Genomic DNA, 136,555 nt, shown 5'->3' with positions numbered 1-136,555 from the left:
TAAAACAACAAACTGAAAGAATAATGCTTCATCCTGCACTATTTCCACTGAACAGGTGCTCTACTCGTGCACAGCAAGCTAGCTAACATTACAGCCAAAGTTTTCATACAAAATACAAGTGGTCACTTCTCAAACACCGAAATGTAAACTAAACACAATGACCAGATAGGTGATTTTAGTTAAGATATTTTAAAATAATGCAGGCCACCACTAACACTGCTTACCTTACAGGACAATGAATGAAAACATTTAACCAAAATGGCGTCCTGCACGGCATGAATAACCCAACTACAATGTTGCGTAAGGGACAAACATCAACATTTGCTGTATTCACAGAGGAATAGATGGCGCAACAGTGTCACCCTGTGGAGTATTTAGGCTACTACCTTACACACACATTGATCCAGCAGCGGAGTGAGGTCTTGAAATCCATCAGGAATTTTTTTACCGCCCCGGTGTTATGTCCCAACTGGTTTCCAATTTAACTGGTTTCCTTACCGAACAGCTCCAACTGTGTTGCGCTTCTGTCAGCAGATTCGTCACAAATTCACAAATATACAGCATATTACTGGAGGTTTTTAAGTCGCAGCTATATAGTGCTTATGTTACGCCCCTGAATAAGGGGAGAAATAATCACGACAGTGATAAGTGTGTGTTTCCTCAGTAACGTTTACTGTAATCATAGAAAATATATACATTCACTTTTCCAAATAACATTTACACTACAAGTTAGATTCAGTAGCATACAGTACATATTCAATAACAACAAAAATATATTTCTTAGAGACATAACTCATCCATTTTACTGTCACTAGTACATAACATGCAATTTTAGCGCAGCAAACTCTCACAAAACTCAAAATAGTCATCAAATAACCCATATATAAAAACTGTGCAAAATACATTTCTACTGTGCACATGCAAGTTCACAAAATAATATTCACACGCGGCCTAGCAACAGTTTGAACTCTCCTAGCAAGCGGGAGTTTTACTCTCACACACTCGTTATTGTATTTGACAAAACTTTACCTTAACTTCCTCAAAATTCCTATATAAACACTCAAAAACATTCTCAACATGTACAGAAAATTATCACGACACAGTTAGCAGTGAAACACCAAAAACATACCTGAATAAGGTGAGAAATAATCACGACAGTGATAAGTGTGTGTTTCCTCAGTAACGTTTACTGTAATGAGGAAAAATACCGCGAATCCCCCCTAGTATGTGGGTGGAGACCAGAGTAATCGATTTCAGACTAACGGATCAAGACCACATTGTCGATCACTGATAATGCTGTTACATCCTAACTTTTAACAATGAACAATGAAATAAACTATGAATTAATTAAAGAGACTTTTTAGCATTTTTAAACCCTTTGTAACCATACCATGAGTTTTTACTGTTTTTAACCCATTTTAAAACACATCTTGTGAATTGTTTCTCATGACCATATGATCTTTTTAAACCTCATCACAGCATTTTAATATTATTACAGACCATGAAATTGCAATCTTTCTAACTTGTCACACTTACTTCCAGAAAAAATATTTGCTGCAGTAGATGTGAACTGAGACTTGAAAATCCCAGAAATATGTTGTCTACATTTGTGGATTGGATTTGACCCGATTTTGCAAACTGTTCATTCATTGAATGAGCCATTTTCTCCCTTTCCCAGCAGGCCGTGCTCCATTCCACAATAATATATTGCAGTTATAATTTTTAAATATACAACAATGGAAGTTGTAGAATACTGAAATAGCCAGTGAATTTAGACCTGGGTTTTATTTGTCAGTAGCGCAATCCTTTCCTCTGCCTCAAAATAGCAACACGCCACCAATGCGCCTGACCACACCTCTTTTTGAGACTAACACGGCCATAGGTGCACAAACTGGTGCAAGTGCATTTGCTATTTAGATAACGTGGGCGCAGGGTGAGAAAATTACAACTGCGCCGGGGGAAACTAACAAAGACACATGCGCCACTCCCGCCATCCGCTGTGCGCCAACCGCAAGATGGGGTCCTAAATAGCTGGGGTCAATTTAACCCCCAACATAAAGGATGCTTGTTCCTTTTTGACATGTTAGCACCACTAACATTGATGTGATGTATAACACACTCATTCACAGCCCTGTGCCACATAAATACATACTGACCAAAATAGAGCTGCAACTAACAATTATTTTCATTACTGATTAATCTTACTGATTGTTTTCTTGATTAGTTGATTACTCGTATACTATATGAAATGTTAAGAACCTAGTGAATGGGATGTCTTCAGTTTGCTTGTTTTGTCTAAGAAGCTGTCAAACGTATATACATTTTATTTATTGTCATATATGATTAAAGAATATCAGTTGAGCAGCTGAAACAGGAACTTTAGTATTTTTCTTTCTTGCTTTAATTGAATATTTGACTAATCCTTACAGCTCAAGACCAGAACTCTTATATCAGCCAAAACCAAGTCAGCCAAATGTTTTCAACTTCCTAAAAGACCAAATGTTCACAGGCCAAACATCCTAATTAAAGAATTAAACAATAAAGGGACTCCCCCACAGCAGCACTAATCTAACCCACAATAGGAGAACACAGTTCAGACAATAAAACTCATCATGTCCCTGCTGAGAGAATCCTGCAACAACAGACTGTGAACTCCTTTGAACACTGCATGGAGTCACCTGTTGACCAGTCAGAGCTCTGCTCACCAAACAAAGAGACTTCTATTCACTTCTATTGTTAAGATCATTTCAACCTGTGAAAGTGTCAAACTTTGCAGATGTAGTTAGTTCCATTGATGATCGATGTCTGACATCAGAATACACAGGATGAGCCACACACAGCTCCAGCTCACCACAGACATCCCACACCAGCTCATTATTTAGTTTTTTAAGTTTAGAGACAGACCCATATGAACTTGCCCTTCCAGTGTGTGTGCTGCTGCAGTGTGAAGAGGGTGAGTTCATGCTCATCGTTTCCAGCTAATTGTGGTATAATGTGCATCCAGCCTGACAGATCCTTACCTGAGACGACTCCCACTGAGTGTGAATCAAGTGAGGCTTCACTTCAGTTGGTCCATTCACTCGGATGAATATTTGAAATTCACGAGAGCGATTCAAACTCCTCTAATTGACTATGCCACTCCTCAGCTCAACGTTCATCCAATCAATGTGGCTGTAAAGCAACAAGAAAACACTGATAGTAGAACAGGTGCAGAGCCCGAATCTGCTTCATATTGTGAAAAAAGAGAAGCTGCCAGACGCCTGATTATTACTTCTGGAGTCTAATAAATTCAATATTCCTTTTTTTGTTGTTGTTTCCTTTTTTTAACTCTAGAATCGGCAGCAGAAATAAATGATCATATCTAATAAAAGGGTGGCCAATTACTAGTGTTAAAGTTATATGCTACATGTGCACATCTGGAATAAAAAAACAGGTGCTGGACCAAAGAATTACATCTGTAAAAACAGTAGAAAGTCCACACACAGTAGCTCCCAATGTAGGTATAGTTTAATGGGATATGAAGATATCACGGTACCCCATTAAACTATACCTGCATCGGGAGCTACAGTGTATGGACTTTCTACTGCCACCCACTACTGTTGCCAAATATTAGCAGTCCAGGTGCAAGATTGAAGTATTTTATCATGCAAGACCAAAACATGACAACATGGATCTGGTTGAAAAGTGGGGCATAAATATGGATGAGCCCACTATAGCCTGTAGGCTCACACGCTTACAGAGTGTAAGTCTGCACATATGAAAGCTGATCTACAAACCACAAGACGTAGCCATCTGCTCTGTCTCTCACCTGCAGGGGGTGAAAGTCTGAGTGAAAAGGTCGAGGCCAGAGCTCAGGAAAAGACAGGAAATAAGTCTGCTGTGTTTAGGAGAAGGGGAGGAGGAGGAGGAAGAGGAAGGAGAAGACACTGGAAGTCTAATGCAGCTTTGCCAGGGTCATATTTTCATCATGTTCCATGTATGAGAGGTTTAAGGAACATCTGCCTCTTTTTGTCCCACTTCGGGACACCTGTGTGAGAAATGAGTTCTTTACTAGAGGTGAGAAACATACGACTGGTGTAAAAGGTTCAGTTTATCCAAATCACTGAAATTAGTATCATTAACATCACTTTTATTTTCTAGATGAATGAATCATTTAGTATATAAAATGTGTGGAAACATGATTATAATGATTTTACAATTTTTAAAAAAGACAGACAAGGACAACAATAAGAAGTTGTGTCACAAATAAGGTAATTGCAACACTACACACAACATGGTATCAATGGTTTTAATATCAACATTATTACTGACATCACACCTTATAGATACAAGTTCTTGGTATCAATGTAAACAGTACAAACCTATATTTGCAAACTGCTCTACTTCAGACTAAAACAAAATATATAGTCACCCCTATTAATCATCCAATTATTTTTTTAAATCCCAAGACAGCATATCCACTCTCAGATATATTGACATTGAAGCCATAAAATGCCTTCATAGAGGAGGTGACATTGACTCTTTACTCCTGAGGAGAGAACTAGTTTGGATGTACACACTGGACACTCTCACACATAGAGGTCTGAATGAGGATTTTAATATTAGACCTTCACTGTGGCTGATGACTTACTGTTGTCAGATGGATTGTGTTCCTGATCCACATTATTTGATCATGACATGTGTGTGTATTATTACTTTTTTGTGTGTGATACATTTCTGTGTGTTATGAGTAATATGTGTTCATGATTGTCTTCTTTACACTTATATATTGACTTTGTATATAGAATGGGATTGACACATATCGAGTGACTGCCATGTGACCTGAGCCTTGATCAATTTAAGATGGCGACATTTAGTTTTAGTTTGAAGAAGAGAAGTTTGCGCAAATGATTTTCCCCATTAAACCTAGATTTACAAAGGGAGTCACATGTGCAGACTTTCTTCTTTCTTTTGTACTTGTACTTTTGGTTCTTTGGTCCAGCACCTGGTTTAAGTTCTTGTTCTGGGATGTGTGTCTACCATAACCCTGATATCAATGTAAACAGTCTGTTTTTACATATTGTTATGGAAGAAATGCAGAATCAGATAGAAATGAATCATCACTGCCCTCCAGTGGTCGTGTAAGGAACTACTAACAAGATTTACCCATCTTAATATACTTTAAATCTTCAATCTAAATATAACCAGTGATTTTTTAATGCTCCATTATGTCAGTATAAAAGTTTTTATTGTGACATTGTGTTCTGAGTAAAACTTGCATTTGCAGTCCTCCAGTCGCAGATATATAAACAGACAATCATAAACAACTTACCAAGTTAAGCAGAAGACAAGAATGATTCAGACAGTTCACAGCTGGAGGAAACATGACTCAGCAGTCAGTTGAAAAGTCTTTGCAAAGATTTGTGAGTGGGTTGACTATTATCATGTTTCAAATTTAAGAGGCCATATTTTAAATGTTTGTTTTGTGCAATGTAGCACATGTTAGATAATAAAGCACACCAGTGTAGGCTCCAGTGTAAAGAAATGTTGAACCTTATGTAATTTTATTAGTTAAAAAAAACACACACACAAAAACAAAGGCAACCCTATAGTTCATTATATGCTTTCATTTCAAACTATTATTGCAATATAGTAAGGATGGGTTAACACGACCTGGGGCTGCATACATAAGTTACATATAAGTTTATAACTCTACATCCAATAGTTAAAATTTAAATAAAGTGATCTTAGTATATTTATGACATTGTCGGCTCCAGTTATTGCATTTGTAAAGGATTTTTCCCCCCACCTAGCCTAATGTAATAACCAGCCAATAACGTAATAACTTATGACATTATTGGAAAAAACTTATTTTAATTCATCATTGGCTTCATTACACTTAAAATGGGCAAAATTATTATGTTATTGGCCATTATTACGCTATCAGCTGCTATAGCATGCTAACATTCGCTAATTAGCTCTAAACACAAATCACAGCTGAGTCTAAAGGGAATGCCATTGGTTTTGTAGGTATTTAGTCATACACCACATCATCAGACAAACACATTTGGACCAGATGATGGTGGAGTTATTATCATGTAGGATGAACGTCTGGACCAATTTCACAGCCCATCTAATAGTTGTTAACATGTTTCAGTCTGGACTAAAGTGGTGGACTGACAGGCTAACTATGTTGTTAGCATGGCTAAAAACACATTCACCTAAATGGATTTGTACTGTATGTTGTGTTAGGACACAAAATGGACAATAACATAGCCAATGACCTGAAGAAAGAATTGAGACAAAGACAAACATATTTCAGAGGTCAGCATCAGCATGCACAGAAATCAGAGCAGCTCAATCTGAAAGTCAGACAGACAGCTACACTAGCTGAACATGACTCGTGCCCTCAGAAAACACTCTGAGTCTCCATACAGATGGCTAACAAAGAGAGACCCAGCAACCAGCACAGTCCTCAGAGCTCTCAGCAGCATGTGCCTACATTAGTGGTTGCTAAGCTTTTGTGCTGCTTCTGAACAACATGGTGTGGTGATGGTCTTATGTTCAGGCAGAACAGATGGGTTTGACAGTCTAAAACTTTCCACATAATTTGCTTGACAAATTGCAGGAGGGTATTTGTGCTGCAGAGACGGGTGAGGTCACAAGCATTTTGAGGACATGACAGGAAATATAATGCCATAATGAATTTCAATGGTGTGTTATTTTATGAGAGCATGTTTATAAGTCAGACCATGAACTATGAGAAAGTTAAGAGAGGTGAGATTTGGTATAATGTGATAAAACTTTGGCTTCCTTCCTCCCCTGCACATATCCATTTGATGCTGTACTGTATGACTTCTACCATGATGTTTTGTGAGTGCAAATACAGAGAGACAAATAGTTCTACAAGTGTATGTGCTACTGTAAATTAAACAGAAGATACTGTAACATCAAACCTAGAATGGAACCTAAATTTAGCATGTAGCTTAGCTCGCCTTAACATGTTTGAATTTCATCATGGTGCTTTTTGTCCTGTTAATATAACCACTGATTGTCAGCTAAAATGATGATTTATTTGCCAGCCAACATTCCAATACTCTGAGATGAAACTATGAAAACAGTGTTCTCTATAATGTTACTTTCTCTCCAGCCAGTATCTGTAACATTATGCTCGAAGAACCGACTTCAACTTTTAGTGCACTTTTTTCAATTAACTATCTAACCAGGATATATTGGTGTCCTAAGGTGCTACATACATGCTTCAGTTCTTTCCCCAGATGGCACCCAGGGGCCCTCTGGTTACCTTCTAGTCAGCCAAAGAGCCTCATTGGTCAGTCCCTGCCTCCCTGTGATGTGTATCTGTGTGAGTTTCAGCCTACACTTTTACTTAGCTGGGGGAGTCGAAAGTTGGAGGTTGTCACTGTAGTCTTGTATATAAAGTTTGTGAACTATTGCTTATTTGACAGGTTCAGCTACAGCAGAGACGTATGCAGCCCACACACTCAAGCAACAAAACAACAAGGTAGTCAAGAAAACCTGAAGTCAGCCATGTCAATTCTTGGAAAGAGACACGTCACAGCAGAGACCTGGGTTGGACAGTCACATCTTAAGAGTCACAATTTAAGCACGATCGCTAGATTGAAAAGTCAAAGAAATCATGGAAGTTTAGGAAGTTGAAATCCAATAATACATTTAAGTTTGTTGTTGTTGTTTTGTTACTACTGTACAGTGGAAAACTCAGAAAACTGGCAAATATAAGCTGCTTTCAGTGAATTTGGGATTTTTTGTTTTATTTGCTAAAATATTATGTAGGGCGGCTGTGGCTTTGTACCCACACTAACATGACAGCATTATTTATTTCTTCAAATATTTTGCAACTTATGTATCATTTTCCATCACAAAAATCAATGGAAATAATTGTAAAAAAAGAGTGAAGGTCAAACTCTGCTTACTTTTCTCATCTTGGCACAGCACACAAATCATGGTGTTATGTGGGTATGAATATTGGGAAAGTTACGGAAATTGTTGGACTCATCTCAAGGTGTGTGTGCTCCAGTGTGCTCAACTCACACTGAGCTCCCTGCCGTAGTTGCCATGGTAAATTTCTGACCAGCCAATCAAGGCTTTGTCTGTAGTGTGTGTGTGTGTGTGTGTGTGTGTGTGTGTGTGTGTGTGTGTGTGTGTGTGTGTGTGCAAACACATACGCACAAAAGTAACATGTAGCACATACTATATAAAGACAGAATCACATAAAAGCACATTTATTGCATTTGTGCTCAGCAGTGTGTAATAAAGCACCATCTCTCTCCTCTGTGTATCTACTATCCACCCCCAGTCTGTCCCTCTCACAGCTCTCATCGTGTTATTGCCATGGAAACTCAACAGAGATTGCAGGTTTGCAGCAGCAATGAGAGGAAAAGGTATAGATTGAGGGTGAATGAGAGAGACCAAGGAAGTAAAGTGGGACAAATCGTGAGAATATTATATGGGGAATGTAATGTCTTTTATTTTCATCAGCAAAGCAGACTTGTGTTATTATCCCTACCTCTCTTTTTTATTTAAATTCAGGTCATCTGGCTATCTGACTCTCTTGCTGCTCCTTTCCTCCCAATCTACATATAACCTATTTTTTAAATCTCTCTCTCTCTCTCTCTCTCTCTCTCTCTCTCTCTCTCTCTCTCTCTCTCTCTCTCTCTCTCTCTCTCTCTCTCTCCATATATCTATAAAAAAACCCCTCAGGTTCCAGCACTGGTCCCACCCACAATGAGTGCAAACTGAGTTTAGCCTCAGTAAACATCCCTGTCTTTCTCCCTCCATCTAATGATCAAGAGTGATCCAGATTTAAATGACCTTATAATGTTATAAGTAGGCCTTATCACTGTCACTCAATATGCTATTAATAGTGTGAATTACTTCTATTAACACATTCACTTCTTGTCTCCTCCTCCTCCTCCTCCTCCACCGCCTCTGTGAGAGTCTTACTGGTGATCATTTTCTGACTTAGCAACTTCAGCCAGTTTACTATTAGCCATTAAGATAAAACATAAACAGTATATCAAATACGGAGAATGTTTACTGGCAAAATTTGTGATTTACGTTGATGAGTGTGGGCCTGGTTCCAGACCTCTGAATATCTGCTGACATCTCAAATAGATCTGTTGCTGTGCTCGCTGATGAATGGTGATTAAGAACAGTGACATCATCTTCCTAGTTTGTACCACTGAGGTTATGTCCTCTATAATACATCTTTGATTTGGTGATCATGACTGTAAAAATATTCCAGCAGTTAAATTCATGCAAATAACACAAGGTGAAAATTCATATTTGCAGAACAACAGTAAACGAAAAACTCAGGCTCATTAAACAACTAAGGACACACTTAAAATAAGGAAGTCGATATGATAACTTTAACAACACCACTTCTACCAGTCACTAACACAGAGAATCACATGCAAGGCACCACCAACTGCACTGCCAGATGTCCCACTGGAACAGAGAGAAGAGAAGCATTGTGCCAGCATGGAGGAAGATATTCACAGGTGCACACTTTGTTTTAAGTCAACTTATAAAAACGTTGATTCATAAATCAGAATCTTATAGGAAAAAATGTGTGTATGACTCAATTTCATATGGCTCTTGATTTGAAGCTCTCTGATTCACGCTGCGTGAACAAATGTCACACCAGATAACAGGAGACCATAAATAGTGTCTCTATAAGTTATACATCCACTATACATCTAGACATGTTTTAAGATACATACAAAACTCTTTGAATAATAATTTGTGTCTGATTAAGTTAAATTCTTCAAATTTCATCATCTACTTTTCTCTCAGTGCAGATTCTTAGATCTATGAATATCCAAAAAGTTGAATTGTTGGACACAAGATGCCTCCTACCTCAGTGAAAAGTAAATTCTCAGTGTATGTGCACTGGGGCCTTCAAGTTTTACATGTGTAATACTGGACCACAAATGGCTCCTAACTCCTAAATTGTGATGTCACAAATCACACCTGTAGGTCCGCCCCTTAGACTTAAACTTTCCACTTTCAGCAGATGAATGTGAAAACAAACACATCATTCTGCACAGTGAAGCTCAAACTGTAAGAAGAAAAGGAAAACACATTTTATGAGTGCATTTTAAGCACTCTGTAAAGTTTATGGACCAACCTTAGAGCCGGAATGTGGAAAAGAAAGCCTGGTGTTCAAGACAATGTCAAATCAGCTACTATGAACACAGCATCAGACTGAATGCAGTGGTCATTTGATTAAACCAATTCAATCAAACACAAGCCCAGTACTTTCTGTGTCCTCAGAAAGACAAGGTCAGAAAACAGTGTGAAAAAAAATCCCAGACAGAGACATTTTGATATCAAACCTTTATTTTGTTACAGAGACACCACTGGAAAACAGAGACTTTAGGATGTCTGTCATTATCAGTACACTGTCACGGTTGTACGTGTTCACAGAGTCAGTTCCAATCAGATATCTTACAGTTCAGTCTAATAGTCACACAGTTCAGTCATCCACACTGCAGTTAGTCAGCAACATAGTCCAGCAAGCCCAAATACAATGGGACACTTGCATTACTCATGGTCCCAATGTAGGACCATGTTTTAGAGGCAGGGGCATCTTTTTAGAAACATGCCCAAATCAACCAGTCCACCTAAAACACTTCTGTTGTCCACACACTGGACAGATGTGTGGAAAAATAAAGGAGTGGACGGCATTTTATGTGAAGTGTAGAGTTACAGTCACAGATTGAATAACCGAACTTCAGTAACTATTTCTACATGTACATGATTTGACATGTTGACTTGGATCCCAGTTAAAATCTGAACACTGAGTTGAGTTTTGACATCAACTTGTATGATAACACGAAACGAAATGTGAGATAACACTTCAAAAACACTACTAAAATTACAATTATGGCAAATACCAAATAAGACGTTTTATAGCAGCCTACAAGCCTTTTGGAGTTACTGTAAATGGGACACAGCCAACAATGCAACATATATACAGTGCAGTGGAATACAGTATGGTAGCAATAATCGTGTACATGTAAACATAGTCACTGAGTGACAACTGAAATACTGAACTTCACAAATATTCACTGAATACGAGTTGTGACATAATTTATGTCTCCAGTTTTCTCTCTCATTTACTTCTCATGCTGATAGCTACAGAGAACACCAACCCAAGTCATGATCACCATTGACTCACTTTGGGTCAGATATTGGGAATAATGAAGATGACAGGCAGAAAGACAACTGTTATCGCTTTTTAAATACACTTCCAAACTGTAGTTAATGTGTCAATGTTTCCTACAACTATCAGCACAGATTTGTAACTTTGACTGGTTTATAAAACTGGCTATAAAAAAAGAAGACAGCTGGCTTTCATGATTAATAGTTGGTGTTTTTATACAAATACATATTTTAGATGATTTCCTGGATTATGAATCAATGTGGAAAATTACACCGAAACTGGTGTTCTTAAAAATGTAATTATAGGAACGTTTCTGGCATTAGAAAGTCTTCTCAGCTAACTAAACAGTGCAGAAAAATCTGAGGGCCCTCTGAACACTGGCTGTTGTTCAGATTGTGAATGGATGGATTTAAAGGTGGACTGGCTGAAAATATTTCTAGTCTATGCTAAACATTAGCATTTCCACCGAGCTAACGACCCAAACCTGCAGTCTGGGTTCACATATAGGATATACTGATGAGTATAAACATACAAATGTCTATTTACAGCAATAGAAACAGCAAACTGTTACTGTTATTGATCATTATAAACTGCTAATAGCTCATGTCAACTGATTATAAATTTGATAGAAAAAAACCCAAACTAACTTACACCAAGAATTCAATAAGACAATTTGATCAGTTCTTTATATTTCGTAAACAGAATAAAATGATAATAGTGTCACAGTCCAGTAACATGGTTATGGTCTTACTGGACAGTCCAGCACTGTCTTGATCATATCAAAGGAAAAGCTCAACATTTTGGGAATAAGTCATTTTTTCCCCCAAGAGAACTGTGTCATCATGTAACCCAACATCTACACGTTTTTACATTTCATTTGTATGCATTTAACAAACAAGATGCATGTTAATTATTGAGCTTTAGAGGTGTAGGTAGGCATATTAGTGAAAGAGTCGGGCAAGCTGTTTCCCCAGTTCCAGTCTTAATACAAAGCTAGGCTAACCACGTCCTTGCTGTTTCTCAAATCTCGTACTTATGTACTTACACTTAATATTTTGAGTGCACAACTGAATTCAAACTGGGAGGTATGGGAAAATGCAGTGCACTATCAGCCATCAGTAGGTTTCTTGGGTTAATTTATCAGTCTGTGATGGTTTGGTACCATGAACGATAACGCAAATGCTTGCTAACTAGCTAAAGTGGTAAGTGATTTAAGTCAACACTAACCTGTCGAAATGTGCGCACTACACAAGTAAGCACATAGTGTACACAGTGCACTGTGTACTAACAGAAGTATGTGATTTGAGACACAGCACCTGATTCCAGCTCTGTTCTTAATGCACAGACAAAGACTAGCAATCAGTCCTCTCATCTCACATAAGTGAGATGACTGCAGATAAGTGTATGTCACCAAATATTGATCTGTTGCTTAACACTATTTTCTACATATATCTTATACCAATACGATTAAGTGAGAAACAAGTCTGCTCTCTGTCTCTGTGTAGTGATGGAATCCTTTGTCTGGAGAGAAAAATGAACTGCTATGTGTTGTATCAGTGGGGTAGTAGGAGCATACAAGACCTACAGCGGTGCTGATCCGTACCTGGCTGCTGTGAGGCAACACCGGTGATTCACAGAAAGTCATAGAAAATGAACTGAATTCCAGCAGCTGGTTTCCTGATTGACTTAAAGCAGTAACACAAAGTGTCAGTCATTTGACTGCTTCAGAATCCAACATCAGTTGCAGAGTATTACAGATTCCAACAGCAGTGTCATGTTAAGATTTCCTTCTTGGCTCACTGTAGGACAAACTGTTCATTTAGCAATTAGCAACACATTTGACAAACAGATATAAAAGGTTCTCTTTCACCTACATTAATCAGAAAATATTTACAGAATATATATCATATCAATAGAGATTTGGTTAAAGAAAAAGACAAAAAATAACTATTATAAATATGACATTATTAAATATTTTTCTGTGGGTCATTCACATTCAATCTATCTGTTTTTCTATGATAAACACTGACCAGCTGGTTAAACATATGAACATAGAGTATGTGTTGTAACCGGCAGACCATAACTGTAACATTAGGTAGTATACTAGCTAGTCATGTAGTTATCACAAGAACCACTCCTGAACTAAAACTCTCATGTAAACTTCAACTTTAGCTAGCTCAACCCATCTTAATATAACCAAGAATATCACTTCACTTGTTAAGGCTACAAACAGGTTTTACTTTAGTATTCCAGGGTTTACAAGCTGAAGTTAATAATGCAGCTGGCTAACAATGTTCAACCACATGCAAGAACCACTCAACACATTTGTCCTTACATGGCACATGCAAGTGGTTTAAGAGAATTTGTGCATTCACAAATGTTATTGAACAAAGATTTTTCTCCTAGGTACGAATGGAATTTTGGAGTAGTTCGGACCAGGTGGTCGAGTGGAAAAGGGTTGGATTAATTATCCACGATCTTTGTAGATGACGTCTCATTACTGAGCCAACAAAAGTCAGAGCAATACAGCGCAGTAGTAGTTTACTGTGGCTACATCAGGTTTAATCCCCTGATTTCAGTTCACTGTGGCAGTAATAATCAGGAAAAGTGACACACTGCCAGAAAAATGTTAATTCTTGGGCACACCATGAGATGGGTAGGGGGCACATTGAGTGTCAGGTAATCACTATACTTGAAACTTGGCACAATTCTATTTTCGTATCTAGTAATTCCATTGGACACTGATTACAGAGTACCTCTGCTTACTCTGACCATATTTTACGATAGATGGAGACCTTATGTAAATGTGTGAATATCGTTGTGGATTCTCACACAAGGTTTCCCATTATCAACCCCAAAGCTATTGGCACAATATTTAAATGTATACAGACATATTAATGACAATGTATTTAATAACTTATATTAACCCAGTGAAAAAAATACAATGAGTAATGTCACTCTTTATCTGAAATTGGAAAATTACCACATACCACATGTCTGTATAGAGTTTAAATGCTTTATAGTCTCAATACACCAAAAAGACTAAGTAATAAGACTGTGTGCCTTTTTCATATGCTATAATACAAAGGTTTCTTGCAAATAACTGAAATAAACTAAACAAAAAAACAAGCTTTTCTCATCTGCACTGCATCTTACAAGACTCAGGAAAGGCTCCTGTCAAAGACATCTTTTCCATCACAACACATTTCTTTGTTGCTCTTGCTAAAAGCACATAAATGTATAATCCAGTTTACAATGTCACTTAAAAATATATGAACTGAAATCATACTCCACTGACATGCCTTTCACAAACTAGATTAAATTTCTTCCACTTGATTATAAAACCATATTCCACAACATCTATCATATCAAAATATACTTTTGTCTCAAAGACATACACTGGGATAAACACATTTATGTATGTGGGTTATTTCCTTTTATAAACACTGTATCACAGTATTCATGTTAAACAGAGTCTCAGTGACAGTTATTAAGTATGAGCCCTGGAAATATGTTATGGAAATTAACAAATATACACAGACTTGTGTGTACAAATTCAGATTTTTTATGGGATTATTGTATCCATTACATTCCTCCAGATTTTGTGACGTTAAAAAACAAGTGTATCCTGCCATTTACATGTCTTTGTCATGTGAAAATATTTGCAAATGGTTAAGGAAACTAAAGCAGCTTTGGTTAAGGTACAGGTTATATGTAGACTAGTAAAACTCATAAATTACACCTTCTGTTTATAAAGTTCTTGGCAAGCTTTTCAATTGTTTTCTTTAGTTAACTACTTTCGCTTCCTTTACCAGTGACACTGGGATGCTTGTTGAGTCCAAATGTTCTTCCTCAAGTAAAATGTGTAAACTAGTATAACAATATACTATTATTTTCAGATTTAATTATGACATTAAAAAGTGGCCTTATCTATTTATAGCAGCTACATGGTTGTCTACTAATAATAATACTGACTGTTGATAAGTCGTGTCTGACAATATCACTAAAAGCTAAGATATAACTGACTGATGACCGCTAATGACACTTTGCACTCACTAATGTTAACGTTAGCTTCACACACTGAGAGGATTGGCTACTTTTAGCGCAAAATCTCATTCGAGCTTCAAGATGAGAAACGTACAAAATTTACACGGTGTGCTCAAAAGTTTAACCTGAAGATTGTGACTGCTATACACTGGTGCCAGTTGTTAAACTTGACAACAAACTAAAAGCTAGCTGCAAGCTATCTGTCTAAAAGTACTGGGACTCACCACTATGTGGGCAGTTTTCAATAGAAGAAAAAAAACAGTTTAATCTCTTTTCTCATGTAGTAAAATGATAGAGTGGTGTTTCTTTTTTATTAATACTACAGACTCTAGCATAAAGAGAGCATATTAGCCAAGCAATGGCTAAGAGTGTCAATTTGTAGTTCAGTCAACTCCTGGAATTAATGTTACTTAGCTACGTCTGACCAAATCTGAAAAAATTACCATCGACCAGTAATTATTTAACCTGTCAAAGCTTGTCGAGACATTCTTAAAAATGTATTCTATAGTCTGATTAACATTTCTTAATCTGGACTGTTACAATAAATTCTGTGCATACCACAACTCATGGTCCATGAATGACCTACTCTTTAGTGGTACAAACACAATGATTTTGGCACATTTCTCTCATTACAAAGGCAAACGATTGGAACGTAAACCCCAAATTTAAATGTCCTATAAATATAATTTTATATCCATATCAAAATATTGACTTCATTACACAATATAGGGATTTTTCTAGCCTGTTTTGTACAAACATTGACTGTGGGACCCAGATTCACTAAGCTTCTAAGTTGCTAACATTTAAAACCCAGCCTGTGCACTGACTTATTACCAACTGCCAGTGTAAATTCCTTCCTCTTTGAGAACTTCCTGTTGTCAAACCATTTAAAAAGTGGAATTTTTTTGTTCAAAGTTAATATCTCAGTAGCAATTTAAATTTAAATTGGGAAAACTAATCAACAGTAAAGAAGAAGACAGGTCTGATTTCTTCCTGTCAGAGACATAATTCATGTATAGGGCTGGAGTTAGCAGGAATGGGAGGCATGTCATTTCTTCAGCAGACTAAATATCCTTCTGAATTTTCCTCTAGAAGCTATAACAAGTTCTTGATATTCTGAAGAATATTTCACATATAGATTAGATATGTTTGTAGGTAATAAACCATTAGTGACGATGAGGGAGGTGTAATTACACCTGTTGTGAGTTGTTTATTTGCATACTAGGTATACTGAATAAATGTCTGGTCCATTAAATAATTTGTGGTGCTGCTTTGTGAAAATAGAAACTACTACAGTATTCTTTGCAGTGTATACATCTAATATAATGATGTGGCTCGTACCCTCTACAGCTTTTATACCAATTCACATTCACATCAGCTACTGCCTGCTCTCTCTATACGTCCTGCTATAATTAACAATAATGACAGCAACAATACCTAAACGCACAGAACGTACTGAATCAGATCACTGGTTACCATATGAATGGGCAGAGAAACCTTCTTGTATCAGTTTGATCAAACAAACCAATCAGGGTACTTGCTTTAGTCTGAACACACTGGCACATGTAAATGAGCTGCTTAGCAATTAAAAAGCATCTGTCCCATTCAACTATATACTGTACTGTTATACCAGCCTGTGTAACTCAATATAATAAATACATCCTCTCCATTCACTCTTTGTGCATTCCATTAAAACCATCCCAACTTATTGTTTTGGATAGCTCTATTCTAGTTAATATCTGATCATCTCTAGCAACATCATCACTTAATTATTCATCATGGCCCATATAGTACAAATGCAATAAGCAAAGACACATCTGACCAGAACTGGAAGCTTACATAGATTATATAGATATGTACACAGGAATAGCTATAAAGAACCACTGTATTCAGATTATTTTTACACTACCATCAAGCTGAAGTAATTGTGCTTACAGTACTTCCTCAAATAAAAGACACAAGTAAAACAAACCAAAAAACGTAAATTAATCAATCCATAAATAGTAGTTGCCTGGGTGTAACTCCAGGTCTATGAGTACAGGTGTGGCCCTCTTGCAGAGGAGATATATTTTAAATATGAGGATAAAAGTGCAGCAGCAACACTATATGTGAATGAGTAACCAGGGTAACTATGGTAACTTGGCTAAACCAGTGAGCATACATCCATGGGCATGCTACCTACAAGCTATGGCCAAAACATTCTGGGTGGAACTCAAGTGCTTGAATTATTGTTGTGCATGTTGGAGTAAGTTCTTTACAGAATATTTAACAGAGTAAACAGAAGCAGATCAGTAAACAAGGGGGCTTCATACTAACATATGAGCAAATATACTTATCAAACTGGGGGAATTAGAAATAAAGGCCTCTCTCTTATATAGGCCTACTTCTAATAAAGGCCTGGTACCCACTGCAGTTGAGGTAAATAGAGGCCCTGGACACTATTTGAGGAAGTACGGTACTTAATTTCTACACAATCCAAACACGAATATCTTTGTGTTCCCAGGCAGGTTTTCATCAAAATTCTGACTGCTGACAGTCATTACATACAGCTCTGTACTTACACAGTATATCTATGTGACTAGCCCACAGCCACATGACTTTTCTTTTGATGGCACTTGGGCACTACATTAAACAAAGAATGTAAACACTGGGCTAAGAAAAGTAGAAATAATGTCTGTAATATTGTCCTAATAGTTTCTTGTGTTAATTAGTAAAATAATACATTTAAAAAGGTACAAATTTCATTTTTCCCCCTCTACCATCCTCTAAGTAGAAATGTCAGAATGTTTTATACTTTATACTTTTGTTTTATACTTTATGAATTCAATCCCACATGCAAAATACTGACGCCGTTTTGTGTGGAATATTACACAAAGACAAACAGTGTATTGGGGCTACAGTTAGGGGAAAAAAGTAATCTTATGAAAAAATTGTAATATCCGAATAAAGAAAAAGTAATGATTTAACAACACTTAAGTCATGATTGCACATGAAACAGTTGTAATATTACAAGATAAATACATATGTTTACAAAAATATTAAAATACTATGGGATAAAGTCATACATTAATTCAAGTTGTAATTTTATGAGAAAGTCATAAAATTATGAAAATAAAGTAACCACATGGACGGTTAGCAATGGTAAAACATGCATATGTAATCTAATCTACCCAGTCTTATCAATAAATATGTAAGTTTGCTGTTTCACAAATAAAAACAACCTTTTGGACTGTATATCCACCTTAAAATGATGACTTTATTCTTGTAATGTTATTACTTATTGTAATTGTATTGTATTGTAAATATATTATTTTACTGTTATAATGTTATGACCATATTATTAAAATCAAGACATTATTCTTGTTATGTTCTGTTATTTTAATCTATTATTATTATCTTGTAATGTTACATTTTATTATAAAATTGTAACATTATTCCTGCAATCTTACTACTTTTTCTTGTACAGCTCGTTATGACATATTGTACAATTATAACTTTATGTTGTTAATGTATTGTTTCTTCTTCTATGCTTTTTTTCTTGTAATGTTTTAAAATTGTAATTTAAAAAAATAAAATTACTTTAGCAAGAAAGTCATAACAAGGATAAGATTGTTTTTTGAGAATTGTATGATTTTATTCTTGTAATATTTTACTTACTTGTCAAGACTTCATTATCGTAACATGTTTTTCCCCTTAAAGATTAAAACTTTCTTCTGTAATGGTAAAGTTAAAACTATTCGTGTATTATAATATGATCCTTTTCACAACAAAATTATCTCAGAACATTGTGACTTTTTTCTCAAAATATTACAACTTGTCTTTTTCCCCAGCAGTGGCCATAGCACCTTGGCCAAATTACACCCACAATGTTGGGACACATGGTAAAATGAATGTATTTGTAAAACACAATGGTTAACTAACATCAGTCTTTTGAGTATGAGTATGGTTTGTGTGGTGTTTTTTTTGGATGATTCACATGCTGCATGTGTCAGTGTACAGTACGGCTACTACACAGTAAGGATAATTCATTTACTGCACACCATTAAAACACAGCATGTAAAAAACAAAGCGCTTGTTTTACTATATTTAAACACAATGTATGCCCCATGATATTGTTGTCATTCAACACAAACACAATACCACCATGAACAAAGTGATACTGTTATTGCCCAAAAGGGACCCCTTGTAACCCAAACACCAGACACTATTAAGACCATGGGTTTCATTTCCACTCTGGCCACCCATGCTTAAATGTACAAATACAGCACAGTTATGGGCTTTAAATGCAAATCCCCATCTAATGGCATGTGGTTACACTGTAACATTTATATATTCATACGTGACCTGTGTTTGACAACAGGATGAAAGCAGATAATATATGTAGAAATATTAGTGATAGAAATGTTCCCATTCCCCGCTGACCTAGCAGTCAGAGGAGAAAAGGGGGCAAAGTCATTCGGCTGAATTCATCCTTGATGGCTGGGAGCTATGGGACAGACTAAGGAGGCTGGGGTTTTTCCTTAACAGCAAGTCAAATGGTCAACAGTTTATTAAGCCCGTTATCTTTGTGCCTGTGAAGCAAGTGCACTCAATTTGTTTGATTTACAAAAATTCAACTGTCATATCTGACAAGATAAAAAAAAAAGAAGAAGTAGACGAAAGGTTTAATCAAACTCACCCCTTAAGATGGACCCTGACTATTGTCCATCCTGATAGGCCAGTTGGAGACTGGGGCAGGGATAGTGTGTCCATACTCTCTATGGCTTGTGACCCAAAGTAGATCATGGACCTATTGCTTATAGGTTTTAATAAGCCCACAGCGTCTCTCCAAGCAAGACACATTAATTCCATTTGGTACTAAACCAACTGGGAGGTTGATGGGACACAAGTTGCCATATAGTATGCCCTAATTGACCAGGTGAGAGGTTGTAGATAGGGCTAAACAGCCCTATTGACTAACCCTGGGTGGTCAGGACAGATTTAACTGAATTTCCTTTAATTTTGGCCGAAACAGAAGTTCTGTATGTTGGCCCAAAAAGCAAATCTCCACTGGTAGTATACACTGGTTAGTCCGGGCAAATCTTCATTACAGGTATAGATGGATGAATTTAACACTGAGTGTGTCATTCTTTATAGGCCAAGCCAAGAGTTGGAGGTGGAGTGTGAGTCAGGATAGGGCGGGGTAAGGTAGGGGGAGGAGTTGGGCTTGGACGGCCATACATCCCCTGCATCTGCCTGTTGGGGTGATTGGGGTGCATGGGGTTTTCTTGAAAACTTCGAAGGTTCTCGTGGAAACGGTTGCTGCTCTCATTGTCGAGGCGGTTACTGTCATCACAGAGATGGTGGTTGTTGTGGAGGTCGGGGGTGGGCCCTCGATCGGGGATGTGGACAATGTTGCTGCCGCTCTTCCTTCTTAGGGTGGACTCACGGCTGGACGAGGCAACCGACTGACAGTCTGAGCCACCGTCGCTGCTGGCAGCTGTCCCTTCCACCGGGGTGACCCTGATGGTAGTGATGGCCTGAGGGTGGGGGTGGAACGGAGGAGCAAAGATGGGGGTGGGAGTATACGGCATAGTGGAATTGGTAGAGTTGGGGTTGAAGTTAGTGTGAACATTGTTAAAGTTGGGGTTGTTGGGGTTGTAGTTTGGGTTGTTGGGATTAAAGTTGGGGTTAAAGTTGGGGTTGAAATTGGGGTTGAAATTGGGGTTGTTGGGGTTGAAGTTGGGGTGCTGGTAGTTGCTGGGGTTATTGGGATGCAATGGATGTAAAGGATGTACAACATGTGGATGGTTGCTGTATACACCTCCTCCACCACCTTCCCCTCCACATTCACTCTCTGTCTCGGTCCCTGTCACGCTCCTCCGTCCGTCCAGTGACCCTCCATCCCTCAGTGAATCACAGCTGTCTGTATGTCTGTTCAGGTCATTGAGGTTGAAAGCTGACTGTCGGAGTGACGGTCGTTGATCTGGTGGTTTCCATCGCCAAGAGCCACTTCCGTCAGTGCTTGGAGGTTTCACCACTGGTTTGTTTCCTCTTGACTCTGGGTGGGCTTCAACACGGACTATACTACCTGATCTTTCCAAACCTCCCCCTAAAAGAACACAAGGAATGAGTGACTCAATAGTATGGACTTGTAGCAAAAATCATCATGGTGAAACACACGGATAAACCCAGCATACACTACCTGCCCAGCAACAGTAGACAACAGCTACCAACTATCTGGTCAACATTTCAAACTAAAAAGACATTTTTTCCCCAGGAAACAAGAAGGAGTTCAAAGGAGAGTGAATATTGGACTTACATACATCAGGTGGGACTCCAAATGAATGCTAATATTGCTTTGTGCCTGCTGGGTGTGTAAATAGGCAACTGTTAACACATTTGCCTGATCATCATAATGTGATAATATGTCAATGTTCACAGCATGTTGCTCTGACTCAAAGTGGTAAAAGAATCAGTACATGGACTGGTATCTGAAAAAACACCTCTGTCTTCACACTGGTGTAAGTGCACTGAAGAGCTAAGAAGAGTCTAGTCTATGATACACTGGGCCACACTCCTTGCCATCATTCAAGGTGTCCAAACTCCAGAGCTAAAGTAGTTGCTTTCTTCTGCTTCCAGTCTTTGTGTAAAGCTTAAGTACAGTAAATACCTGCCACTGTGCTGGGAGCACAGAGTTGAAACTGTGATCGATCTGTTGTCTGACTGTCTGAAAATCACTGAATGCTGAGCTGTTCCCTTAATTGGTCACTGACTGGTGTCTTGGCATCTTATTCTGATGCAGTCTGCTTTATATTTAAAAATGTGATCTAATTTTAGATTTTTATTTATTTAGTTATAGTTCATATACAGCTGCTTGTGTTAAGACAACATTAACCATATGAGAACTTTGTTATTTGGGTCAATAACAAATAAGGGTTGGCAAGATGAGAAATTAAAAAATATCTGAAAAACTAGTTTTAAAAGCAGCATCAGGTTTGTTAAAATGTACATTTTGTATTTTTGTTGGTTTTATGTCATTTAAAATGACATTTGCACCATTATTTTAACCAAAAGTAAGCCTGAAGTAAGCCTGCTCCTGAAAATGTCAAATGGTGAAACCACAAAAGAATGGTATATTAAATATTTGATCCACCTACAGTGTATTTAAGTGTACTATACAAATAATTACTTCATTTTAAAACATAAAAATGAAAAGAAATTGTTTTGTTATATTTCTACATTTACATTTTAAAGCATTTTGACAATATAGAGAGGGACATACCCTAAAAACAAGTTATATTAAATTTGTTACAAAACATAGTGTTGTGTTGCAAAAAAGGATTATATTATATTATATTTACACATTTGAGTTCACATTTATTTTCCTGTATATAATCAGAGTTTTATGAAAAAATACTGGTTACACCAATTGACACTGGGTTGCATCACGTCATTCACCAATTTATTAAAGTGAAAGAAAAAAGACATTGAGAATGTATTTTTGTTCAATTTCAAATAGGAAAAATGTTAAATTATACCCTGTCATTGCAAATGAATGAATGCCACACACTATGAAATGTACTCAACCACTAAAATTATTCATATCAAAAGTTTTTACACAGAAACTAACACAAAGGATTTATTCCATCTAACTATATACTATGGCCATACATTTTGATTTCCATCTCACTGGAAGAGCAAACTAGAGGACTGTCTTCTATTTTGTGTCATAAACAATCTATCTTGTGGTGTTTAGCAGTAACATAAAGTACAGGGAAGGGCATTTAAGACTACCAGTCCTCCCTGTGGCTGGCTCACTTGTTTATGGTAACTACACTGATGTCTCAAGGTTAATGTATTAATGTTTGATTGATAATTAAAATTCTACATGAAGTAATCTGTACAAACAAGAGTAGAGATTCATCATACACACCATATATACTTATATAAGACATTAACTGTTTGAGCGGTACAGACCTCCCACTGCTCCGGTAGTGGATGCAGGTGGTGACGGGTCCTGGTCCGTCAGTGCTCGGTACCGGATGGATCCTGTGCAGCTGACAGTGCTGCCACCATCCTCTGACCGAGGAGAGTGGAGCAGGCCCTGCTGTTTGGATAAGGCTATCACCTGGAATATGAGGAAGACGGTAAAATGTGAGCTATTTATACATTCAGTCACTCCAGCATTGATTTGATCTTTTTTTTCTTTAAATAACTATTCAGTTTGATTCAGAAAGTTAATCATCATCACAGTTATTAAATCTGTCATGATTGAGCATAATATCCTAATTTTTGTATAGCACTTAAATGACAAGTTTATTTGCTTGTAAGTATTCAGTTTGTTGCTCTCACCAGACCTGAGTACATACCAGCTATGAACTTCATGGTCTATAGTTGATATGATTTTTGCTATTGACTAATAGACTAAACTCTACTTTATCTGATTTGTTAATTAATCATTGAATTATTTGATCTATAAAATAATGAGAAATTGTTTATTTTGTCCAACTAACAGTCAGAACTACAAAGGTAAATAGAATGGGATTCAATTTAAAGATTGTCAGGAGAAATCAGGAAAACCTCATATTTTTAAGGAGCTGGAACCACCAGACGTTTGTTCTAATTCGTTTTTTCTAAAAATTGTGACAAAGAAATGTGCTAAGAAGGACATTTTAAGGTTGAAAGATAAACTTGTCACTATTCTCTGTTGGACAACTATAGAACAGAGAACCGATGTATTTCCCTGACCGATTTCATCTAACCAGAGCTGTCATCCTGTTCATCAGTTAATCCAGTCAACTAGATAGAGAGATGGAAGCTGGCAGAGTAAAAGAAGGATAAACCTGCATAAGACGAGGTTGTCCTCCAGCACTGAGTGGTCTACAGGGGATGGTGGTCTTCTCCGCCACTCTCAGCCACTTTTCTCTCACTGACCCGCCCCCGTCCATAATGCTGTCTTCTGATTCGCTCTCCTGATCCCTGCAGGTGAGGTTTTCCTCCTCAGGAATGTGAACCAACTGGGAGGATCCGGGTCGGGACTGGATGGACACTCTGGCCCCGCCAGCCAGTCCTGTGCTGCCATTGTGGGTCATGTGGTTATGATTGGCCATAGGAACAGAGCTAGCGGCTAGTTTCATATACTGAGCTGGGATGTGACCCCCAGCACGCAGCTCTGATTCCTGGCCAATGGATAAAGGCAGGTGTATAGCGCGGAGCTCTGCCTCCAGGCCCATAGCAGAAGGTTCAGAGGAGCAGCGCAGTTCCATGTTCCTCTGAGGAGAAGAGGAGGAGGTTGGTCTAATTCCATCCATCACCTGCAGGGACAGCTTCCTGTTGTCATTCTTATTTTTCCATTGGCTGAGGAGCTGCTTGGATCGGGTCGAGTCCATCGAGGTGTGGATGGAGGCGTGACGCCGAGGAATACGGCCCTCCTCCAGGGAGGAGCCTCCATGGGACCTGGAGGAAGAGGCAGGGAAACTGTGTGAGCAACAAGACAGACTGTGCTGCTAACAGTGCATCTACATTTTATTCATCTTGTGTGCACATTCACTCAGTGTTGACCTCAGCCGAGTTAGCAGTGTGTTAACCACAACCTCATTAACTTAAATTAACAACAAACACATTCCCAAATTAACTTATTATTATTATTATGATGAGGAGGAGGATGATGATGATGATGATGATGATGATTATAATTATTATTAACAAATAAACAAATATTACTGTTCTGTTCTCTTGAATAGTTTCATTTAGTTTAATTTAGTTTAGTTTAGTTTAGTTTGGTCATTAAACTCAAATACATATGTATAAATAAACCAAATAATCATATGTCCTTGTTCCTTGTCCTTCATCTTCATTATAAGTACTGACAAGCCAAAATAGAAAAAAAGGTGTCAGCTGAAGCATGTGCATGTTTATAACACTGACCCTTTTTACATTATTCATTCAATAGATTCCAGTGTACATAACAAACACAAAACATTTATAACAATTGGCTATTTATATATAATAATACAGTGAAAATATACATTTATAACCCTATATATATATATTTATATATATATATATATATATATATATATATATATATATATATATATATATATATATATATATATATATACACACACATATTTCCTTAATACACACACATAACATACACACCTTCACAAAGGTGAAATCTTTAGTCAGACATTATGTAGTATGTACATGTATATAGTATATATATGTATGTCCATATCACTTCCATCACACTAGAACTGTCCCAATGATGCACTATTACCTGACTGCATATAACCCAAAAAGATTTAAGTGAGGTTTAATTTATGAAGTTTTATGATATTTAATGTTAATACCTTTCATCTATAGGTCCATCCATGATATCAGATTCACACCTATACTACCTGGGCTTCATGGGTGTCAAAATTACCCTATAACCATGCAAACTGGAGCCCAATTCATTTATTTTCCCTAGAAATTGACAACAAAGTTTTCTAAGATTTGGCATTGCGTTCAGTTTTAATAGAAACTATACTTTATTCCTGGCAATCTTAATCAATTTAAATGTATTCTTGGATTAATATCACTATACAGCCATAATTTGATACGTTGTTTATGTCCTAACTATTGCCTTTGTTTTATTATTGTCTTTTCACACTATAATTGTCCTGTGGTCCATTACAGTGGACATGCTGTAATCATTTCTTTTTTAGTCTAAATTGTAAGATTTTTTTAGTCCTATACAGACAGGAAATCACAAAAAAACAGAAACTGGAAGTCACGTTTTTCCCTTGGTTCCCAGGAGAATATATAGTGCTCTACTTGGTTCCTTACATATAAAGCATGACCATATCTGGAAGTCATTTTTTTCCTCTATGACACACTACCAGACTCCATAGATAAAAGAAAAGAAGCAACAAACACATTTTCATCAACTCCAGCTGCATATCCTTTGTATCTTGTTACTGTTTGTACAGAGCAACTATACTGCTGAACACTTATTATTAGCTCTGTTGTTGTTGCTGTGAAAAGCTGAATTTGTACTGATTTTGCTATTGGCAGCTACAGTATAACACAGTTGGAAATAAAGTGGAATCTGGCGCGTCATGATGAATCAAATCACTTTTTGCCCTGTGCACTGTGTACTGCAGACCTTCACAATTTTGTAATGGAGAAATTTCCCCAGCATGAAAGCATTTCACACTGATGCCCTTGTGTCTGAGCTGGAGAATCGCTATTGGCTAAAAAAAAATGCCTCAAATAAAATGAGCTTGGGGAGTAAATACCTCATTTGCTTCCTTTGTTGTTCTGGACCATTTCAGAGCCATTAAAAAATAATTGAAATGAGGAGCCAAACAGGACCACAGGGACAGTGTAACTACATGACCGGAAGAATCTCAACTGCAATACCACCTCAACAACCTCCATGTGTGTCAGTGTACATACATCATACCAAAACTGAACTGTTCCTCTAAATCATTAGTGACACCTACTTGTGTCCCTCTTTTTTTTAAATCTGGGGCAGTCAGGACTTTGGTGTCGTCTGTGTATCATCCAACTTCTAGTTAATTGAGGAACTTCCATCGTGTTCTACTGAGGCTCGTGTGTCAGTGTTGCTTCAGTGTGCTGCTCTCCAAATACTTTAAATGAGTTGTTTGCTCAGTTACACTCATACAGTCTTTCATGCTTTTTCCTCAGATGAACAAGCAAATTCAGTCACATGCTGAATCACTTTTCATGTTTCATGTTTTTACCACAGACAAAGATGACAGGGAAACAAACTGACTCCTTGCAGTGGTACACAGTATATTCCAATAAATAATTGTCTCCACAGCTGATTAATATGACAGTTTGCTCCAGATGAAACACTGATTATGAATGATCTACTCTGATAAATGGTCTGATCATATAGATGAATTTAAGCTATTCATTATGATATTCCCTCCATGTTACGGTGGTACAGAGGACACACAGCTGTGACAGGACAGTCTGTTCAGATTAATTAAACCTTTCAGTCTCAATGTGTCGCTCTGCTTCAGTCAATGATGGCTGACTCAGCCACTGTGTACTGTGTGGAATATTACTGCTAAATGAAGAGGACAGCTGAAAGGACTCATCATCATCATCATCATCATCATCATCAGTTAGCATTTCTCCCCGCCCATACCCTCAAGTACCAGACCATCCCCTCCTACTCCTTTAGGGAGATACAGCTTCCAAATGTCCACAAATCATTCACAAAAACTTTCATTTTTTAAATGGACCACTTCTGTTAAATCATCTTGTGCCTCCAGCTCCAGCTAACCCAATGCTACTTAGCCATAACCAAAGCTATAATGAATGTTCCGCCCAGGATCCTTCAAGAGGATTACTTAAATTTGCAGCTGTTAGTGGCTTCTATCTGAAGACAAATTTTAATATTAGTTGTACCAACAACAAAAAGGCAGGATTTGAGACTCAAACTGAAAACTCTCCTGTCTTCCTGTGTTCCGGAAGCTAACCTGACCCCATGGCTACTACTGGATCCATTACTACTTTGGTAGTGCATTCCAGTTGTACTCAAAAGTGGGAATTTTCAAGTTCTCAGTCGGGAAATTCAACTGGAATGCCCCCTGAAGTCAGATTTCCAACTCAGAAAGATGGCTCCAAGATGGCTGCCCCGTGCATCAACAGTGAGAAAGTTGTAGTAATATACTGTTTATTAGCATTTCTGTCTTATTTTTGTCTCATTAAATCAGTCATACACACAGCACTGTCCAACTTCTATCTGTGGACATGTTGCTACGCTGTTTGTATGAGCTAAATACAATGTCCAATGTGTCAACTGGTATTGCTATCAGTGGCTAACGTGGCTAAAATTGTTTTTCTGACTTCCACATTGGAATGATTCAACCTCGGGTGTGACGTCATTCCCAGCACTGCCAACTTCCGAGTTAAATGGAATGCATCGTTAAGATTGCCCAAATGAACTACTTGAATTCATGGCTTATCCTGGCTGTAGATGAACCCCAACATTATCCTTGAACACACCTCTGGCTGCATTGCGTAAACTGGATTTCTGTCAAAAATCTACTCCCATTTCCCAGGAAATTAACCTTATTAATGCTATCATGCAACAGTAGTCATGGTCCAATCTTAAATTACCATCACTGCAGTAAACTGGATCAGCTTATTACCTGCAGCAGTGTGTTCCAATTACTTTGCATTTTATAATGGCGCTTTACAGTTTGAGTTTTATATGACATGAACAAAGCTGGGGCCAAATTCTGTATGGTTAACTATGCAGATGGTTCAAGCAAGTGGCTTGTTCAACTAAGAAGGCTTTTATCTCCAAATTAGAGCAGTAGGGTCGATTGCAAAGCACCAATCGAAAGGTGGAACATCAATAACGTCAGATCAGACCAGATTTAATCACTTGGATGTTAAACCAACTCTGTCACACACACACACACACACACACACACACACACACACACACACACACACACACACACACACACACACACACACACACACACACACACACAGACACAGACACACACACACACGCACACACACACAGATTTGTTAGCACAGATTTTGCTTGCACTAGGGCCTCTAATATACTTGCTTGTAGCTATCTAACAACAGCTATTCTATAACATGCATAGTTGTGCAGCACAGTGACATCATATCAATGTGGAAATCATATCAATGTGGGCAGTTGTGGAAAAGAGTTTCTCTTCAAATATTTATCTTCTCTTTTATCTCTATTGTTGTGCTGCTGATCTGAGTCTCCTGCTGACCTCACTTTCTGATACTGCCCCCTCTGGTCATGTCCTAAATTGCATCTTGCAGATATATAGCGTTGACCTCTGAGCACAAGCACAACAAACACTCCAGGGAACACAGGACACGTGATTCGTGGTAGACATGATGCACAATAGCAGCTTCCCCCCTACTAATGTTATTCTAGATTCTGGTTATAAATTTCATCCAATCAGTATCCAGAACTTTCAAAGGATATGTAATTTTGAAAACACCTGATATGTTATTGGTAAGAAAAGTTGAAAAGTTTTTTTCTCTCCCATATCTAACCTGTGAATTAAAGATGAATTCAAAACAGTTACCTCGGCAGTGTGCTGCTGCTGAAGGTCATCATATTGTCACGGTTGCCTAGGGGACTGGACGGACTTATCACCTCCACCTCAGCGCTGGCTCTCTTCAGATTGCTCAGAGATTGCTCTCGGTAAGAGGAACTTCGTGTGAGGATGGGCTCGGGGTTGGGGGATAAGGTGTGGGATGAGGTCCTTGTGATGATGGGCTCTGGTTGGCTGGGAGCCAGGGTGTGGTGGCCTATGAGAGGACAGCATGGAGAGGTCAAACAGCTGAAATCAAGTCAAAAAAATGGGGGATGATTTTGGTCATTAAAAACAAAATCACATAATAAACTAAAAATGTTAAGAGTGCTTGTTTGTGGAAACAACAAAGGCTCCATATCACATTCACTGCTTATATTCAGAGTATGTGGGTTTCATTCTCCATACAGATATGGTGTATTCAGTTTCAAGTGAACTAATCCTAATCCTCTAATTTTACATATCATAATCAGTTTACTGGTTGTATGCAGCACTACGCATCCAGTGAAAACAGTTTTGTATTGTATAAAAAAAAAATCTGGGTGTGGGTTTAAATAGTCTTTAACAAATATGCCTTTTTATATGCCTTTTTATTATATAACTTACTTTGCTGATATCATCAAGTGCCTGATGTAAATCAAGATCCTCATAATTGTTCCTGGTACTCACCTACACCTGCATCATTAACAGTCTCACATCTGGTCTGGGTGCCATATCAAAAACTGGCAAACCCAATTTTGGCAAAACTAGATCTGGCAAGCAACATAGTCTTCCACTTCCACAAATGTTAGCACCGCTACCATTAGCAATGTTACCGTTTACAATTATGTGACACTTTATTGTATAGCACCTGTGTAATATTTAGTAAATCTAGACATTTCATATTTCAATTAGTGACAGGCTCCACTGGGTCCTATAGCACTTTTTTTAAAGGACAAAAATGCATTTAAAAAGTAGATGATCAGCTTCTATTGAGCTTCATCAGTGTGAGTTAGTCATATCAAGTGATATCTGACACATTTACAGTCTGTTTACCATCAGATTCCCTCTTAGTGTTTCCTGTTGAGCTGTGGTGGAAGTATAGTAACAAAAAGACTTTGCTAGTAAAAACACTGTAACATTGAAACATAGAAGACTTGATTTGACTCATTTGGACGCTGAAGCCTCATATTAGCTTCACATCAACTTTTAAATAGGACTGTGGATTTAGTCCTCCATCACTTCCATAGTAAGTGCATTATGAAGGGTCAGTATGAACAGGAGGAATCATTACAGCAAGAAAAACAGGTTTCAGTGTTTAGGACCTGACTGCTGTTTTGACAATTTTGTGAATCAATTTTTAAGTCAGAATGAGTGATCTAAAAACTCTTTAATTACCTCTTTAATTATTATTATTATTTCTATTATGGCTTGGTCTCTGTGATTTGCTTTTTCCAGATTTATATAAGCAACAACAGGCATTTCACCTTGCTCAAAGTCATTGCATTGTTGGTACACAGTGTGTCTGTGTTTAGAATATTAGAATGGAGCAATGCACAAGCACAAGGACCACATTAAAGTACAAATGTTTTTTTACTGGTTATATCTTAACAAGCTTATGCATGCAGCATTTCAGCATGATGAAAATGCATTCTAGCAGCTGACACATCGAGTGATGTGATCTGTGATTCAAACACCTGGCAGCCATGGCTTTACCTTGGTGGCTGTTGCTGATTGCTGACTGGCTGACATTGGGGAGAGAAGACAGGGGGGGTTCTCTCAATGTGGGGGGAGGCGGTCGACTTCTGGACCGATCTTCACTGGGCTGGAAATTCCCCACCGCATACACACCCTGCACGCAAACACACAAACACACACACACACACACAGACACACATACACAGTGAGCCATAGAGGAGCATGAGGCAAAGACATAAGTACAGAACTGAATTTGGCAAATCCTCAAGCCAACATCAAAGCTTTTTACTACAGAATTATTCAAAACTGGATTTGTTTCACTGCAAGAGAGCTTATGCAACAAGATAATTATTACCAACAGTACAGAGCAAATCATTAAGGACAAACACTTTCCTGATTGTCAGCAAAATCAGGTAACAATGACCTAGTTTGAACTGACAGTTCTGTATCAGAATAACAGATGAGGGCCAGGTAGTTTATACCTTAAATGATGCACATTAAGTATTTTATTTTTCTAAATCATGACAGATTTGTGTGCAGTCAGTCTGTGGCTTTGGCATTTTTGTGGGCTGAATTCTCCACTGAGACTCAAATGATCCCACAAGGCAAAACAACAAACTAGTGAACAAGTGAAGGCCATTTGCAAAACAAGAGCTAACATCTTGCAAAATGCGTCATTCAAGTAGTGTGTGCTTTTGTTTTGGGCTCCAACAACAGATGCTCTATTGTTCTCTACATAAACTATATGTTGAATAGTGAGCATTGTGTTATTATGTGTTATTTACCCCTCCATAATTATTGTCCCCCTGTTGATTCTGAGCAGTAAGATGTGGACTAAGCGCCAAATACCAACGATGGAAAGTAAAGTAATGTACTCAAAGAGAGAATATGTCATTTTTGAGAGAAGAAATAACACCCTCACCAACATCTTCCTCTTGAAAATAAAAAGTTAAATCCATAAATAATACAACTCCCCCCTGGCTACATTCAACACACTAATGGGTTTTGCAGCTACAGCCAACTTTCACATTTTTGGCGTCAAACACCCACTATCAGGCTGTCCCTCGCTCACTCACAACCCAAATGCATCTTCATGGCAAATAAGAGGAAGCCACAAAACCACTCCATGATGAAAAAAAGTAGCTAAGTTAAATAGGCTTCCTCCACACATGGGACAGCACGATAATCAGGCTGATAATTGTGGCAACCAAAGCCTGACCTGTTAGGTTTATTATTAAAGGGAGTTCTGCTTAAATATAATGTCTCACAATATTTGCAGTAATGGTGTTGTTGTGTGCTTGGATGCAATTTAATATACTGGACACAATCTTTCTAATTGTTAAAGTCAACATGTGGTAACAATGAAAAACACATTTTACTGTACTACAAGTTGCTGGAGCTTAATAAACCTATCAATATACATGGACAAGAGTTTCATTGTTTTGTGATATAATTTGAGGAAATGAATGTTATTATTATTATTGCACTTTGGGACTTCACAGACTTTCCTCCAAATACACTGTGCCCTCTGTCCTCCTGGTCTATTTTAAGAGACAGTTCACCTAAATGACTACAAAAAGCTGATCAATTACCTATTACCAATGGAAATTGCTGTGTAATTTTCATTAACAATAACACATTTAATTTATAATATTATATTTATAATAATTCATAGTGAGCTTACTGAGTCAGTTCACTGATTCTCTACTTGGGCTACTGTTACTCTATGCTTTAGTATTTGCCATTAGGTCTCTCACAATAACTACTTTTACAGGACGATATATTGTCTCAGAAATAATCTTGATAAATGATATTATTGTCATTTGAAGATCATTTTATACCACTGACATAATGATAATATAATAGCATAATAATAGAAGGGGGGGCAGGTGGTAGGATTGGAGAGTGGGTGTTATACTTTATACTTCTGTAAAAACACAGACTGCCATTATGGTTGGGGACAGTTATTTTCCTTTAATTCTTATGCAGTCTGATAACACAAATCAAGTCAATAGTCATCAGTCAATATACAATCTGGACCACAGTGGTGCACTGACCAACAGAAAGGCCGACATTGCCATCCCTAGAGCCATGCTTCTACCATGACTAACAAATATATAATTGGCAGTTTACACTGTTTCTGTTTTTATAATGTCAAGTAGTCAGCAGATGCCCTGCCAAATGAGCCAGTGTAGTACTGATGCACTGCAGTACAGGAACAAGTAGAGGCTGCCAATCTGCCTCAGATTATTTCTTTTGATTTTATTCTCTACTCTGATGATGGATAATGCAATGCTAAACAAAGCACCTTAAAATCACTGAACAGAGCCTGTACTGTGCAGAATGATTGCCTATAAAACTACTCTACATAATGCAGAAACACATAAAGGGAGATTAAAAAATCTTGCAGCTTCATTTATTCACAGATACTTTGCCTACATCTATTTACACACTCTATTTGCATTCAACTTACAAGAGACACCAGTACAATGTCCTTCATTCAAACTGCATTTACATAACTGGAGACTCTATAGGATCTGATATAGAATTGATATTCTGGACTATAACCTTACAAATCTGTAGCAAATGTTTATTCTTGCAGGCTGAACAACAAAAGTGTAGGCTGCTTTAGAGGGCTGTGCTGGTGTGTGTGTGTGTGTGTGTGTGTGTGTGTGTGTGTGTGTGTGTGTGTGTGTGTGTGTGTGTGTGCCTCAGTGTGTGTGTGTGTGTGTGTGTGTCTGTTCACGTCAGCTCACAAATGAAAAGCTTGAGTTCAGCTCATGTCTGTGTGTGGGTGTGTCTATCTGAGTGTGTGTGGGCCGGGGGTGACAGTGTGTGGGAGGTATTAAATATACTGTGTGAGTATCCACCAGTTTTATCTATGTTTCACTTCTGTTTCCCTTCAGCCCATAAAACTACACTGGATCACATGTACTATAGTAACAATAGAGCATATTACATTTATATAATATGGCCTCTGTAGGAAATAGTTATCTCTAGTTTAAGTATTATTTTAAAAATGCAACCTAGCACAAAAATATAAAATGGTATATTTTACACACATCGTGCTGCAACCAGATATACTCAGTAGAGAACCAAATATGGATAAATCCACTGCTGAAAACAGTTTCAAGATTTTCTAAAGACAAAGACAGCTGATCCTAATCTCTACGTCTTTGCTCCAATCACAGCTGAGCAAGAGCTTGGACAACTTTAGCCAACCTTCCTGACAGTAACATCCTAAATGCTGCAACAGATTAAACACTGAAGACAATTCCAATGTGATTCTTCTATATGTCAGCATGCTCTTCTTCAACAATGAAATATGAACAGTGACATTTAAGGAGACTATACTGGAAACCTCAGTGCCAGCTCAACAAATGACTCATTTAACAAATGACTGAAAGGTAACACAGCAGTGACTAAAATGAATCATATTAAAGGGTTTCCACCACCCTATTCTGCTTTTCCAACAAACCAGAGAAAATCTTTCATTATATAATACTGCTCTATGCATATCTACAAAACATCTACCTTTTAAATTATTTCATATTTCATTTTTTTTTTACCAGGTACATGATTGCACTATTATTTTTTAAATCTTGATTTGAACTTAGCTGATCCTACCTGAGCTACAAGTGGTCATTAGACAAATACTATTAGTTTTGATATTCAAGATGAACTTTTGCCTAAATTAGGTAAAGACTTAATGCTAGCAGTTGAGGTGCAATGCTTTTTTATAACAGTATTCCTCATATAATTTATTTCCTTGTTTTCATTTATTTGTAAGGGACCATGTACATTATAAATCAAACTCTTCAGTTTTATGGGAGATGAACACAAGTAAACAATGTCATGTAATGTAGGAGAGTTCAAGTCATTTGTCCAGAAAGTGTTTTGTACAAGGATGTCAGTGGTTTAATGATGCTTCTTCAGCCTTTCTCCAATATGTAACACAATAAGACATGTGGGGGAAGATCAAAGCCTGCATTAACATCTTGGCTGCATCTGTAGAGAGAGCACTGTACATTTTCCTGAGGTTTAATCTATGAATGGGGATCTCCCTTGACTGTTGGAGAACAGAATGGTCAACAGGTGATGGAAACAATGTAGCTATGTTGACCCATCTGTCAATTAGTACATTCTCAAAGTTTTTCTTCTGCTGGTAAAGTGTATGTTCAGAGATAATAGAATTATTTTCTGCCAGCTCAAGCTACACAAAGAAGTTTAGGAAAGTTTGAAATCTTTGTAACAGCCCTTGCTCAAAACACTTGCCACTACTTGACTGCATTACCAGATAAACAGCGATGGCTGCTCCCAGTAACCATCCACAGTAGACATCCACAGGGTGGTTTCTGAACTGGATGATCCTGGTTAACCCAGCCAGGATGGCCAGCATGACGAAAGAAAACACCAGGAGAGGCTTTAGCAGCTTAGCCGAGTCTGTCAGCACCGTGTTGAAGTACATCTGAAATACACAGATTTATTTTAATACAAAAAAACACATTAACCCACACCTGTGACATATTCTGCTTATGTTATATTCATTCACAAATCTGCAATTCGTAATGTGTGTGTGTGTGTGTGTGTGTGTGTGTGTGTAAACTTACTGAGATGTAGACAGCAGCAAAGGCAGCCAGAGTTGCATGTTGGGAGGGGAAAGACTTCCTATACAAGTAGGAAAAAGAGAGAGCGTTCTTAATGCTAATGATCATGTTCAGACAGCTAAGGACAATGCTGAATATTCATTTACAACAGGCAAGTGACTTTCAAAGAAACTTGGAGGTGTATGTGTTTGTGTGTGTTTGTGTGTGTGTGTGTGTGTGTGTGTGTGTGTGTGTGTGTGTGTGTTTGTGTGTCTGCGTGTGTGTGGCAGCACTAGCAGGTGTTTAATAAATGCAGTGCATGAGTGCATGAAGGATAACAGAGAAGGCAATGAAGGTTTGGAGCTCTCATGTGTGTAAGAAATAGGTTCTAGTAATAAACTAGCATGTAGGTTTTATACAGCAGGCTGATACTACAGTGTACTGCATTATACATTTTGATATGGGCTTTTGAAAACTGATGCTGATACCAATATGTTTGTATTGATGCTACTACTCATGTAGAATTTAAGCTTGCACTGAAGACCAGGTAGTGAAATCAATAGTGAAAAATTGGACAACTCTTTCCAAACTGCATTAACACTTCCACACATCTATTCCAGACATGGTCCAGCCTTAAATTGACCAGAAATTCACCTGCAGTATTTCTTTCAAATTACTTATCACTCTAAAATAGTAACTTACAGTTCTGCTGTGTGGGGAAAATAACTTTCAAATGAAGTGAACGAAGCAGAATGCAAAATATATGCAGATGATGTAACAAGTGGCTTAATCAGAGCAGTATAGGACTAAATGTAGAATGACTGATTGGAGCAGAAGAACACTTTAACATTAACTAAATGTCTCAAAAAACACTTCATCAAACTACTGAAATAGGCTTGCGATGGATGTTCACTGCATGCATTAATTACCTTATTAATCAAGACATAAATATGGTAAATCAGACATTTTGCACCTCAACTGTATAATGTACTTTTAGTAGGAACTGTTCTTATACTGAACATGTCAACACATAATCCAATCAGCACCATAAAGCTAGAATTAACACTTTATGATCATTTCCAGCAGTCCTGTTTTTTGAAACATATTCCCAGGGCATTATAGTTTTAAAAGTCACAAGAAAACCTTCAACCCTAGTAACTATTGTGTTTGTGCTGAACAATGTAAGTAAATGATGATATGTGTGTAGTTAAGCTACAACTACAGTAACTTGTAGAAAGTAACTTGTAAAATGTCATATATCAAATCACATATGCACAATAATGTCACTATTGCTATAACTGCACATACAGAGAGAAAAGCAACAGTGTGTCTAATCTCTTTACAAATGTGCATAAAGAAAGCTTTCCATAATAATCCTGTTTACATTATATATTTAGATTATGCAGACAGAAAAAAAGTAATTTTTCATTATGCAGGAGTAATCGTGTTAATAAAAAAAAAATCCTGAGATTTTGGATGGAGCTCGCTCAGGAGAGCACATCCTCAGGACGCCTGCTATACTCCAGATGATTTCACTGTGCAAACTAAGAATGTGTGTGGAACAGCTCACAGTCTGTGTGGAGAAGCACAGAACATCCTGTACCATTTTAACTAAAGCCAGCTGCTGTGTCACAAGGTTGAATTCAGGGTTCCACACAGTATAGGGTGTGCATAATTATGCACTGCTTTAGTAAAGCCTCGCAATTTTTTAGTGAGTTCTATATGTGCATCTTCCATTTCTTTGTTATGACAGATCATTTAGTGGGTGCAAATTCAAGTAACAATGCGTGAGAAAATTGGATGGTAATCCCTGAGATCTGCATACACAAACTGAGCTGTAGTATAGGAATGCACTGATCCAACATTTTCAGTCCCAATCTAATACCTGGGCTGATACTGAGTACCAATCCCATACCAGTGTTTAATTAATGAGCTGTATGCGTCATTGTGTTGATAAGACTGGGGATTTCCAACCTTTGTAAAAGAAAATATAACAAATGAATACATAGATATAAACTGAATGAACTGTTGTCTATTAAGCTAATGGTGTCCATCACCAGATTGGACCACTATCACCAATACCTGATCCAGCTCTTTGAGTTAGTATCGGACCGATATCCAATATTGGTATTGGTGCATGTGGTATTCCATCATTTGATCAAAAAAAATGACACTACACCTGAGTGCAGAACCCCTGTGGGTTTGCACCAGAATAACAATAGAGCTCAGTCTGTTCTATGGTGCTACATGGTTGTAATTTTTTTACATAGATGAACTGTGGACTGTGAAGCTCTCTTGTTCTAGCACAGAGGCTTGGTTAGTGGCCAATGTAAGATTATATACAGTTTGGTAAGTAGGTAAAACTTTATTTATATAGCACTGAAAACCAGGGTTAGAAAGAGCCTCACAGTTCACAAAAAATTGAATAAATGTAGCAAACATAAGCAAAAACCTTCATTGTATCAATAAAATTCCTTTGAGAATGAACACATTTCCAGATAAGATTTTAACAGGAGATTTTGGATAAACAAAATATTCACAAAGATTCACTAAACTACTTGCTGGATTATCAAGATATTTGAATATATATCTTGCGCCATGAGTAGCCCAAGATGTGGTACATTCAGTATATCTCAGCACATATGTTCAGAGGGATACTGAATGTTACTGTTACTATATGCAACAATAAGAGACTAAAATACACTGCTAAACTATTTCTCGAAAGGTAACAGCTACAAGGCCACCTGAGCTCCTACGCTTTAGGCTAAAATATCATAAGCATATGTCTAATCTATTATTGATAAGTGGAAGATCAGAGGGAAAGCAGTGCATTAATAAACCTTATTGAGGCAGTAGGCACGTTTTGAGTTTCAAAGTTGTAATTCAGTACAGAAGACAGGGAACAACTGAGTTATCACTGCTTTGCAAATATAAAAGATGTGTTGATGTGTCCTTGGGCTAGATACTTAACCCCAAATTGCTTCTGTTGCTGTGTAAACTGTGTGTGAATTTGTATAAATGGTTAGTTAGCAGATTGGAACCCTGTGTAGCCCCTGTCATCAGAGTATGAATGTGTGTGAATGGGTGACATGTAGTGAAAAAGCACTTTGAGTGGTCAAAAGACTAGTAAAGCGCTATGTAAGTACAGTCCATTTACTATTCTATTTACAGTACTTCTCTAAAGCCATTTTCATATATGATCTACAGAAACTGTCCAGAGAATCAAGCCCGGACATTTTCCAGAATTGCCCTTTCATTGGCCGTGTGAACAGTTTTCACCTATTGGAAATACTCAGTTTGGTTTAAGGGATGGTGACAAAAAGTTGTGACCATTGTTCTATGTTCTTAACGGCACCCCAGGGGGATTGAGATTTTTTTGTCTTTCATCCAAGGGTCTTCTTCTGTTCTAACTGAACACCTCTGTGGGGCAGTTATCATGGTCTTTGATACCAATTAGTTTGTGTGTGCTCCTGACTGTTGTAGAAACAGCAGTGGGAGTCATTGGAGTCACTTGAGGCCAGGTTTAAATGACACTTACTGGACTTAATACACTAGATTGCTTTTCTTGTGTTGACATGTGTTTTTCAAGGGGACCAGCTTCTGTCTCAAGATAGAACCTGTGTATTGAAAGATAAGGAACACTCCTTTGAAGACGATGTACACACATACTTTGGATAAAGAGGACAGATGGTTTGAAAGAGGCGTGAAGGAGGTTATTTATGTCTGAAGTGGAGAAACCATTCCCCGGCAGAAGATGTCTACAATACCACTTATCCCCACATACAATGCTGTTTGTTCATCCCTTCATCCCAGTAGACAAACATACCTTTACATTTGGCCTTGTTACAATTCCAACAACTCATGTACACCTGAAGACTCTAATGATGTTACAGCAGCCAGGAGGACTAGGACTAACAAACCAATTGAGGTCAATGATCTTGATAGCGACCCCATAAAGGTTTAATACCTAGGACTCCACACCAGTCAGTTAGAATTCACAAAGCTGGTTTCAGGAAAAGGAGAACCACCACAGACAGCTTTCTCAACAACCACCAAATCAAAGTCAAGGTTGCCTCCACCACCTCAACCCCTTTCATCCCCCAATTAAGCAGGAGTTCCCCAGGGTGCAGTTTTGAGCCATCTTCTCGTTCTTTTATACATTTCTGTCATATACTATACCCCAGCCACTGTAGCCAAAGTTTGGCTACAGTGGCTTGAGGACGACCTCCACTACCGATCTTGCTCTAAATATCCAGAACTAGCAACAACAAAAAAATGTATGAATCAATTAATAGAAAACACAATGCGTCCTCTTCACTAAAAAACACACCACACCTGCTGCCCAACGATAGTGTCAACTTAACACAATAGAACTACAAAATCAAAGTCAGCAAAGAAGCAACGTTCCTTGGTGTAGCAATCCACAACAACACGACTTTGACATAACACATCAATAACCTGGAACAAAAGGCAAACAATAGACTCAACCATCACAAAGCCCTCTGTGGAAGGCATGGTACATCATCCTCTACAGTTATCAAAGTCTACCTGTCCTACATCCGACCACTCTTTGAATACTCTGTCCCCGCCTGGATCACCATTTCTGACAACTAGCTACAATGCATGCAAACAATGCAGAACAAAGCACTGAAAATGGTACACAGGCATCAGGAATCATTCGTATGTAATGATTCCTGATGCCTGTGTGCCATAACAGGCATCCAAACTGGAAGACAAAGATATCAAGCAATAGTAATGAAATACATGAGGACAGCAACAACAAAAAAACCTTCCATAACCGATTAACTGAACCTGAATACACAGAACACTATTACAGTACTGCCCACACCACACCACATACACACAAGCTGTTTTTTTGGGCCTCTTCCAACCTTCCATCTTTCCTTCCGCCAGCGAAGACCAAATAAGACATAATTCCTCCTACTATGGATAGAAAAGAGCATAAGCCCTGAGCTATCCCTCCAGGCGAATGATCTTCTAGAACTGCATAAACCCTCTTCCTCTTCAAGTATGTACTACCAAGTTCAGCTGCCTTCGATTCAACCCTCCTTGGATAACCATGACCTGGATAGCTGAGAATTTCCACAGACAAGTTTAGCAGCTACAACATGCATGTGCAGAGGAAGGGGATGGAAGCTGTGAGTAAATAAGCTGGTGATCACTGAAGATGATGATGGAAAGAGCAGTGAAAAGCTTTAGTCTCTAGAGTTGAAGTGGCATTTACAGAGTAGTGAGAGCAGAATCCAGCTTAGAGGGATGCATGCATCATCTGCATAACTTCTGAACATAAGCATAATCAGTGACGACAGCGCACAACAGTTACAATTAATAGTATATATGCTGTATATGAATATAGAATATACTGTATGCTATGCAGGAGTGGATCTACCATGGTGGCCAAATAAACAAATACCATTCCACAACTGCTGCCTCCCAATTTTTGGACAATCTATTTCCAAAATATATATATGAAAAGTTGTAGCTGGTTGGAAATTTACAAGAGCGAAACTCAGATGTCCGAGTGCAAGTGAATGCAATAAGAGATGAAGCCACCTGCCGCTAGCTGTCCCTGTGGCGGGCAGCGGCTCCGTTTTTCTCCCAGGCAGCTTTCTTTGCAGCCTTTTCTGCTCCCAACCACACACAACATTTGGGGATTTTTCCAAGCAAATATTGATAAATGTAACTGTTTGAAATTAAATCAGCATTTATACACAACTTAGCCACCCTGTAGTCTCCATGCCACCCTTTTGCTACAACAGAGACCTGATTACTGCTCCCCCCTGTTGCTGTGCTGTAAAAGCAGCTCCATTTTATGCTGTTGTATAATAACATTGGATTGCTATTATTTGCACCTGCTGAAAAACATTCCTGATAAAATATCTGGGTTTCTGGAGCAGCTGGCTACAGAACATTACATGACACTCACTTGGCAGACACATTTTTTTCACCACACACACACACACACACACACACACACACACACACTCACACACACACACACACACACACACACACACACACACACACACACACACACACAGACACACACTTTGGGAGCCATTTGGTTTTTGATTTTACAAGTCTGTTTACAGGTGTTGGGTAGCACTACTGTATATGTGAAAACATGTCACTTGAATCAGTGTCAGCTTGGTCTGAAGACTACAACTCTGAAAATGAAAAAATGTTGGGGTATGGAGCTAAAAAGAAGTGAGGTTATCAGACCTCTGTAGCCTGCTCCTCATCTCTGAATGAAGCTGAATTAGTATAATACACCTGAAGTGTGGCAGGTTTTGGAGGAGAGAAGAATGTACAGTTTCTCTGGGTCTGCGGCATTGATTTCAATGCTTTTTTAACTGTCCAACATTTTTTTAGGGGTGCAATGTTACAGTGTTGGAATACTTTTTTAAAAACGTGGATAGAAGAATACAAGGATTGAACAAACCTTGCATCTCACAGCGTAACCCCGACGTGAGGCACTTATTTATGCCTCAAGTCTATTTTCCTTCATTTCCCTTTGGTAACTACAGTTATTGTATCTTTTGTTAATGACCATTATCATTGTATTTTTTTCAATACATTGACATGACAAGGCTTAATACCTGCTGCAGCTGACTAACTGCGAGAAGGTATTTTAGTGACCTAAGAGACGTCTGATCTTCTCACAGACTAAGGTGTTACTTTAAGTGCAAAATAAAAATGTAAAAATGAAGGAGTCCTAAAATATTAAAGTTATTTTTGGCAGTTTCTACTAACACATGTAGAACACATAACCTTTATAAATTTATTTTGTTTATGGTAGAAAAGCCAAGTTGTGACCTTTGCTGTTGCCTTTGAAACACTGGTTGTGCATTATCTACAGTGTTTAACTATTTAGCTCGTGTTCCAGTGCTTGTCCTGAGGGCAGACTGGTAACCATAACAACTAGTCTCATATTGTGAGCTACAAGAACATTATAGCCTGTGTGTGTGTATCTATGTGTGTGTTCTAAAACCAGACATTAAAAAAAGATTCTCATAAACACACACTTGCAAGCTCCCACACACATCCTCGGACACACTCTCTAGCTCACTCACACACTCTCCTACGCACTGTAAAACAAAGCTTTTACCTCCCGGCGTTGATGAGACTGATGTCTTGTCCAGAGCAGATATCCTCCAGTATAAAGGCCTCATCACAGGTCGACATGTTAATGTGGGTTAAGTTGGGTTTGCACACATCCAGCCAGTAGGGGGTGTGCTGACCAGTGGACAGCTGGAGAATGTCAGTTATCAATGCTGTCACACACAGGCCGAAGATGTGGACGCCTGTGAAAAACAATACCTCATCAAAAAACCTTACACAGAATCCTGACCATTTTTGGTCATCACGGTACTAGCCTATTTTATTTGTATATGTTTCTGTGGTTCGTTCCAATCACTGAAAGCATGCATATAACAATCCACTGTGTGCATGATGTATGTGTCCTCCCACCTATAAAGCGTACAGCCCTGCGAATGTAGGAGTTGAAATTACAGCCTGCAGCGTTGATGTTGGCTTCAGTCTGGGTGGCCGTTGACCTCCTGGATAAATAGCAGTACAGAATAGCTTCTCCTATAAGAATCTAGACACAGAGAAAGACAAATAAAAGACTGATTCAAATTTATGTCTCATTGATAGGCTGAATGCTTTAAATACAACAAATGATCCCACTGTTATGATCCTCAACAGAATTAGTTTAAAGTTTCTGGTTTTTGGTTAATTATTAGAATGAAAATTGGAATTAAATGGTGTTAGAAAGGGGAGGGGAGATGTGAAATGGTTTAAATACAGGGATAACAGTGCACATTGTCAGACAGTCTCTCCTGGAAGGCATTCATAGAGTTACACTTGGTTGTTCACATGAAATAGTTGTGTCAAAAATGAAGAGAGCAAGTGAGAGAAGTTCAAACCCTGGCTCCTTTCTCACCTCTGTGCAGTTGGCCAATCACGGTACAAAGTGGGTGTGAATGTTGGATTGTCAGTTTCAGAAAGTGGTGGGAATTGTCAGAAACAGTCCCGCTAACCCAACATCAGATAGGTGGTATTGGTTTGGTGGTGGGGGGAGAGGGTTTCTGAGGTTATTCAACCATCTGACAAACAGTATACACCAGCCTTAAACAAAGCTAAAGCCGTCAGTATACTTGAAACAAAGTACTTGTTGCATTGTCAAACAACATCTGAAACCCTCACACCTTGTCAGAAATTAAGGAGGCAATGTAAAACCATTTCTGAAAACAACAACCTGACAATCACGAACACTTAACACAATCACAAACACTTGGTTTTGACATTCCATGTACAACTGAGAGGATAGACCGTCCAAAACTGTGCACCTTACCTCTTGTCTCGGCCCCTATATGACAATACTTCCGCCAAATCCTGCTCAGATGACACTTTGTACAATCCATTTTATTTCAAGCATAGACTATCTAATGACTTAGATGCACTTCTACAAGCAGGTTACAGATGTATTTCTTAAATAACCTGGTATCTCAAACACTATGTAAGGGGAACAGAGAACCAGATTTTTGTGGATAGGTTTCTCCTGGTGGAACCTAGTTTATTGGCCATATACAGGTCATAACCTGGTTTCTAATTGGCTTTTTCATTGGTGGGTGTTTGTAGAGACACCTTGTTGGTAATGGAAGGATTCACCAGTGGACACTTCATCATCATTCAACATTACTCAGGTAATCTCGAATCAAGTTTGACAATCTTGTGTACTTCCACAAGCCAAGGTACAGGAATAACAACATCTTTAAGAAGTTGTCTCCATGCAAGAGGAATTAAGATTAGTGTAGTTATTTGACATTACAAGAAAGGGGACATCAAATTACACACAACTGTGAAGGTCAAGGATAACACAATGAAGAAAAATACTTATTATATATATATATACATACATATTAGTATTATATACTAATATATATATATGTGTGTAGTATTATATACTACCAAATTTCACACAAGCCATAATTTGATTTGGTTACTTATTATTTATTCTAAAAGTCACTTCAAAGTTTCAAGTCCTGACACCATAGAACCTAAAAGAACAGATGCCCAGTATTAAACCTCAGCAACACAAGCTCTGGTCAGGTGGGCATGACTTCCCCAAACCTTACAAAGGCAGTCTTTGAAATAGTGCATTGAGTGTAGTTGTATAGCTTTATACTTCAAAGGTAACCATCTGATCTCTTAAAATTGATGTTTGCCAAATTGTGCTCTGGGGTTCAAACCCAATATAACCCTGGCTAACATGCACTGAGATCTGTGGTTGTCTTTGAATACTTTTTGTGAACCGAGTGAGGAGTGAAAACAGAAGAACTGGCCAGCAGACTTAGACTTTCTTTATCAATTAATTCAGCTTTATGGCGCCTTTAAACTTAACTGAAAACAGAAACAAAGTCATTACTGAGAGCTTCACCAGGCAACTTCACTCAACAAATGGGATTTAGTTTAAAAGAATTCTAGTCAACACGGTTACACTGGCCTGGCTTATTCACATTAAATGTTAGTGTAGCATGGAAACAGCTTAGTGCTTTTACTTGTTTTTCTCTCCTACTGCATTATGGACACATTTTAAAAACAGCAACGAGTAGGAGATCACTTCTGGCTGTGGGAGGATGGCTTTCCCATAGACATATGATTTACTACACACACTCACCGGCCACTTCATTAGGTTCACCCTAATCTAATGCAATCCAATACAGCCCTGCCATGAATTCTACTTTTACAATGCTTGTATTGACACTGTCAGAAATGTGATGATTCCACTTTATGTTTAGCATTGAGGTTGTAGTGGGTGGTGGTGTACTGGAGTGCTTTATATTGAAAAGTATATTTTGCCCCTTGTTAATGGAGTGGACAAAATAGTAGGAACACAATCCAATATAATGTACTCCAGCACACTACCACCCACTACATTTTTACATGGTTATTATGGTAAAGGACCATCACAATAAGACCTAGGCATGAGTATGAACAAAATCTGTGTCACTTTCTACATATATAATCACAGCCATGTCAATGAGCATGTTAGACAGACAGACAGACACACACACAGAGGTTTACTCACAGTTGCAGTGGGAGCAGCGAAGGCCAGGCTGAAGAGCAGAGGCAGTGGACAGACTTCCTGTCTAGGCAGGATGTAGGGCAGAGACAGACTGCGGTCATTACAACTGTACCCAGAATGCACCGGCTGGAAAAAATCCGTCAGCTCCAAGAAATAAAGACTGACAACAGAGGAGGCCAGGATAGGGAGCTACAAATAAAGAAATAACAATACAAATTAATTAGAAAATAGTTCAAAAATATAATGTTCATCAAACTATAATAATAGTATGAGCTGAAAATTACTAGGTAAAATTTGTGCAGACACAATGATGCCTTAATAATAATTTAAACATGTTTTTCACAAACAACTCTCTAAATAAGGATGGGTATTGAGAACCAGTACTAAATTGGTACCAGTTCCTGACTGCCCTACTATTACTGACTATGTAGGGATATTACTGTAATATTGATAAGCTCCTGGACAAACAGTGCTGCTGTCAGTATGATTGTAACATTAATTCATTCTAACATAGCCGGCAACTTTCTGACCATCCCCTAATCATGACCAAATCCCCAGCGTCAGGTTATGTTTGCTCCGTCCTCTCCAGTCATGGCAAAATGTTCAGAAGTGTGGACTCACTTTACTAAATTGAATGAAAATGCAGCTAAATGCAAAATGCGTAAAAGGTTAGCTGTGTGTAAAGGGGGGTTACACCGGCAACCTCATGAAACACTTGCACGTACAACATTCTATAAAGATGAAGCAGTTCAGTGAGTGTGACTGCATTAGCAAAGCAGCTGCTGTACCTACATCCCCAGCCTCCCTCATTATATACCCAGGAAACTCAAAAACAAGTTAACTTATTTCTGCAAAAGAAACAAAGTAATAATGAAATAACTGTTCTTTTCACAGCTTTCATGTCATGTGTTTATTTTTTACAGCAAATTAAGATGAGTAGTATCAATAAGAGTATCGACATTTATCAATCTGTAACAATAAAGTCCTAACATACCCATCCTTCTTTTTGAAACCCCCAAACATATATTATATTATATATATAATTATGATTTAAAGACTCAACCATGTTAACTACGAGTCACCTGTATATTGTGCAAGGGAAACCCAAGCAGTAAGCTCTGAACAGCAATAGCTGAATGGGTAACTACAGATTACATTGTGGAGGATGGCTAAAAATGTCATATACTGTAAGAAGTGAGAAAAAGCTATTAACACCTTACTTCTATTGCAAAAAAAAAAAATAGATGAGAGAGATACTTGAACTTTTTCTACTTCAATTACACGCATTAAAGGTTTGACTCTAATTAACCCCAGTTATGGCCGTAAACACAAACACATGCGGAAATGAGTTAATGAACAGATATTTTATTAAAGCCTGGTGTGTGACTAGTCAGACTGATGATATACCTCTCACTGCTTCTATTAACCTTACATTTGTCAGGTAAGCAGCACATACACACAGACACACAGCTTCAGTGCAGATACAGGATAATGAAAAAAGGTAGTAAAAGCCAAGGACGAGTTAGAACACTTATAAATGTAGTATAGTACTGGTAAACATGTTTCCATTCTACCCACTGTCTGTTTGCTTTGTCCAAGCAGAAGGCGAGACACAATAATATATTATTATATACATATTAATAGACACTTACATTGAAAGCGTTCTAAGTGGCGGATCACGGCTTATCTTTCAATGTGAAGCAGCCACAGAAAAGGTTACATATTTGTCACTGCAAAGTTTGTTCTGCTGCACTGTAAGCAAATACACCAGTTTTTCTTCTTCTTTTGTATTTCTGACTGAGTAGTTGGTCACGACAGGTTTTCTGCCTCAAGTGATCGATACATGAGTCATTTTAAACAAAACTCATGAGACATGTAGCGGTAAAATGCACTTGCTATTACCTCCAGTAAAGTGAAATTGTTGGAGGATGACTTTGGTTGATTCATGAAGAGATTTGATCTTCATCCCACAGTGGTTTAATTAATATTTCATCTCTATTATACCTTTAGGCAATAATGCAAAGTTTTTAATTTTCAACTTTAAATGCTGAGTAATCATGTCACCTTTACTCTTAAAGAGCAAGCTATCTGAACTTTCATACGACAGGCTGTACAGCTGAACAGATCAGTCAGTTAATCAATCAACAGTTTTCAACAATTTGCTGCTTTGTGTCAATTATCAAGCAAAATAAATGCTACAATTCTCTGGTTCCAGCAGTTTGAATGTTAGGAATTGCTGCTCTTAATTTTTGATTTTTCAATTGATTTTTTTGAATTTTGGACTGTTTGTCAGACATAATAAGCAATAAGAGGATGTCACAATGTTCTGATAGACTATTGAATATAAAAATGCTTAGCCGACTCCTGCACAGATACACTATGACAACCCTGAGTGGCCATGTCATTTCTGTGTAGCCTAATAGGAAGATTACAGATTGCAAAATGATGGACATTGTCCAAACAGGGCTGTTTTGCAGTTGGAGGCTGCACTGTTCCTTTCCTTCCTGCTGTTCAAATTATCAGCTACATGATCTGCCTTTTTGCCTGAAGCGCCCACATTTCCGACTGCAAGAGTTATGTAAAGACCTGTCAATGACTGTGAAATGCTCTGCTTTCACAGTCTTCGAGCCTAGATTACCCAATATGTTTGTTGCAAATTTCTCATTATCGCTAGAATTACATATGTACCAGTTTTTACCTTTTGACAGTATGACAACATCAAATATCTAAATGTTGGTATGCCTCCGATTCCTGCAAAATCACAAAGTAAAGATGTACATTTGGTTGAATAATGTTGTAACAAGACTATGCTAGAAGCTGTGTGAGGATGTACATGGGTACATTAGTGATATAAGTTGTATGCTAACATCGGTATGCTCTCAAAGACAATGCTAACATACTGATGTTAAGCAGGTATAATGTTCACCATCTTCAACATCTTGGTTTAGCATGTTAGGATGCTAACCCCAACCCTATATCATAACAAGTATATCATAAACCAAAGAATCAGATGAATGGACATTTTATCCTGATGATGTTGCTAGAAGAGAAGTCAGATTATCACGAAAGCAATAACAACTGATCCTGTGGGAAACCTGAATTTCTGTCATAAATTTCATGTCAATCCATCCAATAGAGAAAAAGTTAAGGGTCATTAAGAGTCATCATCTGGGAACCATGGAGTCTACAAATAATGTGACAGTCCATCCAAGATATTTACTAAAAAAAACAAATATACCAACCTCATGGTGGTACTACAGGAAGTCAGGGAGTTACCAAAGTCACTAGGATTCATCATCTTGGGACCATAAAGGTTCTAAAATTGGCATATTGGCTGCTGAACTGCTAAGCACGCAAACAGCGTGACTTCACCACCACAGATGGGTTGTAGCTGCTGTGGCAGTGGGCCTATCACGTCACATTAAATCGACGAATGCTTGCGATGATTGGCTGTGAGCAAGTCCATACAAATAGTCATATTTTCTAGGTCTGGGTGATCGATTGCAGGTATCGTTTTATGGGAGACGTTTCGATATTTCGATATTGAGTACCATTATCCAGCCCTACTGACCTTGAATGTCTATACAAAATTTCATGGCAATCTATCTAGTAGTCTAGACCAAAATGGTGGACCGACTCTGCCATCCATAGCCATCCAAGCACGGCTAAAAACATGTGGCTTGGACAGGATTCCCAAATATTTCTACTGTGCATTTATTTCAGGTGAGAGATGAAACACATTATCTTAGTGTAGGAGAGTTTAAAGAACAGTTTCATGGATGTCAGTCAATAGTCCCTGCAGTGAAGCTGCTTCCTGGCCTGAGGAGCTGCTCATCCACCTACAACAATTCCAATACTCTGGCTTTGAAAACTCTCATATCATCGTGGAAATAGTCACATTTTTAAAATATGTATCAACACAATATATCATTATCTGAATGTGAAACCTGGGGATGCCAATAACCCATGCTGGTTATACTATTCAGTGGCCAGTTCGTACGATATAGTTCTCTAGCTTGTGGGTAAAAAAAAAAAAGGTTCTCAGTAATGCAAAACAGGTGTGTGACAGAATCATAATATGAGGTGCTAAATAAAATAATTAGCATTAATTTGAATACAGTACATATGAATCTTTACAACATCTGAATGTAATTTAGATTCAAATCAGTGAAATTTTCAATGTACCAAAGCCATGATGAGATCCAGCTAGTTAGTGGAGCAGAGTATTAGCTTAAAATGATCTTAAAATTATGTCATTTTAAGAGTCTGGCTTACAAACATGCATTGTGACATTACAAATACTGATGTAGAAACTTGAAACCTCCAGTGCACATTCACTAAGAATGGACTTTTCAAACATTTTGTGTTTACCAGTTCTGCCATGACATATATTTGGATATGTATAGTTTCTGGAATTGTTAATGAGGAGCAGATGGCATTTTAAGAATTTTAACAAGATAACTGAACTTTTTTGCGGAAAAACCATGTCAGACACAAATTATCATACAAAGTAGAGTTTTTTATATACCAACAATTATGGAGTGGTTCTTTAATGAAAGACTGCAGAATCCACAGGAACATGATGAGATACCTCTGTTTCAGTTGCTGAAATCCTACACCTTAAAACTGTGTTTATTTACTGTAGGTCTAGTTTTGTATTAAATTGGATGTAATAGTTGGAAGTTAGAATCCAAAACTGAACTGACAGTCCCCAGCAGCACAGACATAAAATGATATGTTTCATGACAGTTTTAAAGAAACTGTCATGAATATCAAGTTCAAACATGCAGTATCAGTTCAGCTCCAGTTATAAGCTTGAAAAACAGCAAAATCTACAAAAACAATCACATTGACATAATTCTGTTGTAGATAGGCAGTTGCTGATCTATTATCCTGATTGATAGTTCTTAGATGGGCCTAATTTTGAAACAGCAAAAACAACAAACTGAACCTATTTAAGGACTCAGTATGCTTCAAAGAAATGCCCAAAAGCAGAAATGCTTTTTCTACTACAAAATGGCCACAATCACAGTCACATAAAAGTTCTTGTTTTATGATAACTTTCTAAAATCACTCCAAAGAAAGGTCTCTTAGTGTATTCTCAGCTTGTTTGTGGCTTTTATTGTATTTTATCTTCCAAAGGCAAGCTACTGTTAGCATCTATCTCAGGGCTTTTCAAATGAAAAGGTAGGGATGTGTTTGTCGGTCTGATTTAGCAGTCACTGTCAGTGCAATATTGAGAATGTTACATCAACACAGCAACAATGTAGTACTCCCACCACGAGCGAGACACTTTGTTAGCTGTGTGTGCTGCATAGTTATCAGTCTATTCCACTATTCACTCCACACAGGTGTATATACAGGCATTAATGATATATATTATACTCGTGGCATCCGTGATATGAATCCAGTTACTGCCTGATGCAGTGAATTACATCATATCTTCCTTTAATCCTGCTGGGTGTACTATATCCCACTTATGTGATGACGTGAATGCATCACAATGATAATTTCAAAGACAATCACTCAACAAGCCAAAGCCTTAGTGGCTACTGTGCACACAGAGGAAACCAGGCTGCGGCAAGGATGTTTTTCTTCTCTTAACGTCTCCAGCCCTGAACACACAGATATAAAAATACACCCCATTCAGAGAGCCATGTTGCCTAGCAGCCAGTTAGTGGGTAGGATGGTGTGACAGTGTGTGAGATAGAAAATGTAGGAGACACAGAGCTTCTCTGTCAGGAAAAAAGAAAAGGGAGGAATGAGCAATAATTCTGCAGAATGTTTATCAAGACGCAGTGAGAACAGTGTAGCCCTGTCACCCAAAACTAATAAATACTGATGTGCAATTGTGTTTTCTCACCATACTTCACAATGTTGTTGATTCTGGAAAAGGTGAAACTATCCTTAATCATCCTCTTTGACGTGGCATAATGTCAGGAAACGCATGAAATCAGCAGCAACCATGCCAGTTGTCTTACCCCATAACTAATAAGTCATCCTTAATTCAATGTGTCAAACACTTCCTATAGCTTGGTCAAATAAACCCTTCATCAGCCGACAGCACATCACATTCACTACAATCTAAAGATATACTGTGACCAAATATGATTGTGATACAAAAACAATATGACAATATGTCTCAGAGAGGACAGAAATATCAACTAAATATCAATTGGCTTGCAAACCGGGTACATGAGTGGTATGGAGAGGGAGAACTGTAGAGTGGAGTGGCTCTGTTCTAAGCTGGACTGCCAGTGTTCTCTCTCTGAGCAGGATGCTTCAAATTCAGCTCACTTTAGACACTGTAGTGGTGCTGCCTGTGTCTTATGAGAATACACAGGCAATGACTGACTTCTTGATTGACAGTGTGGGCACTGGTTGTGACAATAATCAGAAAGACTGTTTGTGACAGATTGGACAGTTTGATTTTCAAAGTTACTAGAAAGTTCAGTTTCGCCTTTTTCCCTATAACCACCTTTGAAAATAGGACCACACTGTTGAAAATATTTCAAACAAGTGGGAGCTTTTGTTTAAATAAGTGGCTAGGGCTGCGATCTGACAACCAATTTCATTTTGGATCCAGTCCAAGTGGGTAAAATACTCAGATTTATTTAAGTCTAACTGAAATTAAATAGCCTTTGAAGGTCTACTACAGTAACATATCTGTAAATCACTTGTCTTGTGTTCTTTTTTGAGAATAAATTGGACACCAAAAGGGACACATCTATAATTTAAAATCTTTATATTCATTATAAGGATATTTTATTTCAATAATGCAATACAAAAATTAAATAAAGCAGTATGACGTTCTATCACAGGCAGAGTAGACGGTTACACTGAGGCTGACTGCATCCTGCTACACAAGAACACAACAAACAACTTACTTTAGCTTTCCTACCAAAGTCTCCCAATTATTAACTTACAAACAAATAAAATGTACTTGACGATAAATGAACAATGAACACATATCTTGTCCTGCACCTTAGCTTGTTGAACGAGCCAACAAATATTCACCAAGGAAAAGTGTACAGTTAAAGTCAGTTGAGTCAGTGCAGCTTGTTAGATAATTAGCTGCTCAGCAGCAGTAAATGAAACATCATATAAACATACCTGCAAATACTACTTAGTACATGTAGGATGCTGCTGTGGTTCTAACTTTTTAGTACTGATAACAACACACTGTCTGCTCTGTCCTATGTTCTGTAGAGTGTAAGAACATTTTCAGACCAAGTCAAGTGTTAAGGCAAATGCTCATTCTCCCATTCTTTTGAATGGTGGTAATGTGTTTAGGCTGCAGGAGTTTTGGGCTGCAGCGGTACAGCAGCACTGCTGCACCAGCCTGCAGCAAGAAAGTTGATCCAGGGTCAACTTTTGGAGAAACAAAACCCAACATCACTATGCAGTGACCAAACACAGGAAGGACAAAGACATTACCAGGAAGCAGGGAGGACATTTCCCTCCATTTGTTAAAAGTATAGTTAGACTATGCTGTTGGCTCTCTGACTCATTTTAAAAAAGAAAAGAGAAAGAGAGAGAGAGAGCTGAGAGCACCAGCAAGTGAGAAAGAGAGCAGCGGTGGTCGAGCAAGCTAGAGAGTAAACGGACACAAGAAGCATTAGTGAGAAAGCCAGTGAATCAGATCAATAAATAAGTTATTTTCTGATAATTTCGTAGCGATTACGTTCAAGAGCACACATAAACACCCCCACACCCCCTCATACCTCCACACTGCAGAGGTAACTGATTTTGTCTAAATACAGCCTGACACCAGCACTTTTGCAGCCCGACAACTACTGTTAATCAAAGAAGAAACTAAAACACACTCAGCAAGCTAAAAGAGACATAAAGGAGCATTTCTTATATCTCCCCAAAGACCCTTTTTCTTAATTTAATAACACTAAAGAACAAATCCAACAAATCCCTCATCAGATCTGTCATTCACAGTCCCTGTTTATTTAGTCTTTTTTGCCTCTCTTTAACACTACAAGAAAAAATGACAAATATAAGCACATGCTAACTCAGAGACATAGTATCAAGACTGACTGATTGGTGGATCATCTTCATCATTCCAAAGTGTACAGTTCAACAAAGTAAAAAAAAACATCTGCTAATATTTGTACACAGATGTTCATAATGAAGTGGAGGACAACAAGCCCCTTGCTCAAACATTTATCCTCTTTCTATGTGCTAGAGTGAGAACCAGTACTTTTGGGTTGGTAACAGTTAATTAAAGTGATACTGATACCAACTAAGTACTTCATTCCATACCCATTCCACATTTAGGTCTCTGTCTTTTTATCTGACATAACAGGCGTGTAGTGTAGACACACTTTAGAGCGTTTAGGTGGCATCTTGGCACGCTGACTAAAATTCACCACGACTTCACCACCACAGATGTGTTGTAGCTGCTGTGGCATTAGGCCAATCACATGTCACATTAAATTGAAGAACGCTTGCGTTGATTGGCTGTGAGCAAGTCCATACAAATCGTTTCGATACTACTTGATATTGATTTATTTCAGTGGATACCGTAAAGGTATTGAGTACCCAGCCCTATAATCTACCTGGCAAAACTTAAGATACAGTTCTTTGAATGTCCATCCTTGAGTCATACATCTTAAATATCATGTAGTTAAATCTGTTGTGACATAAAACTGTTGAAATTCGAAGACAGAATATTTTTTAACTAGGACCACCAAACAAGCAGCCTAAAAAGAACTGATGAAGAATTCAAACTGAATTTGGACGCATCCCTAAAAGTGACAGAAAAGATACTTTCAGAGTAGTTACTGTTACTTGTGTCTGTGGGTCCACGATGTTGCAGTTTTGTATTTTGAATGGTTGGCGAATGGTGCGATTTTGCATTTGGCACCACTAACTTTCCATACCATACACTTCAGGTTGCCACTAGCTACTACTACTACAATCCTATCCTGTAGCTGGTTGTACCTTAAAATAGAAGAGATGGTTAGCATATTCATGAGCTCATCAGCCGCCCACACTCTACTTGTTGCCACCTCCGCAGCAAATCTCCTACCTTGTTTACATTGGAGAAGCAATAGCAACCAATTGCTGTGTCACTGTCAAAGTACCTAAGCAGTGGCTTTACAGCTATCAACCAGATCCACAGAGCTTGAGTTTTAAAAATGCTCAGTAATTTCATCAAGAGGACGAGCAATAAATACCCACAAAACTCCTCCATTTAGTTATTATTGTTGTTACATAATCCATACTGATCTTACATGTCATGATTCTTTTGGTCAGGTACTACTCAATCTGTATATGAGTTCTATGTCTCCGGAGCAGCTTTGTCAAGTCTGAGATGATGCCATCAATGTTATCTTTGCTTGGGATTGGAGGCCAATTTAAAGCAGGAACTCTGAACTACAAACATGGGGCGTGGAGATGTTGGTGTTTTCCAGGCATTGAGGTAGAACTGGACGATATGATACAACACACTGTGAAATGATGTAAACTTTGTCAACCCTTTCAGACCAAGGTAATTTCCCTTTAATATCTGAGCCATTAAGCCATTGTGAGTATTGTTGCAACTCAATTAGCAAGACTGCTAGATGGCAATATTTGATTAGCCAGATTTTTATATCAGTAACATTAAGTATCTTTCTCGTAGGCTTGTCAAATATAAAATCCATTAGATCTATTCTCATTTGGGTATTTTTATACTGTTGAACTGTTTCTCAATTGAGTTTCTACTAAATTATTAATATCGATAACACATTCCATGATAAAAGATTTTCTCCATATACATCCAGTGGTTTTTAAGTCAGGATACAACATCTCAACCTCTACTGCATTGATTTTGATCCTCCAACTCGACTGTTAAACAAGTTATCAAGAAACTCTGGTCACTGTGAAGACACATGAATCCCTGAACATAATTATTATATGAATCTAGCCTGTCACTTATTTGTCTGTATTTGTAATGGCTATGACCTGCAACTAGACTTTTCATTTCCACTCAGTATGTCATGGCATGGCTCTATTCCTCTGCCTCCAAATTCCCCAAATGCCATACCTGATGATGCAAGCAAGCGCCTGGCAGGAGCAAGCAAGACTCAAGACTTTTGATCATTCTTCTTACCATTTAAAGCTATAAAACCAGCAAAATGGAAATCAAACTCAGAAACATCTGAAATGATTGACCCTTGGGCTGGATCACAGCATCTTGACATTACGCAAGGGTCCATCTTCTCAGGGTTTAATGTGCTTGCAATCAGTTTCCTGTGAGGATTCTCACATGATCTTGGGAATCTAGCTACATCACAAAGTAAGACGGTAAGAGACAGTGATTGACAGATGGTTCATCCAATCACCTACCCTTTAGGTTAAAGACTGGGACTCCTTTTGAGGTTCTCGGTTTTAATCCATTTTTTTCAATGCACAATGCAGCATTAAAACTAGAGCCCAACTGATACTAGGTTTTTGGGGCTGATACCGATACCGATATTAGGGAATAAAAAAATTCCAATATTCTGATAATTCGATATATCAATATATTGTCTGATAATCCTATACAGAATATTTACATAAAATGCACATTTTTTGCAATGTGGTTATCAAACACTTATTATAAAGATATTAAAAGCAGGATATTTTACAGTTTAACTATAACACAGTGCACTGAAACAGTAAATTTCACTGGGAATTGAATAATTATAATAATGATAATTATCAAACTTGAATTGAAAAAAAGGATTAAATATTAATAATAATGCTGCCTTAAAAAATGTTAAAAAAAGATATTGGCGCATATTGGACAATGTATATGCCAATATCGATATATCTGTGATGGGCCGATATCGGCCAATTATATCAGCTGACTAATATATCAGTCTGGCTCTAATTAAAACTTCATACTTTTTAGGACATCACGTGAAACATAGTTGACTTAAAAATAATAAAAGCCCTGCACCACTTGCAAGGTTAACAGGATATCCCACACAACTGACTGTCAGTATCAAATGTTTCAACTGTAGCACCAGCATCCAGTTTAATAATCAGCTGCAGCACAGACAAAGCAGAGCTTCAGCTCTCAAAACTAGAGATGATATGATACCTCATCAACATAACACATACTGAGAGCACAGTTCCAGCATATAGAGCCATTTTCAGGCTCCCTCTCATAGACGCAACCGTTAAATTCACTAAGATAGCCAGAGCCAAAGAGCAGCCTGGATTCATCAGAGTCTCGGCAGGTGCATGAGTAGTGTAACTAATCATGTCACGGTTTATAGGACTGTTGTGACTCAACACAGCTTAAGCAGCAGCTATCATCTTCCACCCCAAAAAGTAATACTTTTTGACTATGAGTAACATTTTTGTGCATGTTGTAATGAAACAACAGTTCAAATGTATCTTATTAATTCAATATATTGCCCAGGTTCATGGCTGGATCTACAATACGGGTAATCTGGGCAAAGTACCCAGGGGCCCATTGAGCAGAGAGGGGCCCTCAATGATGGGAGAAAAAAAAAGTTTACCTTTTTTTGTCGGGCTCCACAGAAAAATAACACAAGGCTTGACCCATTCTATTGATGTTGACAGTTATAGTTGCTGTTGGACACCTACAGTAGTATGTCCAAAACAAAATATGGAGTTACAAGGTTTCCACCTGACAGCAGTGTTATTGAATGGGAACAACATAGAAGTTGTTTCCAGGAAAATAAGACTCACTCATGACTCACTTTTTATTTGTCAGTTTGATAGCTGAATAAGTGATGACTGGTTAGCAGGCCACAATGCACTGTGGTTAGTTTGTATTGATGAGTGTGTGGGGGAAAATGATCAACTAGTGGAATATCCATGAGTTGTAGTGCCCATGGGGCCCCTGGGGGTACTAATCCAGCCTTGCCCAGGCCTACCTGTAGTATAAGCATGCAGTCTCTGATAAATATGTATTAGGTTGACACTCTGAAATAGCCCTATAAGTAATAACTAGCCTTGGGTCCACTATGGAGGCAATCTGGGGTCCTCATACCACAGCTACCTGTCAGTAAGTACGCAGTGATACAGTAAGCATTGGCATTGTGTTCACGTGGCAATATGACACTGTCACAGTCCTGGAAATGTAGGTTACATTAAAAAAAGATGACCCTATTAGGTCACCACTAAGCCCACTACTACTACAATGAATATTATGCATAATAGTAATACTGATGTTAAATGTTGAAAGAGGAGTCTGCATTAACAAGTGTTCAATAAGGCTGTTTCAGATTCTGGGGGCGTACAAACTAAATGCACCATCACTGTAAGCTTTAGTCGTGGAGCGAGGAACAATTAATATGAGAGAGTCACTGGAACGCAGTGATCAGTCAGGGACAGGCTCTAAATGTGGCCATTAATTTCTTAATACAGACGATTAAATGGATATTGTGTCTAAACTGTGTTAGTGTGGCATGAAATTAAGGAATAGGTCCATATTTGGCCAGTTGTTGTCATTCACAGTCGTTTAGGAAGACTGAGACTCTCTTTTTGAGTGTTTTGAGTCAATGATGAGACAATTGAGAAAATAGCTTGTATTGAACAAGCTATAAAAACAAATCTTTGCATCATGCCCCACAAATTTGCTGTATGCACAAGGAATCATAATATCGTGTGGAGACTGCAGTGTCACTGACTGCAAAAACAACAGGGTAAACAGGGACGAGGTGAATACAGATTCTCAGTATCCTACCAAACTACACAGGATTCTTCTTCTTCTTACCCTGATTACAGCCTGTCTGGCTCACTGTTGTTGTTTTCGTTGTTGTTGTGGTCATTGTGGTGTCTCAAAGGACACTCTCAGTATATTCACATATCCAGAACGATAACTCAAAATCGATGTAATATCATTAGCTTCCCCTGCTGTGTGTGGATGTTTTTCTTCCCTAGACTGCAGACCACAAAAGAGTTTACAGCTCAGTGTCCGTGACAGAGCTGCCAAATGCCCGGCCATCATCTGTCAGCAACCACCCCTCTGTGCTGTCCTCACTCACGAAACCAGCCACCCAAACAAATACAGGCTGTACACCAGGACTCAACAATTTATTGAAATGTTATTTCAATATGGCCTACTGCAATTTTCAAATCAAAGGAGGTGCAATATTTGTTAAAGGTGAAATGTGTCAAAATAACATATATAGCCTATTATATTATATTATATTGTGGTGCTGCAGATGTCCTGGCCAATACACATCATATTATACAGACTGAAGTAATCATCTTTGTCCCCTGCAAAAATCACACCATAATCATTTTAATATGCTTTTCAATGAAAATGAGAGTGATGATGTGAAAATGAGCATTCCCTCTAGTATCGCGAATCATATCTCAATTACAGTACTAGTCCAATTAATCTCAATTAGATATTTCTTCAGAGTCGTTTAGCCCTACTATAGACGTAGATGTCAGGACTGAGGACTGACATGTCATTATTTTTTAAGCTGTCAGTCAATGAAGCAGTCTGTCAGTCACTAATCAGCTGACCAGTCAGTCTGTCAATCAATCAGTCAGCTCAATTTGACGTACACACATTTACACTTATACAAACATAATGCCACTTGATGCACACACATAGATAGATAGATAGATAGATAGATCGATAGATATTTCACCTCTACAAAATAGAAACAGGGCAGCAGAGTAACACTGTCCTTGGTCTCCTTCCCGCCTTTCAGCCGCTCCTTGGCACGAGACATCACGAGCGCCCGGTGGTCTCTCCCGTTACCGGGAGACAGGGAGCTGTACTTGATTCCCGTCGTAATTTTGGCGAAATTCCGACCGACTTCGGTTCCTCCCCCCCGCGAACCCCCTTAACGGTGGTTCCCCATTTTCCGGTGAGACGTGTCGGTGCTGTTAATGTGTTTGGTCGTGGTCGCCTCTAAAACGCCGTTTTTGGGGCTCCACAGCGGGACTGACACGGTCTCCTCCAAAGCTGCTGGCCCCGTGTGTGTGTGACATTAAACCCGCAGCGACACTTCATCCTGTAGATGTGTGTGTGTGGCGTTCAGAGGAGAGTCCGGGTACCAGTGATGCTCCTCCAGCTCTGCAGCTGCAGGTGATTGCCGGTACGCTAAGTTAGCCACAATAACTGAACACGCTTCCTGTATGTCAAAATAAAAGCAATTACTACTCTTCAGTACGTTTAATTCCTGATCGATAAATCATTCAGTTGGATTTTATAAAACGACAACTGGGCAAACTTTATCATATATATATTACTTACAGACGTATTTTGCTCTCATTGTGATGGTAAAATTATTATTATTACAAAACTGGTAATAGAAACATCCGGTCTTCTTCAAAATAATTCTCGCAAACTTGACGCACATCAGCAGGTGTCCGGCAGTAGAGGAGAGAACTGAGATGAGGGTAATTTTAGTGAGGTCTCACTCTGCACCCATAGATTCTAACCAGACCAATAAACTAGTTTCAGGTATATATGGTTATGTGTGAGCTGTTTTCATTGAGAATTAATTGAAGTAAATAGTTTTTTTTTTGACTGAGCAGCGAGGTCGGTGGTAGGAATTTCAGTTAAGCTCTATTACTTTTGGGTCAGCACACGATATAGCAGAAAATAAATAAAATGACATCACTGTATGGCTATAACTAAGGCAGTGTTACAAAATATGTGTGCCTTGATGCTTTTTATGCCATCAATAAGCTAAACACTACCTGCTAAACACCAGTGGCTACCAACCTCATCACAACCTTAAATCTTGATATGGACTAGAACTGGGGTATCAAACCTGGAAATTCATGAGCCTGATCTTCTTTTGTTCGATTAATAATATATATATATTTTTTTTAAAGTAGTAATTCCGCAAAGTAAAAAAGTACTGTTTTGTTATTAAAAATCATCCTGTCGCCACAAGCCACAGATATGCACTATGGACATTACTGTGAACAACTTTAATTAAGACTATTAGAGGGCTCAAATTTAGTTTGGTTTGTTTGTTTGGGGATACAGTGAAGTCTTTAACCAACACAAACAAACAAAAAAAATGTTGGATTTGTGTGTGTGTGTGTGTGCGTGTGTGTGTGTGTCGGAGGTCTTTTTCTCTCCCCCTCCCTTGTAGCTAACATCCATCACTTCACACCCATCTTTTGGACCCATCATTTAGACCCTGTATTTCACCTCTAGAGTGATTCCTCTTGTTTATTTGCGACCTTCGAAGGAAAACCAAAACGGATCGATGGGCGTGACGTCATAAGTGTGCTAAAAACCTATTTTCCGCACGGGTAGCGCGCGTGAGTGTGTGTGAACGCCCCCCTTTCCAGCACTACAGAGCCTCGCTGATCATATGTGGGACACACAGCCCTTTAGGACAGCACTGAGCCATGTTGTAGCCTCAGGACACAAGCTGCAATATGCTGTCAGTGTCTTTACTGCCATACACTGATCAGCTCCATCAGTCATCCTCCTGTATGGTGCTGTGTGCAGGTGGAGGAGCAGTGAAGCCTGTGTGACTGACAGCTGAACCTACTTTGACTTAATACAGTATTATCAATAAGCTATACATAAACAATGCAATCAATTGTGTTATAATTTCTAATGGATACAAGAAAAATCTGTTTATATATTTGCGAGTGAGCCAATTGTATCAGTAGTAAATCACCATGAAACTGAAGCCAACACAAAAAATCCTAAAGACAATAAGGGATAAAAAAATTTGAAAAGGGAAATTATAACATTACACTGAAGATATTTTGACATGTGACAGCAGGTGTAAATAATCAGTTCACTTCAGTTTCAGGGTGCTGGTGTTGGGCATGCTGGTCATGACTTACTGGGACTCTTAGGATAAATTAAGACATGATGGTAGTCAGTGAAATTGTCAAGTAAGTTTTCACATATAATATATTTGCCCTGGGATTGTGGTACATGGCAGTCAAAGTACCATAAAAAGCACATTAAAATAAGTCAAATATATGCAGTGTATATCTAAAAGAGCTGTACAGTGTTTGAAATCAAGAGAATGGAAGGTACAAAATATTGGCAGAGAAATATACAAATGTTCCTAGTGTAAATTATATAATGTGATAATAACACACAATGAATGTTAATGTAAGGCCTGATGTTAGATGTGGATGATTGATGATTGTGTATTAAATGAACTTTGACTCACTGTGTTGTATGGAAGTGTCATCTACAAGACATCTGCATACCTGTGTTTTTATTTATAAGGCCTTGTTATTTCCACTTCCTGAAAGACTAAACTTTAACTAACTACAGCAGATAGCTTAATACTAATCATTTTTGCAATTAACTTTAACGCTTTTTAAAGGGGACCTATTGTGTTTACTTTCATCTCTATATTTTTATTCTGGGTCTTCACTAGATTAGCTTGCTTGATTCACAGTATAAAAAAAACCCAACAACAACTATATATTGATCTAATACTGGCCCTATATGCAGCCCCTCAGTCCAGACCCTAAAAGATTCATGATGAGACAACTTTAAACTTGCAACTACTGTACTTGCAATGTGCCAGTCTGCAAAACCTGCCAGTTTACACCAATGTGACTAGACAAGATGGTGTATTGTCTCCATAGTAACAACTCTAGCACTTGTGTTCTAACTGCTGGCTTTTCAGGCTTTTTGTTGTAATATGTATTGTCTTAAAATATGAATGCAAAAGGTTTTGTTTTGTTGTGAATCTCTTGTCTGAACTGGGCTTAACAGTCAGTCTTAGCTCTTGTTCCCTTATGAGCCCACTCTGTTCTGATTGGCCAGCTTTCCTGAAGCCTGTCAATGTACAGCCATGTCAGAGTCATGTTAAGTTACCACCGATGCAAACGCAACATTTCCAGCTTTACTGCTTCATATGAACAGCTTTTAAATTATGCGAGACGTTTATTGTGAAGAATTTACCTTGGGTCAGTACAAGCTGAAACAGCCACAGTGATGATGTTTGATGAGGAGCTGCAATCAACCAACACAGCTCCAACTACTTATTTTACTTTGTCCTGCTGTGTAATGCAAAAATAATATTAGCAGAGCGAAGCAGCGAACTAGCAAGCTGTGCATGGAGCAGACGACCATATAAAGAAAGATATAAAGAGTTGATGTTAGTTTGGGCTGAAAGTAGAAAAAACGGTTGGAAACCAAGCGTTCAGCCACGTTTAATCCAATGTTGAAACATTACATATATGACTGAATATAAATAAAAGCACAGTGGGTTCCCTTTAATATATGATGGATAGAAGTACAACTGCCTGGTTAATTGCTGACAAATGTCAGTATGTGGGGATGGGGAGGAACACTTCCTAATTATATTAAATTATTCATCAAATATGAATAAATCCCTTCTGGCATCAAAGTGACAGGCTTTACACCAGCTGGAAGATATGAAACATGTTGTCCATGTTCTGCAGAAAGATATAACTAGACTGAATTTCTTTTTGATTTTGATTTCTATCACATTTTCTACATGTTGGGAACGAGACGAGTTGCAAAAAACAGAAGGAAATGACTAAACCAGAACTGCAGGGTTTGTGTTAGACACCAATAAATGCACATGCTTTAAATGAAGTTGTGTGTTTAAAGAAATGTATAACATATATGTACAGTTTATTTAGTGGTATTCCATTTCTTGCATCACAATTTATATATTTGAAAAAATGACATTTTCAATGATGATCATCCATCCACAATCATTACATAACCACAATGTAATGTCATGTTTGATGTTTATGCTGTAGTCATAATGAGATTGATTAAGATTTGATCAACATTAGCATATGGGAGACCCTTGAGGTTGAGCCTGGTGATATTCCATGTTTCATATCATCATCTGATCTCATTTGCACAAAGCAACAATGAGTATTGTGTGTGAATCCAAAGCTCGATATATGTTATTCCTCTGTGTTTTAGCCTTCCATTGTTGTCCAAAAACCATTAAAAACACCTCAATAAGACACACTGTTGCACTGGGTGTCATGTTCCTTCATTACCATGAACACACACACTGAATAAACAGTATCATACACACATGCAGCATAAATAGTCACTCCATCTTATTCACTGCAAATACTTCCTCTCAACATCAAACACCATTTTATTACACTTAATATTTACTATATTTACTATATTGTACTATATTTACCAAATACTGTCATTCTGTTTCTCCATACTCAATCACGATTACACCACTGCTACATGTCTCATGTACGATATCTGACTGTGCTTTCTCCATATTTCTCCCAGTTATCAGGGTTTTTGTGGACTTGGTGCTTAACCAAGTCAATGATCTAAGGATGGAGGGTGCTGTGTGTGCTGTACAGATTGTCAGTGAACTTGTGATTTTGGGCCATATGAATAAATTTGACTTGAATTGACACTTGAGCACCAACATGTCCTCCGCTGAAAATCCTCCTCAATAATTGCACTATTCCCTTCTGCTTGGCTAAAATCTGTTTTAAGAAATGTCTGGATTTGGGAGTTATTTTTTAAAGGTTCAGCTCTTCAGAAGGAACCAGTGGGTTTAGAGTGTAGCACCACATACAGGGAAAGGAAGTCAAAAAGTACTTTAAAAGTCAGTTTAACACATTGTTTTTGCTCTTTTCATTTCATTTGTTCATAATAAGAAAGTCATATTCTTAGTATTGGTAGTAGTATTATCTCTAAATGTAATGGGATTCTAATGAAACATGTTGAGTTTTGAGAGTTTAATGATGGCCTTATTCAGATTCAGAAGAGGGGAAACTTGACACGTCTTAATTTTTACCTTTTTTCAAAAATGACAAATAACAAATAATGCCTCAAAATACCTACTGCCCTCAAAAAGCCGTTTTAGTCAAACAGATTATTAGAAATCATTCAATTGAGTAAGAAAGTGGACAAAGTAGGTGCAGGTACATGAGGCACAAGCCACTGTTAGTCGTGTCTGTAGGCTACTGTACATTACAACTTGTCATCAAACAGCATAATTACATGAGCTGTATTTATAGTGGGCTGTGTTGTTGATTCAGTGTGGGTGGCTGTGTTCATTATAACAGCAACATCCTCCTTATAAACTGAGAAACCGTGAAATAAAAAAAACTCCTCTGTTTCTTCCCACAGTCCTGATGTGTTTTTGGATCACATTTGACTCCTCTGTGATCTCTGCTGTGACCCCCTTACACTCCACTGCCTCACTACTGGCTCTTTATAATGGTACAAACCTATTGTGCTGTTGCACACACACACACACACACACACACACACACACACACACACACACACACACACACACACACACACACACACACACACACACACACACACACACACACACACACACACACACTCACACTCAAAGGCATACATAAATGGAGCAAGAGAATAAGAGTGAGACTGACCTGTGGTCTGATCCTCATGATGTCTTCATGGCAGAGACACTGTACCTACTAGTACTGTGTCATAGTACCAACTCTACTGTTCTCTGTTCTCACTCATGTCACTTATAGATTCTGGGCCACCAAATCCATGCCAGTCCAATGGGGGATAACTCTCTCTCTCTCTCTCTCTCTCTCTCTCTCTCTCTCTCTCTCTCTCTCTCAAAATGTTCTTACCAATTTCTGTGGTATTCATAGTGACTTTTTATGACCTTTTTAATAACACTTAGAATTGCAATTGAAAACCTTTTTCACAGTCAGACCAGCAGGAACAGTAAGGCCTACAATTATATTTTAAGTACATGATGAACATGATAATGATGATGTCGCATTTTTCTGAGAACTTCCCAGCTGTAACCATGGTTCCCAGTAATATGATTAATAATAGTTACAGTCTACTGCAGAAAAGAAAAAAAATACTTTAAAATAATAAATGCAATTTTAGACCTTTTGAATACAATTGTATGCTTTTTATGACTATTTAAGACCTGCAGTTAAATAAGTGAGTCAGAAATCATTAAAATTATTCAGGAGCAGAGGGATTTTGTTTTTCCTCAGTGTGGCCGTAATACTTATACTTAAGTCCCTCTGTTACTCTGCTGATAGACTATGTGCTTGAACTTCACTTATATTGTTGGGATGTTCATAATCTACTTTTTATATAATTTATTTCTTTACTTCACGGAATCATTATTCATATAATTTTGAAACATTAAGGTACAGTTTGTCAGACAGAGATTGAGACTCATCCTAGACTAAAGACAAGACTCTGTGAAAATATCCACAGTTTTGAGACCATTTCAAATATTTGAACAACAGCATATAATCACACCTGTAATCTAGTATAGAACCATATTTTTGATTTTGAGGCAATGAGATTAAATAAATCCATATTTCTGATATAAAAACATTTTTTTATAAACAGGACAACAGGAGCATTAAAATCAGCTTCTGTTCCTCTGGAAAGTAAAGCCGTATCCACTCCACGCCAATAGGGGCGCTGTTGAGTCATAGCTGCCACCACTGCAGCAGAAGAAGACTGTGGGCTAGCACAGGTAGCTAGAAACTGGCTAACATTTACAAGTAGATATTCATTTAAGTACGTTTCAGAGTTTCCCGCTCATATTGTTTACCTGTTTACTCCTTGCTGCTCTGTCCAATCACACGACGTGGGAAAAATACACAGTGACGCAGTTTCGTATTTAGCCACTTAAATGAGAGCTCATGGAGAAAAGCTTCAGTCAGTGGAAAAAGCAATGTCTGAACAAGCTGGACCTGAGTAAGAAGGGCAGTGTGGATGAAGACATTGTCCATGTAGTGTCTCTGCTCAACAGCTGTGAGGAGTACTTCACCACCAGCTCCTGCTCCGGCAGAGTCATCCTCACTGACGGGGTGAGAAAGACACTGGACTCACTACAGTCCTAAGAGACTATTCACAATGACTGACAGACACATTGAATATTGCAGCATATTGTCTAACAGCAGTGTATGTATATTGCTATTGGATTTATTATTCATGTTGTGTCTTCCAGGCTCCAGAGAGCAGTGCTGTCCAGAAACAGAACTGTGTGTGGCTGTTTGTCTCACACCACAAATGCAAATGTGATGACCTGGTGAGTCATCTTTTACTGTTTAAGCGTTAAAAAAAAAACAACATATTTTTACTGTGTTAATTCTTTTTACTGTGTGTGTATATGTTCAGAGGTCTGCTCTGGCCAAGTCCACTGGAGATGCTGTGTTGAAATTCGAGCCCTTCGTCCTCCATGTTCAGTGTCGCAGGCTGGAAGATGCTCAGCTGATGGTGAGAGTGACTGTTTGTCTCTATGTTGTTGATTTTTGCATTAAAGGGCAGGTTCTCAATTTTTCAAGTCTGTCTTAAACCAGCAGTCACTGTAATCATTCCTCCTGTTCATACTGACTATTAAAAGATCTCCTTCAAATGTGCTTTCAATGGAAGTGATGGAGGACTAAATTCACTGTGTGTCCACACAGTCATTTAAAAGTAGATGATCAGCTTCTATTGAGCTTCATCAGTGTGAGTTAGTCATATCAAGTGATATCTGACACATTTACAGTCTGTTTACCATCAAATTCCCTCTTAGTGTTTCCTGTTGAGCTGTGGTGGAAGTATAATAATAAAAATACTTTGGCACTAAAAACACTGTAACATTGAAACATAGAAGACTTGATTTGAATCATTTGGACGACTAAAGCTTCAGATCAACTTTTAAATACATTTTACACAGAAGGAGGGCTGTGGATTTTGTCCTCCATCACTTACATTGTAAGTGCATTGTAAAGGGAGTTCAGTGGTGCTGTCATATTGTTTATCCAATAACAAACCACAGTGATTACTCAGGCTTTTTTCTTACATCTGTTGTCTCCCCTCCAGCACTCTGTGGCCATCAACTCAGGCTTCAGGAACTCTGGTCTCACTATCAGCAAGACAGGAAAGATCATCACGGTACTTCACACTTGGAAACATGAATTTGGCTGCCACTGCTTTACCAGTACCACTACAGTTTGAACTGCCAGTACACACAGTGTGAACAGTCCTCTACCTTGCTGCATGTGTTGCTTGCATAACTGTAAAGTATCTATGTTGTTTTTTGTCCCTTCCAGGCAGTCCGTAGCACCCATGGCCTGGAGGTTCCTCTCAGCCACCAAGGGAAGCAGCTGGTAGAACATGACTACATCGATTTTCTCACTCAGACAGCCAATCAAAAGATGGAAGAGAACCTCAGACGGATCCACAGGTTAGTCTGTATCCTCTTCAGTGATGTTCAGTGAAGCTAATATAAACTGTCTTAAAGACTCACTTGAAACATGTGAGTGAAAACTCTGATTCTTTCTATCCTCTCCAGGTTTTACCAGAATCTCCAGGCTGCTCTGACTGCAGAGAAACTACAAAAACTACAAATCCCAGATCCTCCCAACTCACAGGAACTTAAAGATCCCTCTCAGAGACTGGAGACAGAAAGGGGAGAAAAAGGAGAGGAGGATGAGGAGGAGAAGAGAAGCAAATCAAGTGTTTATAAACGGAGGCGAAAACGAGGACAGCAAAATCAGACTGTCGGTCGCCATGGTGACAGAGACAGCAGTGTGCCAGAGCTGGATGATTGTCTGGATCTGTTTACATGAACTAGTGGCTCTCTGGGTCTGGAGCTCAGTGTAGCATTGAATGTTTTATTGCTTAAGTGCAGGGCGAACTAGCATTTGGTATTTGTCTTAAAAAGGACTTGAATCAATGAATTGGTTATCAAAATAGTTGGCAAATTCTTACAGCTCTAGATATCATAGTTAATTTAATGTCCTCATCCATGTAAAGAACTGACTGAAAAAGACCGTACACAGACCTGCACTCTTCTTCTGAGTTTTAGGCAGTCAACTGAACAGTGAGCCGATTATACTTTTATTTCTTCTGTCCTGCCAGATAGCTACTGGCTGTCTGCAGATATCAGACTGATCACAAGACACACAAACATCAGGAGAGGATGATTTCTGCTCTGTCTCTGCTGAAATTGCTTCTTAGAGTGAATGTGATGGTCCAGAGATGTGTAGGACCTGTTTGTTTAGAATATGTATAATGACAGCCTTACAAGTGGTGCCAAGTTATGTTCTTACCTGTTTTGCACATGAAGTCCTAAAATATAATGTTTCAGTCATGTTTTAGTTTCCCTGCATTAGTGGGAGATGGCTCTTTTGTTACTGTTTGTGCTGATTATTCATTCATTAAGAGAAGAAGCAGGAGACTGTATATCACCATGGTAACCTATGTTGCATGTCTAAGCTGCTCCGGAGCAGGTTCAGGCATGAAGATAATGTTATTAGTGAGCAGTAATTAAAATTTGATCCAATCAACTCCCTGGGAATTTGTAATGCATAATTTCTACAGGATCCCAACATGGACTAAAATACTGTGTCTACAATAACATGACACGACAATTTAATTAAGAAGGATAAAGATATTTTTATATTTCACTAGAATCATTTTACTTTCTATGATTTCATAAATTAAGCCAATTTTAAGAAAATGATGTGAGCATCACTTATAGTGATACATTAGTTTATTTTCTGATGACATGATCAATGTCATATGACAGTAATACCACTAGATGGCAGCATTGTTTAATGTATCATCAGAGAAGCTGCAAGCAGTTTGTTTTCAGTGTATATTATTCAAATAATTGACTAGAGCAAATAACAAAGATGTCTCCTGCCACCTGTGCATTGTATGTACTGTATCACTTCCATGTCCCCTTCAAGTACAGACTACACATGTAGACTACACCTGTGTAGTCCAATACATAAATTCATATTTTGTCCACACCAATAAAAGACAGGTTCACAGTTTTTCAGGTCCTACTTCAAAACATCAGTATGTTCCCGAATGTGGTTCTCAAATGAACAGGGGACCTCTCTCACTGTCCATATACACACCATACTGCTGTTTTAAAAGACATTTGAAAATGTGTCAACCTGTGCTTTAACATACATGAGGGTGATGAAATTTTAGGAGCACTTTTAAATATAATGCACTCCGTTACACTAGCAGCACCCACTATGACCTCTATAATAAAGTAAATTCATCACCTTTCTGATAAACTAAAAATAAAAGCAGAATTTATGGCAGAACTGTTGTATTGAACTGTATTAGATTGCACAGTTGTTCCTAATAAAATGCTATAAAACTGTTAAAACTATAAGAGACAAGACAGGGCCACAAGAAAAAGGTAATAATATAGGTGCCGCCTTAGTTGTTATTGTACTAAAGTGGTGCAAATTTGCAACAGTTGCTAAAAATGAGCAAACAGTTGCCTATTTACAGACACAGAAGAACATTAGCATTTAGTCAGACATTTTTATATCCAGCTGATGAATATAAGTGCGAAAAATTGAACATTTATTACAATTTGTAATGAACTATTGGTGGCCCAACCTTGTGACATGTAGAAAGTGTTTAGTGGCTAAAGAGCAAGATAGTGTTAGTACTAGACTTGCATTCATCAAGTGGACACAACTATTGCCTCAAATGTTTTGCATTATTTGGACTTATTTGGTCAAAATAAATGCTAATGCAGGTCTGTGTCTGGCATGTAAATAGTGAAATGTTTGCCAACTGCTATGATTTAAGCTTGTTCTGTTGACCATAACTGGCTGTAAAAATCCATTACTGCAGTTTTAAAAAGATAGGGTACAACCAGAGGTCAAATTTTAACATATTTCTTTTTAAACCTGATGCAAGTACAAGAACCTTTTGTCTGTCAGCCCTCCTTTTTCTATTATTCACCAATTGTACTCGGTGATGGTGTGGGTATGTATTCAGTAGACTGTAAGTGGCTCTTTACAGATTGTTCAGTGACATAGAATGAATTCCCTGGTTCACTGCAGTCAGATGATTCAGTAAATTCACAGAAGCGGAAAGACAAGGTTTGCCTCTCACAGAATCACAGAAAAGGAAAAGAAGAACGACTCTCCGAGATGTCTCTCAGAGGCAAATCATCGTCGCTATAGTCATCATCATCTCTGGTTTTATGTTTGAGCTCAAGTATATGTGTACAACAGAATTATATAGCAAAATTGTTACCATGGTAACACCAACTAAAAATTGGACAAATTGGATCTGAAACAACAGCATCAATTGGAGGCTGTATGTTGGATTCTTCGTCGCTGTGGTAACAGTGTCCAGGACGTCGTTAGGTCAGATTGTTGGAGGCCGGATCCACCATGCTGTACTTCCAGGTGGTGATTCTGGCAGCTACAGTGATGCTGGTCTACTACTGTGAGTTCACGGATACTTTCAGTGTGGCACAGCAGGGCTTCATCTGCAGGGACCCGGCTTTAACCAAACCAGATCCTGGACCTGAACAGGACAGCCTCATACAGCCTGTAATACTGTACTCTGTGGTGGGTGGACTGCCTGTTGTACTGGTAAGTCTAACTGGGATTTAACACAGTAAACAGAAGGTATGGATTTCCTTTGTGGTGGTAGTGGTGATGATGGTTATAAAGACAGCTATGAGGAGGGATACAGAGAGACAGTCGTGTATGTACAAATTAATACAACAAATAGCCTTTAAACTACATGAAAGACAATTATTTGGCCAGGATTTTAGATTTTGGGCTTTCAAATTCACTTTCTAAACTAGAATGAACTGAAATACCCTACTATTAATTATTGAAGTAGGAGTTTCTGTTGAATTTGCTCCAGTGTGATTGCTGCAGTTTTCTCTGTCCCACAACAGAAGTTAACAGCCGAGAAATTGCCTAATTGCCCATCTAAAAAAGAGAATTAAGGATGAGAGTTGGAGTGACAAACAAGACAGACTTTAAAAAGGAAGAAAGAGATGAAGCAACACACATATGCACATAATCTGATTATATGCTGTTTTATGACAGAATTAAACCAAATCAAACTAAAAAAAAAAAATTGAATTACTATTAGATTAAATTTATCAACAGCAAAACAAACAAAAATTAAAATTTCTTCAAATATAATAACATATGAATAGACAAATAACATCACTATTCCAACCAACAATGTAAGTATTCTCCTTCATTCATTCACTTTCCTTTTCTTCTCTCTTTTACTGTATATGTTTTCCTTCGTCATTTCCAGATTTCAGGTGTGGAACTTGTTATCTTCCTCCTTCACTACAACTCAAACAACCTTTATGACCATGAGAAGGTTGTCGTCATGGGTGACTGTTGCTATGTGAATCCCATGGTGCGCAGGACCTTCCGTTTCCTTGGTAATCTGACTACAGTGCAAATACTTAACCAAACTTTTTAATTCATAATTTCTGTTATTTACATAAATGATGATGCAGATGTTATGGACCAAGCTTTCAGAAACAGTGCTGGGCTTTGAAGTGATTTTGGCATAGTGGCCACAATGGGTATTATAACCATGTCCGAAAATATTTTCCTACATACAATTATTGAAAAATTAGTGAGTGCAGAATGGTAAATACATTTAATCTCATAAACCCATCAAAATGCATCTCCTTTTATCAATAAAATGTAATCCCGTCAGTCCAATAATAGCTTGAACGTCTACAGAATGGATGATTAAGACTGTGTCTGAAGTCACTCCCTGATTCACTCACTCACTGCTCACTATATACTAGACAGTCAATAGTTTACTCAGTAGTGAGCGGTAAATTGAGATTTTGGATGCTCACCAATCATCATCATTTTGCATCATCACTGACAGCTGTACAGTCACACAACAGTCATTGGCATCCATAAAAGGCATTGCATCGCATTGTGGGATTGTTAGCCGAAAATAGTGTGTATGCAGTAGACACTACTTTTTTAGGATGCTACTGTATATAGTAGATTCATTTCGCACACTCAGAATTCAGACACTCAAATAAAATGGCAAAAGGTTAAATATACTGATTTTATAGACTGATTTTGGACACAGCCTGAATTATTTTAGATTGAATACAGTGTGTAGTTTTTCCTAATACATCCATGCTTTGGACACATGTTTTCACCTTCAGTTTTTGGAACTATTGGCGGGGAGTTGGGTGTGTTGGGTAAATATAGTGCACTACAGACAGATTTCAGACTTGGCACATGTCGTAATAATGTGGGATTTTAACAAGATACTGTTCTTGTTTTGATGAAAAAAATGTGAGTATACTATGTTGAGTGATCCATGCTCACATTTTAGCATGAATTATATTGTTTAGAGTGATTTATTTCAAACAGATTTTCAAGTAAAGAGGGAGTCAGCTGTCTTCAGTAAAGTGTGTGAATGCTACATATTATTTTTAAACATCATTGCTTTGTCTTAAAAATGTAAATAACATATCATCTCTATGTATTTCCCTGCAGGTGTCTATGTCTTTGGTCTGTTCACAACTGACATCTTTGTCAACGCTGGTCAGATGGTCACAGGAAGTCTGGCTCCTTACTTCTTGTCTGTTTGCCAACCCAATTACACCGCCCTTGGCTGCCAGGATGCCACCGACTTCGTCAGCCGATCAGACGTCTGTAACGGCGACCCTGATGACATCATGAGAGCCAGGAAGACGTTCCCCTCCAAAGAGGCTGCACTGAGTCTGTACACAGCTGTTTACTTGGCGGTGAGTACTTCACTTCAAAAGACCATGGATGAATAATAATTATTTTTATCTACATAAATCATAAACTGGAAATACCCACAACTGCAGAATGTTGACCTAACTTTGTTATACTGGTTTTCTCTCCAGATGTACATCATGTCTTGTGTTGCTTCCTGTGGAGGTCGTCTGATGGGGCCCCTCCTCAGTCTATCATTGGTCAGTGTGGCTGTGCTGACAGGCATCAACAGAGTGGCCGAGTACCGAAACCACTGGAGTGATGTGATAGCAGGACAAGCTATCGGAGGAGCTATTGCTGTCTTTCTGGTCAGTTTAATCATCTTCTCATCTGAGATGTAGTAGCAGTATTAGCAGACTTACTCTCTCATAACAGACTGTAATTGCTTAATTACTCATGATGAAATATTAAAATTAGATTAGTTAGATTAGTAGCTTTATTGTCATTATATTGAGGGTCAGACAACAATATAATGACATTTAGATAGCACTCCCTGAACCATAACAACATTTAAGACAATTAAAAACAACTTAAGACATGATGTATGTATGAAAACAGCCACTTATAAAGGGATCAATCAATATTAAATTAACCACATAAATTGACAAGAGGACACTCTGAATTGACTGATTAGGCTTGAATGACAGATTGCAGCTGTTGTGAGGTGTCCACTTTGTTTGGTTTTTAGGCCATTTAAGTGGGATATATCAAAGTTTCCCACTTACAATTATTCCTTCTCATTTCCACATTTTGCCTCTGGGTCATGCATTTGCCCTTGCCACTTCTCTTGTAGATATATGAGAAACTCAGTGTCTAGGATGTCTTATGCTTGGTGTAACCAGCAAATGGCTTAGGAAGTAAATACCTATGCAGTTAGCTTACAGGGGGTCCATGCTACTTGTCCTCATACAAATTGTTTTGCTGTAATTGCCCAAATATCTACAATAAAGGTTGGAAGTGCAAAGTAAGCATGACTCAGACAGAATGGAACAAAACGTATGAAAATTATATCCAGGTTTTAACTTATACAATTCACTAAGGCTGTGCACAGTGCTTTATACACCTCACTGTAACATAAGGGAAAGCCAAGTTCAACACAAAGAAGTATCTAAGTCTTACATATTCTCCTTTACACTGTGCAGGCAACAGACAGTAGCATGTTGCTGATACTAGAGACAGAGACACAGTTTCCTCTCAGATTCTTACACTGAAAAAAGAGGTGTGTTGGACCAACTTAAAAAATGACCTCAATTAGTAACACACAGATTAACTCAATTTTCTTTTAAATGATACTTACTCTTTTTTTTTAAAACTCAAGATTAGTTGAGTATTACTCAATTTTACTAGTAGACAATTTAAAGTAAAAGGTTATTTTAAGGATGCAACAATGTACAGTAATTCTACTAATGTAATTTACATTACAAGTGCATTTGGACCAACACATATGCAAGTCACAGCATAAACATTAATAATAAATCAATCAATCAAAAATAATTTGATCCCAGACCAAGTTCTTTGACATTTCTGTAATCCTTGAAGTTGCTGAACAGACAGACAGCAAACAAAGATAGATTACTCTGTTCCTTACATTCAGTCATTTCTATAAAGTCAAGACCATAACATGTCATCTAAAATAGTATTAAATCCTTTACTTTCCATGAAAAGGAAATTTTGTTTTTTTCCAAAAATAACCAGAGAATCTTCTTTTTTGAGGCTCTCCACATCATTATATTAAAACTTGACCTTATATTTAGGCTCTTTCCTTAATAGAAAACTGGTCTAATGGACTAAATTGCTGCAGGACAAACTTACACACAGCACACCAAGTTGTTGTTGCTTGAATGAGTTTGAATTCCACTTTTGTGTAAAACATCATGGGAGACAGTGATGGTTGGGAGTTCAGGACAAAAAGCTGGGTCACAGAAACAATCTAAAAAAATGATGATGCTGTCTCCCTCCAGTCACAACAAAATTACTTCAACAGGATTTGCCCCCTTATACACTTGTTTGTATGAATATGGCTGGATCAGTATGCAGTATGCAAAGTCTTTCTTTTCTCTCTCTCTCTCTCTCTCTCTCTCTGCAGGTGGTGTTTGTGGTTCATTATTTTAAAAAGAGACCCATGATCCCTTACAGTCCATCAGATGTAGGCACATCTAACACTGATGAGGCTTCAGCCCAAATTAATCACGCCATGGAAACTGGTGACAAATACATTTTCACACAGGTACATCAGGCACTTTTTTAGATGACTTTTTCATAGATGTAAGAATGCACAACATATTGCAAGTGAAAATCATTATTTCTATATTTGGTATTTTTATGATGAAAATATGCATAAAAGCAATATCTTACACTTGAAAAGGGGGATTTCAATGTGTCTGGACTAATGAAATAGTCAAACAAATAATATTTAGACCATCATGGAAAGTTTGAACAATTTTCAGAAATAAAGCCTGTAAGATTCAGCTTTACACATTTTAGAGACACATTCTGATTTGATTTGTGTGTCTTTCCTGTCTTCCTCTAGAGCCCAGGATCCTTCACTGAAGTCACATGACTATGAATCGACCTCTGATCTCGCTAACGAAGAGATTTTGCTCTTAAAAATTTTAAAACTTTCCAATTTTTAGAACATAAAAATTGAAATATAAGCCACCTGCTTTTGCAAAATTTGAAAAGAAATAAATTATTAACGTCTAAATTTTGACTGATAATTACTGTAAATAGGCGGCCTCCATAGCTGCTTTTATATTCTATGCCATGTTTGGTTTGGCCTGATATCTGTTACATGGCTGCTGTTCTCTCTCAGTGAAAACTCAGAGAAAGGCAGGAAGCAAAATAGTTGATTGCCAATGTGACTTTGAGTTTGGCAGATATAAACTGTACCAGTCACTTTAACCATAGTCTTATTTGTTTAATTATACCAAAGCAATGATATTCTGATAATGCTGATACATGTAGCACCTTTAAACAATGTCTTCATGTCTATTTTTACACACTGTACAGTAAAGTCGTGTAACATGAATTCATAGTATACATCATAGAGTATAGCATCAACTTAGTGAGTCTTTAAAGGGAAAAGTGTGTGATATAATATTTTCATATGAGGAAATTCATTGTTCATATACTTGTGGTTGGTGGTAGTTTCCTTCCCTTTTCTGTATTAGTACTGTCAGTGCTGTCCACTGCTCCAGACATTAGCTAATCAAGACACAGTCCTCTTGACAGCAACAATATTCATGAGCAATCTTTGTCATGATTTCAGGTTGTGCAAACATTTCAATGCATGATGTCTTTGTTGTCTTAAAGTGATGGTTCGGCGTAATTTTGACCTAGCGCCATATGCACCATTACCTCTATCTAAACACCCCCTCCCTCCTTTTTTTCCCTTGGTGGCAAATTGGTGGAGTTAGAGCTATCAGCCGAATGTCTTAGTGCAGGCGCTAACGGGACCACCAGTGTATCTGGTAAATGACCCCACTAATAATGCCTGGATTGTTATCAAACTTCTACAGTAGTACAAATAGGGTCTTTACTCATAAATCCATGCATTGGAAAGTTTGTAAGTACACCAGGAGTTTATTAAAATAACACTTACCTGATGGCTTTTACTCTGCTGCTACTGTTAAAGCTGTAAACATCGTTGAATTCTCGCGCAATAACTGAAATGATGTGTGGTCATGTGATATTGCGCACAGAGCACATCTATTGCTTTAAGATTACAGTTTGGTTGCACATTTGCCAATTTTTTTGCTTTGGTGGTTTAAATGATTTAGTAATTTATTCACATCATTTTTTGTTGAGTTTGTTCAATAATGAAAATACTTCTTACAATATTACCTATACTAACTTCATTACTGTACCAAAGATACTACTTCTGATATGTTCACTTAAAATATTGTTTGTCCTGTTTAGATCACATCGACTACTATTAAATATGTGTCATGTTTGAAAATACAATATGGTGTATTACTTCAAACTCACAGGCCAACTATGAGATTATGTGTTTTTTCTTTTATACAATGACATTGACATGCCACTTATGACTCACCCGTTCTAATAAATTATACTGTGTATCCAAAAAATGTGCAGTGATTGCAGGCCACAACTTCAAATATCAGACTTATATGTGAAACCTTTGTTTTGATGTGTTTTGTTCCTGAAAGGTTCAGTGAGTATTTTGCACCATTCTTTGGAGAGTGTCATGTTTACTTGTTTCATTCTGTAAAATAATAGAAAAATATGTGTATGTACTGTAAATATACAAAGCGGAGTATTTAGTATCACAGTGTCATAGTTACTGGATTCAAGTTGAATTTCTTTGTATACGACTTTATTCTTTATTTGAAAGTTCCATTAGCTTTCACAAAGTGGTCACTAGTCTTCAAGGATCCATACAAAAACATTATGATATATAGATAGGTACATGTTTTTAAAGGTGTTTTAGTGATTTACTTAACAGGTAAATATGTCAAATTCTTTCTTTATTTCTGTGATGTCTGTCTTTGCATCTTTCTGTGCTCTCTGTGGATTGGGAGGACAAGTGAAAGACTGTTTAAAAACAAATTTCTAACAATTAAGATGGAGTTTACGGGTGAACGTGAAGGCAGTGATGTGAAAGGCACTTCTCATCAGATCCTCAGCTTTACTCTCTTCACTCATAGCTGCTCTAATGTAATGTAAAATGGTCCACTGAGTAAATAAAAATAAAATACACTTTATTTACTATGTTTTATTGTGTTGATTCTAGCCAACACCCTTAACAAAGAATCCCACATTAAACCATGTTTACTATTCAGTTCTGTAAAGCATACTGTATTCTTTCATTTATAATAAAAACATTAGAATTATTTTAGTCTATAAATTAATAATAAATTCTTCAGAACTTTTTTCCAGTCCTGCAGCTGGACAGAGCTGTCCAACATGTGTGGACCAGACAGGGTTAGTCCATTACACGATACAACACTTCCATCTGCTGCACACTCACTTTACTACAGCTGAATGATACAATGAGCAGTGGCCATGGATACTGTAAAGGATTACTGAACTGTCAGGCCTGAGTAAGACTCACTATCAGGCCTGTGTCAACATGAAAACTATTATTTCATTATCATTGCAACAACTACTTACCAGACAGCAGTCCCATGATGTAAAATTCATTTATAAAGCATTTTTAATGAACTTATTATTGTAACGTACAGAAAATGTTGTTCCAATAAGTCATTTGATCAACAATACTCCAACTTATTCAGAAGTTTGAAATCCATTTGAATCATTATGAGCAAATTTAATTACAACTAACTTCAACAAAACATGCAAAAATTCAAAAATTGGTTATTCTTTTATAAATGGTTACACACAACTAACACATTAGGTAACTGGATTTTTTTTTTGTGATAATGCTCTCATAATCAATGTATTCAATAGAATGTCATTCTTCTGAAAATGCATTTTGACTAGTACTTAAATTAAGAATAAAACTATCTGAAACTCATGATACACAAACTGAAACTCATCATTTTAAAGGCATAATAAAGCAGGCTAATACTGCTGACAAGTAACATCTTGCACATTCATAGACCAGTCAGATAAGTCAATTAATGTCAGAAACCTGTCCATACACGTTTTTTAAACTTTGAAATTCAAAAAGAATTCAAACTGCTGTTCAATAAGAGGCTCATACATACGACTGATCTCATTACTATTGGCTGACAAGAGCCAGAACAGCCAACTGTCAATCAGCAGCAACACGAGCCACACAGAGTCCCGCCCACCTCCACCTGCAGCAGTGGGCTCGCGCTTCCCGCGGGACAGACTGCAGAGGTGCAACCGCCCGGCACGAGACAGCAGCACACTGCCAGGTAAGCTAAGTGAACACTGTTTCCTGTCTGTTTCTCTTCTTTTCTGCAGGGTAGTAAGACTATTTAAAGCTGTTATCAGTCTCTGAACATACAGGATATCATTATGTATTGATTATAATTGTGTATAAGTGTATAAACTTTTTTTTTTTTTTTTGCCATTGAAGAATATAGTTTTAAAACATGTAGCAACAATGTTTCATATTTCTAATAGTGTATTAACTCATCAGAGACAGTCCAAACTACAGTTTTTACAGACAATGTGTCCAATTTATTATCCCAGAATTCCCAACATAGGGAGCAAAGTGTCAGTAGAGTTACATATACAGATATGTTGGGTTTAAAATAATAAAAATGCTGTAAATCTTTGGGCTCTCTGTGGTGAAATACACCAGCTGACTATTTAGCCAACAAAACAGACAGAAACACAAGCAGAGAGAGGCTCAGATAATTCCTTAATTCTGTTTAAGCTTCAGTTTCTCCTCACTGCTGCATGTCTCTGTAGGGGTTGGGATGACTTGAACACTTATTGAAACTTATTGAAAACTTATTTTTCTTTTCATATCAATTCATATTGTTAGATGGTAAATCTGCTTCACACAAACCCAGTTAATATCAATAATAACTGAAGTGACTGTATCACACTGTGTGACATACTGTACAACACAATATATTACAGATTTGTCATTGTGTAGCTGTCACTCTAAAGGATTAGCGTATAATAGTTAATGAGTTTGACTTGAATTCAACTCTTGACAACTACTAAATGTACATTTAACATATACATTTTATTTTATTCTATTGCTTAAATTCGCATTGTTGTTTTGGCTCATGATAGCAAACATCTCCATCCCACCACCCCCACTCTGTGTAACGCTGAGGAAGAGAGAAACAGATATGATGAATCTGAATACATGCATCCAGTTTAACCGTATTAAGAAGAAATGATGCCAGTGACATACAATGAATGCTTTTTGCACCACATGGAAAAATATTACAGATAGTCTGGTACTGAACACATGATAGTCATACTGATTAGCCCACATGGCTGTTCTGACTGTCTATAGCTGGCAAGCAGATGGCTTACACAGATTACCAGCCTCAAGAGCTGATTAGCTGAGTTTACTCGCCGCTTGACTGACTGGTTACCCACTGACTGACTGACTGACAGGCTGATACTGTCTTTACTCAGCTTTTATTTCACTCATTCATTCTGATCGATTACTGACTGGTTGGCAAATGTGTGTATTCACTCCAGTAAAGAGATGATGTGACACAGACTGGATAAACAGACATACATGTGACTGATATGTGACTGGAGGTGGGGGAGATTCTAAGCCCCCGCCTCAGGCTGACAGGCTGGATGCCTTGTTTGAGGGAGTTAGGGCAGAATAATACGCAGCCCCTCTCCTTCAGTGTGGACCAACTGGTTTCTTAAGATGACTTAGAGCAAAATTAATCTGAGACCCTTTTCTCCTGGCTGACCTGAGGCAGCGGGTCAACAACATGTTAGGATACTGTTTGTTTACCTATCAGACATCAGACACACTGCTCACCTTATATTGATAAAGTGTATAGCTCAATGTTAATGTTAAATCTGATCCAATCAACATTAGTGAAGTGTACATGCCTTTCAGCAGCCATCTGGATTTTCACTCAGACTCAGATGCTGACTTGGAAATAGAAGCAGTAAATGTGTTTGTTTCTTTCTAAGAATACCCTCCTTGTGAACATGTTTGAACTCCCGCTATAAACACTCCTGACCCCATTTCTATATTAATCACACAGCCTTCAAGTCTGTAGACTCCTGTATACAGCTGACTCTGACTGAGCAATTCTAATACAAATGTCTTAAAAGATTTCTATCTGAGACAGAGTATTTTTATAGCTGAACAATAGTGTAATTTATTCAAGCTGTCATGTAGTCTCTACAAAGTGAGGATGATGATGAGGAGTGTTATTAACCAGTGTATCTGCTAGATAAACAGTGTGTTGACACTCACCTCAAGGGGAAAGAAGAACATGTGAAGAAACACAAAGGTTGCCTATAGATATTTGTTCAAAGTTGAGTCAATACAACTTGCGTGACTCATGTTAGTATTTTATGAGTATGTACATACAACTACAGCCCGACCGATATATCGGTTATGCAGTATTGTTGGCCGATACTGGCCTATCACACGCATATCAGTATCAGTGTTTAAGCGTCCCATATGTGCTGATATTTTTTTTAAAGATATACAGGCAGCATTTAAGTATATTTAGTCCTTTTTCCTATTACAAGTTTAATATATACATATTAAACACCCAGTGAAGTTTGCTGTTTCAATGCACTGATGTCATTTTATAAAAATGAATGAGTCATATTTAGTGTGCGATGTTAACCAGAATCAGATGTTTACATGTGCTACAATCCAAAAACCCCAATCATAAAAACTGATTCAATTAAATTTTTATGTCAAACAATAGATATTGTTTCATAAAAAGACACATATTATGTAGTTATCAGGTTACATGTGTAGCAGCATGTAGCATATAGCAGAATGACACACTGTAGGTTAGATGGTTATCAGCCCAGCCCAGGTGTCAAAATCAAATGCAATGTTAAAGGGCTAATTCACTGATTTAATTTTGAAAGGAAACATAACTGCTGCCTGGACTCAGTGATTTTTAAGTGTTTGAGAAGTGTTTCACACCACTTGTCTGTGTTAATAATAATAAACACTAAACACCTCTCACACTCTCATCCATTAAGACCAACCAAGCAACCAAAGTCTCTTGTTGGCCTCGTACCAGCAACACTGCAGTTCATGTAGGCATCTAAATCCTCAAACTCAAGTCCTGTGAGTGACTAAGGGTAGAAGAACCACATAACAAGTATAAATAATACATTAGTTGCTGCAAACAGGGGTTGTATTATAAGAGGGGAGCCAGTAGGAAAACACATTTAGTAGATATGTTAAACATCAACATGCGTCTGCTTGTCTGATACATTAATTAACAATGTGTCTTCATGATGATGTGTTAGTAGTATGTTAGGGTCATTTCTAGGGTACAGTATTGAAGAAAGAAAGAAGAATTGTGATATCCTGACTTTTACTGAGTAATTACTAACTCATCTATCAAACACAGACAGTCTGAGCTGAGATCAGCATGATGCCATCACCAGGGATTCATGTTTTCACAGGCTGATTATGAGTTAAATGATATTCTTGTACAAACTTGGTTGGACACACCTTCATAAAATTAGGATTTTATTCATTGAAACAAGACTGAGGGTTTTTTGACAGTTTTTAAAAATCTTGTTGCCATGTAAACAACACAGTTGGTACACAAATAGTAGGCTTGTTTGTTTAATACCTAGCCTTAGTAATATACTTTGTAATGATGGTGGGGTCTAAAGATTATAAGAAAGTACATTCAACCCTCATTTTTCAATTTTCAGTTTTATTCATATAGCAGCAAATCACAACAGAAGGTATCTCTGGGCACTTTTCACATAAAGCACGTCTAGACTACTCTTTATTTTACAGAGTGACCCAACATGAGCAGCACATGGTGACAGCAGCAAGTAAAAACTCCCCTTTAACAGGAAGAAACATCCGGACTGTAAATGGGCATCGTCTGCCTTGGTCAGTTGGCTAGAGAGAGAAAAAAAGGAGAGAGAGGAATTTAAAAAAAAAAAACAAACCATGTGTTTAAACCAGAAACGGAAAAAATTGAATGCCACAACAAGTTAATTACTCTGCGGATTGCTGGATCAGCAGCCCACTGGATATAAATAAAAGATTTGACCCCATGCTTCATAAAAAACAGTGGTGTATTTCAGAATAGGAAGTAACACATCTACTCCATCTAAGGAATGCAGCAGCTGTCACTGTTTCATTAAATGTCATTTAAAATAGTGAACATAAAACACAGTGGTGAGAAGTGATGAGTACATACATAAACCCTGGTCACACTAGATATATGATGACTGAACATGTCAGCAGAAAGACACATTAAGATCCAAAATGATCAAAACACTGATCATGACTCTGTGTGGCAGCCAGCCAGTCTGGGAGAGATGAGACACACGCACACAACACACACACAAACACACACACACACACACACACATACACATACACACACACACACACACACACACACACACACACACACACACACACACACACATACACACACACACACACACACACACACACACACACACACACACACACACACACACACACACACACACACAGCAGCTGTAGTTTAAAGACAGTCTTGTAAATCAGTGGGTCCTGTCAGACAGCTGTCTCTTGATTTGATAAATTGACTAAATGAGGACTAACTATTAAAAGGCTGTAGTAACAACATTCAGCAGCAAGTCACAATAACATGAACCTAAACGATGTTGGAAGCAGCTACAGCTGAAGAAAGATGAAGAAGAACAAAGCCATGAAGTTGTGTGTGTGTGTGTGTGACCAACTTGTGTTTAAAACTAATATACTGTATATATGATATTCATAGGATTCTGAAACTCGTAATAAATGCATGACATAATTCATTAAGTTTGTGATTTGATGGCCATTTCAGTCGAGACTGCTATACAGTAGATACAGATTACAGGTGAATTTCCTGCCAGTATCAGAAATATCTGGTTTCTGCCTATAACTGACTGTGGTGCCAGTGTTAAAAGTGTTTTATTAGTTACTCAACTCTACACTGGAAATGTCTGCATTCATTAGAGATAACATTACTCAAACTCAAATCTAGTAAATATGGTACATTTATTTAAGCAGAACTTCTTCAAAAAGAGTGCATGTTAGCATAGGCATCATACAGTACACATACTGTATTATAGCAATCAATGTTTATTTTTTACAGGGCACAGTACATACATTACTGTAGCATGGACCAATTACACATACCACATCATTTAGAACCTAAGATAGTTTGCAACACTATATGTGAGTCACTGTATGTAGGCTGCCCAATATATATAGTATAACATACAGTACATATCTAATAATACTGGTGCTTAATCATGTCACAGTTATTTATAGATATTGTTATGATATGTAGAATTCAGGCAGCCTTTTTAGAATAGCATAATATAGGGTAACCTACATGCACAGATATTTTACCTGTGTTTTTATTTATTTATGTGGTGGCTACATTTACAGCTAAATTATCCCATTCAGTTTTGCATTTTAACATAAAGATTTGTGTTCCTCTTACTGATCTTATCATCAGTTTTTCCCTCTGCTGTCAATTTAAATACACACACAGCACAGTGTTGCATATGTGTCATGATTGTGACAGTAATGTGGCTGAGGTTTCATGCTGCATATATTATATTAGAAGTTACCTGTGGAGAAAAAAAAGTGTTTAACAAATGTCCCTCTCTTTGTCCCCATATCTATTCCTTCTCTCTCTCCCTCTGTCTTTTATGTCCTGCAGCAGTATGGAGGAGTCAGGCCTGCTGAAAGAGAGGCTCCATGCCATTACTGTAAAGTTTCATTCTCTTCTGCTCTTATGTTTTAAATAGAAACCACTTACCCAAATATACATTCATATTTAGATCCAGGAAGCACTACCCTGATAACTTTACCTATAACCTTCATTATATTGAATTCTATTGTCACTATTCTGTCTCTCTCTTTGAATTGTTGGTCTTTGATGTTTCAGGAGAAGCATCACATTCAAGAACACATTAGACAGAAGAAAGATGAGCTGGACCAAGAGAAACTTCGACTACAGCATCTAAAGGTTCATTGCGCTAATTAAATAGATCAGTAACATGAGCAGTAACAGATGAGGTAAATCTTGATAAATCTTTGTGACGGATGGTATTATCTCTAATTCGAGCCTTGCACGAATTGCAGGAGCTCATTAGTAATCACTCTGTCCATCTGTTTGTCCTTGAATGTTCATAATATTATCTTCCTGTCAGCTGTCAGCAGGGACTTGTGGTCATCGGGAATGTTTTGTCTACACTGATCAGCTCAAAACACAAAACAGAAGACAATACACCTGCTGACAGCTTACAGCTCTGAATCCTCATCACTGAAGTGTGTGTTGTGTCCTTTAAAATCAACAGAAAAAGTCTCTGAGAGAGCAGTGGCTGCTACAGGACTCAACTAATCTGCTGTCTGACCAGCAGCAGACCAGAGAACTGCAACTCAACATTAACAGGTATACACACACACGCACACAGACACACACACACACACATACACATACACATACACACACACACACACACACACACACACACACACACACACACACACACACACACACACACACACACAGTATGACTTACTAGATCAGTTGCTGAGCTGCATTCGTCCTCTGACCCATTAGAATACAAAAGGAGATTGACTCTCTGGAGAGAAAGGAGTCTGTGATTTCTACCAATGAGAGCTTCATCTTGAACAGATTAAAGGCTGTGGAGAAAAGTCCAGAGGAAATTATCAAGGTCAGCACACACACTCTCACACACAAGTATTTATGTGTGTTCTTCATTATGTTGCTCTTACTGGTTTGTATATCTCTTCTAGGAAGCCCAGAACAACTTTATTCCTGGTAAGTCATGACATACTTTTTGGATGTTTTAGCCCCCTCCTAAAGGTTCAGTCCATGTTAACAGTGGGGTTTTTTGTTTGTGTTCCACAGAGACACCACAGGTCACCAAAGCGATCCCTGATATCAAAAAACCCCTGTCTCTACCATCCAAGGCACATGTTGAACCCAACGCACCAAGAAAAAGTGAGACTGTCACACATCCATGCATTTATGAAACCAGTAAAATCATTAAGAACACATTGATCAGTGCTGTGCATACTGTAGTATGAGTTGCGCTTAAGGTGCATTTAGATTTACTGCCATAAAACTGCTATGTTGATGGCTATAAAGAATGCCTGTTAATAACCCATACTGAACTGTTCTGTAATCTTGTAACTGTTGTGAAACTATACTGACTGCACCTTCTACTACACTTCTCCGCAAAGGACCAAATCAATGTACCAACTAGGGCCACATTTCCATTATCAATCAATCTTTTTCTTTGATTAATTGATTAGTTGTTCCATAAAATGTCAGTAAAAGGTGAAAGATATTGATCAGTATTTCCCAAAGCCTAAGATGACGTCCACAAACAGTCCACAACCCAAACATATTCAGTTTATTGTTGCAGCTCTAGTACAAGCTCTATCGTTGCACCTCAGGTACAAACTTTTGAGAGACATTTTTTAAGCCTTCAATGGAGAAATTATAAATTATGAATTATAAAAATGGGGATATTTAAAAGTAAAGTACCTATTTCTAAAAGTTGACTATTGTCTTTGTAGTTGATTGAGCTAACCTGTGATTATAATATTATCAGCGCTCAGGTAGAGAGAATGGATGACTATTATCATCATCTGGTGATGGTTAAGATCAGATAGTAATAGTAGACAGATAGGCTGCAAATGTGGTGTGTGATTATCGCAATAACTCAATAACTTCTTTTAGATTATAAATGTGTGCTATACTGATTTAACTAGTATACTGACTTTAACATGGACGCTATCTGTCTTCCTTGTCTGTCTCAGCTCTGTTTGCCATGGAGATCAATGTTACTAAAAACATGTTGACTGGGGAGAGCACAGTACTCTCTACTGCGCCTGTCCCCACAGAGGAGCTAAACCAACACACTGGGCTCAAGGTGTATGACGATGGCAGGAAGTGTGTTTACGCTCTGCCTTCCCAACAGGTATCACCATTACTTTTAAATAATGTTTTACTGTATCAGTCATTTCGCTATTTGCCATTGACTTGTCTTTGTGTTCTCCTACTTTTAGGGGTCACATGATCAGAGTCGTGTGTCTGAGCTCTCAGCCAATGAGGTGGAACAGTTGCTGAAAAGTGCTACAGAGCATCGCCAATTAAACCAACAGAATTACCACCAAAATCACAGCAGAAAGGCAGGACATTGCTTTTTCAGCCACCCAGATGAAAATGACCATGGGGAGTGGTATGACCCTAGAAACCAGAGAGGACTTTATGGTAACAGCCTCCCCAGAAACAACACAGTGCAGAGAGACTTTAGCTGGCAGAGTAAACCACTGGACGAGCGTCTCTATGGGCACCGGCAAAGTTGGCATGAGGAGAGAATTAACCAATACATTGGGAGGGAAGGTCATCGCCTTGGTAATCGCAACATCATCAGAAGCAGTAGCTTAAATATAGGCAGAACTAATGGCTATCCTCCTCCCAGATCACATGATGTAGTGTCCCCTTACCAACCACAGCTCTGCTACACTCCCGCCAATTATATTCCTCTTAGTGATTATGTATGTGTGGAGGAAGAAGAACTTTATTGTTACAGCCCACCCCCCCATCACTCACACAGCCACATCGCAGACAACCAACCCACCCACTCTGACAGAGCCCCCTCACCCCTCTACAGAGACGACAGCGCTTACACCATCCTCAACACCATGGAAACCACTGAGCCAATCACAGCCATCTTCATGGGCTTCCAGACAGCCGAGGACGACAGCGGGCAGGTTCAGGAGTACGAGGGCTCCCTGAAGGCCGAGCTGGTCATCATTGAGGACAACGAAGAAAAAAGCAAAGATAAAAACAACAAGGGGAGTGTCCATGGTAATCCGACAGGCAGTTCAGCCAATGGGAACGTAGGACGCATGGAGGGAGACGGAAACAAGTTGAAAGAGAGGCCAGGTATCAAAAAGATCCGGAAAAACCATAGACCATGCTGCACTCTTTCCTAGCTGGACTAACCAATGCCTGAGCCTGCTGTCAGTCTGCTGAACTAATGACTAACTGCATACATAGACTTGCTTGAAATGATCTACACAATCTCTTCTGAATTTATCAAATTGAATGTCTGAAATCAACATCAGGGCAGCATTCCTCAAAAATGAGGAAATAGTTAGCTGGGTGACTTTGTTGTAGAGGTTACTGAAAGAAAAGTGAAAGCAGTATCACTGGAAAAAAAGTAGTGCATGCACACTGACTGAGCCACAAAATGTTCTCAAATTTAAAAAAAAAAGTTAAAAAGAATATATAAACTGTTCTTCACATCCAGCACCAAACAGCAGACACGCTCTGTTAGCAACTAGCTGGTGAACATAGTGCAGCATTTAGCAACTAAAGAGACAGATGTAATTCTCAGGAGTTTGTGGACACCAAACTAGAGCTAAAGAGAGTGAATGCTGCATCTACATTTATAAATGGTAAGTGGCTGTATTTCTATAGCACTTTACAGTGTTTCTGCTATTCATTCAACCATTCACACTCACACACCATTGGCAGTAAACTATATGCACCACCAGGAACAATATAGGGTCCAATATCTTGTGCAATAACACTTTGACATGCAGACAGGAGGAGTCAGGGATTGAACCACTGGCCTTCTGATTAGTGGACGAACTGTTCTACCCCCTCCTACCTCCACAGCTCCACATAAAAGCCTGTGTTGCTTTGTGTCTGCTAGATGCCTGATAATATACTCCTGTCTGGCTGCTTGTTTGAATTGTATCATTTCAGTATCAAACATTTACCCTCTGTAGGTCTGAAAGGTGTCACTAAAAAGTTCAGTACAATGAATTTTAATGGCAGCCAATTTTTACTTATGGAAAAAAAATCAAAACACACACACATGGATTAATCATGATTCACTTCCCGCTGTCGTCACAAATAATACATATACATTATATGATGAGATTATATATATACAATACCATATGAAAATCATTACATTGTTAACCATGTACAGTACATGAAAGAACTTCAAAAATGTTGCCATGTGATTGTGCAACACATAATATTAAGAGTGATCTGGCTGCATTTATTTACAGAAGTGCTCACCTGTGGCTCCCTCTGCTGGTAGATCAACCTGTAGTTCTTAATGACTGAGTGAGTGGCAGAATATCCTGTGTATCCAGCAATCCAGACCAGATGATAGTGAAAACTACACAGTATATATATATATAACAGTTACATGCAGTAACCATGGTATGCTTTTTGGGCTTTGGGAATATATATAGAAGTATACAGAGCAGCTTTCAGACACTTATTTATATATATAATATAATATGACATCACAAATTGACATCAAAAATCTTGTTATATGTGAGTCTTCATGAAATGGGGACTCAAGTGTGATACAGGTTTAATAAACAAAGTGATGATATGCATCATAACCATTTATTGGAGTTAACATGATGTCATATTGTAGACTAGTTCAGTGTGTTTCAGTGGCATATAGTAGAAAAGGTAATACACACTTCCTTATTTACAAATTAGTATATCTTGCTCTGTTTTTTTGTTTTGAATAACTGCTGATGCTTTTTACATTTTTATACTAACTTCAGATGTTTGTACTGTACATATGTTGTTTACAACATGTCAGATGAAGAGCATGTGGATAACCGTGTAATGATGATGCTAATAAACCTTTGTTACTCATTGGTGTTAACAGCTAGCTCTGACAATCATCACAACGTAACATTTTGTGTGTGTGTGTGTGTGTGACACTAATCCTGTGTGATGTGAATCAGCTCAGATGTCTCTCACAGAGTCATGCTGGATATCAAGTTGTGTTATATTATATTGGCACTGATGTCATCTTGTTATTTATACCACTGTGTGTGTGTGTGTGTGTGTGTGTGCAGGATGTGTCCTGTAGCATGCTTCTGACAGCATTATGATTAATGACATTAATGATTGTACTTGTATCATTGGCACTGACAGACAGCCAACATTCATTTAATCAAATACAATGGTACCACTGTTACTGTACCTACAGGGCAGGATTAGTCAACAGATTACATGAATGCTACATTACTTAATTCAATTTAATATTTGCCACACTTTACTTTAAGGAACAATTTAGCATTAATAAGCATTACATAAACAGAGAATAAACCGTTTATAACACACTATCATGTAGTTGTTAGCAGATATAGTTTATTAATGTATGTGTCAACAGCTAAAACTCCCATTGGCACACATAACTGAGGGTCTTCAGAGGCGTTATAATTGCTGACAAATACTGTACATTAATAAATACCTAAAAATATCCTATTTTCTGCTTAAGTACATTTTAGTGTCTTTTATTGAAGCTGTAAAAACTGCAATGGACAAAGCATTATATGTATTATAAATCATCATCTTCTGTGGTGATTTGGCTTCATACCCATATTAACAATACAAGCTACTACTACCACTGCTGCAGTAAACTAGCTGTTAACTTAAGGCCCTTGCACCTTAAGAGGAGAGATAACAGTACTTGAATAGTTGACAACAAATCTGAACTCAAGGTCTACCTATTAGCTTTTGACCATATCACCCTGTCATCATGAGCAGATGTTTTGTTCTAGGGAGGCATTACAGGTCCTTGAAATAACAGTTTGAACATTTCCAATAACATGAAAACTGAGCAAACTTTATCTGCCAATGAAGACATGTGGTACAGTTGAAAGCTACAGAACAAGTAAGTGGACTTTGAGTTTCTTTGAGAAAGAGAGAGATAAAGGTCAAATCTCAATCCTTGTAAAGTTCCTTTATTCTTTCATATCTCATGTGATACATGTGTGTCCCTGCTATAGTGTGCTGCTCTATTTCAACCTGATAAAATTATTAATATGACCATGACCACAATGTTTTTATTAAGGTCTATTGATCTAAGAATTATGTGACATACTGGTATACTTAATATACTGTGCTCTTTTTTTCACACTAAGGATTCTGGTTATTTTCACTTTTATAATTCAGTTGTTTTTCTGTCTCTTTACAGAAACTACAGTGTTTTAATTTTGTATTCATATGACCTTTATTTAACCAGGAGTCAGCCAGGAGATACATTAGTCCTTTTCCAGTAGAAACCTAGCCGAAATGACAACACTGAGTATCATTGATAAGCAGTAAGTTAACAGAATACAGTGTGAATCACCCGTGATGACTCATCTTAATTTCATATGTGAAGTTGGTCAAGTGTAACTCAACAAAAGCTTTTTCAGCCTTCAGCCAGTATGAAACTAAAACTGCATTATATAACACCACACTAATGGCAGTATGTATGTGTGTATTGTGTTTGTCAGGTACAGATGAGGAGTGAAGGACGAGGGTCGAGTCATGTGACCACCTTATCAGCCTGCTGCTCATCCTCCGCTGTTGCTGCTGCCTGCATCTATAAAGCTTCTTTGTTTCCTTAGCTGACAGGTGGGCTTGTTTTCCAAGTCCCTTCCCTTAAAGTTTAGGAAAAATGGACGTATCATAATATGAGTCTAATCTTGGCTTTGCACATTTGAGACTGATACAAAGCTGCACCCAGCAACAGATAAAAGACATTTACTATAATGTGTGCACAGAATTGTATATGTAAGCTTTTCTGCAGATTGTAGACAAACTATAACTGATGAGCTTTTCTAGATTATCTTGATGCAGTCAGCCTATTAGCCAAAAGTGAAGCTGTAAAAATGAAAGCTATATGAACTACTACACAATGTAATCAACATCCATAAATCACAACATTAAGTTTCAGATTCTGGCTTACAGAATTCATTGTGTATTTCCATTCATGTTTATGGTAAATGTTCTGCATGACACAGCAGTAATATGTGATTGAAAATGTGTAAACCTATTACTTAGTCGGTAAAATAATGTCTGTGCCAGAGTTTATTTTGTTTGTTTGATATTAAAACTGCATATTTAATCACCATAAACTAAGGATGTCATGTCCATTTTTACAGTTTTTAGTTTGATTTACTCGCTATAATGCAGCACTGTTCAGTTGTTGCCATGTGCTCACAGCAGAAGAGCTGCAGTGAAAGATTTATGCACTTTTATTTATCCCTGGGTTTCACCTCTCAGGGTACATCCTGACAGCTTGCTGCAGCCAGGAGATGAAGATATGCAGACATTAATCAGGGCTGAGTTTCTATGTTTTTCAGGTTTTTTCCCCCAGTGTTTCTCTAACTGATGTTCACAATAAAAAGATGACAGTGCTCTTTTTAATGAAGTCTCCATCAAGGAAACAAATATAAGATTTAAATGGATCAATAATAATGCAGTAATTTATTTAGCATCTAAAATTGTATATATGAATATGAATGTTTTTTTAATTATCATTCATTTGTAAAGCATGGTAACCAGCTTCATCATAATATATGTGCTTGTTGGTGTTACTGATGAATAAACACAGAAAACAAAGATGGAGGAATTCAGGAGTCACACTTTTATTGAAGATGTCATCACCATACCTTTCATTTGTCAGTAATGAACGATTGAAACTCAAGGCAAATAAACTAATAAAAGAAACAGGACCAGAATGAATGACTCAAGTGGGGAAAGCTGAGACAGTCATATCAGCTACCTACATGAGTTCATACAGATTATCCTCACCAGCATGTAGAAACAACATGAATACTACCACAACTGACAAGAGAAAATCTGAGTTGAACTGTATAACTAACTGCAGTTTGTTCTACAAACTAAAACTAATGTTTTAGAGTAATAAAATATTATAGATAGATAAGATGATGCCAAAAACTATGTTCAAACTAAAACTGGAGCCAGGTATAGATGTGGATACAACATCCTTGAACTGCCATGAAACCACAGGGCAAACACTGAGCGTACAGTAGTGTGTAATATGAGCTATTATACCTTATATATCGAACACGGTAACATAATGACATGCTGAATTGTCCTGCTCTTGACGTAGCAGTCGTGCATCCAATACATGACATAATCCCTTGCCTTCCTTTCATCACTAACATGCCATATGTACATTTCAAGTGCTGTAATTATTCCTTTTTTTCCCATTCTGGCCTTAAGGTGATCTCTCCATAATGTGAACAGAGAGATAGGGACAGTATCTAAAGTGCTTGATCTGTGCAAAAATACATTCGAATGTTCAATGGAAGCTAATATGAGGCTTTAGCAGTTAGCTGAGTCAAGTTGGTGTCCTTTAAAGTTACAGTCTTCATAGTGCAAATATTCCCACTTTGTGTTTCCATGGACAGACAGTGTTTCCTGAGCAGCAAAGGAGTACCTTTTTGTAGTTGCACATAGGTTTTTATACAACACCAGCCTTTAAACAACTCCTTAGCCAATGCCAATGATGTATTGTAAGAGTTGGATCAATTTTCCCAGTGGCCACTTGCCGTATTGCAGTGAAAAATTCCCCTGCGATCCAAAAAGCATTTCCCCCCATAGACCACCATTGTAGGAGATGTCTGTAAAACTGTTGATAGGACATCTCGAACTACAAACAAGGTCAATTATGACTCTTTCTGTTATGAATTTTTGATCCAAGGAGGTTATATATTTATATATTTATATAACCTCCATGGATCAAAAATTCTAGCCGAGAAAAGTTATTTAGAAATATGTGATGTCCTCACAATGTAAAGTCTGTGGGCTGAGTGGGACCTCGTGTGCAGGGCCAGTGAGGGAAACACTACTACATATTCAGTGGGCTGTATAACTCAGAAGTAAACCTGGAAGCTAGAAACCTTTTTGCTCATTTGAACTAGCTGAGAAATTCACATGAATGAGCAGCATTTTTGGTCCGAAATCCAGCTCTTATAATACATCCATGATGCAGGAGCACTTCAGAGGTCCAGTCCTTTGCTTACGTTAGCAAGTCAGCAAGTCAGCAAGTCAACGCAACATTTAAATGAGACAACTCTGGTGTTAGTAGGTGTCACATTTCTAGTCTTTTGGTAGAGGCTGACTGCCTTCCCAAACCTACAGCTTTTACTTACAGGTTCATTCTCTCTACTTAACGCTTTGTTACCAATGTGTAACTGCCAAACACTGGTAAGGGAAAACACAATTAATGGGAAACCAACTTTAACGTAACACCAGCAATAAACCTACAACCCACTGGCAAGACCAAACTAGATACCCTAGCACTTTGGAAATGACTTTGCCAAAAGTGATCTTTTGTCTATCTTATTATATCTCATCCAGTATGGAAAGGAGTGATTACAGCCACCGTATATATATATATATAACATGTAGTATGTCAAACCCCAACCTAACCATTTAGGGCAGATTATAGGTACAGGCTACATCATAGACAGCTTCAGGTTGCACAGTGACTCACAGACACAATGTAGTGGTGTTTTTTGATCCTCTGTGATATAAATACCATTCCATTGTGCAAACATATAAAAACTTATAGCACAAAGTATAGGGATGCTAAATTAAACCTGTTGCTTTCGGCATTTTACTTGCCTGGTATTATTCCACCCTGACAGTTCAAAACATGTCTGAGTAGACTGGAATGCAGTAAGGAAACCATTGAGTGAGTTTATTCAGTAGTTTTAGAAGGCTAAATTAAAGGAAGCCCCTACTAGCTGATGTATGGAGGATGTATTAGCATTAAACACCCCCCCCCCCCCCCCCCGCCACACACACATGCACACACCACACACAAAAATCTTCTCTAAAAAACATTGCAGACCTCCAATTTCAAATAGTCATTCTGACACAATATATTATAAACATTTTACAAATAAAAGCTTTAAGGATTTGTAAGCATCGCTGGATTCATAAATATATGCAGCAAAAATACAATACAATAAATCTCTGTATTTAGGAATCAAGACTGGACATAAAAATATGTAAAAACCTTCACAAGAGCTTAAGGTGAGAATATCTAATCCTTTCAGTAGTGCTCAGGACATTTTGCAGAAAGAGCAGAGCCACAGATAGATAGAGTTTGGCCAGGTTGTATCAGCGAAAAACTAGCCTTTGTCTGGACCATGCTGACGCTTCTTGAGCTTAAACATTTTGGCTGCAAGTATTTAGCAACGACATTCATTAAACTACTGTGGTGACCCTCATGGTGCCACTCTGCTGACCAGATCATGTACATTTTCGCCTTAGGTTAATCGCATAAATTTGACAGATGGAGTTTATTTGCCTTAAGCAGCTAATGTACCAACTGTCAACATGTTTGTTGTAAGCAAGGTAGTACAGTGCGGCTGAATTCAAAATAATTGTTTCCAGTTTTTTCTCTGTATCTCCATACATTCACAACATAAAGTCATTTAGTTGTGTTATATTTCTGAACATCAAAGCCTTTATCCATGTAGCTACGATATTTGCCCTGCTGCCCTGACAAAGACTACTGCTGTGTCTCAAACTTCTTCTTCTTCTGTACTTACACTAAATATTTTGAGTGCACAAGTGCATTCACACTGAAGTATGGAAAATATGAGTACTCAAAATGGTCAAAAAGTTGAGTGTGGAACTATGGACACTTCTCATCCTTAACTGTTGCCATCTTGAGTATGTAGCAGCAGTGGAAGGACCACTTTTCAAACAGGAAATGGCAGCAGAGGACGTTGTAACGACAGCGAACATCGCTGCATTATACAAATGTAAATTATACGTTTACTATACGTATACATTTACCACTATATAAGCCATCAGTAGGTTTATTGGGTTAATTCAGTCTGTAATGATGCGGTACTGCAAATGATAACGCAAATGCTAATGCTAGCTTGCTACCACTAGCCTATTGACTTTAACTTGCTAACTAGCTAATTCGAATAATCATTTCCCGTAAGTGTGCGATGGCCATGTTTGATTTGAGACAACACTAAGCTGTCGGAATTTGTGCACTACGCAAGTAAATACAGAGCGTACACAGTGTACTAACAGCAGTATGTGATTTGAGACACAGCATACTTCTGGCTTCTGTTTCTGGCACCTTAAAATTGTATGAATTGCAGCAAACAGAGTTACTATATTACGCTGACAAAAGCCACTCAGGTTCTTGTGCTGTTGTACATTGCTACAACAAGTCAAGGAAACTCAACATTTGTGTTGAAGATCAACAGCTTTCATCACAAATATTCATGCCCTGTGCAGTAAACCTCACATTTCATGCTGATTAAGCAGTAAAGGAAACTAGCATGGCTTGCAGCTTTGAGATTAAAATATTCTCAGAAGAGTGAATGTTTGCTCAGAGGCAAGTAAAGGCAAAAGCTAGTCTAAGCGTCTCTGACCAAAACGCTGTTCAGTTAGCAAAAGTGAACTCTATGTGGAGCCAACATGGCTGACAGTGAACCTGGAACATCCAAACTCTTGATCAATGGCTCATTAGAACATTTCACTAAGGCAGTGATTTTCAAAGTCTGGGTAGGTACCTTTAAAATATGTGAACTGTCAAACTATTTGAAAAGAACAAGAAATGCTCAATTATTTTTGCATGTACCCTCTCAGATATATGCAATGCATAGCTACAGTATAAGTTATTAGTGTGCTATTAAAGTAGTGACTTTAAAACATATAGAGTCAATTACAACCCAAAATTAAAATGGTACTGCCCAGAAAAGGTTTGAAAATCACTGCATTGGAGTCGGTTATAGTCATAAAAAAATCAATAAATATCAATAAATAGGTTTACTAATACCATAATTCATTAACATCTAGAGAGCAAAGTGCTGTAAATAGTAAATATTAAAGGAGAATACCTCAGATTTTGACATGTGCTCCCAAAGTTTACATAAAATATGGGCCACTTGTCAAAAACAGCGATATTATTATGATTGCAATTTTATACTTACTTATTGATGTGATAAACCTCCCATCAAGGGAAATGCTTATACTGTGACATGACAGGCAGTTCCATTATGTCATATAGTTATACTGTTTCAGACATCATGCAAAAGACCAGTTTGACTCTCAAAACAGGACTCCTCAAGTTAACCACTCATTAAAACATTATGGAAAATCATTTGCAAACCAGGCTCACTAACAAAAACAGTCCTCTTCTCATCTCATGTTGCAGCTCACAGAAACTGGCTTGAACCATTTTGTGGCATAACCCACAGTTTTGACAAACATTGCAATAAACAGTAGCGGCTGACAAACAGGACTATATGAGTTTTCTGGACAAATAAAGGAAGAAGCAGAGGTGCAGGACTTCATTTTGGCTTTTAAAGGTGCAGTGTGTAGAATTTAGTGGCATCTAGTGGAATGCACTTGGCAGAAATGGAATAAAAGATTCATAAGTATGTTTAAATTAGTGTATAATCACCTTAAAGTAAGAATCATTGTGTTTTCATTGTTTTACAATGAGCCCTTTATACCGACATAGGGAGTGGATCCTCTTCCATGGAGCCTGTCATATTGCACCGCCATGTTTCTACAGTAGCCCAGAATGGACAAATCAAACACCGACTCTCACTCACCTTTCACATTTTTCATTTAGTTTGTGGGACACCATAGGACCACCTACACACTTAAGAGGGGGGAGGTTTATACACCTTGGTTGCAATCTGCAACCTCACCACTAGATGCCACTAAATCTTACACACTGGTCCTTTAAATGGCTGTCAGTCGTGCGTTGTCGTCGTTCACTCCTTCTTCTGATTGGCTTGTAGGGAGGCCTCCCATCGCTGTGCCATGGCATTCTGTCGTCGTGGCACCGAAGAGAGGGAAAGGGGGAACTGGAGGGAGGGGGAGATTCAGCTAAACCACTGGAACCAAGATGGATAGACGCATGGATAGTTTTGAGGTTGAATGGAAGATAAGATGGATGGATGATGGATGGATGCAACAAAATGAAGAAAGAAGAGAGGATGGGACGGTTGGAGGAATTGAAGGATGGATGGTTGCAGGAGTGATGAATAAATGAAAAATGAGCCATATGAATATAGTTCCTAAATTGTGAACTAATAGATTAACAGATTAATCAGTCCAACTGATTAACAAATCAGGAAGTTCACAATTATTACATGTAACAAATGAATGAATGAATACAGGAAGAAATCAATTAAACAACATGGAAATTGCAAAAGAAAAAAGACTGTTGATGATTTTCATGCAATGTACTGATACATGATGCAATCCAATACAGTGAAATAAAATCAGCTGTAGTGTAACAATGTGGAGTTCAAAAGTCTATATATTGCATGTTTGTATCAGAAAAGACATGAAATGTTTGAATAAATATTACTTTAAATGAATGGAATAATATTATAGTTAAGTTAAATGTTTGTGCATTGGTATGGTAAATATGCATATGTGAAGGAGGATGCTCATAGTGATCACTCTGTAGCTCTGCTCAGCTTCACAGAGTATTTTAAAGATGTTCAGCTCATGGTTTTGGTTTTACGGGCCACAAAATCCCATCAACCTCATCTTCTGTAGCAGGAGCAGCAGTTTACAGTTAAGTTTTGATTAACAAACTGTACACTATCTGTCCAACACAGACAAAGATAGTGCCTAGTTGGTGAACATAGTGCAGCATTTAGCGGTTACAGAGCAAGTACTTATCTCTAAAGAAAGAACTTAGTAGAGACCAAAGCAGAGTGCAGATTGTTGTGCTGCCCCCATGTGGACAAAAATATCAATTGATGCAGCTTTAAGGCACTTCTTTGTGTCAGATGAGGAAACTTCAACTGAAACTGATTATACAGTAGTGCAAGACAAACTCACCTGTAAATCAGTTAAGTAATTTTTACTGAATATCAAGTTATTAACCTGACTTGGAATGTCAGAGTTGGGGAGATAAACAAGAACCTTGAAAACTAGAATTAATGCGCATTAATGTGTGCGTGTATTAATGTATTTGTTTGTGTCAGCCAACCTTATGGTCGCAAGACAAACTGGATCGTTCCATCTTGCGGGTCCTGGAGGGGGAGGAAGGAGAGGAGACACATCTGTCTGCAACCTCTGGCACTGTAATAAAAAATGGAAAAATGAAACAGACAGCTTAATCACACAGGGAGACAGTTATCATTTAATAAGATAATCCCGAGACAAATACCAGATTTGTTTTTATTTATTTATTACTGCACTACGGATGGGTTGATCCTTTCATTCCACACCAGCTCCAACCTCAGTTTGGACATCAGTGTCCTCATAACCATCTGTCCCCAGCAGCTCTTAGGGAGCTAAGAAAACAGCACTGGCCAGACGCAAGGGGACTCATTTCAGAAATGTACTGTTTTTACAGAGTAAAGGTATAGATGGAGAAACAGCATCATTTTACCTTTAGAATCACTGGTCTTATTTTGAAGCTCACGTTAACAGGCAGAGGAAATATTGTATAATACTGTATAATGGTGATGTAGATAATGTAGATTGTAGATTCTGATTAGATGTTACTAAATTCACCACTGTTGATTACAAAAATTGTGAGGAGTCCTGATGCATATCAAGTGTGGAGTCTGTCTGGATTGTCACATTTCATAAAATAAACAATGACTCACGTGGGTGATAAAAAGACTTTAGCTTACACAGCTTTGCATCTGATGTAGAATAATGTTCTATTCAACAAATGCTACAGAATGATTAAAAAAATGCACCATCATCTGCAAACCTTTGAATCATAACTGACTCTTTTCTGAATTCCTAGTGTAAATTAACTGAGATATGAAAAGGGATAAAAATTGGCAACCATTAATATGGCCACAAAGGGGAATGGTTACATAAAATGGAGAATCAGTTGTGTTGGTCCACCTCAGTTGGTTACCAGTCACTCTAATATTCCCCCACTTGAATCATTTGAGCTAAGCTGAAACACACCAGAAATGATTCTTAAAGATATTTGCGACACTTGGATTCTCCGTACCGTTATAACTGATGTTATCGTTCAGGCCCGGAGACACTAGAACAGTGTCGTACCTCTCTCTCCCCCTTCTCCACTCCTCCTCTCTCCTCCTCCTCCACATCTCCTCCCTTTGTTTCCTCCACTCCTCCTCCCTCTGCCTCACCATGCGGATCTCCTGCTCCACCAGCGATTGACTGCTGAGGGAGCGCAGCTTAAAAAACGGATTGGACGAGAAGGTGCTCTCCTGCATTTCCATGGAGACAGGGGCAGAGCTTAGGCAGAACTCAGAAGCACTGCGAATGATCAGATTGGATGTTTCCACAACGATGACATTGGCGGAGGGCATGGCGTCCAGGCTTGCCGGCCAATCGGAGAGGCCGCCAATTGCGGAGGTGAGTAGGCGGTTCCTGGAGGCAGAGCTAGAGGAGTCGGGTTCCAAGATGATGACATTATTGGCTGTCATTTCATGGTAGATTGATCGGGGAAGGGAAGAGGAACAGGATGGTGATGGAGAAATGGATAAGGTAGGGGTGCGGCAGGCTGGAGGTCTGGGTGGAGATCGCCCTGTCTGCAGGGTGGATGGTCTGAACAACAAGAACAACAGAAAAGTCACAATCAACAATTGTGGCCCACAAAGGGGGGAATAAAGTTACATAAATAGAGCCTTTTTGAATGCTGCTGAATACGTTGCATATATTTTTGAAGAGAAAAAACTTTTGTTAACAAGCGATCAAAACTTAATGATCAAATGAAAGGTGAACTCATAGCAACAAACCCAACCCAATTATCATAGTTCCTCTCAGCCCTACAGGGTGTTTTAGCCTCTTTTAGCCAATAGTGTTGATATTACAGCCCAAAAACTTTGCTCTAGAATCCCCATTGTATGCTACCAGACAGCAGACAAGCCAAGTTAGCATATAGCTGAAAATGTAGTGCAAAGAAAGAGACACATATTTTTCCAGGAGTTGGTGGAGACCCAAACATACCTGAAATGAGTGAATATTGAATTTTTTCATCAAGTGGCCAGAAACACAATTGTAGATAATTGCTAAATATGCTATGCTGGATGTGTAAATAGGAAACTGTCTGCAAACACATTTGTCATAAGAAATGTTCTCTAGGTGATAATATATCAAAGTTGTGTTTACAGCTTGTTCTGATGCCCCCAAGTGGAAATAAATAATAATGCAGCTTTAAATTAGAGTAATAGTTCAAGTCCAACTGAGATCACATTTAGTCATCCCTTTGCACTCAAAAATAATGGATACATGTTCTAAAATGTATTGTTAATTGACATGTTTAATGTTTGTCTGTTGGCTCATTCAATTCTCATTCACTACGGTGCACCACAGGTTTTTTGTAAATTAGATAAAGAGAATAGTTTAGCAGGAAAGCTACTGTGGGTTGTTGTTCAGTCTGTGGCCCTTGTGTTGTGTAGCAGGATGCTGTCAGGCTCAGTGTGACCATCTGCTCTGTGATAGAACGCCTTTATTCAAGATTTGATTTGTGGTATGGAAATAAGGGCTCCATCTGTGTAGATGGACAAGAGTATACTGTTGAATTAATGCAAACCAAGGCAATTCAATCATGAAATATAAAATACAAATGTCTCCCATTTGGTTACTGATTTGTTCTCAAAGAAGAAAAAAGGATAAGGGATTTACAGAGCAGATATGTATGCTGCAGTAGATAAAAAAATGCAATTTCATTTCAGTTGGACTTGAACTATTTCCTCCAAATGTTAGATCTAATAACAAGATATGGACTTACCATATACAAACACATTTGCATATATCAATTTTCTTTTTCTTTTTTTTTTCTTTTTCTTTTTTTTACAATAAACAGTTTTCAAATTACAAGGGAGCCAGGGGGTCTTAAAAGAGACCTGACCATAAATGAGTTATGATTGAATAATAATAGTAATTGAATAATTATGTGCGACACAAGAAAGTAAAATAGAATATGAAAATCAAATACAAGCTGATAAACACACTTTAAACTACTAAACCATACACAAAAACAAAATGACTGGATAAAGTAGATTGAGTGAGGAGAGGTCTTCATTTCAGGTTTTGACGGTCACATACACATTTCGCAGCCAAGAAAGCTCATTTAGGGAACTTACCCCTCATTTGTGTGGTGGTGGGTATGTATTTTAACCATTAGATACTCAATAATACTGTCATCCACTTAGTAGTCTTGACTACAACCCCACCACAAAGACTATACTGCTAAACAAGGCTCTGACGACAAGCCTGAAGAACCACTTATAGTTTTAAAAAGACAAAAGAAGAGCGCTATATATTTCTTACCTGGGTATTGTCAGGCCATGTGAAACAATCCCCCTCTCCCTGCGGTGTCGTTCCTCTCTCTCCAGTGTCAGACGGATCTCTCTTTCCACAGCACTCTCTGGATCCTCTAGGGGGCTGCGGTATGACAAGTCATCGAGGCCTGAGTCCTCTGAACTGGGGGACAGGGTGGAGGATAGAGGGGGCTCCCTGGATACAGGGGCATGGATTTCCCTTTGACAGGACAGGATCAAACACAACTCAAGTTAAGATGAGTTCCAACTAAAAGCCAAAAGAACACAAGAGTTACATCATCTGGCCGTTGGTGTAGATAAGGTGTGACAAAGAGAAAGCAACAGTGCCTGCAGTATATGTCCTACCTGTGTTTGAGTCGTGGGCTGCGAGTAGGGGGGTACAGTGAAGTGTGTGTGCCCTGGAAGCTCCCCTGAGCTCTGAGTCCGGGTTTGGGGATGGGTTGACCTTTCACCTCCTCCTCCATCTTCTTCCACTGCTTGCGGGCCAACAGGAAGTCAAGATGCTCAGTGGAGACATTTTCACTGAGGGCGTCCTGTTGGACACTGTAATCTACAGGAACCTAAGAAGACAGATTCACTGTGGATTAGTTTTAGCATCAGGATAAACATGAAGAAGAGAGAAAGCATACAAGAAAGAAACTTACTATAGAAAATCATTTTATGGCATTTAGGCCATCAATAACTGATAACTACTGAAACGCATTCATCACAATGGATGGAATGTCTTGTACTAAATTTGCACATCAGACCATTTTGACTATCTTTGATATGAGCCTTGACTTAAACCATGAAACTTAGCAGCCTTAAACCAAAGACACATGATGGCATTGCTCTCCTCATTGGGAAACATGACTCTTGGCAGTGTACAGCAATCATGTCTTTAATATTAGCTTTTAAATTGTAATCAAGGGAAATTAAAGAATGATTAGTTGATATTTCCGTTGGGGTCTCTAATTTTTTTAATCATGATGTTCAACGGGGCCTATGATTAATCAATGCTAGCCAGCATGCAAGTGTGGTGTCTCATCGTCAGAGTCATCATGAATGTGACTGCCTTATATTCAACCAGTTTTAGTATCTTCATTTAGTTGAAACTTGCTAAGATTTGCTGTTAGTGTTTTAAATACAAAACACTGCTAAACTATTCCATATTCTTTAATTCAACAAGATGATATTTTAACCACTATGTGTGGGTCTTCTTCAGGTAATGACATGATGAGATAATGATGACAATAGTGCATCGTTTGTGAACTGAATAATCAACATAGTACTCATATAATTATCACATCAACATTGCATTTCAATTATGAGTTTAAGTACAGTATATATACATGCACAAAAGAGAAAATAAGCTTGCACTACTGCTCACAAGCTAATGTAAATGTTCATTTTAAACAATGTTGAAAAAATGAACAAAGGACTTGTTTTAGTAGTGATTATTAAATGATGATGTTAAATAATATCTGTTATCTAATATGATTGCCTTCGCCAGCAAGCATGTCCATGTGGGCCCCATAAAGGTTAAGTTTAGGCTGCAATATGGGTCCCACATGGGTTTGTCCACAGTTTCCATGGTGGCACCACCTGTGTTTGTCCATATGGGCTTCAGGTGGGGCCCAACTGGGAGAGTTACACATGTTGGGTCGGGGCGGCTGTGGGCAGGAGGTAGAGCGGTCGTCCTGCAATTGGAAGATTGGTGGTTCGATTCCCGGCTCCTCCAGTCCACATGTCGATGTGTCCTTGGGCAAGACACTTAACCCCAAAATTGCTCCCGTTGCTGTGCCAACGGTGTGTGAATGTGAATGAATGTTAGATCCCTCTGATAAGCAGGTTGGCACCCTGCGTGGTAGCTCCTGCCATCAGTGTATGCTTTGAGTGGTCGCACAGACTAGAAAGGCGCTATATAAGTACAGTCCATTTGGGTCCATGTTTCTTAAACAATACAGGGCTTAAACATTTTGCCCATGCCTGCTTAGCCCACTTACAGTAAATCCCTCATGGGGCTCATACAGTCAGCCCACGTGGACTTCACATGTAGGGCCCATTTCACTGAAACTATGTGGGACCTGCAAAATTTGCCCAGTTCAAGCCCATGCCCACTCAGTACCCACGTAGTCCGCATTTAACCTATGACCCACATGGACATGCTGGCTGGGATATTCTAATCAGAGCTGCTAGAAGCCTTTAACTAGGCAACAGATCAAAGATTTGGAGGGAAAAGTTTGTGGTAATACAAGTATGAAATGTAAAACTACTTCTTGAAATGTTTAATGAGAAGAGATAAAAGTCTTACCCTCCTGTCAGGGTCTAAGGAGCTGGTTGTAGAGCTGGCAGAAGGAGACCGCATCAAAGGCTCTCTTCTTGCCATCATCTGCTCTTCATCTTCATTCCCTGCTTCTGTCCTCTTCTCCTGCTCCTTCTCCACTTCCTCCTCTCTCTTGTCCTCTGTTCCTATCTCTGCCTCATCCTCTTCCTGCTTTCTCTCCTCCTCTTCTTCTCCTCCTCCTTTCTCCTCTTCCTTGCTATCTCCATCACAGATACCATCCTGAGTTCTACCACTGGCTTCCTCCTGGTTGCTGGTGAAGGCTACCCATTGGTCCTCCCCGGCGTCGCTGTCTGAATAGACGATGGCCAGCTCTGCTTGGAGGCAGTCACTAAGGTGACCGTCGCTAAGGTCATCTCTGTTGCTGAGGTCGTGACCCCAGGCCTCCAGCAGCATGGCGGCAGCAGGCTGCTCTAGAGGATCTGAGTTGACCACGCAGGGCCCTGATGATGGAGGACACAGTGGACTGCCAGAGATGAAGAGGAGGTCTGACAGAGCATTGTCTTTCATCTCTCCTGCCATCTCTTCTCTCCATCCATCCTCTTCTCTTCCTTCTATTTCCCTTATCCCTCCATCTTTCCCTTCTGTTTCTCCTATCCCCTTATCCTCTCCTTCTGTCTCACCTCTAATTCCATTTTCTCCCTCTACTTTTTCTCTCCCCTCATCTTCTCCATCTGTTTCTCCTCTCCCTCCCTCTTCTCCCTCCTCTCCTCCTCTCTCTATTTCCTGCCCTCTTTCATTTTCACCCCCCTCCTCTCTTTCCTTCTGCTCTCCTATTTCAAAAACAAGATAGTCACACTCATCTTCATCTCTTTTTCCATTTTCTCCCTCCACAGCTTCTATTTCCTCCTGCTTATCGCTGATTGATTGCAGCACCCCACGGACTTCTGGGTAATGGAGTTCCTCTACTTCCTGGCTGAGGCAGCTAACAAAGTTATCTCTTTCTAGGTCCGTTGGCGATGGCGATGAGCTGATCTCCATGGTAACTGGATCTGCTGGCTGTGTAGGCGTGGGAGAGTCGTCGACAGGGTTATTGTTGTTGGAGCTACCGTTGTCTTGGTTACCGTCCGTCAGCTCAGCTGTTGTCCTCCTCAGCCCAGCTGTGGCTCTCTATGGAAACATACACTTAATTATAACATGACTACTGTTACATTTTAAACATTTTGCAGCTATTTATACAATATGTATGGAAGTCCATTACTGTCAGAAAAAGAAAAAAAACATGAATGACAAAAAGAAAAAAAGAAAAAAAAAACAAAAAAACTTTTTGAGTCAACATTATTAAATAATTAATCAAAATTACTGTCTCATATCTCATATTGAGCTTGCAAGGTCATTATTGACCCCAGAACAGCAAAACAATCTTAACTAAAGGTCCACTTAAGAATTCATTCCAGAGCTTTTGAACTCATCACATGGTCTAATGATGACATCAGTTAATCAAGGAGCTATAAATGTTAAAACAGTCATTATTAGAATATAAAAGGGCTCAAGATTGGGGCCCGACCGATACTGGATTTTTGGGACTGATGCCAATACTGATATTAAGGAGTTGAAAAAAGTTCCGTTATCTATATAAAAAGCACATTTTTTGTAATGTGGTTATCACTTGTGACAAAGATATTTAATGGAGGCATGATATTTTACAGTTTAACTAGGCCTATATTTATTGTATAAAATTACTGAAAAACTAAATTTCACTGGTAATTATAATTATAAATGGCAATAAATAACATACAATGAAAAATATATGTACGCATTAAACTTGAATTAAGAAAAAGGATACATATACATAAAATGCTGCCTATATAACCCTGCATATCAGACAACATATCCGCCGATACGGATAAATCTGTGATAGGCCAATGTTGGCAGATAATAACATCAACTGATATATCGGTCTGACTCTACTCAAGATAATTAAAGTTTGAACATCTAAATCAGTTCCATAAAAACTGCTGATTAAGACTTTGTGATGAGGTCAAAAGCTATGGATCTTGTAAAAAATAGGACCTTGAATTGAAGCTGTTTTCTTCAATATTATCTCATTGTAAATATTATGACAATATGTATTACATTATAAATTTCTCAAAGAAATTCAGTACTAATTCAAGACAGTACAGTGGCGTAAATATCGACGGTGCAACCGGTGCAGCTGTCAGACGCTGCCAGGGGCCCATGAAGGAAGAAAAAAAAGCAGCTATCCAGCAGCTGTATTGTTTTTGTGAATGAAATAGCTCGGGGCGGGTCAGTAAGGTAGGCTAACGCTGAGTGGTTGGTATGGGAGGAGGAAATTACAATTTGTCCAATCACCTTGATAGCTGTCAGTCATGATGAGTCGCGATGACATGACGTAAGTTGTTTCTCCTTTCAGCAGGAAAAAAAGCAAGTGGATTGAATGTTCTTTTTGACATCTTGAATGTAACACCTGACATATTGACATATTGTGTATGCGTCATATCTCAATAAAAAAAAAAAAAAAAAAAGCAAGTGGATGAAAGTTGACTAGAAAAGGTAGTATCATGTTGAACAAGCCCAAACAAAAAGAAGGGCACAAAAGAGAAAGGGAAGAAAGAAGCAGGATGAGAATAAAGCTAAAATGACCAAATTAGACACGTTTTTTACTCAAACCCAGACAACCCAGGCAACAGCTAGCGTCCTGCCGGAGGCTAGCATTAGCTTGCCAGCTAGCTCCATCAATGAAGCGGCATTGACCTTACCGCCGCGTCCCGCTTCTCCGGAATCAGTGGACTGGCTATACTCTCTATGAGACCAGCAGAGCTTCTCTGGACTCAGTGGACTGGCTATACTCTCTATTGAGACCAGCAGAGCTTCTCTGGACTCAGTGGACTGGCTATACTCTCTATGAGACCAGCAGAGCTTCTCTGGACTCAGTGGACTGGCTATACTCTCTATTGAGAACAGCAGAGCTTCTCTGGACTCAGTGGACTGGCTATACTCTCTATTGAGAACAGCAGAGCTTCTCTGGACTCAGTGGACTGGCTATACTCTCTATGAGACCAGCAGAGCTTCTCTGGACTCAGTGGACTGGCTATACTCTCTATTGAGAACAGCAGAGCTTCTCTGGACTCAGTGGACTGGCTATACTCTCTATTGAGACCAGCAGAGTGAAGGTTTTGGACCTGAGCTGCGTCGTAAATGACTTTGCTGAGCGCAAGGCCCATAAGATGAGCTTCTAATGAGTGAGTACAGCTTCATTTTGTTATGAAGTGGAATTAGTGAGATTTAAATCTATGGCAATGTACTTGTACTTGATGTTGGAAAAATAATTGTGTGATATAGGTGTCACATCCATTCATTAATGCTGTGTTTTTGTAAGGCATATAATGAGCTGTTTTTCTTGATGGTTATGCTTATGGACATACTGTGCAAGATATCTTTGTGTAGCTTTGTTAGTGTCGGCTATATTTGAATGTTTGATAGTTTGGAGACATCATCAGGATGTGGTAGTTTGAGCCCAGGTCAGGGCAGGCTGTTAGATAAGTGTTGATATGGAGCTTCCGCTGCTGTCCGTGGTGCTGAAAGGCTGGTTTGCAGGATGAGTGTGTGGCCAGTCACCTGTAACGTTAGCCTACATGGTGACAATAGCAGTTCTCTCGAGTGGCTGTGCGTGTGTGTGTCCAAGCACGTGTGTGTGTGTTGTGTGTGTTTGCGTGCGTGCGCTTGTGTTTAGGGCGGGGGTGGGGGCACCTTGGCCTATCTCCAAGATTTTACGCTACTGATTCAAGAGGTTGTGTTTATGTAGCACAACAAACTAGTGAAGCTGTAAACAGAACCGTGTTTGGCAGTGTAGTGGTGTCTACTGTACAAAGAAGCTTTCTCCTGAGGACTACTTTCTTATCACTATTTTACTCTTTGGAGCCGTTTCTACAAACAGCAACAAACAAACTAGAATAACCAAACTCTTTAGGGATGAAGGAACATGTCACTTAGTATAGTAGTGTGGCTCTTTGGCATGTTTTTAATTGTTTTTGGACAACAGCAGAGTTCTACACCACAGACGAATAAGATAAATCAGACTTTGAACACTGACACCACACTTTTTTAAGTAGAAGTTCATTGTTGGTTTGGCTCTGCACTGATTTGACAATCTGAAAATATTGAAATTCGCTGGTCAAGACCTTTAAATAGCTATGATTCATTATCCTGTAATTTTGACTGAAAACATCCAAATTTTGATTGATTATCTAATGTTAGGAGTTAGTTTTCATAATGTTGAGTAAGTAAATCAAATTTGTGATTGGGTCTGTTACAATAGTTATGTTACTGACTTGTCTTAAAATAACCAGTCCCAACCGTTTGCAATAATATCGTTTATTGTGATTATTTCTGAGACAATATATCATCCAACAAAAGTAAATATCGTGATTGTGACTAAGAAAGTCAACACGTATCTCATAAAATTTGGCTTCCAATATCATACATTTGAGCTATAATTAAATTCTTAGTAATTTCTTAGTATTTCATGATTGTTAGATAAAGCTGCATTAGATATTGATGACGGTTACATGAAAGGGGTCAATCAAACTGATATACCAATCCGAGCGTATACTTCAGTCCTTTTTTTTGTGTTTCATGGCCCGCACATTAACCATTTAGTTCAGTCTCACCAGTCTTCTCAACATCATTTATACCCTATAAATGTCTGAGGGGCTAAACTCGAGCTTTCCTATCGTTACCATGGTGGCACTGCGTTGGCTGTGAGTGGGTTAGCAGACTATTATGGTCTGTCCTTCCAAGCATGTGGTGGTGACAGACGGGAGGTGTTGCTATGGGAACACTAAGTATAGATGCAGAGGGAGGCAAGCTGCTAAAGTCAGATCTCTTTCAGTGAAGTGGCAATGTTTGATGAAACACTATACAAAAAAACTAAGAAACAATACTGCATGATTATTATGTTGATGTAATGTGTTGGTCAATAAAATTAAATATGAAAGCACAATGATTACTAACCTAAAAACATAGAAACATGAGGATAAAGTGATTTCACAATGCACTCTAGCCTAAATTAGAACATTTATGAAAAGATTAGTTATGCCTCTGCATCAATGACACACATATTCATGTCAACAGAAACACTGAATGACTGCCAAAGCACCTATAACATGCCAACGTCTTCCTCAATCCAGTTTGTACAGCTTCCAGGTAGAAACTGGGTGATGCATTTTTTATTCAGCGCCTCAAAAACTACAACTGATGAGAAACAAAATGTGCCACAGGATTGTTTCATCTTGAGCAGCCCAGAACGATGTGATGTTTGAATTGAGCCCATTCTGTATTCTCTCACTAAGCCTTCATTACTACAGCGGATACACAAAGTAATAGCTTCAGTTGTGTTAAGCCTGTTCAATTTACATTTGTTAACAGCTCTCTTTATCAAATAACAGCATGAACCTGTCATACAGTTGAGTGGATGAAAGCCCCATTAAGTGGACTGCCATTAGTCGTTGCTGGAAAAACATGGCATCTGTTCAGATGAAAATCAAACACTAAATCAAGGTCGGGCCATTTAGTTGCACAATGGTGCTTCATTTTATATCTACAATGACTAACAAGACATTATATCTCAACAACAAAACCCATCATCTGTCATTGCCTTTCAAAAGAGAGCAAGATCTGGTTAAGTTTACTGACTGAAACTACAGTATATTGTTAAGGATTATAGTTGTGGTTACAAGAAATCAATGCTGGAATGCCTCTGGTGGTGTTGACCATGAGAAGAGGCTTTCTCAGTTTGGGTTCAGCTGAGAACTTGTGTTGCATATTATTTTGCATCTCACTATGTGCTAATAAACTCATGGAGGAGGTACAGGGTCCCTATGAGTAAGCATAACTGTTAGAAACATTCATTCGTCCTTCTGTCAGATAAAGTCATTAAATTGAGATGTGTTGTTGCTTGTAAACTGTGGTCTAACATATGTATGTTTTGACACGTGTGCCTTTTGAATCTTTATAAATTTGAACAGTGTGAATAACATTGTGACTAATTTGCTTATCTGAAGCTAATGTTTGCACATTTCCCTATTTCGCCTCCTGAGACCCAAGCTGTTATTTGATATGTATTTTAATGTTTCCTAGATATTTGGGAGAAGCAGGACAGATAGGTACAAAAAACGAAGCATTGTCTTTGGACAGTACAAACGAGTACTTCCTGTTTAGCAGTGTCATAGCCTGTTGCTAAAATTAGTCAAATTTGTTCAGTATATCAAACGACAAATGTTATTAAGCATAAATAAACAAGTTTTGACCATAACATTTGATAATATTTTATATCTGGTCCACTTATATCTGGGGATCAGCTCTGATTGACTTGGCCAAGATGCCTGCCATCTCGTTTTTACATTGCTTCTTACATTGTATAGTGCTTTTGCTGCCACTAGGTGGCACAAAAAAGCGTATGTAAACTAGGATAACAGGTCAAAGTTAAGTAGAATGAAGTATAAGGTCCAAAACCTAAAATTTAATGTCCATATGAAGACCTAGGGTTGCAGGAGGTTAATGTGTTTTTATTGTAATGTCTTGACTTGATGCAGCAGTTAATTTAATCCAAGATATTTTTCCTCAATGGGAGACAAGAAAGTAACCTTAGTCTTAGCATTCACCCTTACAGTACTGACACTGTACCTCTACAGTGTCGGTATTTAACAAAGGTGTAACAAAGGTGTAAGAAACCAATATTGACCAGTGGTGTCAAATCACGTTTTGTAAACCCAACCATCCACCACCGTCTGTAAGTGGTTTCTCAACCCTATAACACCTTACTACTTCCAACTTTGTCAGAACAGTCTGTTCTCAGGCAAGCTCAGAGGATTATGACCGACCCATCACATATCTTCCACACAGAAATATGAGCTCTTGCCCTATGACAGACAATACAGAGTCCTCCACTGTAAACTCAATTGTTTTAAAAACTCATTTGTGCCGACCTCTATCATACTTTTAAACAATACTGCTTGAGGCTGTAGGGATTGTGCAGTGGTCTCATGGTGATTTATCATGGGCTGAGTGCAATATTTTGTATGTGCAATTTGGTGTGTTTGAAACAGCTGGTGCTGTTTTGTTCATACTGTATGTAATTTGTTTAACTGTAACTGTGGAGGCATTTATGTGTGCAGAGCCCAAGACAAATTTCACTACAAGGACAATAAAGTACATCATATCATATAGAAGCAAAGCTGGAAGTAACAACCAATGTGGATAGGTTGTTTCAAGTGTATGATTAAGTGTTGGATGGTCCCACCGTGCCTCATTTGCACAGTTGCTGACAGTCAAGGAGTTTTGAGAGGTAGTGAGTCAACATTAACACTCTGCCTGGTCAAACCGCAATTAACAAGGCACGTTTTTTAGCACTCAGTAAATAACATGGACTGGACTGTATACATATGCTGCTGGTGGTGACTAGCTGACTATAGCAACAGCATCCAGAGTTATGCACTTTGATAAAAACACTCATCCACACTAACCCTAACCCACTTTTCCATAAATAACATATATTCAATAGTTTACTCTATACAGAGCAGTATATTGAGATCCTGAAGACTTATGAATCATCATTGGTAGCAAAAAGGTCTACACATGCAATGAGAATTTCATTCCATTATAGAAATGTTTGTGGGCACTTAATAGAACATGCACTTTTTCTGAGAATCAGGATATTAGAATAAAAGATATAATTACATAAATGTAATGCACTACTAAGCTAAGAGGGAGTGATTTCAGAGACAGCCTTACTCTTCAGCTCATTTCATCATTCAGTTATGTAAATATGGATACAAACAGTCAATACCACCCTCCCTTCAACTGGATAGACATTGGTGAGTCTAGGGATTTCACATGTAAAAGCTCAATGAGACTGAACTCAGTGTACGCTGAACAAGGCGGGGTCGATTAATGCCTGGCATTGAACGCGTCTCGCTCCCTTCCTCGATAAAATGAATGGGAAATGAAATGTTGACGTGACCTTGCTTTAACTTGCTGACTCTTACAACACACGCCTGCCAGGCTCAATCTATTTACATCGGGTGTTTTCCAGACTTTAATCTCACAGCAAAAACTGATCTCAAAAGACACAGACATCATTCCGTTTTGCCAAATTACCAAAGTTCCAACAGCAGTAACTAAAAGTCACACTGATCCCCACAGAGTTTCTCATAGCAGACATCTTGACTTGTCAGAGTAGGAAAAACTCAGGTGTAAGTAATGCTGGCTCTGGTTATAATTGTGATCCAGCATGTACAATCAAGCACTGTTTCTGTTGGAACAGTCCCATCACTCTAAAATCTCTATCCTGACACGATGACTGGCACGATGACAGGATAGAGATTTTGGGAGCACCGGGCAGTCAAAACAAATCTGATCCCAGTCCATGATTAGTTCATCTGGTCATCAGTCCACACCAGTTAGAAACAAATACAGAAATAGCCCCAATGAGCATTAGCTCAGATTTCATTTAGTTATGCTAGACTGTGCAACAGCTGTGACCTAAAAGCTGCCAACATCTGTCTCCCTCTCATATAACCTTGAATTGCAGGATTTATTCTACTAGTTGTTTTATTAATTCTCATTTTTTAAAAACTGCATTACAGTTCTGCTGCCAATGATTATTCAGCTTTTCTGAGCATCTGTGCCACCTAATTTTATTTTAAAAGTGCAATATGTAAAAATTATAAGGAAGCACCAATATCGGCCAAATATCGGTATCGGCCAATATTCCCCTTGTTGACTAACATCGGCCTGTTGATAAATAAGATACAATAAGCTGATGTCAGTAGCCGATGTTCTGGTTATTTGTGGTTGGACAGTCAGATTCAAACAGTAGTAGCAACAGTCGCTATGGAAGTACAGAAAAATCTTATTATTAAGTAGATAGTTGGAATTTTTAAGCATTTGTTCAAACAGAAAAAAGAAAGTTATTAAAGATAATTTCTTGAATTTGTGCTCATGTTATAATGGACAGAATTACTTTAAAACAATTCAGATATTTTTTACAACGATGTCTTTGTTTCCCTGTGCAATAAATAGCAACAAAACATAATAACATCATCAAAAATAGATAAATAAAAATAAATTGGTATATATTGCCAAATTCTTATTTTAAAAATTGGTGTTTGTATCGGCCCAGAATTTCACAATTGGTGCATCTCTAAAAGAATTATGTAAGAATTTTAGTTTAAAACACTCAGAAAACTAAATAAATTATCAACAGAATGTTAATGAATAATAAAACAATACCCGAATTTCTCTCTTGTCTGTAACAGCCTGTGGACTGATATGTTAAAGACATATTATAGTTTTAGCTGATTAATGTTAGCACTACTACTCACTCATGCTAACGGAAAACAAAACTGACTGCAGTTCACTTAAAGACCAGCAGTGTCATTAATGAGAGCGACTTTTTAATTCTTACATTTTGCACTTTTTAAATGTACAGTTACAAACATGCATCACAGTCTTATGAAGGCGAGGGAAAAGGTCTAAAGGACATCTAAAATAGCACATACATATGCAGGTTCCACATATACAGAGGACATCAATTGATCAAGTATATAGTTGCTTATTCAATCAATGTATTCTCAAGGCAGCCAGCATTCACATATTCTTAGTATACCCAACATATGGGGAAGGATTGAAGAGTTATTAGTTGTGCAGCGGCTCTCAGCTTTAATCCAGCGTCCGATCACTGCCTGCCTGGATTTGAACCAGCGACCTTTTGGATTATTGTGGACCTCTCTAACCTCTGTCATTTCACAAAACCTTCCTTTGAAATCCCAACAAGAAGAAACCGGCTGCTGTGTATTTTGAATACTCTGAAAACGACCCTCTTAAAAACTGTCTGAAAACATGAATTCACTTTTGAGTCTCAAGCATGTGTTTGCCCCACATCAACAGCTGGAGACAGCATCATTTCATCAGACACCTCAGCCTCTCTCTCTCTCTGTGTGTGTGTGTGTGTGTGTGAGTGAGTGGTGAGAGGATTACAGAGCAGCTTTAAGCATAATGTGTTTAATGGAAGATAAGAAAAAGTGAAGGCATGATGATTCATCAGTAGACATTCAGAAAGTCTCTATTCTATACTATTGTATTCTAGTGAATGCTCTATAGCCCACTATATGCTCAGTTGCAGTGTTTTCTACTCTATCATCATCATTTAATAAAGTTACATTGTAATGATGATATTCTCCTCTGCAGCAGTATTCTACTCTATCAGAGGACTGCTGAGCCAATTGTGTTATATAAGGCAGCATCCTAAAAACGGGCAAAGCACCAAAATCGTGACAGATAAGCGCACACACACAAGCCAAGAAACCCGGGCTTTCATGGTAGCTCGAGCTAAGCCAAAGCCTCGCGCGTAGACCTCGCGAATAGGCAACACAGTGGCCGCCAAAACACGTCCTCCAAATCTCCAGCGCACGAGGAGGAGGCCGTACATCCCCGGGAATAATGTTGTTGTTTATTTTAAAGACGTTGTTGATGTATGTCGTTGATTGGTTCGTTTACCTACCAACAGCTTCCAGCACAGCAGCCAAAACGAGATCATCTCCAGGCGGCCGCGGCGCGCGCATTCCTCTCCTCCTCTCCCCAACGGCAGCGCGAGCAGCCAGGCGGCCACTCGCTGGCGCGAGGAGGGACGCATATATGTAGTGACGGCTGCTGCGCGGCTGTGTGTGTGTGTGTGTGTGTGTGTGTGTGTGTGTGTGTGTGTGTGTGTGTGTGTGTGTTGTGTGTGTGTGTGTGTGTGGTAGAGAGAGGTAGAGATTGAGAGAGGAGAGAGAGGAAGGATATCGACCTGAGCTGTTATGTTGCCGATGAATTAGAGCAGAAGAGACAAATCTGTATTGGCAGACTATTGTACATCTCTCTATGTCTCTCTTTCTCTCTCTCTCTCTACTGTATCCCTGCTTCTCTCTCTCTCTCTCTCTCTCTCTCTCTCTCTCTCTCTCTCTCTCTCTCTCTCTCTCTATCTCTCTCTCTTTCCCTCCCTCCCTCCCTATTGTATCTCTGCCTCTCTCTCTATTCTGTATCTGACAGATTTGTCATCCCTCTCCTCCCCTCTCCTCTCCCCCTCTTTCTCTCCTCTCTCTGTCATCCCTCTCCTTTCTCCCCTCTTTCTCTCATCTGTTCTTTCTCTGTCATCCCTCTCTCTCTCTCTCTCTCTCTCTCTCTCTCTCTCTCTCTCTCTCTCTCTCTCTCTCTCTCTCTCTCTCTCTCTCTCTCTGTATCATCCCACTCCCGCTGTGCTGTAGCCATCCTAACAAGTAGGCTAGGCCTGTAGGGATGTATCATTCATTAAATTCACACTTTGATTGGATGCAATATGGTGACATCACGGTTTGATTAATTTTGAAAGCAACATAATGAAGTTCCTGAGAACAGCCATTTATTACAACTAACATGTTTTATCTGCTGCACATTAAGGCCAAGTCAAACCTAAAAAAAAACACTATCTTCTGAATCTAACACCATGAAAAAGTTCATATCTATCCCAGAACAGCTGGCACGCTTTCAGTTAGTATTGATGTGTCAGGTTTTGCGCTGTTTTGCTCCTAGCCTATGATGTGCCATGGTCTGAACAGCCAATCAATGTGAGCGCCTGGCAAATAGTCTCAGAGTATAGCACCATTTCTGTGTTTTACAATGTAATACAACACAAAATGAATCATGTAGTTAAGTGTTAAATCTGCTTTACAGTTTGTCCCTTGTTGAGTGTTCAGGGCTTGTGTCTAACAAAGAGGTTTAACAATCAAAATAAAGAATTCATTTAAACTATGTCAAAGGCTGCAAAACATTCACAACAAAGTTTTAGTTTTTAGATGTATGTACAGTATAGGGTGCTGCTCTTATTTTGACAAATCTGACTTTAGGAATATCTACCTGCTGAAAAAGGACCAACAGTGTCAAGATGCCTGGTTCATGTTTACTGTAAATGGATGATTACTTACAGTTTCAATGCCTCCAGTCTTTTCTATATTTATCTAACTTTTATTTTCCATTTTGATCCCCCACTCTCTCTTTTTTCACATGTCCTGCACTGGTGATGGATCAATTCACATTTCAAACTGCACATGTCTGATACATTTATGTGAATTAGTCATTGATTTAATTGGGCTGGAGTGAACAAACAGCTAGCAGGTTGCAGGCAAAACCATTGATTTATTGCTGCATCATACCAAAGTTATAAATTCTAGTTTTGCCATGTAATATTCACCCCCTCTCTACCTCTCTCCACCCTCTCTACACCTACCTCCTTCCTTACAGCAGTAATACTGTTTACCTCCAGCTGATCTCAAACATTCACCATATCTCAAATGCATTCATCCATCTTTTTGCTTCCTCCATCAGTGTCCATGTCTCTGATCCATACATAAGATCAGAAAAGGTTTTATTCTGATCTTTGTGTTAATTGTGATGTAATGTTGCTTCTCAGCTAATATATTGGTTAGCCGATATTATTGGCTGATATTGGCCTATCACAAATCATGCTGCCATAAAAAACTTGCATATATGTTTTTTATTTTTTTATGCTTTTTATTTTTTAATTCAAGCTTAATATTTCTACATACATTGTACATGTTTTATTATTTATAGTAATTTATAAATATTAAATTCCCAGTGAAATGTTAAACTGTAAAATATCCTGCCTTCATTACATACCTTTACCACAAGTGATAAATGTATATGATTATTGGCTGATATATATATTGAATTATCAGAATATCAGTATGTTTTTACTTCCTAATATCAGTATCGCACCCAAAAATCCAGCATCAGCTGGAATACTAAGCAAAACATAGTTGCCATTGTTACAGTTCCAGGAGAAATGACAGATGAAGTGAACATGCTCGAGTTGATTTTTGACCTTTAACATTGACTGACAGACTGTTATGTCATCTGTGTGTTTGTGTGTGTGTGTGTGTTTGCTTTTTGGTGGGAAGGACAGAGAGACAGACAAAGTGATGGAGGTGAGTTAAGGACAGGACCCACTGTCTACGCACCACATCACATCTGGCTGTACACACCAAACACACACACACACACACACACACACACACACACACACACACACACACACACACACACACACACACACACACACACACACAGGACAAAGGCCTGTGCCTGGGTGCCAGCCACCCTGGATCAGGACTGCAGCTTATGGCGACTGATGGAGACAGACAGATGAACAGGAAGTCAGACAGACAGACAGAGAAAGAAATAAGAGAGATGAGCAGTAGCTTTGCCGTCACTATGGGAAGCAAAACCCCAGATCTGACCTTCAGATACAAAATCATTATTGAACTGCCACCAAACTAGACTGTTGATGTAATGACTTGGGCTTTAATCTGGTGACAATCTGCTCTTAACTCTTTATAGTAAATAAAAACCATGGTGTAATCTACTGGGACTGTTATTACATGTAGTATAGACTGGAACTGATTGGACTGTAATTGTCTATATGCAAGTACTGCTATAGATTACAGTGCATGGTGTAATTATGGGGGCAAATTCTAATTGGTGTACTTGGAGTGTGTATAAAAACAAGTGTAAATCCTCTACCAGACAAGGCTGAGTCAGGATCAGGACCAAATATCCCAGTCTGTCTCAATGTTTGACTTTATATTACATAATGAATAGAGAAGTGTTGGATGCATTTCCCTCCTCATAAAACATTCGCAAAGCCATCGTTGTTGTTGTTTACAGCTTGAAGTCATCTTCTAGTATGAAACCACTGGCTGAATAGTGTATTGTGTCATCAGCATGCATGTGCTTGTGCATCCATACACATAACACATACAATGAGAAGCCACTTCAACAACTTCAGAAAACTTCAGAAATTCCCATAAGAGACTTAAAATCTACCTTAAAATCTCTTTAATTACAACAAATCTGATGTCACTCTGCTCTTAATGGGTTCAAACGTTCAAGTGAGCCACATGTCACCTCCGTCAGTGATGTCACTGCAGGTGTGATGTCAAAAACTGTTGGAAGGTTAAACACCTGCCGGCTTATGTTTGACAGATTTCAGATTAGAAGGTGGGCAGAAATTCAACACGCTGAAAAATTCAAATTCATATTCAGCCCATGTCCTGAAATCACACACTAAACAACAACAAACAACAACAACAAATCATTTGTCATCACCTTCCATAATGATAGATATGAACATTTTTCTGATTTATCAACATTATTTTTAAGCTACCTACAAAACCCTGATAAATTAGAAATGAATCAAATGACTGTTTTCTCCTATAATGGTAACAGTTTAGGTTTAAGCACAAAAACTGTGGGGGGTGGGATTGGAGAGTGAGAGCTACACTTGTGTAAAAACACAGACTGCCATTGGTGACTACTCTAGCGTCTTAGCTGCTAATGTGAAGTGTGGCAATACTGATGTCAAAATAATCATGTCCATGTATCATATAAGTCCATATATAGACATGATGCTGATAATTATGTTATTGTGCAATAAGTTGATCATTATTTTGACAGGCCTAACAATGTATAGGAAATAAGAAAGCAATAATCTTCAATGTCTAAGTCACATGCTTTGTCCACTCTGTTCCTGACAGAGAGGAGTCATAATTCACACAGCAGCTAGATGTACCTTTTCATGCTACATGGGTCGTTATTTGATGTTCTATGAAGCAAACATATTGCTCCTGATGGTTGCTCCAGCACTTTGCATGGTTGCTTGCTTGTCGGTGTGTGTGAATGTGAGTGTGAATGTGAGTGTGAATGTGAGTGTGAATGGGTGAATGAGCAGCAGAAACACTGTACGCGGTTTGGATCAAAGTAATATATATTTGATTTGAATTTCAATAATGCATGCTTATTCTAATAAATACATGATTTGTGTGTGTGTGTGTTATGTAGCAGAAGAACTACAGTATGTCAAATATGGAGAAACATAATGTAATAGAAAGGATGCCAGAAGATGTTTTAACACAGGTGTAATTATCTCTATGCTGTTGCTGATGGCATCTTTGAAAGGGGTCCATTAGCCTGCATGGCCCCTGAACTGACACATCTAAATGGGATGCAGCCAGTATTAATGCTATCTGCTCGAATTTACATTTGAGTACCTTTAAGTTATATTCTTTAATCTGAGATAAATATAGAAACATAATGATGTGATGTGAATGATGTGAATCATATGCTGTTGCCCTCACAGTCACCAGATCTCAACACAATACACACCTATGGAAGGATATGGGGAGATATATTAGACAGCGCTCTCATCAAAACACCAAAACAGGAAATATCCTCTGAAAGGATGGTGCTCATCTCTCCAGTAATGCTCCACACACTTGAAGAATCATGTTTTTTAATCGCATTTACCACTCATCTGTTTGTCATACCATACTAAATGGATCAGATCCTATTTTTAATCAGGCAGTCATATATGGGTATAATCCCAGCTCCATGCATTATGTTGAAATAGACATAGTGTGATTGTATTGCGTGCAGTGGATTTTCCCAACAGCGTAAATCATTACATGCTTTTCTCTTTAACTAATAGATGATAGACAAGGTCACAGCTAAATGACACTGTGCCGGCAGCTCTGTCACACACACACACACACACACACACACACACACACACACATACACACACACACACACACTTACACTTGCTTCTTCTTCCTCTCACTCACAGATCAACAATACACAATAGTGCATGAACTCACCACATGGGTCAAGCCAAAAGTCAATCAGTTAAATGGATTATTTTTACATGTTGTAGGTGTTACAGTGATGGAGCATTGTACATACTGCAGATACACATACTGTACAACTATAGCAGATTTTCAATGCAATTCCATATTTGTCTTCAAGGCTGAAGGCGCTTTGTATTATTTCTTGTAAAAACTGTGCAGTGTGTTAAGATGCATGAATGGGATTTCATTCAGTAACTCTACCATCATAGTAAAGTTGATTCATGAATCAGCTTCACAATTATTACACAGAATTTTTTTTTTCTAATCCAAAACAGACCTACCAAATCCATTGACAATCTGTGCTTTCAATATTTTAGGCTCAATTTCAAATTTTCTCCTTTGGCCTCATTAGTCATTTCCCAAAATAACTTTTGGCAAACACTGAAGACCAAATACTGTTACTATCCACCAAATTTGGCTTATTTTTCTGAGTGATAACTTCAGTCAATGTTGTCAGAGATGCTCCAAAGAGACTTTCAACAAACTCACTCAAAATCCACACATATCAGGTGTATTGATGCTACTGTATGACTAACATTACTCTATCTGCCTGTTTAAAGCTGACAACATTTAGTATCTCCAGAAAGAAGCTAGTTCTTAATTCTGAAGGGCTGAAAACAAAATCTGACTATATATGTTGAAAAAGGAGAAGAGCATCATAATGTATTTCATGAGTCAGAAGTCAGAGAAATGGATCTGCTGTTTTTCTAGATTCAAAATGCAAAGACAAACCTATATATGCTGAATATGCAGAATATGAGTTTTTACCAGCTAAAGACAAACTTGAGCTCCATATCAACATTCTGCAGAAACTTTGAATAAACACTTTCCATAATTGTATCCTTATTTGACCCTGGGCTTAAAGCTGCAGGACATATTTTACAAAATCCCAGCTCTCACATTCACACACCTGGATGAGAATATTATCAGATTTGGCTGTGTCATTCTTTCCCAACAGGTTTCATTCATATAGGTATCAACACTGAATGAGTTAAGATATCTATATAGTATATATTTGACACGTATAGACCGATCTCTGAAATCACACTAAAGAATCTGACAATTTCCTATTATAGACAGTATCTTTCTAGGTTTTAACTGCTTCATAGTCTCAGTGTGTTTCATAGGCCCTTAGGAAAACTTCAAGGAAAGCAGCAGCATAGAAAACACAAGCAGTCTTACCTGCTGTTCCAGCTGTTGAAGTGATGAGATGTCAGCTGGTTACACTGCTATAAACCAAAGAATTCCTATGTTTCTGTGTGTCTCTCTCTTCTCCCTATTGATCTCCCTTTCCTCTTTATATCCCCCACTCACTCTCTTTCTCTCTCTCTCTCTCTCTCTCTCTCTCTCTCTCTCTCTCTCTCTCTCTCTCTCTCTCTCTCTCTCTCACTCTCTCTCTCTCTCTCTCTCTCTCTCTCTCTCTCTCATGCACATATCTCAGAGTGCCAGCGGGGTGCATATTGAGTGTGTGTGGGCAGCAGCCAATCAGCAAACAGCAGCTTTAGCGACATTTGCGACACACACACATGTTCAGCCTCACACTGACACACTTATTATAGGAAGGATACAGCCATACACAATGCTCTCTCTCTCTCTCTCCCTCTCTCTCTCTCTCTGACACACACACACACACACACACACACACACACACAAACTGAAGCACATCTGTCATATCCGCGACCGTCTTATCCAACCTTTCAGAGGATTAGTGTTTTTTTTCATTCATTTCTGACGTCCAACTCAACTTCATAATCTCCTACACACACTTGTCATCTATCTGCATGTTTTTGTAATTTTGTGTGTAACAGTTCCAATAAAGCAATAAAAGCCAAGCTGTGGCCCTATTTCTGATGTCATGATCATTTACATGCGATGTTGTGTGGGGGTAAGAATGTTATGTAATACACTGATGTACAAATGTGAGAGTCATACTAATGTACAAGGTTGTTTTTTTTATCAGTACAGTTGCAGGCAACCATACAAACAACAGGACAACATCAGCCTGGAGCCAAAAAAAACAAACATTACATACATCACTATGCAGGTTGAACTGTATGTCAAATATCTAAAAAAAGAAATAGAATAGGCTTCAATACTAACTGTCTCCTGGTTAGTGGAATTAGTGGCCCCAAGCACATTTTCATTAAAGCTTGCATAAACCAGTTGACACACAGTAACCCAGGAGTTTTTTGGGCTCATGGAGTTATAAACCCTAGGATTGATGCGCACTTTGCCTAGTTGTTAATCCAGCTTTGTTATGAAATAAATAACAGGAAATAATTATGAAGCAAATTGCAGCTTAGATGGTGAGATGTCCTTGTGCAAAGTTCACATTTTGGCTTGACGATAGTGGCGTGAGAGGAAAGATCGTGGAGTTTTCAAAGTGGAACGTGTTTATTGAAGTGGTAAATGTAGTTTGTAGTGTTGAAGTGGAAAATGCTTGCTGGTGCAGTGGTTAGCACTGTCGCCTCATAGCAAGAGGGTCGTGGGTTTGAAGCTGACTTCCTCTCATGACCAAAAACATGCAGGTTAGGTTAATATGTTGATTAAGTGAATGTGAGTATGAATGGTTGTCTGTCTACTATATATCAGACCTGTGATGGATAGGTGACTTGTCCAGTGTGTTCCCTGCCTCTCGCCCAGTGACAGCTGGGATTGTCTCCAATCTCCTCCACGACCCTCAAGAGGATAAGCGCTTTGGAAAATTAATGAAAATGTAGTTTGACATGTCTGGGTTTATCCTCTGGGGATCGTGAATATTGACATTGTCATTTTCATGGATTTCTACTCATTACTTTTCAGCATAATCACAGTCCAAAGTGTTGGGGATACTGTGACCTGACACTGGCTGACTACTACTTCAGTAGGTCAACAACCTCTGGGCACTATGAATGTCCATACCAAATTGAATCAAAAGATTTTATTATTATTAGTTGTTGGGATAGCTTGCTTGTAATATCTTGGACCGTTAGAAGTGGAGATGATGGATGGATGAACTGACAGCACTATTTTTAGGCTCTGTCTAATTTGTTTGAGATTCAACTGTACCACATAATGTGATAAAGAAAAGTCTCTTTATGACAACACTCTTATGGATTTGTTGTTTATTTTAAGAGCAGGAGGATGAAAAGTAACCCTGCCTTCTAAGTGCTTTACCGAGACATGTTAATGAAATTAGATATGAGTCGTCTCTCTTTACTGCCTGTCAGTAATGCAAAACATCACTGACTTGCAAAATGGAAAAACTCACTTCAAATCCATTCAATGTATGAGTCATTTAAACTAAAAAGAATTACTTACTTCTAATTGCCGAAACATTATTTTTAAGTGAAAAATACTAATGTAAAAGTTTTTGATGTCAGAAAATATGCATGTTGAATGGAACGTCACATTAAATTTAGTGTTAATGTGATAACATGAAGTAATGAAATATCATCCAACTGTGAAATCCATGTAATATAATTTTTTTTTTTTTTTTTTTTTTTACAGATGATGGATGATATGTAGCTACAAGTTTGACATCAAACCATACTATACATTTAAACTATGAAAAAATTAAATTGAAGAATAGAACTCAGAGGGGGTTCAGATTGTGATTGTGAGCTTCATTTCTATAATAATCGATTTTAACTCTCTGTTATGCTGGGTCTCAAATCTCGTACTTCTCCACTTACACTTAATATTTTGAGTACATAAGTGTGTTCACTCTTACCCCTTTTCCACCAAAGCAGTTCCAGTGCTGGTTCTGGGCCAGTGCTTAATTTAGAACCGGTTTTCCTGTTTCCACAGACCTTTTTTTTTTGCTCCTGGCCAAAAAAAATGGTTCCAGAGTGGCACCAAGTTCTTTGCTGGACTAGAAGAAAGAACATTGTATCTGCTGTGTTTGCATGACAATGAAGCCTCGTAGAGCCAGGAGCAACAGCTGTCCAAACGCGTAGTCTGCCATTGTTGTTGCTTCTTCTTTGTATTATTGTTGTTTCGAAGTTGGCGTGAGTCTTTATAGGAAAGCAGTAACGTAACTGACGTATATGTTGACGTAATGATGTGGCTCCCTAACCACCGAGCAGTGGAAAAGGGGTAACAGAGAAGTATGGGAAAATGCAGTGCACATGAGTACTCGGATGGTGCACTCAAAATGATCAAAAAGTTGAGTGTGGAACTATGGACACTTCTCGGCTTCAACAGTCGCTATCTTGGCTACATAGCAGATGGGGGAGGCACTATTGTTCAAAAAAGGAAATGGCGGTAGAGGACGTTGTAACTACAGTGAATATTGTCACATTATATACATATAAATTATAAATGTGTTTTTTACACTAAGCACCACTAAACTGTTGTCACATATAAGCCATCAGTGGGTTTAATGGGTTAATTTAACAGTCGAGTGCAAATGCTAACGCTAGCTTATTTTATTTTCATTTGTCAGTAAGTGCACAACTGCAGTGTCTGATTTGAGTCAACACTAACCTATGGAAATTTGTGCACTACACAAGTAAGTACAGAGTGTCCACAGTGAAGTATGTGATTTAAGACACAACAATAGAAGGTCTAGGCCTCATATTGTATCTTCATAATGATGCTGCCTGGTAGTTTAGTTGCAGGTTGACACATGTTTAACCAGGAGCAGGCAGCTGTTTCTCCACCTTACATTGTGTTACCTTCTGAATTATGTACAGTATCTTTAATGGCTTTGTTCTACTTTTGAATTGAAAATCTGACAGTGCACATAAACTGGGGCAGGGACATGCTCATGCTGTTTCAGCAGTTTACTGTTGCTAGCAGTTACTTTTGATATTTGACACATGATAAATTCAAGACTGTCTACATTAAATTACAAAAAAGGCAACACATATTTCTTCACAGCTCTGTAACTCTATGAGTACAAAGTAAATGAAGAAAAATAAAATTTAAAAAAAATTCATGTCTAATATCTAAAGGTCAGATGTTTTGCTTTGAGTGTATCTGTCTGGATCTTAATGAACACTTCATTACTGTAATTATTACTCTGAGACAAAACGGAGTACATGGTGAAAGTAAATCAAAGTATCAAACCTGAAAATGAATTAAAAACCATAAAAAGCACATTTTGCTGAATCAGGGTTTGCTTTAATGAATTATTCAAGTGGGGGCCAATAAAGTGATGCGATTAAACATTAATAATGTTACTGAAAATAGAAATGGAATACTAACATTTAACCAGAAATGAACAAGATAATGTAGTGTTAAGTGAAACAGATTTGGATCAAAGTAAATTAAAGTGTGTTTGAATACTTAACTTTAAATCATTGGTTCTTGCTGTTGTCGGGCTCTGCTGAACTTGATACTGGACTGGTAGGTATAGTTACAGTTATAGTTATGGCCTCCATGGCTTTGAGTTAAAACGTGTAGCTTGTAGGGCTCAATGGTGTCAAGGCAAAACCACAGATTGTACCAAAACTCAACTTTAAGAGATGCTACTAGGGTGCTTTGGTCTTTAAATGTGTTTCTATTTATTGCGATTTAAATGTCAAACTTCAGCGATAGAAGACAGTAAGGCTGTTAGGAGACCAGAGTTTCCCAAAGCGAAAGATGCAAAAATGATGGACTTGATGAAGGCCTCCTGAAACAGAAAGAAAGGTAGAAGTTAGACTATTTCCACCATTACAGCATACAGTCTGAGAAGCACAGGTGGAACTAGTAATGCTAACAATGGCTCTGTTCCATTTAGGTGTGTCAGTAGGTAAGGTCAGTCAGCTAGCAAGCAGGGATACCTGAATGTAATGCAGCCATGTCAAATGTTATTGGTTACAGCTGTCTACAACCAGGTAAGAAAGTTCTATGACATGTTAGTAGATGATTTAATATTGTCTAAAAGAATATGATATGAATGTTGCTGTGATATCGCAGAAAATAGTACGACAGGACATCTTTTTAAAATCGAAACTGAGAAGTAAGACTGAAAAATTAGCATTGAGTTTGAGAAACCTACCCATTGACTGGGCTGTGATGTGTTACTAAGAATGGCCTCTTGGTCAGCTGCTCCAAATGCTACTGGTCAAACAAACAACATAAGTTATAGCACAAAAGTACACTTGCCATCACTCAACATCATAATTTGTCTACCCATAAAACTCAAAACTCAAAATGAACTTTACATTTTCTGATGTTAAGATGCTTGTGCAGCAGGAGAAGGAACCTGAACGAGGCCTGCCAGGTAACGTAGCCAATCAGAACATGCGTTGTCCATGGCGGGGGGAGGAGCATCGACGATTGACGCGCGCCAAAGAACATTGCTACCACTGTGGTCACATAGAAAACCATAGAAAATGGATTAGACATCTAGGAAGTCCTTGCAAAGTGTTGCTGAAGATCAAATTTGATTGAAACAAACCCACCTGCCATCAACTCAGTCACAGCTCCAACTCCCCAGTGAGCCCAGTTAAAGATGTATCGTCTGGAGACACAAATCATACAAATAGATTAATATATTGTAAGTCAGCCAGACAATCCTTCATATACATGCTCAGCTCTATAGTTACATTAACAGTGAGATTAAAGCTAAATCTCTAGTTACAGTTATTGTTCATACTGGACTCACTGGTACCATTTTAAAAAACCAGGCCAGAGAATCTCCTCCCTCCTTGACTGAGCAACAGTTGCTTGTTTCTAATTCAGAGAGAGAAATGATCCCAGTGGTGATTAATGTTACCTTCTTGGCACATTGTGTTACAGGCCATTTTAAATATAATGATGCACAGATATCAAGAACATTCTAGTTGTAGTTTAGATTCAATAACAAAAGGCCTAACTGTCTCTCAAAGCAAGATTACCATGTTTCCTGGATAATTTCCCCTTAACCCAGCCACCAAAACAAGTCCTTAGACCCTTTACTGAAGTAAAAGTACCAATGCAGCAGTGTAAAAATACTCCAAACAGTCTTGCTTGAAGAAATCCTAAAGTACTTAGAAGTAAAAGTGGTGGTTTAGTCCCTCTGGCTGACATATTATTATACTGCTACCACTACTTCTTCATAGGTAGTTCCCAACCTAGGGGTGGGGCCCCTCCAAAGGGTCAGCAGATAAATGTGAGGGGTGGTGAGATGATTCATGGGAGAGGAAAGAAGAAAAAACTAAGTTCTGATACACAAATGTGTTTTCAGTTTTTGGACTTTTTCTCTAATCTTTGATTTTTGCTGAAATATCGGATCATTTGAACATTTATTGAAATGAAACTATGTGAGAAGTATAGAGATAAAAATCAGTATTTGGTGGAGCTGTTAACAACTCATAGACATCTGAAATGTGAGCCTGACTGCACACTGCTTTTTGGTTTCATCTTTAACAATGTGTTGTATTTTAAAAGCTTGTTATATTATCCATTGTGCCAGATCTGCATCTGAAAAGTAACTAAAGCTGTTAAATAAATGTAGTGGAGTAGAAAGTACAATAGTTCCCTCTGAGATGTAGAAAGTAGCATCACATGGATCTAGTACTTATACTTAGACACTTTCCACCATACTGAATACACACACATATATACATTGTAATTGTCCCTGGATAGAAATGTATATGTGTTTACCTGTGAGAGTCAGGTGATGGTCTGAATGCAGCCATGATTGGTTGAAACAGAGATAACGCCAGGACACAACAACCTAAGTAAGGATGGACACCTGCATGCTGCACACACACACACACACACACACACACACACACACACACACACACACAAATAACTGATGCAACAGCCCCCTCTGCTGGTAATGTGTGACTACAGCAAGACAGTAACAAATGACTGTTTTTTTGCAGTCTGTGAGAGTTTCATTATGTCTTAAATTGATTTTAAATTAGACACAATAATATAATGTTTGGTATAATTGTGAATGTTGCAATATTTTTTTCAAATAATAAAGCTGTCAGAGTTTAGGTCAGTTCGCAAATGTATTAGTGCAACTTGGAGAGGCAGAAGCTGGGCAATTCAAACATTTATTCTTTACTTTCAGTTAACTATTTCACCTGTTATATTTTTTCCAATTGTTCATCCATTACCTACAGTAACTAACAATATAATCATATACTGTACTTCTAACTGTCTATTCTAAGCATGTATTATTACTTTCACCTACAGTAACTGTTTCTCTTTGCATCTCTGTTTCCTTGCTCACTATTTATATTCTTATTGAAAAGTGTGAGCAATAGTGAGAGATGGAAGAAGTAGTCTTTATTTTTTAAGATATGAAACATATCTGATAAAGTTCATTATCTTGTTAAAACACTAAAAAAATAAACTCCTTAAATCACAAATTCCTCCATCAGCCACTTCATTTAATTCACAATCTCTGAATATGCAAATACATTTTAACACGTGGTATTGAGGTTTTATAGCTTGATATGTAATAATTTAATCAAATGAAAGTCTATTTGATTTTGTATCAAATGTGCTGAGCTAGTCTGGGACATAAAAGTCTGACTATTGATTGATGTGAGTGGATACTGTACCTCACTCCAGCCCTTCCTGTAGAAAAATGGAAGGGTAAAGGCCACAACGGTCAGAACCACAGTTACCGTCATCAGGATTCGATGAACCTACACACACACACACACACAACATATTTGCATATAATTGTTTTTATGTGTGTATATGTCTGTGTGTATGTTTGTGTGTAAAAATATCCACCTGGAACCAAACTTTCTGGCCAAACAGAAGCTGATTTGGCCAATCGGGTTTATAGAAGCTGGCGATGAAGGTTCCAACACTTCCTGTTAGCATCCAGGCTATGAGCATCAGTGCACCTGGTGGAATAGAAGTAATTAATCAGCTATTGTTGAATGTGGTGAAGAAGTAGTCAGACCTCTTACTTAAAGTCTGTGTAAAGTAAGAATAAAGTAAGTTTGACATACCACAGAAAAGTGTGTTGTTAACCACCCTGCCACATTTGAATGATTAAAAAAAATCACTAAATATATGAAATTAGGCTTCAAAGTTGTGTAAAAATCAGCCTCTTTCTCTGCTACCAAATGCTGTGGGAGTGCCCTCCGAGTTTGCTGAAACCCCGCCCCCTACCAAGTGTCACCTGTCAATCAAAGTCACCACCTGTACCAGAAACATGGACGCTATGTCTGAGAGCTTTCTGCTGCTAACTCAGCTGCTAGCTCAACAGCTAACTTGGATGCTAGCTCAGCTGCTAGCTCAGTGGCTAACTCAGCTAACTGGCTAACTGTAGACTGTAGTAGTAGTAGTAGTGTGTGCTGAATGTATACCGTGGTTGAAGCTTTTTACACATTTTTTAGAAATACATTTATGACATATTTAATGTGTTTACAAGAAAATTCACGGTCTTTAAAGATATAAATGTGAGCTTAGAGTACCATGCATTTTCAGAAGGATTGGTCCTCTGGAGCCTTCTAGAACCTCAGGTGGGCCTGTGATACGTTTTTTGTAGGAGGAGATTAATGGTTGTTGATGATGCCTCTTTGTTTCACCTGGTGGAGAAAAAATTAAGATAAAACGTATTAAATTCTTCATAGTTTTATTTCAGCTATCATACAGTATGTCTGAAAAATGACTCTGGTGCATTCAAGACCAATGGTACATCATGGGAATTTTCACTGTAAGACTTTAAAGGTCACTCTAGGAATATTCTTAGAAGTCAGATAAAGCTGACAGCTACAGCAAGTTGACACTCCCTCTGGTAAAGACAAATCCTTATCCATTACACACTAATGTGCATTAGATATGAGACACACAGCGGTTAAACTAATGTTTAAAATCCCCGCTGCCTGCATATATCAAACTGCAACATGTTTATTTATTCTCTTTAGAGTAAAGTGATGCTGAAAGGAAGTATTAAGCGGGACTTAATTCATGTCAGGCAGTCATATAATCTGCTAAGGCAAATTAAATATTAACCAGGATGTAAGAAGAAGCCCTTAATCACCAAAACTTTATGTTCTGAACATTTCCTGTTAATGACATCCTCTTGTCCACATAAAACTGATACCCAACCAAGATGCTGATGCTGATCAAACTATCATGTGACATAATAAAGCTCTGAGCGCTCTGCTTGATAAGAACTTTATTTGGCCTTTAAAGCACAGGAAGGAATACCAGGGTCAGTGAGTTCACTCTTTATAAAGAGGCACATTTGTGTGTGTGTGTGTGTGTGTGTGTGTGTGTGTGTGTGTGTGTTCTGTCAAAGGCTTATTCTGGGGACACATTTCAAACTTAGGACCAGTTAATTGGGACAAAAGCCATGTCTCCAATTAGGAAAAAGCTGATTTTTGGGTCTGATCCAGTCTGATGTGTGTGTGTGTGTGTGTTTATGTGTGTGTTTAATCTCCTACCATACACAGCCTGTCCACTGGCTAGAAACAGATAGTACTCTTGGTCCAGATCATAGCGCTGTGGTTCCTGATAGGACAGTTTGACTGGCCGACTGAACGTGCACTGGATCACTCCATCTGCCAGTCGCCATGACACCCAGGAGAGACCAGCCTGAAAACACATTAATACACATTAAAAGTGTCAGTATGAGGTCTAGTTAGTCAGAGGATTATACAGTACAGTACAGTTTTGTTTACAACTTTTTTACACTTTAAAGGTGTTTTAAAAATACCTGAGAGAGATGATGTAAAAAGGATTTATCCCTTGAACTTTTCAATATTAAATTCTTTTTTTTTTTTTTTAAAGCTCACTTTTAGGCAAGAGCAGATCTTCTTTTAGCTCATTTAACTAAATATCAAGAAGAAAAATAAAAGTCTAAAATGAACCCTGATAGTGTCTTTGCAAAAAACAAAGCTTTTGCATAAAGTTTCTTGGAAGTGATCAAAAATTAGAAAGTGATTGACTAAAAATCTGAATATTTTTCTTGGCCATTTTTATGCTCTTTTATAACGGTCTCTAACTTCAGCTCCAGTCTTCTTTCCATCAAATGTCATGTCAACAAAAACTTTCAAAGTTTAGGCTTCAGTATCAATATTGGATCAAGATCTCATGCTTTATCCTGCACTGCACAACAAATCAAAATATTATTATTACTGAACTATATATGCAGTTGTTAGTATAAGTAATTTAAACGTTCTATAGAAAATGCAACTTAACTCTCCTCATCCTGAGATCATACATGATAATGTGATATGATCTCCAAACTGCTGTAGCTAACATGTTGTCATATGTATGTTTTAGACAATGTTAAAGACTTTTTGAAAGGCTGTCTCCCAAATTATTTTGTAATATTTCATACTTGTATACTTCCTGTTTATCCAGCACTGGATTCAGTCAGAGAAAACCTGCTTGTATTTATTCTGGATGTGTTTTCTCACCTGTGACTCGTCCTCTGGGTGTGTTCTACCACTGACGAACGCAGCAGTCACTGACACTCTGTTCCCATCTTTTACACACAGGTACACATCATCATTACCCTACACACACACACACACACACACACACACACACACACACACACACACACACACACACACACACACACACACACACACACACACACACACACACACATTATTTCATATTCAGGTGCAGGATGTTAAATGTTAAATGAAGTACATGCAGAACATTAGGGACCGTGTTTAAATGTATAGAATGTGTTTTACAGTACTTATTTAGGTTTGATCAACATTATTATTAATATTCATACTCATTTTAAACATCTAATCAGTAAGTGATGCCTCATAATCTTCTTGTGTGCCACTTTGCTCCAATTTCTGTCATTTTACTTGCATGAAACATCAGTTTGGTCATTATATGATTTGATGTGATGCAGTTTGTTGTGTTTCTCTGAAGGACTAACTTACCATCCATTTGTCCCAGGACAGGGCAAAGGCAAGGTATCCTTCCGCTGGTCCACTCATCTCAAACATCACAGACTGCAGAGAAAAGTGATGAAGACACACTAGTTATATTTATTACATTTCATCTGTATTTCAGTCTGCAGCGTAACCCCTTTGCTGTTTGCTGCTACACATCAAATGGTGAATTACAGAAGAATATTCATTAAAAGCAGGATGAAAGTGAAATGAGTGTGAAAGCTCATTCTTAACCTTAAGCTGGTATGGTATAAGCTATAACCATAAACAACATGAAAAATAATTCTATTTTGACCTGTAAAGCAATGTGACAGATCACCTGGTGAATTTATGTAGATTGATGTTGAATGTTGATGAGTTTTGTGTTTGTTTTCATTTTCACAGAACAAATAATATAGCAACAAAACAGGCAATAGGCTCAGACATGGATGTAAAATAAGAAATTGAAATGAAGTGAAGTAAACAAAAGGACGCTTTAGAATGCTATATATTGAGTGTCTAACAAAGGCAGTGAATATTGATGTTAAAATGCTACATATTGCACCTTTAATTCTATGACTTGTGTCAGAAAATGAAATAATAAAAGGTCACACCGTTTTGTCTGCTCCCTCTGTAGTCATTGACAGAAAGAAGCACTGAGAATCTCCTTCTGGATCACAGCCTGGAGGGTCCAAGAGGCAGGATTTCTGTTGGCCGCATCCATCAGCTGTGAACTAAAAGAATACATTCAGGAAGGGAATTATTAGTCTTAATATGTGACACTGGTCTTAAATGAAAGTGTATTGATTACTGCATGTTCAGACTGGGAATCTGTTGCCCAGATGTCATAACACTCACAGGTCCAGGCAGGACAGAGGGTGTGGTGGTTGGTCTTGTAGTGGTGGTAGTGGTGGGCTGAGTTGGGTGAGGGGTGACACCATGCTGGGAGATGACTGGTCCTCGCTGCTTCACCCAGAATAGATGGTAGTGTGCAACCATAGTTACACTGGAAAATATACCCAACGGTAAAGATGCACATACACTGTTAGCAGTCCAGGATTCAAAAAGTAACATCTGAACGTGTAATGACATATAAAATGATCGTCCTTCCTTCTTTCCTACATCCTTCTTTCCTTCCTTCCTTTCCTTCCTCCCTTCTTTCCTTTCTCCCTCCTTCCTTCCTCCCTCTTTTCCTCCTTCCCTTCCTTCCTCCCTTCTTTCCTTATTTCCTTCCTTCCTTTCCTTCCTCCCTCTTTTCCGTCCCTCCTTCCTTCCTCCCTCTTTTCCTTCCTTCCTTCCTTCCTTCCTTCCTTCCTTCCTTCCTTCCTTCCTTCCTTCCTTCCTCCCTCCTTTCCTCCCTTCATTCTTTCCGTCCCTCCTTCCTTCCTCCCTACTTTCCTTCCTTTCCCTTCCTTCCTTCCTTCCTCCCTCCTTTCCTTCTTCTTCCTTCCTTCTTCCTTCCTTCCTCCCTCCCTTCCTTCCTTTTTCCTCCCTTCCTTCCTTGACTCGAGGACAACTCACTTTTCAAAACAGGTGAAACAACTTAGGTTAAAGAACGGGTTCACAATGTGTTACAGTAAGTCTGTCTCAAAACAACAGTCAACAAATGATCATTCTTTAAAAGATGTATTTAAAAGTTGATGTGAAGCTAATATGAAGCTTCAGCGTCCAAATGAGTCAAATCTTCATCTTCTATGTTTCAATGTTACAGTGTTTTTAGTAGCAAAGTCTTTTTGTTACTATACTTCCACCACAGCTCAACAGGAAACACTAAGAGGGAATTTGATGGTAAACAGACTGTAAATGTATCAGATATCACTTGATATGACTAACTCACACTGATGAAGCATCACCTTCAACCCTCCTGTTGTGCTTGAGTAGGAAGGAAGGAAGGAAGGAAGAAGGAAGAAAAAGGAGGGAGAGAAGTAGGAAGGAAGGAAAGGAGGGAAGGAAGGAAAGAAGAAGGAAGAAGGGAGGAAGGAAGGAAGAAAGAAAAAGGAGGGAGAGAAGTAGGAAGAAAGAAAGGAGGGAGGAAGGAAGGAGGGAAGGAAAGAAAGAAGAAGGAAGAAGGGAGGAAGGAAGGAAGGAAAGGAGGAAGGAAGGAAGGAAGGAAGAAGGGAGGAAGGAAGGAAGGAAAGGAAGGAAGGAAATGAGGGAAGGAAGGAAAGGAGGAAGGAAGGAAGGAAGGAAGGAAGGAAGGAAGAGTCAAAACAGATGGGTCAATTTGACCCAGGAGCATAACAGGAGGGTTAAATGCATTTTTACACTAAATGACTGTGTGGAGGTGTAGAGCTGAATCTGAATATCGGTGGGTTTATACAGTACAAGCACTTACTGTACTTAAGTTAATATCCACTTTTGCACTTTTCCTACTAAATCAAACAGTAATTGAGAATGTGGGTGTCTGATTGCCATGATATTTGCTGAGCTCATTCTTGACACATAGAGTACATGTGAAGTGCTGAACCTCCACTGACTTCACCAAAGGTCTTGGCTCATATGCATCATACAGACAGACACTGCATCGTAGAGCAAGAAGGTAAAATATATTACATTAAACTTTATGTGGACACTTATGATGAAATGCTTTATATTCACTCACAAGAACTGAACCTCACTGGGAGCATCTTCAGGAGCTTTCCAGATGACTGTCACCTTTGTTTGTCTGTGATCGCTTGTATGACTCACTGCTGAACCCTGGACACACACACACACACACACACACACACACACACACACGCACACATTTTATACAGTATACTAAATGAAGCCAGCATTAAATGTTTTAGTTGCACCTGTACAAATACTCTCTATGCTTCATATGTATACCTGGTGCTTACTGCAGGTGAGCAGCTGTGTGTGGACGTTATCAGTCAGGGTGAAGGAGCCAACCGTGGTTACTGAGCTCTGATTGGTTGCATCTCTGGCCTGAAGGAAGAAACCCTCGAAATATGTCGATCCGGTCACGATGACTGGAAATGGTTTTTCAAACATTATTACAACATTATTAACTTACTAAGCTTGTTATTCAGGAATATACAACCTTAACCCTCCTGTTGTCCTCCTGGGTCAAATTGACCCTGTCTGTTTTGACTTTCTTTCCTTCCTCCATCCCCTTTCTTCCTTCCTTCTTCCCTCCTCCTTTCCTTCCTCCATCCCCTTTCTTCCTTCCTTCTTCCCTCCTTCTTTCCTTCCTCCATCCCCTTTCTTCCTTCCTTCTTCCTTCCTTCCTTCCTTCCTTCTTCCTTCCTTCCTTCCTTCCTCCCTCCCTTCCTCCCTTCCTTCCTTCCTTCCTTCCTTGACTCAAGGACAACAGGAGGGTTAACTATTTAAATTTGCTCACTGGATACTTTATTTCTGAGATGTGAACTGCTAATAGGAGTCTACTTCTTAGTTTCATGTTAGAGGCTTTATGACAGCACTGGGTTTATGATGGTGCATTATATAGTTATGAATTACCTTGGATGTAATCTCCAGGTTTGAACACAGTGGTGTTAGTCGTCACCCAGTAGGGACTGGGGCTCGTCTGACCGGGGACACCGTGGTGGGCATCCATGCTGCCACACACTTTGGTGACTTTGCCATTTTCATAGCAGCGTGCTGGCACCCAGTAACACACGGTGACAAAGAGGAAGAGGAGGCAACAATGCCCCACAGGAGCCATCTACAGGATAAAGCATCAGCTGTTACAGTGTGTCCACATTCCCCCATGTACACTATATATTCTACATGGGTTCCTACTCCAGCTGTAAGATTAGTTTGATGCTGCCTGCTGAGCTCTACTGACAATGGACAGTTTTGAACCCTTACATACTGTTCAGGGTGAAGTTTGACCCATTTTTACATTTGAGAGCATTAAAAACACCATATACACATTTCTTTAGCCACACTTTTCTCTAAAAATCGAAATAAAATGCTTTTTTAAAATTTTTGTACAGCTTATACACATTTTTATATATGCAAATCTACAAGTTTGACCTGTTTATTTAAAAACAGTAAAACTCAAAAATCAGCATACAAACAAGTTATATTCATCATATTCTATAAAATGTTCTCCTGCATCATAAAATAGTGATTGTGAATGTCTTTTCCCCCCTAAAATGAATCAAACATTAATTAATGACTGATGGGGAATTTATCAATGTGTATTAATGTGGAGACTAATTATGAGTCAGAATATGAACAGTATGTAAGAGTTAAAAAGGTATAAAAATTGATGCAACAGAGATATCATCATTTAAATTCTACCAGGTTTCCTTTTTGTTAAAACCTGAGACCAACAATGCTACTCAATCAGATTCACTCAGCTGTACAAATGTGTTATGCGGGTAGGGGCTACTTTAGCGACAAGCCGCTAGCCTCCAGCAGAGATGAGGAGCAGTAAGTATAGTCAAAAACACAAGCATGCATCTATTCTATTTCGACGTCTCATTAAACCATAATAAACAAGTAGCCTGTTGGACTCGTGATGATAAGATTAAGAAGAGCACAGCTGTTATTAATAACATGAACAATGGCTCTGTTCGACTCAAGTGTCCCGCTGTGTCATGACAGTGTGACAGTGAAACAGCTGACCAACACCAGGACCCTGAAACTGAAGCCTCTAAATGGAACTCAGCCATCATTCAGTCATTCAGTCCTGTGTTTCTCCTACTGTCACGTCCAAATGTCCTCAGTGAACTCACACACATTAATGGAATGCAGCCATAATGAACATTACTAATAACAGCTGTGTTTGACAAGTTACATATATGGCGTAACATGTATATATGACCAC

The 136,555-nt window shown here is 38.3% G+C and overlaps 5 protein-coding genes across 5 annotated transcripts; 3 read left to right on the top strand and 2 right to left on the bottom strand.

The window, feature by feature from the left end:
* Positions 1 to 20,355: 20,355 nt before the first annotated feature.
* Positions 20,356 to 59,405, bottom strand: LOC128369388 (phospholipid phosphatase-related protein type 4-like). Its single transcript, XM_053330421.1, has 11 exons — positions 59,322 to 59,405; positions 45,709 to 45,894; positions 43,086 to 43,215; positions 42,724 to 42,919; positions 35,619 to 35,676; positions 35,303 to 35,476; positions 31,027 to 31,162; positions 29,323 to 29,548; positions 24,058 to 24,670; positions 23,192 to 23,342; positions 20,356 to 21,323 (listed from the first exon to the last, which is right to left on the bottom strand). The coding sequence occupies exons 1-11, from the start codon at positions 59,403 to 59,405 to the stop codon at positions 20,356 to 20,358; spliced, it is 2,922 nt and encodes a 973-aa protein (XP_053186396.1).
* A 6,779-nt stretch (positions 59,406 to 66,184) lies between these two features.
* Positions 66,185 to 68,482, top strand: tyw3 (tRNA-yW synthesizing protein 3 homolog (S. cerevisiae)). The gene is made up of 6 exons (XM_053330425.1): positions 66,185 to 66,477; positions 66,618 to 66,698; positions 66,788 to 66,886; positions 67,478 to 67,549; positions 67,708 to 67,841; positions 67,950 to 68,482. Exons 1-6 carry the CDS (start codon positions 66,310 to 66,312, stop codon positions 68,224 to 68,226), a joined length of 831 nt encoding a protein of 276 aa, XP_053186400.1. The 5' UTR covers positions 66,185 to 66,309; the 3' UTR covers positions 68,227 to 68,482.
* A 2,330-nt stretch (positions 68,483 to 70,812) lies between these two features.
* LOC128369389 (phospholipid phosphatase-related protein type 5-like) lies at positions 70,813 to 75,736 on the top strand. Its single transcript, XM_053330422.1, is given in 5 exon segments — positions 70,813 to 71,016; positions 71,705 to 71,837; positions 72,931 to 73,484; positions 75,263 to 75,403; positions 75,707 to 75,736. Coding segments are annotated over 5 exon segments (1,062 nt in total).
* An 8,756-nt stretch (positions 75,737 to 84,492) lies between these two features.
* Positions 84,493 to 87,805, top strand: palmda (palmdelphin a). The gene is made up of 7 exons (XM_053330630.1): positions 84,493 to 84,537; positions 84,717 to 84,797; positions 85,129 to 85,223; positions 85,395 to 85,509; positions 85,592 to 85,616; positions 86,624 to 86,784; positions 86,873 to 87,805. Exons 1-7 carry the CDS (start codon positions 84,493 to 84,495, stop codon positions 87,803 to 87,805), a joined length of 1,455 nt encoding a protein of 484 aa, XP_053186605.1.
* A 37,702-nt stretch (positions 87,806 to 125,507) lies between these two features.
* On the bottom strand, positions 125,508 to 135,442 carry frrs1a (ferric-chelate reductase 1a). Its single transcript, XM_053330629.1, has 16 exons — positions 135,238 to 135,442; positions 134,608 to 134,750; positions 134,381 to 134,475; positions 132,637 to 132,784; positions 132,393 to 132,512; positions 131,788 to 131,859; positions 131,299 to 131,397; positions 130,321 to 130,471; positions 129,346 to 129,459; positions 128,654 to 128,769; positions 128,476 to 128,562; positions 127,559 to 127,656; positions 126,376 to 126,434; positions 126,136 to 126,279; positions 125,970 to 126,028; positions 125,508 to 125,600 (listed from the first exon to the last, which is right to left on the bottom strand). The coding sequence occupies exons 1-16, from the start codon at positions 135,440 to 135,442 to the stop codon at positions 125,508 to 125,510; spliced, it is 1,803 nt and encodes a 600-aa protein (XP_053186604.1).
* Between the last annotated feature and the right edge of the window lie 1,113 nt (positions 135,443 to 136,555).

Source organism: Scomber japonicus, chromosome 12 (genome assembly GCF_027409825.1).
Source record: "Scomber japonicus isolate fScoJap1 chromosome 12, fScoJap1.pri, whole genome shotgun sequence".
In the NCBI taxonomy this organism is placed as follows: Eukaryota; Metazoa; Chordata; class Actinopteri; order Scombriformes; family Scombridae; genus Scomber; species Scomber japonicus.
Note: the sequence above shows the minus strand (reverse complement) of the source record. Positions and strands in the feature narration are given on the sequence as shown.

Excerpts from the sequence above, each read along its gene's own strand:
- LOC128369388 (XM_053330421.1), bottom strand. The coding sequence starts at position 59,405 with ATGTCTCGTGCCAAGGAGCGGCTGAAAGGCGGGAAGGAGACCAAGGAC. Across the intron at positions 45,895-59,321 it reads CCTGTTTCTATTTTGTAGAG|CTCCCTATCCTGGCCTCCTC; the intron begins GTGAAATATCTA and ends CTTTATTTGTAG. Across the intron at positions 21,324-23,191 it reads CACTACCGGAGCAGTGGGAG|GGGGAGGTTTGGAAAGATCA; the intron begins GTCTGTACCGCT and ends GTGTTCTTTTAG.
- tyw3 (XM_053330425.1), top strand. The coding sequence starts at position 66,310 with ATGGAGAAAAGCTTCAGTCAGTGGAAAAAGCAATGTCTGAACAAGCTG. Across the intron at positions 66,699-66,787 it reads AATGCAAATGTGATGACCTG|AGGTCTGCTCTGGCCAAGTC; the intron begins GTGAGTCATCTT and ends GTATATGTTCAG. Across the intron at positions 67,550-67,707 it reads AGACAGGAAAGATCATCACG|GCAGTCCGTAGCACCCATGG; the intron begins GTACTTCACACT and ends TGTCCCTTCCAG.
- palmda (XM_053330630.1), top strand. The coding sequence starts at position 84,493 with ATGGAGGAGTCAGGCCTGCTGAAAGAGAGGCTCCATGCCATTACT. Across the intron at positions 85,617-86,623 it reads CCAGAACAACTTTATTCCTG|CTCTGTTTGCCATGGAGATC; the intron begins GTAAGTCATGAC and ends TGTCTGTCTCAG. Across the intron at positions 86,785-86,872 it reads ACGCTCTGCCTTCCCAACAG|GGGTCACATGATCAGAGTCG; the intron begins GTATCACCATTA and ends TCCTACTTTTAG.
- frrs1a (XM_053330629.1), bottom strand. The coding sequence starts at position 135,442 with ATGGCTCCTGTGGGGCATTGTTGCCTCCTCTTCCTCTTTGTCACCGTG. Across the intron at positions 130,472-131,298 it reads ACCCAGAGGACGAGTCACAG|GCTGGTCTCTCCTGGGTGTC; the intron begins GTGAGAAAACAC and ends ATGTGTTTTCAG. Across the intron at positions 126,435-127,558 it reads CCATCACCTGACTCTCACAG|ACGATACATCTTTAACTGGG; the intron begins GTAAACACATAT and ends TTGTGTCTCCAG.